The sequence below is a fragment of the Agelaius phoeniceus genome, chromosome 4 (assembly GCF_051311805.1).
Source record: "Agelaius phoeniceus isolate bAgePho1 chromosome 4, bAgePho1.hap1, whole genome shotgun sequence".
Lineage (NCBI taxonomy): Eukaryota > Metazoa > Chordata > Aves > Passeriformes > Icteridae > Agelaius > Agelaius phoeniceus.
The window spans coordinates 11,091,032-11,234,219 of record NC_135268.1 but is presented as its reverse complement, the minus strand read 5'-3'; the positions used below and the strand labels follow the sequence as shown (position 1 = coordinate 11,234,219).

General features: G+C 45.5%; 3 long non-coding RNA genes across 6 annotated transcripts; 2 read left to right on the top strand and 1 right to left on the bottom strand.

Moving 5' to 3' along the window:
* The first annotated feature begins 66,377 nt into the window (after positions 1-66,377).
* LOC143693819 (uncharacterized) lies at positions 66,378-118,398 on the top strand. 3 transcript variants are annotated; one of them, XR_013181797.1, is made up of 10 exons: positions 66,379-66,487; positions 67,177-67,312; positions 67,704-67,765; positions 75,860-76,006; positions 76,493-76,585; positions 77,459-77,566; positions 91,305-91,459; positions 110,917-111,061; positions 113,073-113,266; positions 118,266-118,398. It is a non-coding gene; the product is annotated as an uncharacterized LOC143693819 (long non-coding RNA). The 3 variants fall into 3 exon arrangements; XR_013181798.1 differs by lacking the exon at positions 67,704-67,765; XR_013181799.1 differs by lacking the exons at positions 67,177-67,312; positions 67,704-67,765 and having other exon boundaries at positions 66,378-66,487.
* A 4,116-nt stretch (positions 118,399-122,514) lies between these two features.
* Positions 122,515-135,011, top strand: LOC129120723 (uncharacterized). 2 transcript variants are annotated; one of them, XR_013181938.1, is made up of 6 exons: positions 122,515-124,136; positions 127,345-127,469; positions 128,632-128,709; positions 128,812-128,937; positions 129,571-130,418; positions 134,386-135,011. It is a non-coding gene; the product is annotated as an uncharacterized LOC129120723 (long non-coding RNA). The 2 variants fall into 2 exon arrangements; XR_013181939.1 differs by lacking the exon at positions 134,386-135,011 and having other exon boundaries at positions 122,523-124,136; positions 129,571-129,780; positions 130,183-131,182.
* On the bottom strand, positions 125,810-132,192 carry LOC129120722 (uncharacterized). The gene is made up of 2 exons (XR_013181940.1): positions 132,081-132,192; positions 125,810-129,793 (listed from the first exon to the last, which is right to left on the bottom strand). It is a non-coding gene; the product is annotated as an uncharacterized LOC129120722 (long non-coding RNA).
* Positions 135,012-143,188: the final 8,177 nt, after the last annotated feature.

The following is a 143,188-nucleotide window of genomic DNA, read 5'->3' as shown; positions in this document are numbered from 1 at the left end:
AGGATCTGACTCCCTGCTGGTATTAGGGTGATTCTTTTCAGGCATTAAAGTTTTCATAATTCACACCTGTGCCAAGCCACAGGAGCAGGGATCTCTGAAGACATCAGTTCTTAGTAGTAGGAATTTAAATATGAACTTCAGCAAATGCCTGTGCAGAGCAAGCTTTCTGGGGAAAGAAAAATGGAGTATAAATTTAAGGTGTCTGTCATCCCACCTTAGTCCTTTATAGCTGAGGATTTGCAATTGGTCAGGGCTTGGCTCAAGTATGGAAGCATAAATGGATGTTTTGGTGGTCAGGTGGTTCAGTGACTGATTCTGAGTTTGTCATTAGCAGTGGAAATCAAATGTTCCAATATTCTGATGTTGGAAACATCCAGTGCTGGGTCAGAGATGAGCCTTACAGGGCACGTGCAAGGAGTTGGTGGCACCTGTTCCTTGTCTCTCACTCTCTCAGATGGGCAGGGGAGGGTTGTGAAGAGGTGCAGACTCTGCCCTTGGGTTTCAGAGCACCCTGGGAGAAGGACAGGGTGGACTGATATATTGGAACAGTGTGTAGAGGCACTCTCTGGCATGGAAGCAAATGGTTTCTCTGATTTTCCTCAGGACCTCTCAGTAATGAGAAGGATGGTTAGAAGATAATTCCCTAACTCTTTGGCTCCTGCTTCCCAAAATTCAGCTTCTGGTGCTTTGCAGAGGAGCCTGGTTTCCTCACACGTAGCCAGAATTCTCAGTGGGCTTTTGTCTTGTGGAGCACTTGCAGTGGGGTTGGGATTGCTTGGGAGTGACCTTGTCTGGCTGGACAAGTAAATGTTCTGATGTCATGTCTCTGTTTTTCTTTGTCCTTTGTCACCCATTATGTGACAAATAGGGAAGATAAGATTTATCTTGTTTCTACATAATGATTCCTGAATTAATCTTTATATTTCATCTGTGTTTATATGACTCTTAATGGAACAGGGTCTCTTCTTGCATTGTCCGGATGATTAATGGTTGATGTTGAAAAAAACAGATGTGACTTAATGTTAGAAGTGCAAATGATTTCCAGACTGCAATTATAGTGAATTAGTTTAACCATGAATATCTTCCAAACTGAATTATGCTGTGTATGAGGTCACTGGTAGTGGCTGCAACTCATACCTGGCCATGTGTGTCTGTCTGTTGTTTTAACCTCCTCATTGTTGTATCCAGAGACATAACCGATGTCACAAAATGGGGTTTGTTACACTTCATTAACTCCTGTTAATTACTGGGATCATGGAACTCCTGACTGCTCCATCCCTGTGAGTGCAGTGCTCAGGGAACCCCCAAAGGCTGGGAGTAATGGAGCAGTTCAGACCCAGGGCTTGGCTCTTCCCTTCATGGTTATCAACCCTGGCCTTTCTGTCCTAAAATTGGTCATTCCTTTGAACACACCTTAAAATCTTATGATGTGATGCAAGCAAACACAAACAAAACATAGCAGGGAAGACAATTCCCTTGATTCACTTGATCTCCATTTTTATTACTGCTGCTCATTATGAAGCACTTGAGGCAGGAAATCCCATGTAGTTGAACTTAATGGCTTATTTGAACCAGGTGCGCATATTCTACTGAAAATATTCTGCTCACTAAATGAAATGTGTTAATTAAAAGAAATATGCAATTTGTTACAATTGGTAGCTTTTCATACTCTGAAATTTAAGCAATTTTGTAATGGTAGTGATAATGGTACTAGCTTATAAAATGTCTGGTTTGTAGAAGAGCTTAAGGTAATTTTAGAAAGTCAAGACTCCATCTTAACTATCACATTGAAAAATGCAGCAGGCATGCATTTAAACTTTGTGGATTTGAATATTTTAGTATTTAGTATGGGAATATATTGCTGTAAACAGAGCTGCATCAGAGAGCTCTACACCCCACAGGAGCAATTGATGAATTTGTGTCTCTAGGCCTGGTTTTTGTCCTTCCTTAAGATGGAAAGTACTAAGTAGCTTTGCCTCGCCATAACTGGTTTTGAATTTTTAAAGAGAAACTGTTACACTGTTTTCATTAACATTTGTGCTAATGAAAGCAATGGGGAAAAGCAACATCTGCTTCACTTAGAGCAGCTCCAAGTCCTGGGAAGTGTCCAAAGGGCTGTGAGTAAACACACAGCAATAAAGGCCTTGCCAGGGTGCTGCATTACTGTGGTGGGAAGAAAGACAGCAGCTAAAAATTTGCTGAAGTACTTCAATAAGCATAATCGGACAAGTGGTATTTGCACAAGCAATCCCACCTTCCACAACTCCCCACTGATTTCATCAATCTGCTTGGGGCAAACAAGGTTTGTCTGACCAGCTCCTAAGGGAAACTTTTAGCTGTGGATAGTAAAAAATAAAATAAGAAATATAGTGAAATTTAAACCAAGAATCCAATATTTTAGAGACATTCTCTTTTTAATTTCCATTGTGTGCTTGTTCTTTTTTGCTCTATTGCTTTGAAAGGCAAGGACTTACTACTTTAATCCTTCCTAAAATACTTCAGGTCAGCAAGCCAGCATAAAACAGATCTTCTGCTTATGTCTGCACTTAGTCTTCAGGTCCATATCAGTACAGCTGCTAAAGGAATAACAAATTACTGAATTATCTGATAGTAATTAGTGCTGCTCACAGACAACCCTGTGAACAGCAGTCTGTGGGCTGGGACGGTTTATTTACAGGTAGTGTGGAGTATTTTCCTTAGGATGTTTTCAAATTTTGTTTGGCTGTTGCAGCATAACTGAAACATCAATGAGATGAAGTGAAGGATTGCCTGCAGTGTCTGGAAGGCAGTTGTCTAAGATCCATGGGGTTTTGAGAATTAGATAGAACTGAGCTTTGAGATGCAGGTTCCTAGCCTGCAAATTTAATGAGCAATCAAGAGGAATTTTTATTTCATGCCTGATGTTCCTGCTAGGAAGGCATTTACAGTTCAGTTTTTATTTTGAGTGGCTGTGCATGTCAAGAGAAAAAAATTCCTTCATTGTTACCTGGAGGCATCGCTCACTCATGTTTTAAAGGAAAAGTCATCGAGAAGTAAATATAAGTAGAAACTCACACCTGGTTTTCTTGTTGCTAATCTGGGGCTCTGTAAATCTCATTTCTGGCCTCCCAAGTGTTTGTGTGCAGACTTCAAAGGCCTTTTGTCACTGTCACCATGGAAAGGGGCTGGAAAGGACCAGACCTAGGTCAGAGCATGGCAGTGCTAGGAGGTGTGAGGGAGCAAAGGACTGCCCAGAAGAGGATGGCAAAGAGCATCCAAGGCCTGGGGGAAATGAGGGTGTTGATGACTTGGCAGGAGCTGGGAACATCAGCAGATTTCAGGAGCCTGTGCCTTTGCTCTGTGGAAGTGATGAGAGCCTGAGAGTGTGGTTATCCTTTAAATAAATGACCTGTTTCTGGAGAGGGAAATAGAGCTGAGCCTGGCTGGAAGGCAAAAACTGATTCTAACAGAAGCTCAGGCTGCAGTGGGAGCCAGGAGATCTGTTTGCTTCTCAGCTGCAGGTCTCCCACAGCCCTGGGTACATCCCCATGGCACTGGGGATGCACTGATCCAGCCAGGACACAGAGGTTTCACTGCCCCACTTGGCAGAGCACTATGGAGATGGAACCATGATCAGTCAAGGCTGGTGTGGTGACAAGGGTGACATCAGTTCTGGAGATGAAGGTGTGTGGGGTGGGAATGCAGCTCTGCTGAATCCAAAGTGCTAGAACCAGAGCGAGTGATCAGGGCTTTCCTGTGCTGGCTGGGGCATGCAAACATCTGCAGGCTGTTTGAAGACGAAATAGTGAAGGAAAGGCTATGAGGAAATGAGTGGTTTGTGTTCTAAAATCTCATCAGTCTGGGGAGAGCCTCATGAAAAGCACAGAGGGCCTGGGGTGCTCGGGAGCCCTGCAGAGGCAGGGCCTGAGGGATGGAGCTGTTCTGGCTTTGCCGAGCCACCACTCACAAAGGCAGAGCCAGAAGTGCTGCCAGCTCTGCTGCTGTGATGCAAACCCCATCGTCTCCCAGTCCTCCAGGATGGATTCTCTGAGCACAGGATGAGTTTGCTGCTGCAGCACAACATATGGCTGGAGCTGGCACTGTCTCCTCCAAGACATCCCATATGCTTGCAGTCTGGAAGTTGTTTGCAAAGAGCTTCACTGACTCATCCCAAGTATGCAATCAACCGGGAATAGTAATGAAGAAGTGATCTAAATTTATTACAGATTAGGTTTTTATTCCTGTGGGCTGAATTTCATCAGATCAAAGTATCACTTTTCTAACAGAGGAGGAAGCAGGTGTGCTCAGTACCTGGGTGTCACAGCCAGGCAAGTCACAAAATTGATTATCTGTCACATTTTACTTCAGAAATGGTGATATTTGTTGGTGAAAAGTATTAAGCAGATGCAGACATAGTTTGCAGGCATGATTCAGTTTTTGAACCTCCCTGATGGACGTGTGTTGGTGTTTTCCATCCCTGAGGAAGGGGGATACAGGAGGAATGAGTTCTTGTTTCAGCAATCAGTGCTGAAATCTGTTGGTGGTAACCTTGGCTTTCTCCCATGATCTGGGAGAAAGAGGCAAACAGTTCTTTCTATACTCTGGAAATTAATTTAAGAAGTAAATTACTGGGCCCTTAGAACCTTTTAGGAGTCCAGGGGTGAGACCTTAACACAAGGGCTCTTGTCTTTTCACAGGCACACCAAATTATTTTGATCTCTTGAGATTCCAGTGGCATTCTAGTCAGGATCTGTGGTGGAATTTTGTAAGGGAATGCTCTCAGGAATTCTGTGGTGTGGAAGTGAATATATCCAATATTCACATCAGCTGCAGGCAATCTGTGGGGTTTTACTCTGTGTGAGCACACCATGCATTAGAGTGACAAATGTTGGAGATAATTATGAAAAAGAGGATTTGGAAATTCTGGCTCAGGCTGCAGTATTTCAATATAGCTTAAAACCCACATCTTTTATAAAGCAAGCTTGCTCCTAAAACTTGCCTTCCTTCCCAATAATTGGCACTCCTGGGGATGAGAAAGCCTTTTCCAGCACAGGAGCTGGCAGGCAGGATTTGGGGTACTGCTGGAGCAGCCTCTGGCCCCAGGAGCAGGGTGGGGGTGCCTGGGAGCTCCTCTGGAAGGTTCTGGCACTCGCTGGCATCCTACAGCACCTGAGTTTGGCTCCCATTCACTGGGGCTCAGGCCCTGCTGCACTGGGGACAGACATGGATTCAGTGACATGAGCAGCTGGGGAGCCCATTAGAGGCTGCTGCTTCTCTGCTGTCAGCATGAGGGAGGCTTTTGCTGGAAATTTTTCAGGCTGTACATGTGAGAACAGCTGAATCTCAGCAAAGACTCTGCAGTAAAGGTGATCTAGGTAATGCTGAAGGGTGCAAGGGTGAGCAGCAAAGGTTTCATCAAAACCAAACCCACCTGAGGAGTCCAGGGTTTCCTCTCTCTTAGATGAGTTCAGTGAAGCACAGACTGTGAACCCCTTCCAAAGGGCCCATATTCAATGTGTAAAGATTACTGCTGTGTAAAGATCCTAACAAAATGTTCATGGCAGAAAATGATGAGCACACAAGAAGGAAATGTTTGAATTCCTCAATTCAGGGGCAGGAATGTGCATTGCTGGTCTGCACTGGAGACAGTGCTCATGTTTTCCAGAGCTGAAGCTGATATCAGTGTATTAGGTGCTGGCACCTATCTCAGCATGCATGGCTTTAAATGCAGAAAAACACATGGTCATTGCCATAGTCTAGTTCTTTTTAGGGGCTTCCACCTGCAGTTTTTCTTGCAGTGCAACCTGGCCATCGGTCTGCTCCTGTTGTGTGTAAGGCGCAGTAATGTGGGGGTGGGTTCTGGCTCTAAAGTGAAGAGCGAGGAATAAACAACTCCTGCTAAGGAAGTGCAAAGTGCTCCTGAAGGCACTTGGAGTTGGAAAAGCAAATTATGTGATTCAGAGTAAGTTATTAGAAATGGGCAAATGTGTGACTGTGGTTAATGTGGATGTGTTTGAGGAAAAATCTTCTCTTTGGAACAACCACCTCCTGTGTGGAAGGCAGCAAGGAGTCCCAGCTGTGCTCATGGTGTTCCTGCACTGCAGCTCTCTTGGAGGCCAAGAGCAGTTTCTATCTGCATTGACAGCATTGGAATTGTGCTCACAGAATGTGGCATCTGACCTTGCAGAACAGAAAATCAATGCAGAACAAGTCCTGATTAGAGGTTTTTGCCAACATTGCACTTTTTAAACTCACATGGATGTGCAAGGTGAAGCACAGTGTGCAAGTTCCAGGCTTATGGTTGGCTCTGAGAGGATGAATAAATAAAGAATTTGCAATTCATTTTATCTTGCAAAGTCACATTTTACCTCCCCTCATGTAAATAGATTGTATTCATTTTGTTAGTGCTTGGAAGAGCATTTTGGCAAGTTAAATGCCTAGAAGAAGGGTTTAGATCCACATTGTGAGAAGTTCATGGATGAGGCAGTGTGGTTTTGGTCTGTTCCGAGGAAGAGCAGAGTTCACCCATTCCTCTTTACATACAGAGGTGCTGCTCTGCCTTTTGGAAGCAGAATGTGGATGACTTGTTACTGAACCACTTTTAGTTTGCTTGTTTTCCTGTCCAAAACAGCAAGTAAATAATTTATTTGCAAATGTTCATTCCGTTTGTTTTAAAGAACATGCTTTTTCTCCACAAAGGATATAAGTGATGCACATATTAAAAATTAAGAACTTCTCAGAAAAGTTGTTGCTGATATCTCAGACCTGCTTAATGCACTTAAACACTTAGGGGTTTTTGCTAATTAAGATAGCAGATAACTAGTAGATAAGTTAAGACTGTAGATAACTAGTTATGTTCCTGGGGGCTGCTCAGGCCCATTTTGATTTGAAGTAGTTTCTTTAACTTGACTGGGATCCAAAGCTCCCTGGTTCATCTTTAGCTGCTCCACAAGCTGCTCTTGTGGCACCTTCTAGCCCTGCAGGGGTCACCTGGAGCACCTGAGTTGTGCTCAGGGACCCACAGCAAAGGGGCAGTGCAGAAATGGCACTAAAGCTCTAAGGGCATTATTGCAGAGTGAGGAAATGCTCAGGCTGCCCAGCTGAGCCACTCAGTGCCTCCAGCCAGGATTGTTTCCTGCCCCAGGATGTTCAATTCCCTGTTTGACAGATGTGCAGCCTGCCTGAGTTACAATAGTTATAATAATAGTTATCATTAGGATGGAAGTTACAGCCTGGGGCATTTAACTCTTCTGACAGCCTCATGTGCCTGTGAAGATGTGCAAGACTGACAAAAGAGAAAAGGGAAATGCAGCTATTTGGTGGAAGCAATGAAGTTCCACAGAATGTTCCTTTCAGCTTTTCAGGGTGCTGCTGGTAAATGATGGCTTCACTCCTTGATCTACAAATGAGAGAGAAAATGTGTAAACCCAGCCATTCCCTGCCTGTAATTGATATTCTGTGACCATGTGGTGTAAATAAGAGTTATCTTTGCAGGAGTACTAATCAGTGTCAGTCAGTAATACCAATCAGAAATGGCTTTCCATAAATCTCCCCAGGAGCAATTGGACCTCTCCAGCTTGGGACCTGCTGTAAAAAATTGCCTGGCCTATCTAATCTCTGTGCTAGACAGGGCTGAAAGTGCTGGCTCAAATTAGTTTGTGATGGAGGCAGATAGCTCCATTTTGACATGCCTGAACTTGAAAAGATCTCCTTTAGCAGAAAATTGGGGAAGAGCTTAGAATGTCTTAATCCCAAATTTGAGGTTTCATTTACAAGTTTATAAAGATGATTTCTATATTGATGTTGAATTTTATCTAAAGCTGCAGGAGCTCTGTCATTGCAGAGCTGAGCTTTACTCTTCTCTCCCCCTGTTATTCTGCTAAGGAGCACCTCAAACTTGACCAAAAAAACAAAGTCCAGGCTGGGCAATTCCCCTTTCTCTGCTATGTTGGTTTTGTGTTGCCTGAGGACCTTGCACGGACAGGTCTCCATCAAGTCCTGTGCTCTGTGTCCATCTGTGCCTCTGGTGTTCTTCCAGCTGGGTGTGCAGTCTTCAGGCCATTGTCAAGTGACAAAACTTTCACATTTTCCTCTGTGAAACTCTTTAATGCAGTTTCTCCTGACATTGTGCTTACATTTCTCTTTATCCTGCTGCCAGGCCATTGCTGTGGCACACAGCCCTTTTTTCCCTTGGCACTTTGTCTTGTTCTTCTCTTTATGTGGTTCCAACCCACCTGAGCAGCATCATTATTCTCACTCTTTATGGCCTTTACCAATCCTCTGTGGGAGTCATCAGCTCCAAAGGGGTCTTTGGGTTTTGTCTTGTTTAAATCCTTCCAAACCAGATGAGGTTTTTCTAGAGCTGAGATTTTGACAAGAGTATGTGGGGGGAAAAAATCTACCTATCAGTGGCTCTGATATGAAATGATGACCCTGTGCACTAAAGATTACAGACTAGAAGTAGATAGTGTATTTTCAATAATTTATGCTGAGCAGACCACCTGGAAGGTGAAGGTGTTTAAGGTGTCTGGGCTCTCTGGATCTGAGTGAGCAAACGGCTCTGGGTGCAGCAGGAGGGAGATGGGGTCTGCAGACATTGGAATGGATACACAAGTGTGGGGTTATCAAGGGCCAGCAATTGTGAAAAAAGATTGTGTGCTTTGTGGAGGGTAAGATGTGAAAATGGCTGATGGTCACCCATTACATAATCTAACAATGCCTTTTATAGCTGTGCAGTGTTTTCATAGTTTCCTTCCCCATGGTAGGTGAAAGGGAATATCTAAATTTATTTCATGTTTCCCAGCAGCTTCCTTATCTGTCCTATGGACTTGCTTTTGAGTTCTGCTAAATCTCTGAAATCCTTTGCCTCTGATGAAATGGTTTTGCTGGCTGTTTAGGGAAATGGCTTGAGCTGTCCTCCTGCCATAGCTCCTGCACCAAACACCATCTGCCTCTCTGCTGCCTGAGTGCTGGGGTGCCCTGAGCTGGCTCCAGGAGCTGATCCTGAGAGCAGCAGGGGCAGCACTGAGGGAGCAAAGCCAGGAGCTCCCAGTGCCTTCCCCACCTAAACAGGGGGGGCTGATCCCCACCCAGAGCAGGGGGGAGAGCCCAGAGTAGTGTCTGAGGGGCAGGGGCTGAAGGCAGCTGCTGTGGGACGTGCCCTGCTGCCCTCCAGCCCCCAGCAGCTGGCTGTGCCCAGCCCTGTGCCCCCCCTGTGCCCCCCTGCCCAGCTGCATTGCTCATGCCAGGAACAGGCTGCTCCTGTTGGCCACAGGAGTCTGATCCACAGTTGTCAACTTTGATGCCCTCCTTTGTTGTAGTTTTTGGTGGTTGTTTTTTTCCCCTCCACCTCCTGCTATGTGCAGTTTAAATGTGGCAAATGCTGTTGGGCAGGAAAGGACTGACCTCTTGTGCCTGCTGAAAAAGCTGGAAAGTAGCCTGGCAGCTGTGCACAAGCACAAGTCCCCCAAATACAGGTGGAGGTGTCCTGCAGTGTTGAGATATGTGCAGAAAGAAACAAGGAGTTCCCAGCTGCTGAGGAGTGAATAAGGAAAAATCAGTCATCTACCCTGTCAGCTTTATTGCAGGGGAGAGAAATAACCTTTTGGGACTAAATACCATTTATGCAGCGTTTCTAGTTGAAATTCACTTAGTGTTTGTGTTGGTTCCCTGCTTGGTGTTAAAAGGACTTCAGTGTGTGTGTGGGGGATGTAGCTCAGTCAGAACAGACTCTCCCTGTCCCTGAGAATGCTGAGGGAACAGCGACAGCAGGAAAAAGTCAGGAAAAAGCTGGGACACATAAAAATTGGTGTGTGCCCTGGAGCATCCTGAACTCTGCAAATCATGTTGTGACTCTGAGAAGTACAGGAAAAGGCTGAGGTGTGAGCAGGGGAACAGGCAGGGGTATTGTGACAGCTTCTACACCACAGTGCTCACAACAAATGTTTTTCTGGATAACTGTGAAACGTTATCCCCGTGGAAAAACTGAATATTCAGCTCTGTGGGAAATAGGCCTCAATAAAACTAAAGTATCAATGTGTCTTTTTACACATTTTACCGGGGATGTAATTCTCACTGTGATTCTGAAGCCACAGGATTACCAGAGTGTTAAAGCACCTTGGCTGCTGTGCCAGTGTCAAGTGGCAGTAATACTGAGAGTTTTTAATAGCCAGTGAATATTGAAGTGTTCAAAGTGCACATGCTGGGGCTAAGAAATGTGAATTGACTTAGTGCTGTTCTTCTAAGGGTTCATACATAAATAATTGATTTTTACTTAAGAATAAGCATCTTTTAAAATAAAAATAAAAAATCCAGGCCAATAGAGAGTTGTTGGTTGAACCAGAATAGGCAGTTGTAAAAGAGTTTGCTAGCAAAAACACAAAATGGTCTTTCCACACATCTCTCAGAAGTCCTCACTTCTCCTAAGAACAGTGGATTGTAGCAGGGAAGGGAATTTTACACCATAAATTAAAAAGGAAATCAACAGGGTTTGTAAATCTGTAGCTTCAGAGAAAGATGCTGCAAGTAGTGGTTTGCAAAAGCAGGCAGAAATTGCAGTGGTGGAATTATATATTTTTAAGCTTCTGCCAACACTGTGTAAAATAAGTGAAAGGGAGAGAAGGGTGCTGCTGGTTCAGGTCCTTGCCAGGATGCCCTGCTGTGGTTCAGGAGAAAGAAGCAGCTGAGATCCCTCTCCCATATCTCCAAGGGTTACTGAAATTACCAGGCTGGCTGCTCTCTGATGCCATCTCTTGTTTCTGTGTCCTTTTCCACAGCAAGGGCTTCCTGACACGTGAAGGAAAAGTTTCCCTTTTTTGCGGGGGGGATTTCATTGGGGCTGAAGTGTTCCTTGTGAGGGTGAGCTGCTCTCTGGGAAGCAGGACCTGGCTCATCAGTTGTTAGCCCAGTCAAATCAGGCTCATGGTGCCAACTAACAGGGCACTCTCCAAATCTGAGGCTGTGCATTTTACAATTTCCTTTTTATTTAGAGTGCTCAGAGAGGCTCAGAGAAGTTCACGAGGGCAGGGAACTGCAGGCTTTGAGCCCTGCTGAACTTGTGAGCACTTGTACACAGCCAGCAGGGATTGTTCCCTTCCAGTCTCTCCCAGCACATCAAGGTGAGAAGCTGAAGATGTTCAGGCAGCTCTTTTCTCCCAGGAGCCAGTGAAGGATGCGAGCAGTAGCAGAGTTTTTGATGTTGTTGCTGCATTTACTGAGGTTTTATTTGACTTCTGGAGGCATCCTCAGCCATGGCAAGTAAGCCTTAACAAGCAGGCTTTTTGTCTTTGTTTTTTACATTCTTATTTTAAAGGGAAAGGGTGACACTGCCCAATTAAGAAATGATAGAGAGGAGAGTTTTAAGCTGCTTTTCCAAAGTAATAATGAAATAGGAGTAATCTTCCACCTTGGCTCGTGTCTGCCATTGCCTCAACAGCCTCTTACAAATGGGGTGTAATTGCAGGGTGGGCTCTGTTTTGTCTCTAACCAGTACTGCTCTACTCCCCACTCTGTTCTCTTCCCTGTCATGCAAGTGTGAATCCTTCCTGGCAGTTGGAATGTGTTTCTGTGGTGCATCAGAGACAGGCCCAGGTTTTTAAGGCATTTTTTGGGTGGAAAGCTGGCTGGGGAAGCCAGGAGAAGCTGTCCTGGTTTTGAGCTCTAACACATGGGTCTCTGGCTGGCCAAGAAGAATTGGAGTGCTTGTCCTGGAAGAATTCTGAGTTTCACATGCAGACATTTATTATCTTTAATAAAATACAGTGTCTGAATCTCAGGCTGTATCCCTTTAGTTCCCTTGCTTTTTCTCCCCACCATGATTTGTCAAAAACTAAATCCAGTCCTTTTGCTATTAATAAACCTCACTAAGATTTGCAGTTGGACTTCACATCCAGCACAGACTCATCTGTTCTTTGCAGGTTGGGAAAAGCTCTCACCCACCTTCCCACACCTCCCCAAAATCTGGCTACTTGATGCTCTATCCATCTATAAATTACCCACATTTTGTCACAGTGGATGTTTACAGCTTGTTGATGAGCTATTAATGTTCTGCATCTAAGAATAAAGCAGAAACAGAAAAAGGGTTGATGTAACAGCAAAGTCCTTAAATGTGAGCAAACTGAAAAGGAGTTCCTGGTACCCTCAGTTAGTCACAGCACAGCACATTTCAAACAGACAAACTCTGGGTCTGGCTCACTTGGATGACTGGAATTCACCCAGGAAATGAGTTTGTGCTCTGAGCATTTTGGAGTGGGGCTGTTTGCAGCCTTCTCCCCCCTTGCCTCCTGGCAGGAATCACATCATTCTGTGAGAATCCAGATGTGGGGCTGGGTCAGCATGGGGTGAATCACACAGGGAAACTGGATCAGGAGCTCAGCACTGAGCTCTGTGACTCAGCAGAAAAACTCTGAAGGTGAAGAACAGTCAGACACTGCATCACTGATGGAAATTAAAATGTGAGAAGCTTGGACTGAGTCACTTAACAAGTAAATAAATGGTAAATGAAGTGTGTAATTTACTGTGGCTCAGATGTGTTGCCTCAAAAGAGAGAACCCCTGCTCAGCTGCACGGGATGTGTGGTTCCAGCAGTGGTGGGAAAAGCCTTTTCCAGAGGCAGGAGACTGGGAAAGGAGCAGGGCATGGATGTAATGGTGTAAGACAGAAGCCAGATGTGACAATACCTGGGGTCCTGATTAATGATTTCCCTGGTCTTTAGCTGTCTTATTGCCCTGTCAATGCTTCCCTAATCAGAAAATCAAAGTACCAAGCGATGAACATTGATGGTGCCTGGAGCACTGCTGGTGGTAACCTTGAAGGTGTAATGTATGTAAAGGTCTACTTCAGGCTCTGGTCATGGTAAAAGCAGGGGCTGAAAAAGACAGTATGCCTGAAAAACCTTCGTTTCCCTGGAAAAGGAAATGATGTTTGCTGGAGTTTTCTGTTCCTCAGGTGCACAACTGGTAACACTCCTGACTGCCACCAACAGACTGCAATAATCAGCAGAGTCATGTCACCCATACAGGTGGCAAGAGATGGGGAGGACCAGGAAAGAAATCCAAAGTACAGTGCTGGAAGCTTCCTGCTAGGCTCAGTTCTAATATAATCTTCTTTTCCTGAGTCTGCTGCTGAAGTGCTGAGAGTGGAATTGGCTCTCCAGAAAGCATTCCCATTCTGAAAGCTGATATCCACTTAGGTCCTGCTGTCAAATTGAGATCCTTTCCAAGTGCCTGGGGACTGATTGCCCACTGCACCAGCCTGGAGTAAAAATGCAGCTTTAAATGGAAATATATCCATGGAAGTCATGTGGCAGAGGAGGGAGCTAATGGAATCCTGCTGGGGTTTGCCCTCACCTCAGGCCTGTGTCCAACATCATCTCTGCAATCTGCTCTCTTGGAAGGACAGCTGGGAATTACAGCAGGTTTCACAAGGAGAATTAGTATTTTACCCACTTAGAATTTATTTTTTTGTATACCCACATTAGTATGGTACCCACTTAGAATTTATTATTTTTAAAAATATACCCTTTACAGAGCAAATGGCACCGCAAAATAAAGTCATTTTGAGTTGGAAATTCTCCTCCTTGAAATTCCTCTGATATGCAGCTTTTAAATGAAGGCTTACAGACTAGTCCTGCTTCAGGATGGAATGTGTCTGTGAAAAGGGATATGGCTGCATGTCCTATGGATGGGGGATGTACAGCTAGGGCTAGGGTGAGTCATCTGGTCTTTCCTGGCTTTATTTTCTTTTGGTGTTTATCAAAACTGAAACCCTGTAAGTTCTTCCTTCCTGCAGGGCAGGTTTTTCTATGCCTCCCCTCAAGACTCTTTGTTCAGCACTGATTTTTCTCCAACCTGTGTATCTACAGCTGAGAACTCTGATCCAGGCAGTTGCTTTAGATGCAGGTTTGTTGTGGAAGAACCTTTCCCAAGCCCACTTTTCCTCCCAGTCTGTGTTTTTCACCGTGTCCCATGAGAAGGAGGTGGCTTTCTGAGGCGATGTGTGTTTACATTGCAACTGGCAAATCCACCCTCACAGGCAACAAATCTCATCTGTGTTTGGTTGTACCAAGTGAAGCAGCACCAATTTGTGCTAAGAAACAGCCTAATCTGACTGGAGCATATGTATTGAAACTGTGCTCACAAGAGCATTGATAATTGTGAATTCCTTTATTTTGGTTCTGCAGAGGGAACAGGCTGTTCCTTTTCTTCAGACACTTTGCTCTTCTGTAGCCTTTCAGGCTCTCTCCTTTTCCCCTGGGCAGAAAGATTCATAGGAACCTGTGTCTGGGGAGAGCTCAGGTTTTCCTGCTTGCACTCAGTTTCTTGGCAGCTGCCCCCTCTCCCTTTCCCTCTGTACATCTGATCAAAATAAATAATGCTTTATGCTGGGAGGAGTTCAGGAGGAAAGCTTGTCCAGCCAAGGGTGGTGAGACTTGTCCTGGGAGGGGCAGTGGGGGCAGCCTCAGGAATGGGATAGAAGAGAGAGGACATGTTTCAGGCATCTGGCCAGTTGGTTTCTTTGGCTTAGTTAAGGGATTTACTCTAAGCTTCCAACTCACCTAATTTTTTCATTATATTTCCAAAGACCTGCTTGGAACCAACAGAACACGTTACACTCTGTACTAATTGTGTATGTTGGTATTAAAAAATCTTCTTAATTCTCTGTGTTTCAAACATCTTCCCATGGGGTGTGGATACTTGGGCTTGGCTAACAGACTGTCACACAGGGTTAGCATTGCCTGTGTGGCATTAAATTAACTGGGTGGGCCAGCTCTGTGAGCTCTCAATAAACAGGTACTGCAGTAACAGGAGATTAAAAACTGCAGTAATGTGATATTTTTAAAGCATCTTGGTTTTTTAAGCTTAGAAACTGTTGTGCTGTGCTGTGAGCAGTTCAGTTTCTTCTCAGGGAAAGAAATCACACCATTATTTTTCTCCCAAGTGCCGTCAGTGTCCTGTGTGAGGGCATTGCTCCCTGCAGGACAGTGTCTGGCCCAGAGGGCAGGGAAGGAACAGAAGATAACAGAAGAGCTGGGTCTGGTGAGCCCAACCTCTGCTCTGAGGTGAAAGGTGCAGCTGGGGAAGTGGAACCTGTGGCTTTAACACCACAAGAGGTGATGCCAGCACAGAGAAATAAATAAACAAATATATCTGCACACACACATATAGATGCCCACTGAGAGTTTTGTGGAAATGCAGCTTCCTCAAACACATTTCCATTGCCTGCCAGTCCCTGCAGATCTGTCACCATGCCTGGGCTGGCATGCTGTGCCCTCCTGGGGCTGTGGCACAGAGAGTCAGGGCTACTGAGACACATTTATGCCAGGAAATACAAGAAATCAATTTCCTGCATTGATCAGTGGAAGGCGTCCAGGCTGATTTCAATAATGAAAAATAACCCCAAGCATTGCAGCACTGAAACTTGCAGTTCACTTTCTGACAAGGCTGCCTGCAGCAATCCAAACTTCTGGAACAATTTCATGTGGAATTATGTGAAAGGGTTTTAAAAGTTCAACTACAAATCATCATTTCACTAGATAAGAGCAGTGGTGCAGAGGAGAAACGTTTTACTGCACTAGTTCTCTGTGAGAGTAATGCTCCATTTCATCTCTGCAGTAGCAACCTGGATGATAGCAAATATATCCCAGGAATCCAAGACCAGTTTTTCCTCCCTCTTTGGAAAGGCACTTCTGCACCAGGTTCTGCACCAAACCAGGGTGTGAGACCTGACCTGGTCCTGGCAGCTGAAGCAGCCCTGTATTATTTTTCTGTTACTTTACCTGACAGCAAGTCAGAAGGAAATGGGGTCTCTTGGAAATGCTGAGGAGATTTGATGATGTTTTTAATTTTGGCTGTAAAGGGTTTAGGCGTTGGAGAAATGTTTAATGGCAGGGATTCTGTGTAGAAGCTTGTTGTGACACAAGTGCTCACATTCTCTTCTCCTTCTGCTGGAATTGATGCTGTGCTGGTGGCCACCATTCCTACCCAGGTGTGCAAACAAATCTCCATTTCCCACACACACCTGCAGTGCCATTTTCCTCCCCACTGGGTATGCTTTGGGGCACACCCTGTGCCTGAAGATTTGCTGATTAACTTCGGTTTGTCTGGGCCATGCCCATCTCTCCAGACCCTAAAAACACCTTGCACTTTGCTGGGGAGGGGAGGGAGCTCCCACCACATCAGTGTTGGCACTGGAGGTAAAAGCAGGCACAAGCTGCAGCATCCTAAAGCTTGTCCCTTTCTGATCAGATCCCTGGAGCTCTGGGACTGCTCTCTGAGTCTGGGCAGGTGAGGAGCAGCAGTGAATGCTGAGCACTGAGGGCAGGGGGAATGGAATAAAGTTCCCCCTGAGCCTCAGAGCCAGCGCTCAGCTCCTCCTGGAGGGGGCAGAAAATCCTGAGTGGCTTTTAAAGAGCCAACAGCAGAGCCTCAGGCTGGGCTTGTCCTGTTTCAAACCCAGTGACTGAACACAAAATGCCTCTTGATGAACCAGAAGGCATCCAGGAAGCAGAGGATCCAATGGCTATTTTATTCTGAGACCCTTTTTTATGATTATGTATCTCACAGTTACACTGCTGCCTGTTTGTGTCTGTCAGCAAGATGGGAAAGCAGCCCAGGTGCAGCAGCCTGTGCCATCTGCCATGTTAGAGTGTGCGCTGGGCTGCTTACAACAATGCTGGCATCTCAATATTCCAGGTACCTTAATGAGTTTCTCAGACTAATTAAATGTGCAACTTGCAGAGATCATTGGATGCCAGATTGCTGTGGCTGGAAAAAGCTCCTAAAGCAGCTTTATGATGGTAGAGGTGTATTTCAGATACGAAAATGGGGGACATTTGATTTTAGATTAAAGAAATTAATAAGCCTGTGGAAATGTATTTTCCTGAGCCTGCCTTCATAAATCTCCACAGTTTACTTAGAAGCAAAAGTGGCAGTCACTGAGTGAGGAGTATCTATGAAGGAAGTGGCAAGATTAAAGAACTCTTGATTTAATGTTTGTAAAGAGAAATGGACAAGTTTCTGTGATTGCCAAACAGACATTTGAACTGGATGTTTTCTTCCTTAAACTTTTGACTGCTCTTTTGGCTTGGATTTCTCATTTTGCTTCATCAGTCACATGAGAGGAAGGGGAAAGGGAAATAAGGGAAAAGTTGTCTTTTGACAATAAGACCTGCAATGAATGTATATGTGACAGTTCCAACTGTCACAGTACAAACTGTAGCAAATGAGAGGAAAACTGATCTGATTTTATCCTCTGGGTCATGGGTACAGAATTCAAACATTTCCCCAAGGAATGAGAATCCTGGCCATAGGATTCAATGGGTTTGAAGGCAGTTCATCAAGACAAATGCCAACACGTAATGGCTTTCAACTTAGTGGGACTTCTGTCCTCAGTATTTGATTCAGAAATTCATTTTGGTGTGTGGTTTGAACTTTGCTTAAGTATTTTTTCCCAGATGGTACACACCTACTGTTTAGTTAGGTAGGCTGAGTTCTCACAATAGGAATTGGAAGAATTCACTTCCAACAGGAATTTCAGTGTAACTCCTTGAGTAAGACATTCAGTCCAGGTTGGTAGAAGAGGCACAGCTGGCATATTCCAGCCTGGCTCCTGCCCTTCGCTTTTCTCTCTCTGAGCCTGAGTTTACCTGGAAAGTTTTGCCTTTCAGGTAAAGGAGCCATTTCTTTGTCTCCTTATGTCAGAAGTTGTTTTGTCACTCAGTCACTCAGCTGTTTTGCTGTTTCTTTCCCAGGCTCCCATGGCATTGCCAGTATCCTTAGGGAGCACAGCAATGGCACAGCACTGACTGTGCCTCCTTGCACTGCCCAGGCCTGGGCTAACAGCTGCTATTGATAGGAATGGACTCTGGGAAAGAGCAATGAATTAATTTGTGGCCTCTCTCTGCAGTGCCTTGAACTGTTTCCTTTGCAAGAGGGGAAGAGAGGACAATAAAAACAATCTGCTGGTGAGGTGAAGGCAGTGTGGAGCCTTAGTTTCAGGGGGGGCTCTGTGAGGGTCCTGGGCACCTTCCCCCAGCACTGAGCAGCTGGCAGGGCCTCATCCCACAGCCAGGGCTGGGAAGAGCCTGCCCAGGGGGAAGGGGAGCAGCACAATCCTTCAGTGCTCTGCTTGCCATGACAGGGCATGCTGTGTCATTTACCTGCTCTGCTGAAATAGAGGGGAGATAAAGGAATTGTTCCTGCAGCAGCTGGAGTCACTGTGACACTGTAATAGAGGAGCTCACTGCACAGAGAGGGATGCTGAGCTTCAGGAGATTCCTTGAGTTCATGGCAGTAAAGTCTGGCTTGCTTTGAGTGGCAGGAATAAACACTGCCTGTTGGGCTGTGCTGCTGTGCAGAGGGGCTGTCCTTGTGACCCCTGCAGTTCTTAAAACTTCAGTGTCAAAACTGTACTGGGTAGGCAACAAGGAACTTCACAGCTCTTAAAAGCAAATTTCTAATCCAAGTAGAATCTTTCAAATATCTCAGCTTTTCCTTATGGGAAAGCACAGCCAATAGAAATGCTACCCATGGGGAAATCAGGAGGGCAGGTTCTTCTGAAAGCAGATGGCAGGTACCAGAGCCAGTCCTGCTATCAGGAAAGCAAACTGGTGAGAATTGCATTGGGGATTTCAGGGGAGCTTTTGGCTGATCAGTTTTGTTTGATTTTAATCAAGTGTCATTACATTACCATTTTAAAAAAACAACCAAAAACTTGAAAGTACATAGTGAGGGAAAGTACAGTGAAATGCTCCAGCCTGGAAAAAAACTGTTGGTTCTTGTACAAGCAGAGAAAGAAAACATTCCCTTTATATGAGTTTGATACATGACACTTAATTGTGCAACTGCAGAATATATGGGAGAAAGGCAGAATGAATATTTACATACCCACCCTTCCCTGTGCATTAAAATGTTAAATCACACAGCTCCTGCAGATGTTTTAGAGCTGTGAAAAGCATTGTCTTGTGCACATGGAATGGAGGCTTTCATTTTATTCAGGGGGAGACAGGGCTGAATTTGCAAAGTGAAATGAATTACCTGTAGCTTAGCAGGCAAAATAAAATTCAGAGAACTATGGAGAGGTCAGTAGGTTTTCAGAGTAAAAAGGTGCATAAAAAAAAGGAGTCATTCAACTGAAAATTTCCCACAGGCATTTGGAGTGTGAAACAATAACTGCATCACTGCTGAGTTCATTGCTGTCATTCTAATTTTTCTGAATTGCTTTTAATTTTCTTTCAGGTTATTTTTCTTGCCTTTTTTTTCCCTAGTATGGATTATTTTTTTGAGTGTCTGTACTTTTTTTCAAACCTGGTTTTAAACAAAAAGTATTGCTTATATCTTGCCTTACCCACAGAGGTCCTCCATCATTTGCCAGATACTAAGTTCACTTAGCAAAAGGAAATCTCTCCTTAGGTCTAATTTGCCCTGATTAAAGCCCAAATGTTTAAAAATATGGGTGTCCTAGGGTGACGTTATGATGCTTGTATCCCCATTCATGTGTTCTGTTAATGTTGGATATTATGTTCTGTACCTTTAAGACTGGCTCTGAAGAGGGAAAGTTTTGTTTTGGTTTTCTTATCAGCCTGGCAGGACACAGAGACTGCAGCTTTTGCTTTTGCTGCTTTTGCTTTTTGCTTTGCTCTCTCGCTCTTGCTTGCTTTGCTTCTGCTTGCTTTTGCTCATTAGCTAGTTTAGCTAAACTGTCCAATTTCTTCCTGGACTGTTTCTCCTTTCCTTTTTCTGATCATTTCGAACCTGCTCCGGACTGGGACCTGGGAAACACCAAGATCCTGCACCTTGTGGCCTGCAGCAGCTGTCCCAGCGCCGGAGGGACTGAGAACAGAGTGACCACCCCCAAGAGAGACTTTCTGAATTTGTCATCTTTTTTCAGAGCGGTGTCATCCGGTATTGTTCATTTTGTGTGCTGGGGGGTGCTGTGCTTGTTAAATAAACAGGTTCTTTCCACTCCTCTCCGAGGAATCCTTCCCGAACTGCTTGCGGGGAGGGGCTGTGTGGGTTTGCTTACTGGAGGGGCTCTAATTTGGAAATTCTCCTCCAAATTTGCCCTAAACCACGACAATGGGTAAATAATATGTTTTTTTCCTTGCCTGCTCTGGCAGAGCTAAATACACACATTGAGGTTCCTGTGAAGTCATCAGAGTCAGCCTGTGGCTACTTGTAAATCACATTTGTTTTATACATAAGTTACAGTAAATCTCTCCTCTCCTGGACTTGTTGTCCTGGGAAAGAAGTCTGAAATCCCTTTCAGTTCTCACTGGTTTCCTAACATTTGTTTAAGGGTAAAGAGAAAAAAACATTGTGGGATGGTCAATGCCTTAAACAATGGGGCAACAACCGACTGCCCCATTGGTTTTGGTGTTGTTACAGGATCTGTCAGAGAGCTCAGGATGTTTGTGTCCTTGAAAGAAAGCTCCCCAAAAGGTTAGATAATAAATATCAACATCTTTTGTGCTGTACTTCATTCCTAATTCAGGCCCAGTGCCAACACCTTATTTTCCTTTGCCACAGGTAAATCCTGCCAGGGGTGTAAGAAGGAGCCCCTTCCCCAGCCTGCAGCTGCTTCTCAGCCCATTCATCCATTTCCAGGCTTGAAGGAGATGAAAAATAATTTGTCAGGAACAGAAGATTTATATGCAAGGTGGCTTTAATAATTAAGATAACATTTTCTGTGTTCATTTATACTGAAATTTCTTGATTGAATTCCCTGGAAAGGAGCTTAGACATCTTGGTCTTGATAAATCTAATTCTAACATGTAGTGCCTGAAGTCCCTACAAAACCAGTAACTTAGAGAAGCTTGTAAATGAGAAACAATTGGTTCTCTTACCCAGAGTGGCTTATTCTGACAGATCTTATTTCTTGACAGATCTTTATGTTCTTTCATGTTACCACAAGAAATGGGAAAGAATCACTCTTTTATTACCCGTGCTAACTCTTGCGTTATACTGTTGTGCAGCCACACGCTGTGTTCATATTTCAGATATTCTGTCTGGTTAATCAGTGGTGATAATATTTATTGCTGGTATTGCTGATATTTATTTCCCTACATCTTTACATATTGGAAAGATGCAGAGAAAACACCTCTATCAGTACAGCAAAACACCCCTCTGGATAAGGGCTGACCTGGATCTCTTACTGAAGGAATTTTTAGGGGCATTGCTTTGTAAATGTGCTCTTAATTACCTACAAAACAGAATAAATACAAAATTAACTGTTCTGGAGAACCAGATCCATCAAAGATCTGGTCTTTGGTGACAGAACCTCCAAGCTCCTGTCCTTTAATTCAAATTGACCATTCCTGATTTCAGCCAGAGCAAGCCCCAGTCTGTGCCATTGCTGCCTGAGGGCTTTGCACATCCAGGCCCAGGGCTGATTCCCAGCTGGGGAGGCAGGGACACAAAGCAGCAATTCTGGGCCAGCAGGGTGTGCCTGCTGCTGGCAGGGCTGGGGCTCAGGGTGCTGCCATGGCCTCTGTGCACACAGCACAGGCAGCTTCAGCCCTGCTGGCAATATTGGCTCTTGGCTGTGTTAATTGAATTACAGCACAGCAGACAGGGAGAGCAGAGCTTTGCCATAATTGCTATGGGTGCCTTTTGTTGGGGTGTCCCACAGGAACAGCTGTGGGTGACACTCTGCTCTGAAATAAACTGTTGAGATGAGTTACTCAATCTTCAGCTGGTCATGAGAACTATAAGTGAGGCATTATTATAAGGAAATGTTCATTCTAAGAATGGCAAACTGTTAACATATATATATATGTATGTGGAAGAAAATTTTTTATTAACTTCTCAATACAGTTGAAGTGGGTATGTTACAATTTTCAAAATGTTCAGAATTTTTCCAAGGGTGTTTTAAACCTGACTTGTTGTTAAAGTTGTAATTGCAAGAAACAAGTTTACCTTTTAATGAATGAAAAGGCTTTTATTTCTTAATGGGAGTGATTTTGAAATTTTAGTTTTCAATTAAATTTTAAATTTTGCTCTTTGTTTTATTCTTTTTGAAATTTTTGAAAGAGGGAGCACAATATCTATAAGACTTTTACTCCAATAGAAACAAAGTTTAACTCTTTTTGTGTAAAAAGTTAGTGGTCCTGAGTACAAAAAAGAATTTGCAGAAAACATGAATATTTGCTCTAGAAAAATAAATTAGTGCTGCATTTTAGGAGGTCCCTGTGAGCAGAGCTTTTAGCACCCAGCAGTGCCCCATCACCAAGGGCCTTTGCTGTGGGATATTCACTTATATGAACTGGTTAAAAGGAGACCACCACAGCTGCCTTGTTTGAAAAGCCAGGATCTTGCCCTTGGCAGTGAATCAATGACAGCAAATGCAAAGCAATAACTCTGTTATGTCAGTCCACCCTCCCTGTAGTGGCCTGGCACCCCATGTGCAGGGAGCACAGGGAAGGATGGATTCCCTGCATCTCCTCGGGGAGGGAGAAGGACAGAGGGAGAGAGAGAACCTGGAGCAGAGTCGGGAGTGCCCCAGGGAGGCAGCGTTCTCTTGCTGAGGGAATTGCAGCTGCTCTGGATGGCTCTGCTGGGCTCAGCCTGCTGCTGAATCTGCCCTGCAGAGGCAGAGTGATGAACAAAGGAGCCAACACCCCAAATCCTGCTCCCAGGGTTCTGCTCCGTGGGAAAAATGGATGGTCTGGGAATTGGGAAAAGGCAACTTTGGTTCAGCACCGTTCAGCTCTCCCAGGGAATAAGGAAACAGAAATGTGGTTTTGTGAGGGGCATTTTTCCTTTGTCAGAGCACAGGGAGAAGGAGCAGCAGAACTCTTAAATTGACATTTAGGAATGATGAAGTTAGCAGGCAAACAAGTTGTGCAAGCCCTGTACTGCAGATGCCTTTGAGCACCTTTCCCTGGGTAGAGGCACCTAAATTGCTTTTCATGGCCCTGCCCTTTATCAGCTTTTCCTGAGATTTCTGTGTGCAGTCTCACTCTTGCAACTGATCTCAGCAGCTAAAATTAATTAGCACATAAACACACCTAGAAAGCCTGTAAAACTTCATTTATGCCTGCAATATAAGCTAGAACATTTGGCAATGTTAATTGAAATGATAAAGAGCTTTCTAAGGCATCAAGAGCTCTTTGAGTCAGTCCTCCCCACCTTGGTTTAATGACACAGTAAATGCTTGCTTTTCTGGATATCATTATGGTTTTAAACACTAAAGAGTGGCAAATTCCATTATCTTGTGTCAGGGAAGCCTCCAGAGAAGATAAAAAGGCAGTTAATAAACAAGATTACTTTCCAATGGCAATTGCTCCACAATAGAAAATTCCCTGTGTGACCTTCTCCTTTAGGATGCTGATCAGTTCATCAGCTCAGTCCCATGGGAATTGCTGCCAGCAGTTTTCCCTCCCTTTGGGAAAACGTAAATGCAAAGTTTCTGCTGAGGGAAAAGAAGGAAGGAAGCAAATAGTGCAAGTGCCTGGTTTTGTCTGGAAGGGATGGCTTTAGGCAGATGGCTTTAGCACAGACCCCTTTAGCAAGCAGCATCAACAGACTACAGTGGCTCTGCTGAGCCTTTTTCTTTCCTTTCAATGAGGTTAAAATGCCGTATTTGTGTGTACATCCCAAAGCAGGGAGCACTGTCCATGGTCAGGGCTGTCAGGACTCCCACACCCCTCTGCCTTTGACCAGTCTGTGCCAGGCTCTGGTACTGGCTGGCAGCAATGCCCTGCAGCAATGCACATTTGGGGCAGCATTCAAAGGTCTCACTTCCCCTTCCTACACAGTCTTGTGTTTCAATGCTAATTTACTATTTCATCATAAATGAACTAGGGCTGTGTTGTTTTCCCCCAATTCCCTGCTATGCACAGCCAGTATTACTTAGTCCCCAAAACATTTGCTTTTTCTTGATGTACTCACCTCACAGTGAATATTCAGTGTGTATTGCTTTTTTTCCTAAGTGTTAGAATATTTCATTAAGGGTGGTTTTGCTGTTGATAATTATGTAGTTTACTTTTCATAATTATTGTGATATTTGCATAGTTTGCTGCTTTATAACAGTGTATATTGAAAATAACTTTTCTCCCTCATGATCTCCAGCAATAGGTACCTTTGCCCTGTATTTAGCTTCTTTTCTTCTTAGCTGTGTAATTTTCCTGGATGCCTTGAAAGCAGACTTGATCTGACATTGAAGCCTGGCTATTAGCATATCCCAGCCTTTTCTTTCACCCCTTTTGCCCAAGATTAAATACCTTTAGGAAAGGGGGTTATTTATGGTAGCCACTTGGGAAAAAACCACCATGCTTCCACTGTGCCTGTGAGAGAAGAAATCCAAGAGAGAAGTGATCAGTGAAATTTAATTCAGTATAAAGAATAAAACTTCCAGGTTGTCCAAGGAACTGGATGTTGTTGTGCCTCAGGAATGCAGCTGGTACCTGTGGCAATGTGTTCAGGTGTCTGTTGGGCCTTTGAACTGGTATCACCCTGCATCCTTTGTAAATAGCATGAAGCCAAGTTACACATGGAGTGGATTAAAAGCAAGTCTGGAAGATCCCCATCACTAATTACAGAGGCATTTCATTAACAGTGGGAATTTCCTGCAGTTTGGGAGAGATCTATCCAGGATGTCCTGGAAGAGTCTCTTGTGTTTGTGACTGGCTTGGAAGGGACCTGATTGGGTGACACCTTTGCTTCTCTTGCTTTTGAGAATTCCTTTCTTTTCCAAGACCGAGTTTTAAGGCTTAATTCACATATCTACTAAGACTGCACTGATGCACAAAAGATTGACCTCTACTAGTGTAATTGCAAAATATTCTAATTTATTATTTTGCCTGTGTGTTAATATTAAATCAAACCAGGGATCAGATGGGCAATTCTGGAACTTTGTTTTAAACCACACAGTCAGAAAACACATAATCCTGACTTTTTGGGTCTGTTAACTCTGCTCCTTTGCTTGTTCTTCTGACTTCACAGCTGCCCTCTACTGCACAGTGTGCAGGTAAAGGTGCTGGTAGGCCCTGATGTAGGGAATGTTGTGCTCTGGTTTATTTCCATCAGATTTAAAGCTCACACCTTGATTTGTTAATCCTCCTATGTTGAGAAAACCAACCCTGTTCTTTTGTGTTTCCATCACACACGTTCCTCCTCTTTGTTACAAAAGTACTCAGCTGGCATTGGCCAAGCTCCTTTCAGTACTTGAAATAAAAGCTGAGCTGCTGACAGGCATGTGAGGGACTTTGCAGAAAATCCCTGGGCAAGACTGAGTGCTGGCAATGACATGGAGCTGTTTGTCATCCAGCAGATGGTTCAGTCCATTCTGATGGTCTCTCAGAGAGCATTTGGGGTCCTGTTCTAAGGTTCTGAACTCAAAAATCACCCAAATCCAGAGGCAGAAACTGCAGCGGCAGTGAGGCACTGCTCACAGCCTGGCTGTGCTGCCTGAGGCTCTGCTGCAGAGGCAGGACCTGGGAACAGGCTGGAGAGATTTCCACAGCTGCCTTCCTAGGTGTTAAGGCAAGTGTGAGCCTGGAGGGCAAATCTTTCTGTAACAGGCATCAGCTGCTGCCTGGGAGTCCCTGTATCCATTTTCCTGTTTGGCCCTTTCCATTGGCACTGGAGGGCTTGTTTCAAACCAGAGGCTGCTTTTTATTCATTACAAGGTGTTGGGGACAGTAGTGTGTCTGTGCTTCCCACAGTGTCCTGTCCCACTGTTTTGTGGTGGTAGAAAGGACAAAAGCTAATGTGCAGCATTGTTTTTAGTCTCATCAGCCTTTCTTATAATGCAGATTCTTCCTCAGGTAGTTTGGTTTGCCATCCTACTGTTCCTAAAGTTTTAGCTCCCTGCAATGAAGTAATTTCTGCTGTGTGGAGCTGAAGCTGAAGATGCCCCCAAAACCAGGTAAGTCATTTCCAGCCAAGTGTTCAGTGCTGGCCTTGATAAAGCTTTTGGAGGACCTCTCCAGCTGTGTGTGTTCTGGAGGCCAAAATGGCATCTCAGCAAGTGCTTGCAGTGCTCTCTGTGCTCTCAGCAGCACCTGGGCACATCTGCAGTGCACTGGGGGGTGTGGATAAAGCAGAAGGTGCATTTGTACAGAATCATTCACTGTGGCGTTGCTCCTGCAGGACTGGGGGTGCAGAAATCAGTGAAAAGCTCTTGTGAGTGAGCAGACCCCTCTTTGCAGTCAGCAGCAGGGCCTGGCTGTGTTTAGGGTTTCTGTCAAGGTACAGCCCCTTGTATTGAGAGATTTTAAACCAATGCTTTCAGCTGAGCCAATGCTTTCTGCCTTCAGCTCCCACTGTCTCCAGTCAGGCTGATCTGTGTGACACGTTCCTGTCATTAGCAGATCATCAAACAAGCACCTTCTCCGAGGAAAAGCTTTGCCTCCCCTCCACAGGCACTTCAGTACCCTGTAAACAAAATGGGCTCTTGGTCACACTGAAATCACTCTGCCTGAGGGGTGTTAAAAACCCCAAACGCTCCAGGGAAGGTGGATGACGAACCACCCCAAAATGAGGAGTTCTTGTGAAGGTCCGAGCTCCTCTGAAGCTGTAGCCATGTAAGGATTATGCTGCAGTTTGCTTTCTATTCCAATTTATATCAGCTTTTGTGATCTAATTCCCAGATCAGGTGGGCATTCAGGCATAGAGAATAAAATGTAACTCCTGTTGTATGTAAGATCCAGCCACTTACACAAAAATGTGAACAAAAGCAGCACAAGAACACAAAAGTGTTCCAGCATCCATTAGAAAGAGTTCCAATTTCCTTTCTAAATGTCAAGTACAAAATCTATATTTCACATGCAAATAACAGTGGCGTGTTGTTGCTAATATACTCCTGAAATTACATTTTCATAGCATGACCTTTCTTGCTAACAATAACTTACATTTTAATTAAATCTGTGGCCATTTTCCTTTCATGCCAAATATCCCCATGCTGTGTATTACTGAATTTTCATGTCAGAGGAGAAAGTTTAAAGGTCACTGACCTGAATTCTTCCTGGAGTTAAATTTTTTCAGTAATACACAAAAGAAATGACACATGTGCACTGTCCCTACAGGTTTGCAGAAACACAAAACTCTCTTATTTCACTGAACTCTGCATGTCAGGGTGAGAGAGAAGGATTTGGCAGGGTTTAACTTCAGTGCAGTAATCCTTGTGGAGAACATGGAACAAAGATGGAGTTTGGAATGAAGTCCTGGCAGCTGAGCCTAACTGCTGGAGCTGCAGGGTCCTTCAAGGCTTTGTGATCCTTCAGGTTGGCTCCTCCTGTGGAACAGAAGCTGGGTCCTGCCTTGGGTGGGGATGTGGTCCCAGAGGTAGCAGCTCTGCTTTCAGCTTCCTGTCACTGACCTGTGGCACTGAGACCTTGGCAAGCTGTGAAATTCTGTGGGGGTGTTTGCAGGGACTGGGGAGGAAAATACATTTAGTTCTGGCTCTGAGGAGCCACAAAATGACACAGATCCAGACTTCTGCTAGGCTGATGGTTGGGAAACTCTTTGGAAAGGATTTCCTGACACTGACCTGTGAGATCAGAGATTGAAGGGGAGAGTGGAATTAATTCCTGGAGGCAGAGGAACTTTGCCATAATTACTTCATTGTTTATTGGCCTTGTAACAGTACATGGGCAGTGGTGGTTGTCTTGTACCAAGTCCAAGTGCTGCCTGCTGGTAGCAGAGTGACAAATCAAGGAAGAAGCAGAAATAATCTATCTCATCCTGAAGGAATAAAAGTCTTCCTCGAGGTTTTAAGGAGCTGTGAAGCTTGGATGGAGCAGTTTTTAGCAATGGAGTGAGTTTAGTGTACAGCTGAGTTTCACAGCTTCTTACAGGGTCTGGGCTATTCCAGGTGTAGTTTTATAAACACTTTATATCAATGTTTCAGTGAGGGTGCCTGAGGGCAGGTGACTTCCCATGGCATCTCCTGCTGTGGCTCCAGCAGGAAGAGAAGCTGCATTTACAGCTCCTGCTCTCAATTCTGGACCAAATCCTTCCTGTGGAGGAAATGTCTGCCTTAAACATGAGTAATAGAAGCTGGTGTAGTTTGCTGTTAGGTTGGCATGTCCAGAACTTTTTTTGAGAACTCACAAGGAATTCATTTGAGGAATTACTTGCTGGAAATATCTTAAAAAAAAGCCACCTTACCAAGTTTTTCTTACATGTCAGACACCAGGCACTAGAATGTGTCTGTGTTCCTGAGTTTTCAGGGTCTCAGGGGCTTTTGTTGTTGTTGGTGTCCTCTTTTATCATCAATTACATAATGATGACAAGAGATAGACAAATATAAATAACAACAACAACAAAGCAGTGACATAACCACAGCCACTTATCACAGGGCAGTCATCAGCCAGGGGAGGGAGCCAAGCAATGGAGTGTGTGCCACTGAGCTCTGGATAACTAGGAGCAATTTCTGATCAGACTGAGCCCTTGCTTCACATCAGTGCCTCTCTAAAACAGGGAACACCCCCATGGCACTGTGTTTATAAAGAGAAAAATATGAAGGGGGAAGAAATAAGCAACCCAAGAGCCATATCCTGCAGCTGCAGGCAGTGATGTGAACAGAGGCTTAAGAGTTTAATTAAGCTTGGGTTGGGCTCTCTTCATTCTCAGGAGCTTTAAAGAAAGGCTCCCATCATTTGCTCTTGGGGCCAGCTGGAAAATGTTCCAGAGAAGTTTGGCTTCTGGCACAGGACTCTGCTGAATCTCCTCAAACATCTGCAGCAGCACAGCAAGAGCAAGGCCTGCTGAGGAGGGAACTGAGGATGGAAATTCCTGCAGCCACTGAAAGCTGGCAGTGAGCAGAGCTGCCAGGGAAGTGACACTTCCCTCAGAGCTGGCAGGATCAGGGCACAGGGACGTGACACAGGGAGGTAACAGCACTGCCTTGGGCAGCTCTGGTGCTCCCAGGTGAGGCAGCCACATCCCATGACATTTTTGGAGGAGACATGAAGGAGCAGGAAGAGGATAAACTTCATTCTCCTCTGTTTTAGTGGCAGCTGGGGAATAAATCAAGTGGAGAATCCTGGCTAAGCACTCACTCTAAAGAACAGCACAAGCTTATTAAGGAATAATGTGTGTGAAATGCCTCCAGTGATGGAAAACCTGGGGGTGGCCTGCAGCCAGAGCCCTATAAAACATTCACTTGTGCCAGTGCAAATTTGCCTGGCAATAAATGCCTGTGCTAATTAGGTTTTGAAAGGGTTTAGGTTTTGTCAACCTTTTCACCTGATGAGAAAATAGTGAGGCTCTGCATCCCCAGCTTCACACTGTGGTGAGCTCCAGCACTTGTGTTTGATGGACTGATGTGGCAGAACAGAGAAACAAGGGATAAAATGTTGCCAAAGTATTTGGCAAAAAAATTGTCTCCTGAAAATAGCAGGAGAATTTCTTGGTGTAGACACTTCATTCTCAACATCACCATCTTCTGTGCTGCACTTCCTCTTGGTGTGAGGCTCAAGGAAGAAAACAAGGAGTGAAAGGAACAAGGCTGCAGTTAACATCTGCAATGTGACACAGAAAAGGTGACTTCTGTGTCTTGTTAAGTGAGGGGAGGGTTGTGGAGGTCAAACTCCATAAAGATGTTAGAAATGAGGCAGCTTTGACAGGAGCAGGGGAGAAAAGAATGTAATTGCCTGTTGATGTTATTCCTCTCCAGTGTCTTTGTGGTGGTGCTGGGCTCTGCTGGCTCCTTTCACCTTGGGCTGCCCAAAGCAGCTGCTCCTGGCAGCCCTCCCTGCGTTCCTGACACAGACAGCAGGGAAGTTGTGGCTCTAAGAGCTGCCAGCTGGTTGGGAAAGGTAACTCTCCATTTTTACACACTCTGAGGTGCTGCAGCCATTAAGCAAGATCCTTCCAAGTTACTGTAAGCCTTGCCATTTTATGTAAGTGAATAGTTGAGTGATTTTTGTGTGGTTGTGGTTTGGGCTTCTTTGTTCTTCATTATTCTCTGGGGTTAGAACTGACTCTGAATAACCTAAAAGATTAGGCACTCCATTTCCTTAAGATGAAAAAGCTTTTTGTAAGGATCAGGTTTCCATAAGCTCTTCTGTGTGTCAGAGGCAGACTGCAGCTCCTCCCAACTCATTGCAAGTGCAGCATGTTTTACTGATCCATGAATTCAGGTGTGTGCAAGAGAGAGGGAAAGAGGAAGTCAGAACATCAGGGACAGGATCTCACTGAGGAACTGGAAACAACTCAGAAATGAAGCCACTGGTTCAAAAAGCATTTAAATGTATGTGTTGCAGTTAATTATTTAACAAAGCCTGCAGATGTCCTGAAGATCCATCACTGCTATAAAGCAACATGAAAACAACTCAAAAATTTAAATATTTGACTGAATTGCCAGAATTAGAACTCCAAATTTTGCTCTTTTGCCTATGTTTAAGCATTTCCTAAATGTTCAGTTTTTGCTTGGACACAACCATGTAATCTAGCACTTTCTATTTACTTGATGTTATTATTTACTCCGGAAATTTTCCAAGATTTGAGGTTTTAAATTTTAGGCTTCTGTCCTTCTAAAAGCCAAGACATTTGGAAGGTCCAAATAGAATGAGTACTTTTTCAGGTTTTTTTTTGCAGAAGAAAGAATTTATTTAAACCAAAATCTGAATTTAAATTAATATTTCCTTTTGAGGAATTAGTTAAACTTAATTATTTTTTTCTGTGAAGTGGCATGTGCATGAAATCTTTTTAATTTTTACCATCTTTGCTCACCTGAATAATTCTTAATGCACTTGTGGTGTCAAGATGGAAAGGCTAATGGTACTGCTGAGGGTACAATTATGGGCTACTCTCTGTTTTTCCTTGATCTGGAAAGAAGTGTTCAGTGCATTCAGCACTCTGTCATTTGTCTGACCTGTCCCCTGTGAAATTTACTCAAATCTGTCACATTTATCACTGGTGAGCACGGGCATCAGCCTCTCTGCTGTACTGCCACTGCAGGGGATGGGATCAGAAACCAGCACCTAGGGAAGGGTTAAAGAGACCTAAGGGTGCTGGTCAAGGTGACAGGAAAATTAATTTCTTTTTTCAGTTCTGGTTTTGTCTGCTGAGATCCTGAGGAAATGCTCAAAATGTTATCTCAGCAACTTCCACTTGTTTTTAATGTGATTTATCATTCCTCATTTACAGCAGAGCTCCTGCTGCTCACTTTATACTTTTGTTCTCCATTGTTTTGGTGAGACGTGACATTAATTTGCCTTCACATCTTTTATTCATTTCAACTATGCAAAAACTGCCTAATATGTATTGTCACATGGACTCTGGCAAATACAACACATGATTTTAGTCAGGATTGGAGAAATACATGCACAGGTATTATGAAGAAACATAGAATTGTCTCTTGGAGGAGGCTGTGACAAAATTTGTGTGTTTGTAAGAGAACTCTACATCCCCTTACTTCAGGCAGCCAGTCCATTTCTGTGATGGTCCCTGTGCTGTTAAACAAGCCCAGAGCAGCAGCCAGGGATGGAGTTTATTTACTGTTTATTTACTGAGCTTGTACGTGAGGGATAATTCTGTTTTACACTTTCCCAAGCCAATAGAAAGCAGTTGAGCACAACCTCCTTTAAGTGCTTTTCTGCCATTCTGTTTTCATTAACTTCAGAAGAAAGATGGGACTGCCCTGGCTCACAAATATTTGCTTGTTAGGAAAAGCAGTTCAGGTGTCAAGGTTTGTGGTAGTGTAAATTGAGTGATTCCATCTGGTCTTAAAAATGACTCAACCTCAGCATCAAATCCAAGCATGGTAGAAGATTCAGAAAAATGCAGAACAACCTAATTTGGCATCCATCATTTGAGGAACCTCTCTCCCTTTTTACTAAGATGGATGAACAGAGATCCGTCATACCCATGTGACTTTCTCTGGGAAGCTGTTAAACTTCTGGAAATCATCCTAGAGCCTCTCACTTCTCAAAAAGGAGAATGTCTGTGAGGTAAGGGAGGCTTCAGGTGCTTCTTCCAGGGTTCAGGTCTCCTCTGGAATTTGCAGTTTTCTGAACTAAATTAGCTTAATAATTATTAAATCTGCTTCATTCAGTATTGGTACTGTTAAGGACAATGGTACCAGTTGTTCATTTCAGTAAATAAAAATTCTGGCTGACTCCCAGCTCAGTCCCATCCCTCCTGTTGGGGTATTCCTGCCCTGCCTACCACTGGCAGCAACACTGACCTTGGTGGGAAGTGCCATTTTTATTTCCTTATTTAGGAGTTGGGTATCCTGTGTCCTTCCATGAATGTATCCAGACTGGAGCCATAATGCACTCCATAAATCCAACTGTTCATGTTTTCAGGGTGTGATTGTGTGAAATCACTGCCTTCTATGGGTTATATTTAAAATCATGACAGAATTCTCTTTATGAAATTCAACATTTTCCGAACAATTGAGAAGCTTTAGTTCTGGGTTCTAATTTTCCTCTACAGAAGTGAAGCAGGACCTGCAGTGTGCAGAGAAACACCAAAGCCCCACAGGCCAGGGCAGGGGGTGCAGCTGCTTCCCTCAGCAGTGAGAGAGGAACATGGGACAGTCGGTCATCTTCACTTCATGCTTTGTTGTCACCTTGCTTTGATAATTAACCTTGAACCTTTGCTTGATAATTATTCCTCCAGAATACAAATAAATGCCACACTGACCAGAACATGGCCAAGCAGTAGAAGAAATGGATTTGGTTTTTAGCATAAAAGATATTTTAATGCAAGTTGATGTGGCAGGAAGAAGCAGTCAGGAGCCATCCAGATACCCAAAGTCTCCTGGCTGGGTGCTGAGGTGGGTAAAACAGAGATTGTTCCCATTCCATGGGCAGAGTGTGCCACCAAATCCCTGCAGGGGCCGGTGCCAGTGGCAGGAGTGGCAGTGGGGGGTGCTGTGCCAGTCAGAGCTGTGGCACTGAGCAGCAGCAGCAGCAGAGACTGAGAGCTCCCAGCTTCTCCTGAGCCTGCTGGAACCTGCTGGGCTCTCCTGGGGCTGGGAGCTGCTCCCAGGGCAGAGCTCAGGCACTGCCTCCCCCAGGGCTGCAGGGCCTGCGCCATGGCCACTGACCAGAATGGAGAGACCTCTGTGAGTGTTACAGCTTTTGGGGAGTAATGGTGGTTAAATTGGGGCAGGTTAGTGCTAAATGCCAGTGTGCATCCTGCCAAGGCTGCTTCTGCACAGAAAGCACCTAGACTTTGTTAATGCTGAGAAAGATTAGAAACTCTGAAATGGAAATCTTAAAGAAAGAGAAAAAGCAATGTTAAAAAAGCCAACACATCAAAACATTCCAGCTGTCAAATTTCATGGTTCCACAAGGAATCTTGGATCTTAGCTTCTTGTCTTGGGTTTGTAGTGTTTTAATTAGACTTCAAATTCTACTAAGATGAAGATATGTTTTCCTATTTTTTTTTTTTGACAGAAATCAGTTTTCAGGCCATTAGCATATTTATATAAGTAATATTGAGAGCGACCCTTAGTTAAAAATTCACAGTAAACTAACTTTTCCCTTAATATACATGATATTTTAGAGCCACTTTAATTACCCATAATGGAACACAACATTAGTCTGGCAGAAATTCTCACAGGAAAAATATGATCTATTTATATCAATTAATTAAGCTGTGTCAATTTGACTTTAAAGGGACACTTAAGCCTAGAATTTGGTTCACCCAGAGTTTGAGCATTTAAGTCACACCACGGGAATGGAAGAATATTCAACAGAAGTGGAATATCTTTTCCCTGTATAAGCAGATTTTGAGAATTTATAAATGTTTCCAATATCTTCATGGTTAGATACATAAAGCTTTATTTTAATTAGGCAGGCACATGTTAGGATACATTAGGAAACAAAATACAACCAATGTATGTTTTCAATACGCTGTTCTGCAAGCACAGAGATAATAATTTGAAAAAATAATTTATTTCAACTCCAAATGGTACATCACAATGTCAGAGAAATGAATACAAATGCTGCTGTTTCCAAGAATTAAGTAGGATTTCAGCTTTAGCTCTCCATCTCTTTCCCTACTAACCAAAATGAAAATGTAATGCCTCAAAGAAAGTAGTTTCATATTTGTAATCTTTGATACCAGCATGATTAAGAAGGGCATTAAGAAAGGTTGATTTGTACACAGTGGTGGAAAATCAGTTCTGCCTGGGAGAATGAGAAACAGTGGAAGCTGCTTTTTAAATAGAAGTAATTGCTGATACCTCTATATCTATGTTGTAGCACTATTTTTAATTTGGGGGTTTTTATCTCATTGCACACCATAAAAGTTCCAGATGGAATTGGCATTAGGAAAATTTTAGAAGAGTAACCATTGAGAACAGTCAAAAAAAGAGAGCCATTCCATATTCAGCCCTTTGCCTGCTGGCCTAGATTCTTGCTGAGATGGAGTTGTGGTGTGAGGAAAAACCATTCCAAGTTCCTTGGGTGTGCACTGGAACAGGACCATGAGCTGGAGGCAGTTCCTGGGCTCAGACTTGTGGGTCTGGGTTGCTTAAAGACTTGGCCAAGTGTTTAATATTGGGATGGAGCCTGTTATGGATTGTGTTTCCTTGTGTACCAGTATGGGATGAAATGCTGCATGAGTCTGTGCTGAGGCCCAGGCACAGCAACTTGTTTGGTCTTTGCAGGGAGGAGGAATAAAAGTGGAGCTGCAGGAATTGAAGGTGACAGAAAAACAACATTTGGGAGATATTTAAATGTGTCAGCCTCGCTGGGTGTAGGTAATTTCCTTACTTTACAGGAAGATTTCATCTCTGCACGTACAGCAAAAGAGGACAAGGAATTATTTTCCCAGGTAATACTTGTTCTTGGAGGCATTAAAAGTTTCTCTATTTGTCTAATGATGAAATGAAGCTTTTCTGAAGTCAATCCCCTGATAATTTGGGCACTGAGTTTACCTGGAGTTTGATTCCTGGACCCTGACAGTTGCCCTGTCCTGAGCAGGGATGAATGAGTTACTTAGAGGAGAGGAGCAAGGACTGGATCAGGATTTAGGATGAAAATGCAAGAAGTCACATTTCAACTAAAGAAAAACTTTATAGAAAAGATTAATTTGAGAAAATGTTTTAGACATGCTTTGGATGAAAAGGAAGTAAATGCACAAATGAAGTAAAAAAAAAAGATCCAAAACATTTGCTGCATGGTTAAAAACACTCATTCTTTAAATCAGATGAGCCAAGTTCTTGCTTAACAAACTCACATGGATGGCAGTGCCACTGCACTGTTATCTTTAAGGCCAGCTTGTTTAAGAAATAGGAAACTTGGGCTCAATTCCTCCATCAGCCTGAGGGCATTTGAGTCCTGCCCAGGAACTTGCTGAAATCATGATGAAGTAGCTCATTTAAAAAATTTGTATTTTTCTATGAAACATTACTTGTCAGCCTTTTTCTCATTGTGGAACACAGTGCAGGGAATCTATATTTTTTTTCTGGTTCACAGAGTTTGCCATCTCCTTTTTGCAGGAGAAATCAGCATATTTTAATATTAAACCAAACTCCTGAGTTAATAATTTCCCTCTGTGTTAGCTCATTAGGAAGTATCAGCTCTCCAATGCATTAATTGAATGTGAGCAGTGTCACCCGCAGTGACGCTGCTGAATTTACTGCCCAAAGATAACTTGGGGATAACGAGACCATTCCTTTCCAAACGACTTCTGAAACAAAATCACTGCCCTTAGAGAGCCTCATTTAATTCATCTTCTACATGAAGGCACTAGTCAGTAGGAAGAATTTATGTTTAGCCCCACTCTTATGAATATTAATATTTAATAAAATGATTCTTTGGTTCATGAATACTGTAAATGAGTGTTCAGAGCTCCAGCCCTGAAAGTTACCAGCAGTTATTTCTGTAGCTGGGTTCTTGTCAACAAAGTCTCTTGCTTTCCTGCATTTAATTTATACAAAATGTCAACCACAGAATTATGGTGGAACTCTTGTTTAAGAGAGAAAAGCATTAATGAGTGTGGGCCATGCCTGCCCTGAGCTGCACTTAGAGAACTCCACTGTGTGCCTGCATGTGTGATTTGAGAATTCACATTTACAGCACCTGACATTTGAAAAGGTGTAATTATGCTAAGATCCATAAATAGAAGCACAGCTTTTAGATTCCTGTGTGAACAGAATCCAATTTCACTATCAAAATCGTGTAAAAAGCCTTTTTCTTTAAGAGACCAGAATGAACCAATCTTTATCTTTTCATGCATGCTGCATTAACAGGAGCAAATCATTGAATCATTAAATCTGTCTCCCACATTTCAGCCCCTCAGGGGCTCCCTTCTGACACACAGAATTCCTAAATCTGAGACAGCTTCAGCTCCCATGGGGGTCTGGACACTGAAGCTGGACTCAGGCTCTGCCCACACAAACAATTTGCCATTTCTGTCTGAGATTTACACCTTGGCATCGAGCAAGAATCACAGGAAATACAAAAGCAAACAATGTGGTGCTTGTGCACTCTTAATTTTTAAAAATATTTTAAAAAGATTTAATTAATTCTGTTCAAATGACCTTCCTAAGTACCAGAAAGAGATGAGGCGTTCATGTGACCCTCATAAAGGGCAACATCCCTCAAGGAAGATTTTGCTTTTTTGAGACTTAATTCAGTCTTTCCTGGAAATGTGGAGAAATCAAGTATTCATTGATCAGCATTTTCCTCCCTTTACTTGTAAAGTACTTTGGAAAAAAAATAAATTCAGTTATTTTGCTTGAAAGTGCCCTCAAAGGGCATGAAGATATCTACAGCTGGATCTGAAATGGTTCTCATAAGGAAAGGGAAAAGATAGCTGGGAGAGTTTGCACTCAAATCGAAACATTCACTGCAGTTTTATGTTCTCTGTGCCATTATCAAAGAGGAGCTTTTACTCCAAAATTGCACATTTTCCTTCAAAAGGGATCACTTTGTTGTGCTTGGTTGTACCAGAGTTTTACAGATAAGTGTGATTCTGCTGGATCTCCACCTGTTTCCCTGTGCTGTTGTGTTTCAGGGTGTTTGGCTGAGTATTTTTATTTTCTGTAATCCTTCAGGTGAGTCATGCTTTAAATGAGTTTCTGTTCTTTATTCTTCATTGTTGCAGTGTGTATAAAGGAAGGGAATTCACCTGCTCTCTTTGCTAATTGTATCCCAGCAAATTGATACCAAAGGCTTTGCAATCACTCCCTCAGTACCACTGGAGTGGGAATAAAGGCAGGGAATTGTCACTGGGGTAGTGTGACTGTCACAGCACTGAACAACTGCTCCTAAGCCTCTGGAGATCATTACTTCAAGATCAATGAAGTGCATGTCCTCCTCACTGTGCAGCAGTGTCTTAGATGATTTTGTGCTTTGTTATGGATTTAATTCCACCCCCAGAAATGCTGTATAATATTGTGGCTACATATAGAATAATAGGATGTTTTTAGAGTGAAATGTATGTTGATGTGCTTCATTTAAACAACTGATTATTGGAGGAGGCAATGCCATTTTTGCAGTACCCTGTTTACCTGTGAGAATTCTCTGAGATGTGGCAAGTTGGTAATTGGTGCCAGCAGGCTGTGACTGAGCTCTAACATTTCTAGAAGGATGTAAGTTTAAATGTTGTGCCTGCTAGAAACACACTTCTGCTCTTGTTACCACGACTGAGCAAGATGCAGCATGTGAAGGAAGATGGAGAAAGGGAGAGTCTGAGTTTGGATTTCTGGCATAATGTGGGGGTGAAAATCAGTCCTACCCCTGTTAGAAACACACTCCTGCTCTTGTTACCACAACTGAGCAAGATGCAGCATGTGAAGGAAGATGGAGAAAGGGAGAGTCTGAGTTTGGATTTCTGGCATAATGTGGGGGTGAAAATCAGTCCTACCTCTGTTTTCAAAATGGTGTGTCCTGTCACGTTGTCCTGTCAAAGCATGTTTGTACCCAGTGTGGTTTCCATTGCTCAATTCCTGTCCTAGGCACTGTGCAGAATTCCCCCAGGCCTGATGAGGGTGGGTTGCAGTGGGTGATTTTTAAATGCTGTTACAGCTGCAGGGACTGGGACACTTCTGCTCTCCTGCCAGGCACTGCCCAGGGCAGGCTGGATCTCCCACCTGGACAGGCTGGATCACAGAGCCCTTGTGCTGTGGGTGTAGCAGGCACGTAGGTTTGTGTTGCTGCTAATGCAAAAAATGGGAGGCCTGACCTGGAACAGGACTGCAGCTAAATTCTGTGTTTGTGGAGATAATGGGGTTTGTGTCCTGACACTGAGGTGTTCAGGTGACGTAGGTATTTTCCAAAAGCTGTGAAAAAATGAAAAATTATTTTACTGATCTGTTACAGCAGTGCAGCAGCTGCTGATCTGCAATTCACTGAGAGATGAACAAAACTGGTCTAGTCACCTGCAGAAAACAGACAAAAATTAGTAAGAAAGTGGGAAGTTAAATAATGCATGAACATCCAAAGGTGAGGAGGTGAAAGATGAGCAGAAACACATTCTGGTGTTAGAAGTTAAGTTAGAAATTCTAATCAGTCATTAAAACAAAGGGTAAAGATGGAAGAGTCTGCTCAGAGCAAAGAGTTAGTAAAACTTGAGCAGTGACTTGAAATACTGATAGAGGAATGGAATCCCTGCACCTCCCAGGTATTTTGCTTGCAGACTCCCTTCAGAGTACAGCTGTTGGCAGATAAAAGCTGTTCTAAAGGAGCAGCATGGAAATGCAGACTGTGAATTCATCCTTAGAAAGGAGTTGGGCACATTTAGGCCAGCAGGGATGGAATAGAGCACAAACACTCAGAGCCAGATACAAAAGCAGGGATTCTGCTGTTCACCTGAAGCTTTCCAGAGAAGCAGCTTCCACAGAAACCCAGAGCAATCAGTCAAATGAGCTCCCACTTCAAACCAGAGGCCGAGGTGCTGATAAACCAGACACCAGGAAAATCAGCATTATTTCCACAGGCATTGGTATTACTCTCTCTGGATGTGACTCTGACTTGTGTTGCTTGTCTCATGGGAGTTTCATATCTCGGTGTCTGGGGAATTCTCCTGCTCTGAACCAGCCAGAGGGCCTTTGGATCCATGGCAGGGGAGCCCTCTGCTCCGCTCCCCTTGCGCTCCTCAGGCATGGCCACGCTTTGATGGGCCCTGAGGGGACACACGGCGCCATTGGGGGTGAGTGGAACAGGCCGACATCTTGGGGAAGGGCAGGGGAAGGTGGGGGTGTTGGTCTGCCATAGTGGGTGAGGGTGTGTGAGGGAAACGGTCTGCGGGTGTGTGCTGGGCTCTGGGGTCAGAGCGCCATTTTGTGTGGGGCTGTGGGGTCAGTCTGACATTTTGTGTGGGGCTGTGGTGTCATGCTGCCATTTTGTGTGAGGCTGTGGAACACTGCCATTTTGTGTCAGGCTGTGGGGTCAGACCGCCGTTTTCTGTGAGTCTGTGCACTCTCTGCCATTTTGTGTGAGGCTGTGGGGTCAGACCGCCATTTTCTGTGAGTCTGTGGAATACTCTGCCATTTTGTGTGAGGCTGTGGGGCACTCCGCCATTTTGTGTCAGGCTGTGGAATATCCCACCATTTTGTGTGAGGCTGTGGGGACACTCCGCCATGTTATGTTGGGCTGTGGGGTCAGACCACCATTTTGTGTCAAGCTGTGGGGAACTCCACCATTTTGTGTTGGGCTGTGGGGTCAGACCACCGTTTTGTGTGATGCTGTGGGGTTAGACCACCATTTTCTGTGAGTCTGTGGAATACGCTGCCCTTTTGTGTCGGGCTGTTGGACACTCTGCCATTTTGTGTTGGGCTGTGGGGACACTCCACCATTTTGTGTGAGTCTGTGCACTCTCTGCCATTTTGTGTGAGACCGTGGAATGCTCCGGCATTTTGTGTCGGGCTGTGGGTTCAGACCGCCATTTTGTGTTGGACTGTGGAGTACTCTGCCATTTTGTGTCAGGCTGTGGGGTCAGACCGCCATTTTGTGTCGGATGTGAGGTCACGCCGCCATTTTGTGTGAGGCTGTGGAATATCCCACCATTTTGTGTGAGGCTGTGGGACACTCTGCCACTTTTCATGAGGCTGTGGGACACTGCCATTTTGTACGAGTCTCTGCAGTCACTCTGCCATTTTGTGTCAGGCCATGCATTTGGCCGCCTCCATTTGTGTGTGTGGACAGAGGCTCATTGAGGCTCAGGCGGTGGGGGTGCAGCAGTGACATCGCACCTATGCAGATCTCACCCTGTTCTCCCACACTTCCCACCTGGTTGGAGCCACTCAATCATCCCTCTGGTCTCCTATGAGGACAAAGAGAAAGTATTAGCTATTCTGTGTTTAATATGCAAAACAATTAAAATAGCATGTGCCATATGGTCCTGCTTGCCTTATGAGAAATTATGTGGTGAACTGAGGAGGAAGCCAGAGTTTGCTGGTTTTTTAAGATGAGATGATCTGATATTAATTTTTCCCTATCCAAAACTTCAGCATAAGGCAAATGTACTGAAATAAATGCCTTTTAAGATGCTGAGGAGGTCACATTTGTTATTCACAAAGGTTTTTGAGCCTTAGCCCAGATCCCTGCAGTGATGCCAGGATGTCCATCCCAAGCTGTGCATCCTCAGTGGAAAAACCTGGGATGAAAATGCACTGTGCACTTGTTTTCCAAGGGTTCTCTGCTTGTGATTTCTCACAAGGTGGGTCACTTATGGCTTCCCATCTGGATTATATATCCTTAAAAGCAGCCATTTATTTATCAATTGATCAAAGTGCAAGGCTTCTATTTCATAGACAAATAGTGTTTTATCTGGTGGTAGGTGGTTATTAACACACAGAATAGCATTCTTTAAAGGACCAGTATTTTCTGACTGAAAAACTTTCCCATTAAATTCACTTTGAAGAAAGAAACACACAAGGACTGGATTTATTACTCAACAGATGCTTATCACATTGCTTAATGCTCTATTTCATGGTCCATATTCATCATTCTTTTTGATTCTTAAATCTACACCCAATTCTTTTTGAACATCTGGTGTTCTTTCTCTTCTGTATTTGCAAGGGAATAATTTGTTTGGGTGAAGTGTTTCTTCTTGTAATGCTCTTAATCCCCGTGGGTGCTTGGATCATAGGCAGGAGAGCAGGACTTGTGGGATTAAATGGAAAGACGTTTGCAAGATTGTTTCATTTTCTGATAAATACAAATTTGTTCCTTCAATGACTTCATCTGTTGGCAGCCTTTGACATAAATCTGCTGATGCTGAGAACTGTCCTTGCTCAGGAAATTGTTCTGTGAACCATTGATCTGTATACAGATGTCAAGGTAAATTAAAAAAAAACACCAAACAAAACAACCAAACAAACACAGATTTCTTTAGAGTGGGCATTGAACTGAGGAATATAGTTTATTGCAAATTTAAAAACTGTTCAGCATATTTTTGCATTAGGAGTTTGCCATGAGCCAAAGCATATTGATTTGATTTTTGGTGAGCACATGGGAGTGTGGGCACAATGTCATCTGAGGAGCTCCTGCAGCAGCACTGGAAATACAGCTTCCATTCTTGCCATCTCAGTAGAAGACTTGAAAATCTTTTCTTCCTTTTTAAGTTGTAGGTATTTTCTGATCCTTTTGAATTATGTTAATTTAAAACTTTTTTTGCTGTCATATTTGATGAAGAATCAGAAGTCTGGGAACAGTGAAGTCTTTCTGCAACTTTTGGTCTTGCTGGTGCCTTGGCAGCCCAAGATACACAGAGACTTCCATAGGTTTTCCCAAGAGATTGCCATTCCTCACACAAGTGGTAAAATAGTAGTTGACATCTTTAATAAGAAAATGGAGCCAGGGAACAGAATGAGTGAATTTAAACAGCCACTAACTTGATTCTAGATTTGATCCTTAAAAAAAAGTCTAGACATGAGTTAGTATTGAAAGAGTTGCCACGATGATAGAGTTAATCCTTGCCTGGAATCAGACAGTTGAGTTACTTATGATTAGCTAGCACATGGTCAGAGTTGCACAGCTAAACGTTGGCATAAATAATTGGGAATTGAGAAGTGACTAAAACAGCCAAATGGGAGATGCACTGGTTTATGAAACAATTTCAGGGTACAGCTGTTTTTTCCTCTGCAGAGAAGGGGTAATCTTTTTCACATGTAAAATAAGACTTGGCTGTAAAGTATTTTTAATTTTCTCTGAGTTCATGTTTCTATTTGCTTCTGAAATTGGTTAAATTTAATGATTGCTTATTGATTGTTCATAAGCAGTGGCTCATGTGCAATGTTCATATGGTTTGATAGTTTGTTTTTTCTGCCTTGTTAGATTACTATGGATTTATTCCAAATCTTCTCCACTCTTGAGCTACCTGAAAAAAATTGGGTCATGTGTAAATTTTGTCTGTGTATTCATAAAAAATATCTGAAAGAACTAATGCAAACAGCATTTATTCAGGTTGTTTGGCATTTGAGTTTTCACTTGTTAAACATCATCAGGGTTGAGTGGATTTAATGTGTCCATGTAGGCTTCATCTGTGTGACACAGGCCACTTTCCCAAGAAATTATGGTTTAAAATGGGAAAATGTATCAGCAGTTAGTAAATATTTCTGTGTTCTTTTTGTGCTCCTATTGCCTCTCAGTTGATCTGTGCCTAAAACAGGGAGGATGATGCAGCTTTTCTTCACAATTGTAATAAAAAATGTAGCGTTTGGAGAAGGAGTGTGTGGCAGACATTGTGCTTTTTCTCGTTATTGCTGTTGGAAAATCTAGTCCTTGTGAATTCAGAGAAAAGTCTGGAAGTGCTAGAGCTGGTTCAGAAGGACAGAAGTGAGTTTCTCCTCCCCAGTATGATTTCTGGAGGTCCAGCTGCTAACCCTGGGTAGGTGGAATTGCCAAAATGTGGAAGTGTCATTGACGGATTTTATTTCCTTCCAGGATAGGTCTCTAACCCTGTGGTGAGAAGTAAATGAAGCCTTTTTTGTGTGTGATTGGGTTCTAGAAGTTTGCAGGACAGAGGATAAGGTTGAGCCATGAGGAAGGTGTGGAATGAGGGATGTCTAAAGGATGGCTTCAGTGCCAGCTGGACGCAGCCATCCCTCATTTCTGTGCCTCAGATCTCTGTACACTGCCATGTAGTAAACCCCATAAGTTTGGGGAAAGCACCACGGAGAATATGAACAATAGGAATGCTAAAACAGCAAAAGAAAATTCCTGTTTCCCTGTCCTCCACCCTTAACCCATCTCTGTAACCCTATAAGGCAATGTCATGTTAACCCCTTACCATTGGTCAAGCTTGGATCCTTTCCAACCCTATAAAAGAAGCATACTGTACCCCATTAGGGGGGAAAGAAGAAGAGCAGAGACCCTTCACGGACCTCCCCAAATAAAGCCATCTCCGTGGAACAGCCTGCACCTTCTCCTTCTCCTCTCTCTCCGTCTGCTGCAGCCTCAAGCCCGGGGCACCACTGCCTAGCAAGCAAAGCTGAAATCCTAAGAGCTTGCTAATCACTATAGAGCTGATAATCACCATGCTTGCTGGATGGTAGCCCCGCGGCATTGGCGTGAGCGAGCTAGCCTCGGGCACCCGGTCCCTACTCAGGGACTGAGCTCCTGAGCCCTACTGCTTTGCTTTATGATAAGGCCGATCAGAGGCTTTATTACTGCCACACAATTTCCAGCAGAGTTCTGGAAGCAGCCAGGGTTTGAAGCCATAGGCACTGGATGCTGTAAGTCTCTGCATTCAGCTTTTACCTGGTGCCAGCTGAAGAAGTGTCTACAATGTTTCTGAATGGAAAATGGAGCCATAACTTGGCACATTGCCAAAAGGTCACTGAGGGGCAGCATTTACAGCACTGAGCAACTTCAGTTAATTACAGCTTTTAATTCTGTTGAAGATTGCTGTGCATTTTTAATCTGTGATGTCCTTGCTCTGATCTGATCCTTTTGTTCCTAAGCTGTCACTGAACAGGACATTTTAGTAATAACAGTACAAACAACAGCTAACGTCTCTTCTCATTATTGAGATTTGCTCAGCCATTGTCTGTCCAGCTCTTGTTGGTTGTTCAGGTCAGTTTGGAGCAATACAGGGAGCCTTGCTTTGGTCTCTTCTACATTTTTACAGTTTGTCAGCAAGTCTGTGAATAGAAAAAGTAGGGAATGTGGGGGGTTTGCAGCAGGAATTCATTTCAATGTACTTGTAAAATAAGGATTTGAGTAAGAAGTTGGTTTCAGGGCCAAGTGCTGTGGTGGCAGCATTATGGCATTTCCCACATGAGTTTTTCTCCTCCCTGTTGGTCACTAACTGAGCCCAGGTGCTGTTCCTGCTCCAGGGGCTGCTCCCTCGGCTCCTCCCGGCTGTGTGAGCAGCCCGGCTGCCAGGCAGGGACTGGCCCTGCCCCAGGGCCTGCCCGGTGCAGCTGCTGTGGCTGGAGCTGCCTCTGCAGGGGCTGCTCTTTGTGCACAAGCCAAGCAAAAGAGGAATCTGGAGCTCCCTGACTCTGCTAGCACAGGTACAATTTTAAATTGATGTTTTGACTCTTTTCACTGGAGTGACCTTTGGGCACAGAGGATCTTGGTGTGGCTGAGCTGTTCCGTGTTCCACTGGATGCAAATGATTAAACTCTATAGCTCTGAGAATATTAGCTTGGCTCAGAACATTGGCCTCTGCTTTTCCTTCCTTTTCTCCATTCTTTTTGGTGAAAATTTGTAGCCAAATAGGGGTATGTCAATCAATACAGAATATTGAGAAATGTCACTTAATTTAAACCAAAGCATTCCCTTGAGCCGAAGGTACCTAAATTTAACCACAATATGTGGGTGAGGGATCTGCTGGGATGCTCTGTATCAGATCCAGCTTGGCCCTGCTCTAAAACAGGAATCATAAAGGTGAAAAACAAGACTCATTAGGCATTGGGAAATGAAATCTAACAGACTGAGGCTAAAGATTGTTAATGTTTACAGAAACATTGAAATTTATAAAATGTTCTTTCAGATGGCACAGCACAAATATTGCTTAGAAGCCATAATAAATTTTCTCTCCAACGAGGTTCAAATATTCAAGTCCTATGTTAGCATATTTATCCTTCCATGTAAAACTGCATCCCAAAGTGTCAGCCTGGTGAGACAGTTGTGGAACTTGGCTTTTTATTTCTGTTTATTATGTGATACATTACAGCAGAGTCTCATGGGACAGTTATAAACTAATTCCTGATACTGTTTGCTGGAATTATTCATTTGCTGTGCTGCTACCCTGATTTGGGGGCAAAGGTGATAATGCTTAGCTGTATTTCTAGCAGTTCTTAAAAATAATTGGATTAGAAATCATGCACTGAGAACCTACTTATTATTCTTTACGGTTCAAGACTTGTGTAAGTGTTTTAATCAAGCAGCAAATGATGCACATCTCAGGCTGCTTTCTGTCCTGGGTTTTGAATTGCAGTTTTGTAAGCACTTGAGCTCAAGCCTTTTCATTTGGCACAACAAATTCTGGTCGCATTCCTCACAGGAGGAAATAAACCCCAGCCTTAAATCTTCTGTCAGTGTCAATTCGATAACAAAAATATCTCCTTGTGAAAATGGCAAGGGTTTTAAATTTTCCATCTCAAGCGTCCCACTGGAATAAGTGTTGGAGATTTTCGTTTCTGCCTTTTAGTGTTGAAGTGTCTTAGTGAATAAACAGTGCTGAAAGGCTTCATTAGGAGGCTGTGAATACTGGGAGAAGGAAGGAGCAGGGTGGGAAAAGGGCTCTTTTCCTCTTTTTCTGGTTCTTTTTATCTGGATATATTCTCTCTCTCTTGACACCAAAGTATTTTTGGGATCACTACTGAATAGTTGGAATTTCTGCTACAGGACTTCCATGAAAAGATGACAGTTTCAGAAAAATTTAGGATTTTGTAATTATATAAAATAATTGAAACTGTTACAAAAATATGTCAGGTATTAATATACTTTTATCCATCATTTATGGTAAGAATGGAAATTGCTATTTAGATTCCTGTATTTTAGAACAGCTTAGAAATTAAATATATACAGTGAAGTCCTTGTATTCTTTTTTCTGAATGTTTTTCATGTAATTTTTTTCCCTAGAAAATGCTTTTACTGAAAGAGCTTGGCTTACAGATAACTGTCTGAAAATGCCAAAACGAAGAGCTCCTCAGACCTGGCAGCTGTAAAGTGGGGGAAGAGCTCTGTCAGTGGAGGGAATGAGGAAAGGGCTGTTGTCTTTTTTGGTATGACAGGTGTTTATTGTTTGGTCAGTTTCTCCTAGAAGCAGTATGGAATAATGCACAGTGCTGATGGGTTAGAGCTGCTTTGAGAAATAGGGGGTACGTGAATGGAAAGATGTTTATGCTGGGAAAACACGTGATATTTGGGGTACCAGCAGCTTGGTGTTGCCTCCCTAAGAGCTCAGCTCAGTCTGTCCTGTTGGCAGTCATTCTGTCCTGCTTCCACTAGGTCCTTGCAGGGATCATGCTTAAAAGTTAAGGGAACAAGCAGAGTTAGGTGAAGGAAGAGCAGAAACCAGTACCACCAGTATAAGGTAGATGCTCAGTTCATCTTCCACTGACTGCTGGTAGAGAAGCAACCTTAATTCTTCAAAAACCAGGTGAGGTCTGTTCTTAAGGTTTTGGGGTTTTTTGATAAATAAATGATACTGGATATTTTCAGCAGGCTATTAGAGCTTTTGAAGCCTTGTGACAGGCATTTTAATTATCACTTACCATCCAGGGCCTTGAATGTTTTTGAGTTTGTTCAGTGCATTAAAGCAGCAACTGTGTTAATAAATTCTTGTCACTGATTGATGTTAAATGACATGTAGCAAAGAGTCCATCTGTCTCTCTTCTGTCATCCCATGCCTTCTTTCATGTTTCCATTGCAGTCTGGAATAAATAGTCTGATCATTTTGAGTGACATTTGGGATCTTTATTGGACAAGACATTTCAAGTGCATCTGTCTTCTGAGTGGTTTATAGCTGACAGCTCTAACAACAGCTATTACCTTCCAAAAGGCTGCATTCAGTGTTCTCCATGTTCCCCTTCCTGATTTTCCCTGTTTTCCAGAGTGCCTGTTGATGACATTTCTTGGTTGTGTATTTTTAAAATCCAGACACTTGTTCTATGATGATGATGATGATGATGATTTTATCACTGTTGTGCTGAGCCCAGCTGTATCTGCCTCTCACTCCAGAGTTAATCCTGGTCTCTCTTGTCTGATCCTGTTGCTGTTCTGTGTTAGCCTTGTCACTTGTGCCCCTTCCTGTCTCTGTGGGTGTGGCTCCCTCAGTGCTGGATTTTACAACCTGTGGCATGCACAAAGTCCCTGGAAGCTCAGAGCAGAGCAGCTAAAACTGCTGATTCAGCAGTGGAGTTGGCTGTGTCTGATCCTGAGCTGTCACTGAGAGCCACACCAGGCTCCAGTTGCTCTTATCCCAGCTTGCTGGGAAATTTCTGTGTAACTGTTGTCCAGTCTGATGGCTGAACTACAGAGGTGGCAGGGGCTGTTTCTTCTTATCCATTCAGTTCATGTTAGGCAAGAAGCTGAAGGCAGAACCTCTCCTTCCCTCAGTTACCCTGCCTGCCATCCCCCTCTTGGATTTAGCTCTTTGCTGATTTTAGTCACCCAGATTTTGGGTGGCCACAACAGCTGCCCTTGGCTTATCTCCTCGTTCCCTGGTGCTGGGAGCTGGGAAGTGACAACTTGTGAGGAGTCCCCCTGCTGAGATAGGGCTGACACAGAGAATGATTTAAATTGGCACCAATCCTTCCCTGTGTGCCAAGCAATCCCTGCTCTGCTGCTGAGGATGGGCTGGGTTTGTTCCCTCTCCCTGCAGGAGCACAGGCAGCACCTGAGCCCAGCGGAGCCAGGAAACGCTTCCAGCAGCCGTGCCTGGAACCGGAGCTCTGTGCCTGCACTGCTGGGGGCTCTGTCCTGTGAGCCAGGACATGCTGAGCTAAGGGGGGATGGCTGCAGGGACAGGGCATCTCTTGGAGTCCCTGGAGTGCCACCATAAATACAGCAGCACCTGAACATCTTCCTGAAGCATCCAGGCCTCCTTCCTTTCTTTCTTAACTTTATTTTGAAAGTTTCTTTGAGTATGACTGAGCTTGGTTTAAACAAGAAACAAATTTTGCACTCAAAGTGAGCAGTAGCCATTAAAAAGACAGCCATTGTCACAGACAAATCAAACTTAAATTAAAATTAATTTTATTTTAAATATGTGGAAGTAAAAGTGGAAGTAAAAGGTAGAGTGCTTACCTGTTTCCCTTTTTTACCCCAGCACATTTAGTCCACAAGTGCAGAGCAGTTATTGCTGGTGATTAAACTGTATTGTGCTATATTGTTGTTTGAGGTTGTACTTCTCTACTTTAAATATTAATATTTCATTATTGCAACACTTCATTTCCAACTCCTGTGGAGAATGCAGCATCAGACATATTTAATTTTCCAGGCAGAAGGTTCCATTCCCACAGGAGTTCTAATGGCATGTTTCCTTGTTCCAGAGCAGCCCTGGCCTGCAGAACTGGGGGGCTCCAGGGGCCAAGCAGAGCTTTCCACTGAATCCCAGCTCTGCTGAAGCCGTCGCTGCCTCAGCTGGGAGGAGCCGTGGCTCCAGGTCAGTGTGAGCAAACCTGACATTTCCTGTCTCTGTGGCTCCAGGTCAGTGTGAGCAAACCTGACATTTCCTGTCTCTCCCCTCACACACAGCTGTGTCACAGTCACACTTGGGTGGGTGCAAAGGGACTTGCATGGCACCACAGCATTTTGGAGCTGTTCTTGTTCTAAAACTGAACCATCTTCAGTCAGAACGATGCATTTCCTTAAAAATGCAGCCCTGGGCCACTGAGATGTCTTAGAGTGGCTCACCACTTTATGGAATAAACACATCAGCAGAATTGTCAGACTCTGACTGCATTGTGTAAGAGCCTTTGAATACCTTAAGTGTATGCAGGGACCTCTGTGGGGTTGTGGGAGCATTAAAAGAAAAATCAGGCCAGAATGTCTGTGGCCACCTCAAACAGCATAACACAAAGTGCAGTGAGTTTTCAGATTTAATCCCAACTTGTCCCTTTCACCCTCTCCCTCAAAACACAAGTTACATGGTAAGAAGTCAAAATACATGTCTAATGAAATAAAATATAAAGTAGGGCTGAGTCAAGTTACATTTTCAATCCAAGGAGCTCCAGTGCAAGGTCACACCATTTACTCAGGTTTAGCCATAAATCCCCAGATCAATAACAGAGGTTGAAGCCAATAAGAAATATCTAACCTTTGGCAAGCCCTCTATCTGTTTTGTACAGACCTTGAGAACACAAAGTCCCAGCTCTGTGTGTTTGCGGTCACATGTACCTACAGGTTTTACCCATGGAAGAAAACAGAAATGATGTTTATGTTAGGCAAAATGTAAAAGATGGAATGGACTTATGTGCCAAAATACTCTGTTCCTCAAAATTCTCTCGTTATTTGTGTGTCCTTACAACTCACAGCTGTGATTTAAATATATATGTATGTACAATGGGTTTTTTAAACAAAAATTTCTGTACTTGAATTTTAAAGCACATACAGAAAGAAAATAATAGGATGGTTGTCATTGGAGAATTATGGTAACATAATCCAACATGAGATTGGAGAATTGAGGGTAACATAACATTTCTTTTGCTGCTGTTCAGTGCTCCTCAGAAGTGTTTTATCTCTTTGGCTGCTAAATTCAAAACTTAAAGCATTTTTATTAAGGATGACTCAGAGAGAGTTCTTGTAGTTATTATTTTCTGTTACACTGAAAGAAAAGATAAGGCTTAGTACTTTTTTCCTAGTTTTCTTTGTGTTTTGTTTCACTAAATTACAACACAAACCTTCACTAAAATTATTTTGCAATCTAGCACGTTACTGGTTTTGGTCTCACTGAAATGTTCTACCAAAAAAAAAAAAAAAAGTTAAATAAATGAAGTGGCAAATTTCTCAAAGTTTTGCAGGAACCAGCTGCTATTGCTCTTGCTCTTGAGCTAAGAACTTCTGTCACTGATGTGTATTCAGTGGATATTAAAGTTGGGCAGAAGAAGTAAAAGTGCTCCAGTTGGATGCCTGAGAATAGCCCAGGTCTGAGAGGAGGCACTGGAGAGTCAGGTGAGAGGAGGATGGAAGGTGGAAGTGCAGGCTGAGAGCTGCAGCTCAGGTTTCTGCTGCGTTTGGCATCCCAGAGCAGAATGACAAGCAGCAGCCACAGCATTGCAGTTTTTACCTGTGTTTTGGAAAGCTTTTCAAAACAAGAAGGATTGAGGAATCTGTCCTGAATTATCAAATAGTCTTATAAGGATAGCTGTAAATAGGAACTGCAATGAAGTTGCAGAGCAGCTCCACTTAAGGTGGAGAAAATGCTTGTATGAGTAAATCAGAAAAATCAGCAAAAACCTAGAGGTGGAAATGGGAGGAGGGGACAGGACCCCCATGAGGACATGCTGTTAATTTCTGCCTTTGGCCCAAAATGTCTGGGATGGCCCTGTCCCTGCAAGTGTTCAGTACTGCAGGAGGAGACCTTCCAGGCATCATATCCTGAAATTTAAACCCAGTACAGGGAAATTCAGACAAGGGAAGAATAGGACTAGGAAATCCAAAATCAAGTTTACAGAGTAAGCATGTTCATCCCTTCCCAAAGCTCCCAAGTGAGGAGAAAGGAAAGCACATTATAGCAGTCATAAAGTCTTCTTTTTATTTGGATCAAAGTGTGGGAAATTGCAAGCCAGTCCTCTGCAGACTAACCCAAAAAGTGTGTTGTCTGTTCATGTGTGTCTCTCACCTTTTATGTCTTTGAGAATCCGGACATGAGGAATTCATTTTGGCATCTTTGGTGAGAGCATTTTCAGGCCAGTAAAGCCTCACTGAGTTGAACTTGAGAACATGAGTGAGAAAAGCAGCTCCTCAGGATCTCAGTGTCCCAGGGAGGGAAGCAATAAGGACTCTGGCTCTCAGCTGTCACAGCCAAGCAGGCAGGACTCACTCTGGGCACAGATCCTATTTAACGGCTTTGCAAGTGGCATTGACTCAGGTGCAAGGTGGGCAGGAATGTGGCACTGCTGTCACTGCACAGCCTAGGCAGCACGGTGCACAGTGTGCTGTTAGCTGTGTGCACCACGGGTGGCACCACAGCTGGGCAGGCAGCAGCAGGAGCCACCACTCCCTCACACACATCCCAGTAATTAACCTGGGAAGCAATGAACTGATTCACTGGGAAAGCTAAAAAATCATTTTCTGCAAGCAACTTATTGCTTGGGAGCTTGGAACAAGAGAGGTCAGGAGTGCATTCCCTCACTGACCTTCCCCCCTCAGCAGGGCAGGATCTTCAGAGTCTCTCAGGGTTCTACTGAGCATCATTGAGAGAGAGCGGATGAACTGAAAAAGAAACAGAATTAGTGAAAATGGCTATCAGGAGAAACTCAATTTAGGCAATTGTTTGGGAAAAAAGCCCCTCTTCTAACAATCAGTTAGAAATGAAGCTGAGCTGTCTTTCCCTATGATCACACAGGTATCTAAAGGGAAAAAGGCAGAGCACATCAAATGCAATTTGCAACATATCCTGGGTACAGCTTGTTCTGCCATCCACTTCAATCAATAAAAGCCTTTCACTGCTGTTGTGGTGTGTTTTATGTTTGTTCAGTTTTCCCCCATTGTTCTCTCAGAAGGTCCTGCCCTGTTACCAGTTTGTGTCAATCCCCAAACGCCTCCCCAGTTGTCTTGGTTATCAAATGTATCTTTCTTGTTCCCCACCCCTGGCGGCCTGCCTGTCACACCCCTGCCTCTTTCTAGAAAGTTCGGGCCAGGGTGTCGGGTGATTGGGTTAGGGGCCAGGGTCCCTCCCACAACTGTGTTTGATGGGTTCTCCGATTATGCCAATCCTTAATGTATCCTTCTCTGATTTGCTATCTTTCACCCCTCCCACCCTCTGTAAAACCCGAGGCTTTCCCTGCCTCGGGGCTCTTAGCTCCTTCTACCTGAACCTCCACGTTTCCCTACCAATAAAACCACCCTCCCTGAAGAAACTGAGAGTCGCCTCTTCATTTCATCCTGCGACTTCGGAGCTCTCTACTGCGGCCACATGTCCGTTAGCCTGTCATCGCTAGGCACCAGGCCCTGACTCCGGGTTGGGGAAGTGCCTTACTGGCTGGAGGTTGGCTGGACACTTATCTAGCCTGGGCGTTTTACTTTCCCCCGGCCACCGCTCCACACTGCTGCTAATGCCTTGGGACTGAGGCCTCAAAGGGAACAGCTGTATCCTGATGGTGCAGTTGTGCACTGTCTCTTCAAGCCTGGCAGATATTTTGAGGTGAAACAGAAAAAGGCACCAAACAGCTGATTTGCAAAAGGTTAGAACAGCAGAAATCAATTTGGAAAGCTGTAGCTTTCTTTAGATTGTTATTTGATCATGGAAGATCAATTTGAAAATATGTATTTTTCAAGTCCAAAAACCATGGTTTTGATAAGTGTGTTATGCCTTGAGTAATGCAGGGCTTTGTGGAGGTGGATTAAAGGAATTGAGGGACAGAAACCCATGTCTTTGCCTTATAAAGTTTTTGCAAAAATTTATATTGGATAAAAAGCGCCCATTTTTTCTAACTCACGTTTAAACTTTTGACCTAAGTACTTGATACAAACTCAGAATTCTCTCAAGCAAATAATAATAATTTTAAAGTGGATAATGCCCTGTTTACTTAAAATGTCTCAAGAGGGATATGGACATGTTTGTGAAATACTCTTTCCCATTATTACATTTATTACACACTCTATGTTGTATCATATCTACAAAGTATCATTATATGAAATTTCCTCCCGACTGGAAGAAATCTTGTGTACTGGGGTGCCATTACATGCATTGTGTTAATTTAGCAATACTTGTACTTGCTTTTACTCAGCAGTGAATTCAGCAGCTATTTGAGGATACATTCAGTGTCTGGGTACACCATTGGCTTGGCTGCCTCACGAGGAGAGGCAAGGACTGCCCGCCTAAAGGAGCACAGCACAATGGAGGTGATCTGCAAGTCACACATGTGCAGTTTGCCTTGCTTCACAGTGAGTGAAGCTTTAGCCTCTCCATAAAACTCATTCACAGGGCTGGTGGGCAGGAACACCCCAATAGGAGTGCAGCTGTCACAGCTCTAACTTAGTCCATTCCACAATTTGTGATCTGTGAATTCAGCAAAAGGGAACGAATGCTAGTCAGAACATTGAATAGCACTTCATTTTTATGCAAATTTCTTTTTTGTGGGCTACCCTAGACCAATTCATTTAAAATATCAGAGTCCCTAGCAGGTGACAGAGATGTGAAGAGCATAAGCAGATGGATTTCTGAAGGCCAAATAATAAGTTTTGTTGTTTTTTCACTGGCTTGTTTTGGTTCTTTAATCAAAAATCAGACTGCAGGAGATACTGCTGCTGCAGCTTTTCTTTTCCCTCCTGAAAAGTTGAGAATTAAGCTGTTTGGTTGAGGTTGTTTTGTTGATGCCATCAATTTACTGTGCTGACAGCCCCAGAGGCAGCTGGACCAGGTTTTTGTGACAGAGGATGCACATATAAATTTCTGTGACATTAAAATGGGGCTATTTATTATTTTTTAAAAATATAATGGTGTTTTGAAATAGGGGAATATAAGCTCTCAGGTGCCATTTGAGATACTAACATTGTCATTATGTAATCCTGGTAGACTTTGGACATGGAAAAAGCTGAAAGTGGATCTGAGAGAGGGAACAAGAGGAAAGGCACAATAGTGCTTCCAAAAGTAATTGGTCAGGGGAGAATTACTACAGGCCCAGCTCCTTAATGGGAGGGAACTGCACAGGAGGCAGAAGTGACTGGAAAAGTGACTGGAATGACCTGGAGGTGACAGAGCCTGTGAGAGCAGGGGGAGCACTAAGGATGCAGCACAGGGGGAATGCCAACCCCCCAGGAGGGATGGGATCAGCAAACAGACAGTGCCCCTTGGTGGTGCCACTGGGGCCAGCTGAGCCCTCTGGGCAGGTACCTGAAGGGAAAGGAATTGGCAAGAATGCCCAGAAGAGGGAAAAAAGCCCCATGGAATGGAATGAAATTGTTAGAACAGTCATTTTTCCTTTTGGTAATAGAATTTAAAAATTTTCCACTTGTAGAACACACTGAATGACGTGTTTTGAAAGAAAAGTACAATAAATTCTGTTTTAGACATTCAGACTATATTCAGAGAGAAAATTATTAGGGATTTTCTTTTTATTTAACTTGGACTATTTATTTTCAGATTTTTTTTCCACTCAAGATACTTTAATAAAAAAATTAGATTTTTAACTCAAGATGAATCTTTAAATACATAAATATATGTGTGAGTGTGTGTTATTTTAAATTGTTTTTTTCCTAACTGCGAAATTAGTGATGTGTTGTAATCACAGTGACTCAGGAAGAAAGGGAGACTGACTCATGGATCTGATTCAAGTAGCAGTGTTTGCCAACACTTTTGGGAAGGAATTTCTTTCATACAGTCTCAGTGCAAACTTTGCATTTGTTAGCCAGGTTTTGTGCTCAGTTTTCATAGGGGGTTTCAAAGATCCATCCCCCCTGCCTGGTCTGAAATGAGGCAGTGAGCTGCAGACACAGAAGTGGATTTAGTGTGGTTCAGTCTGGGTGCTGAGGCAGGTTCAGGGTCACCTGGAGAAGGCTGAAATGGTTCTGTCCAAGGAAAGGCTGTGTCCCACACCTTCACCAGGAGCTTTTCCAAAGGCAGCAGTGTCAGGCTCACTCTGGTGACAAATATTGGAATGCAGCTGAATGTCACTGGGGAGCAGATGCTCTGTATCAGACCTACAGAATGAATGCAAATGGTTTTTTAGGGTTCAAATGAGAAAGCATAAGAGGCTACAAAAGCCTTAATTTATGATTTGTTCATTTAAAGCTTCAGACCATTAAGTAGCCAATAAATCACTATTTTATATTCTGCTAAGTGCATCTCTATCATCAGAATAAAAAGATTGTTTTAATTCCCCCTGTATCAAATAAAACATTTTCATTGAGAGCATTTGTGATAGCAAATTGACTGGAATTGGAAAGTAAATTAATGCTGAGCTCTGATGACAGAACATCTTTGTGATTTTGCTTTTAGTGTCTTGTTGGTGCATGGACAGTTACATTAAACACATGTGTATCTGTATTTAGATTTCAGTCACAAAGATTCTACTCCAGGTAAAGCTTCCATTGCACTGATAGGGCTCTCCAGACTCCTGTCTGTCACACTAACTTTTCCTGTGGAGCTCAAATTATGCGTTTGCATCCATTTTACCCTTAGCCTCTCCCTTAGCTAAGGGCCTCCATTGCTTAGTCTGTGTCCTAAAATGGGGAGCAGACACAAGCAGATGATTTTCCTCCCCTTGGATATTTTAATGTTTGTTTTTATTTCCAGAAAGACAAAAATTTTAGCATCTGCCTTTGGCAAATGAGATTTCAAAGAACATTGATTTGGAAACATATTTTGACATATGTTATTGTTATGACATTTTTGATTGCACTTAAGCACTGCATTCCTGCAAGTGAACTGGTTCCTCTTCTTTCAGTCATGAGCCTTCCTATCCCCAATATTGCCTGCCTCCAGTTTTCTCTGTGGGGCTGGGAAACAGCTCTCCCAGGGTGAGGTAACTGGAATGTGAGTAACTAGGGAATGGCATGCACAGCTCTGCAGCAAGTTCTTGTGCTAAAAACATCTGAATTCCCAGATGGAAACATTCTAAGAACACGCAGTTGACAATCATTGTTTTTAAAGCAAAATGTGTTATCCTGTTTAATACAATAAATTGTTCCAATGTGGTTGTTAAAAATGCCAATCACTTGTTTTTAAAATTTTTAAAAGTTTAATAGTAATAAAATGGTTATAAAAATAGTAATACAATTAGAGTACAATTACAATTAGAGTAATAATAATTTGGACAAATTGAATTAGGACAATATGAGACAATAAATACAAAGAGTTACAGACGTCCAGGTACCTTTTTCTGGGCAGCACAAGCCCGAAAAAGGACACCCATTAACAAAGGATTAACCCTTACAAGCAATAGCCTGTTGCATATTCATACACTTCATACATGATGCATAAATTCCATTCAAATACAGGATTCTGTCTGGTCATCATTAACTTCTTCCTCCAAATCCTAGCAGCGCCTTCGAGGTGGGAAGAAGTTCGTTTCTTCTGATAAAAGGGCCATAAATTCTTCTTCTCTGAAAGATTTAAGTGTCCTGTGGCTGCTATCTTGCTGTGATTCTTTCTTTTAAAAAAGTATCCTACATAGCATCATTTCTATTTTAACAATTTTTATAACCTAAAACTATATTTAACACAGTACTTAAAAGAATTAATACATCATTACTTTCTAACACAACACATATAATACTCATTTTAATATTTGCGAAAAGCCAATAATAAAATACATGCATTTTTCACAGTGGTTAAAGCAGACCCCAATACTCAATTTTCTGGAGAAAGCTTTGGCACGAAGAAAATACTTTGAGATGTCATTTTTAAGTAAAACTGTGCACTAATAGTTCAGAAATTGAATTCCCTGTCACTAGATGCATCTGGCAAGGTCCCCCTGTGTCCCCCAGGAGCGCTGGCTTGCTCCTGTAATGGCTCTGTTCTCATTTTTGGGGATTCTCAGCATGGGCAGGAGAGGCTGAGGAGCAGAAGAGCTGAGGAGAGGACACACCTGGAGCCCTGTGCAGCTGGGAAAGGCAAGGGCAATCCTGGGATCCTGGCTCCCACACCTTGTTCCCAGGTAAGCAATTCTGTTCCTGGGCCTCTCTGCCAGCCCAGCTGGGCTCCCTTCCCTTGGGCACCTTCTGTGTGTGCGGCTGCTCCGCCTTCCCCTCATCAGGGCACTCCCGTGGCTCTGCTTCCTGCTCTGCCCCTGCACGGAGCCCCGCGATCCATTGGTCCGAGAGCAGCGCTCCGCAAGGGTCCTACACCAGCTCCTGCAGTTCAGGGCTGGTCCCTGGGGTTGTTCAGCACCCTGTAAAACTCTGCCTTCAAATAGATTTACTTTAAATCTGCTTCTAGTGGCCTTCTGCTTACCCACATGTGAATAATTCCCCCAACAGTTTTCAATTTCAGTGCCTTAAAATGTTTCTCAGCCTAATTCAGAGTGTGAGGCAAATGGATGCTCTTGCTGGGAGTTTAGAGAACAATTATGGTTCATGGTGTGAAAGGGTGTTTGCAATGAAACATTTGCTCATTCCATTAAGATACTGTATTATTCTCTTTCTGAGGATTCCATTAATGTGTATTTGTCATTTATACAGACAAGGAATGACTCTGAAAGTGAAGGCTTTTATCTGGTTATCTATTGATGGAAAATCACCCAGCACAGCACTTCATTTTGCCTCAAAATTTTTCTTGAACTTGGAGATTCAGTTCAGATTCAGTTTATGAAATGATGAATATTGGAAAGCAGAGAGAGGAATATTATTTTTAAAATGATACATTGTCATTTAAATATTCTATGTTTTCATAATATTAAATAAAGGGTTTTACTGATGGGTATTTAATTTTTTACACCAGATTCTAAAATTTTGGTGACTGAAAAACAGATTTATGCATATTTTTCAAGTACCATAGAAAAGACTTGACTCTGAGTTGAAGATTTTTTTCTTTGGTTTGGGGAGTTTGGATTTGTTAGGTTTTTTCCCCTTTAGCAGACCTCTTTTTTCTGCACATGAAAAATCAATCCCATGTAATGCATTGGGAAACTCTCTCTCTCTTAAGACTCCCTGCCTTTCACTTTGGGTTATCCTCTGAGCCAAATCCTGCAAGATTTAAATTGGTTTTAAAAGTCAGCAGCAGAAGTATTTGATCTTTAGGTGACAAACAGTCAAAGAGGAGCCTTCAGGATCAGTGTTGAATGTCACTGAAGTCACATTCATGCTAGGATAGGCAAGTTACAGAAATTTAAATCCTGCTGTAATAGTGACAGTAATAAATGGAAACTCAGCAAAATGAAGCTGTTGATCAACAATGTGTTGTGTCATAAACTTGAACAAATGATTACAGAGAGCTCAGGCCTGAATTAAATCCAAGCAGGCTGAAACAAGCAATAGCATTGAGATGGATAAATGAATTTATCCAAGTGGATCTAATGACACATTAGAATAAAAGCCAAGGTTTTAGGTGATGTGTTTAAAATAATCTGGACATCATCACTCAAAATGGGCAACAGCACCTGCCTGCACTGCTGCTTGCATCAGAATTTTGGAAGTTGGAGCCTGTGCTTGGGTGTTTCTCCTCTTGTGGCACCTTAAAGAATCCATAGAGAGAACTGTCGAGAGCTTCACAATGTTCTCATGAAAATATGGCACTGATTTGGTGTCAGGGGCACCTCAGACAGTGCTGCTGGCAGAATGGCTTTAAATCAGCAGCTCCAGCACAGAGCGAGGCTGAGTGGAGCTGGCCTGGCACGAAGAGCAGAAACAGCCTGAAGGCACCTGGTCATAGCAAGGAGGGGCTGTAGGACACTGCAGCCTCTTGGCACAACCCAGAGAAAGCAAGCAGAAAACTGCTTCCAGGAAGCAACCTTCCACTGCACCCAGTCTGCTTCCTGAGCCATGAGAAATACAAATAATGAGAGAAAAAATGTGGTTTCTGGGCAAACAATGACATAAATAGCAGAGCACACAGTGTTGTGCTGTGCTCTTACAAGCAGCTTGTTTGCAAACAATGCAAAACAGTGTTGGGGATTTTAATGATAACTCTATTGATGCCATAGGAAGCTGCGATTTTTCTGGTAAGGTCAAGTGTTCAAATTGCACCTTGAACAGCATCAGCAAATGAAGCAGAGAGTATAATGCTGATTTTTCTGCAGCAAGAGTGCTAAGTGACAATACTGGAATAGACCAACTATAATATATAAATAGATTAAGAGATCCTTAATGCTGAAACCAAAATTTCAAAGTATGCATAAAAATGAATGCTACCACTGAAGCCATGTGAAGTTTTAGTATTTTTGCATATATGTTAGAAAATCATGTGTTTTCTGCTTTCTTGAAGGTTTAGAACATCAGATGACTCTTAGCAGATGTGAAATGCTGCTGGAAGCCAAACAGTGTTCATTCCCTTTGGATCACCCTGTTGTAAATTGCAAATCCTTGTTAAAACAGAGTATATATTATTTCTTTGTAGTCTGAGAGCCTCTGAACATCTTGCTTTTTCAGTTTGCCTGGTTTTTAAAGCGGAAACATGGGCTACTGAGTTTTATTTCTCACCCAAGTTGTACTTGGTCAGGACAGACCAGATTTCAGTTGATTTCTTTATTTTTTCCCCTGGAATTAGGAAATGGCATGCAGATCTTTCATCTGTGTCCACTTCTTTCAATCAGCAACTGCAAAAATATGAATACAGGTATGAAACTCACCGTGGTGTGTTTGAAGTGTAGCTGTGTAATAGAGAGGTAGAAAGTCAAGTGTGGATTTAATTTCCATTCCAGGCCCAAATGTTTCATCATCTCAGAGGAAAAGTAGCCCACTCACTGTAGCCCATTTGTGTGCTTCACTCAGTGGTGTCTGTGAGGTGCTTGATCCCCACTCCGTGTGATGAAGGGCTCTGCCTTCCTCCACCAAGCAGCCTCAGTCCAATTCCAAGTCCTTCCTTATCACTGCTTTTGGCAGTCTCAGAGAGCTGGGAATTACCTCTGAGATCAGTGGTAATTGACTCCAGCTTGCATTATTCACATTCATGGAGAGCCCTCTACCAGTGCTCACAGGATGATTTTTAAATCTTTCATTAATGCTCTGAAGTCTAGGCCTGCTCAGCCCTCACCAAAGCCAGAGGAAGATGTTTTATTGACTTGAGGAAAGATGGCTGAAATAAAGGGCTTGAAGTTCTGTCTGCCCTCACTCTTCCTTTCCTTTCCTTTCCTTTCCTCCTTCCAACTTCCTTTCTGTGGTGGCTTTCCCATCTGTATCTCCAGGTGACACAGGGAGAAAGGCACTCAGCTCAGACACAAATGGCAAGCCAAAAGAAACTGAACAATTCCCATCCCCTTATCTGACGTTTTCAAGCTCCTGAGATGTTTTAGAGGGCACTTGGGTGACTTGGAGCCAGCTGGTGCCCTTGTAGCACTCTGGCTTGGCTGTGTTTTCACTCCTGTTTCCAAGGGCTTTCTGCTTTGGTTTTTTCCCCTTGGTTGTGCTAAAAGCTGCTTGTTGCCTTGACAAATATTTGTTTCCAATTCTGTGTGTGTAAACATCTAACATCAAATCGTCTCAGGATTCAGTATGCAGATGAGTGCACTGCTGTTTACCAGAGTTCAAAACCTGGGCAAACAGCAGTTTGTTTGGGCTGAATAAGTAACACCTTATTTTGGAGGGCCCAAATAGCCATGTAATTATTTTGAATTAAGAAATTACCATATCATTTCAGGCTCATTACATGGGTATTTATTCTCAGTAGATTGTGTGCAGGCTGTTACAATAGTAACTGGTGTAACTTTGGTTTGGAAAAGGAAATGGTGGTTAATGAGAGGAGGAAGGGGCCTGTGGTAAGCCTGCAGTCCTTGGAATGGGAATGCCACCCCAGAAGTGTGGAGCTCTGTTTTCAAGTGGAAAAGACCTGTTGTTCTTGCATAGCATTTTAGTGAAGATGCAACCAGCAATAAAGAACTATTTCTTTGTATTTATGTATTTCACACAAGGAAACCCAGGAGCTCTGGGAGCTGTGACTCAGCTGTGACTCCTTGTCAAAGTGTAGCAATAGTACAAATAAAAACCAGCCAAGCTGGGTAGCAATGCCTGTGACTTGTGTGCTCCTAGTAGGCAGTAGGTGGCTGTAATTCCCCGAGGAACAGTCTTGACATCAGATGGGATGTCCATGCCCTCAGCACTCTCTAACAGAGCAGCTCACTGCTCTGCAGTGCCACACTGCACTCAGTGCTCTTCTCATCCAGCAGAGCCTGACCATGGCCAAGGGGATCAAGGAGCTCTGGAGAACCTGGTCCAGGGGACACAGGGAGCCCTCAGGCTTCTGTCACCTTCCTGCCCTGACATCCCCAGCCCAGCTGCCTCAGACAGGAGTAAGATCTCTCTGGTTTCCGTTCATGCTTATAAATGCCTATTTAATCTCTCTAATCTTCTTAGCACCAGTGCACAAAAACCTGAGAAATATTTGGTGTGAGATGGAAATTCACCTCGTTGTGAAAGAATTGCTTCTCAAGTGTTAGCCATTCATGGCATGGCTCTAATTGCATTATACTTAGGGGATCCTAACACAACAGGCTTCCACATTTACCCCTGAGCACTTTTTTTTGCAGTACTGGGTTAGAAAGTGTTGGTAATTTGAATAAATGAAATGAGTAACTGAAGACAGACTCTGCCTCTCGCCAGTATATCTCATTTAAAAAAAAAAAAAAAAGAAGAAAACTGTATTATTTAAGTAATTAGCAAGATGCTGACATAGTGCAGGAAGTGTGCAGGGGATATTTTGTATTTCAGCTGAAAACAATAAAGCAGATTTCTGTTTAGACAAGGAGTGTTCATTTTCAGAAGGGAGAAATTCTGATTTTTTGCAAGGTGAAAGAGGCAGTGAGAGAAGAAATGTTCATGGAAGTTGTTTATTTGAGAAGGGGAAAGCCATAACATGGCAGAAGCCCTTAGGTGTGTTATACAGCTATCAGACCTGGGTCTTAGACCAGAGGAGATAAAGGCTGTTTGCTGCTCAGCACAAGGAAAACCAAAAGAAGGATTGAGGGATGGCAGTATTTTGCTGGGACACACAACATCAGGAAATTACTAAATTCCACCTTGGCCACTTCCCTGTTTTCTCCTCCACTCCCATGAACTCACTCTGCTCAAGCTGCTTTCCTCAACTTCACAGTTTGCTCCCTGGCACGTAGGCAGGGCTTTGCTGGAAGTCACAGCTCAGTTCTTGTTCTGATTCAGTACATCTCCTGTTTTGGCCTCATCCCTTTAAAAACCTGGCTTAATTTCAGTTAATTAGTTCAGGTCAGTGCCTTCCTTTCACAGATGGCTGGAAATAGGTTCTTGTCCAAAGGCTGGGATGATTTGCATGTCCAGTGAGGTTGGGCTGATGTTAAAGAGCTGAACGTTGGCCAACTCATGTAGATATGAGCTGATGAGGAAAGCACAGCTGCACATCTCAGACTGGATTTCAGAGAAGTCAGTCAGTGACAGATCAGCCCATACATGTGGATATTTCCTTTCTTGTTGGAGAATTTACCTGCAAAATAAAATCTGCATTGTGCCTTTACCCCACCCTCAAACTACTCCTGATACTTTCTTCCTGTTCCAAATCCCTGCTTTTCACTGCTGGGAAGGAGAAGCATTCTTTCAGGGTCCTTTTCTCACCCCTGATATTTTACAGTCCTCCTAGAAAAGGTACAGGGAAGATGTGCACTTTGACAGTGACCCTTCACAGTATAGATCAATAGATGGCAGTAGCTGAATCTCCTTGGAAAGAACATCCCTGGAAAAATGTCATCATTGGCTTTTTCTGCAAGACAAAAATGAATGCCCTCTTCATGGGTTAAAAAGAGTGCAAGTAAATCATAAATCAGGGGCAAAGGACAATTTCCCTTTTTCATCCTCAAAAGTATTGATGTCCGGAGTTGCTTAGAACAGCACCAGGTTTGCTTGAAGCCATGGATTGAAAGGCTCCACACATTCAAAACCAGGATCAGCAGCAAGGATCAGTTCAAGTCTGTGAATCCCTCATTGGAACCTGGTTGGAGACTTGCTCCTGATCACCTGGCTGTGATACTCACCTACAAACAGACTATCACAACCTGCACTGTAATTTAGAGTCAGGGAGTCCTGCATCCCTGCTTGGCCTGGGGGTTTCCCCATAAGTTTTCCTAATGCCACTGCAAATATTTTAGTGCAGTCTTGTAAATGCAACCTAATTTAATTTGTTCATAGTATCCTGTATTTGATCATGTCTATTTTAATATCTCCAGCTCATATGGAAACAAAATTTCAGAATACTCTAATCACCATTGTTTGAATGGAGTAGGTCCAAAAGCTGGTCTGTGAAATCAGTAACTGAAGAATTTGGTTATTTCTTATAGAAAGCTTTAAACTAAAGGAATTTGTAGTTGGAAGTTATCTCAAGAGATCATTTAATCCTTCAGTTCCCTTTCAGTGAGGCAGAATGAAGAACGTGCACAGCTGATGCCCAGATGCTGACCAAAAGCAATGATGGTGCCTGGCCAGTGGCAAAGTTAATTGTCTAACAGCAGTGAAGGTTTTCCATGACCCCAAGCCCCAATCTCCTTCAGTGGCAATTTAGTCTCTTTGCGTGGCTCATTCTTATTTTCCTCTTGTTATTGTATCACTGGAGAAGTTTTGACAAAACCAAAATCTGTTATTGTCTATGTATTATACATTTTAAGTGAAAACTCATTTTGAAACATCACATAGATTTTTAGATCACTTAGATTTTTCTCATCAGAAACAAAATGTCACTGAAATTAGCATAAACCAGTAAATTAAGGCATATGGCTGCTGATGTATCAAAACTTCTAGAAGGGGAAGACAGAGCCCTCTGGCAGAACATTTCTGAGCCCTTTATCATCTGAATTCCTGGGTATATGGAAATATTTTGTGCTTGTTTGCAAGCACAGTTTTTAAAATCTTGATTGTGATTATTCAAATTCTTTTCTTTATAATCCAAAGTTTTCCTGCTTCTCCCTTTCAGGGAGTGTTTACATGATGCTCCAGTGAGAAACACTCAGAACTGATGCATTTTTGTGACACCTGATCTGTGAGCAGCCAGGGGAAATGTCCTGCCTGCTCATGGCCAAGCCAGTATTGTCACTTCTCTGGCTGAGTTCAGAGGATGGCAAAATGCTGGAAGCTCTCACTCAGTATTGTCTGAGTCCTGTGAGCCTTGAATTAGCAGAAGGGTGTTGCAGCCTGAGAGAACCCATTTTTCCATAAGATTTAAAGAGCACTTTCCCTGGCTAGAAACATGTTAGGGTGATGATTTCTGTGTGCTATTATGGAATGGCTGACTTGTTGCTGGATCCTTCTCCAATGGTCAGTTCAAAACCTGTGATATTATTAATTCAGGCTTTAGAAGTAGGAATCATTGCCAGACCCCACTGGGTTACAGCCTGCCCCCACTCAGGGCTACAAGGTAACTCCAGCTACACAAAATCCCAGTTTAATGCAAGTCTAGGAAAGGCACCATCAAGGGAAAGGCACCATCAAGGGACAGAGACCAGGTGAGGAACTGATCTCTGCTGATGGGTCTGGTTGGTGTTACCCAACAGAATCCTTGGAATGCAAGAGACTTTGCCTGGGTTTGCTGATAAGATCTGTAGGAGGCAGCACAGGTAGCACTCCCTGCAGGAAGGAGGTTCAAGAGCCTGTGTTCTTTTCTCCCAGTCTCCAGGAGAGCCAGAGTGTACCTGTCTGTGCAGGGATTCTGCACTCCTCATCCTGCTCCCTGTGTCTTTCCCAAGATAAAGCTGGCAATGTAGATGGCTCTCTGCCTCTGCATGCAAATGAGAGATATGGTTTTAGTCCAAAAGGGAATTTTACTTGCATAGCTGCAAGATTATACAGTGTGCTCAGTTTGCCTGAGATAGATTTTTAATGAGGAAGGAGCACCTTAAGTAGATGGGTGAAGAATGTTATCCATCATTTTCCCCAAATCGTGATCCATGATTTCCCTCAAACATCTGTCAGCCACCCAGCAGTTCATTTTCCTGAATCAAATGCTGGAGACAGCTAAAGAACAGCAGTGTTGCTCACAGAAAATTAGGCACCCACGGGGCAAATAATATTACTCTTTTCAGCAGCACAGAAGTCTGAAATTTCTCCAGCTGTTTCCAGAGGTGTGTCCCTGTGCCCCTTCCTCTGCTCACAAGGTGGCACAGGCCAGGGTTTGTATTCCCAGATCAGAGAGAGGTTTGAAGTGGGCACGTGTGTTTTTCTCAGCTCTTTGAAAGTCCAAAGCTCAGATATGATCTTTCCTGAAATCACATTCAACCTGTTCCAAAGTCCAAGGGCCGAAATGAAAGGATTTAGCTTAATAAAATTCATCTTTATCTGCTTAAGGTATCTCTCCAGACAGAGCCCAGGTCTGTAAGCTGCACCCAGAACTCCAGTCCCATTTTTCAGAGCAATGTAGAGTTGCTCTGTGCAAGTTTGTGCTCAAAGATCTGCTGTGCAGAATTAAGCAGGATTTTTCTTTCCACAGGCTTTTGATATAAGTAGGAAAATCTGTCCTTACTTAATATAAAGAGAAAAAAGCTCCAAGCTGCTAGAGGAGAAGGTGGATTTCCAAGATTAAAAAAACCCCAAACACACTTCATAATGGCTGAGCTTTAAAGGAAATTGTCCTTTTTTCCAAGATAACTGTTCTTTTCACTAACGAGGTTTTAGGAACCTTTTCCCATAGTAAGAAATTCTCATCCATGGTTGGGACCTTTCTCAAAGATGCATATTGCACTATCCTGGTCCAAATTTCTTTGTTATTGCCAGTAAAAACAGAGTTTCCTTTCATCAGATAGACAGTATTGTACAGACTAAGAGTTGGGGATGTAATGTTACATGCAGGTGCTCAGAAATAAAAACCTGCCATTTCATTCCAGAGTGCTTGTTATTTCAGAGCACCAGGGTAAGAAAGATGGCTTCTTTAAATGTGAATACACTTGGGCGCAGTTCAGTGAGGTGACTGTGGTGCTGGTGCAGACACAGCAACAATAATGTATTTTTTAGAACCTTTTATAAACATTTAGTTTAGCTGTGAAAAATCCCAGCCAGAATAAATGACAATCTGTTTCTATCTTTTCTTTGGTCACTTCACCCCTAGAAAATTAAAGAGAGAAAGGAGAGGGGGTAAACTCTTAATACCAAGAGTTCTCTTTGCTCCCTCTCATTGATTTCCCATCCAGCTGTTCCTTTGGCTCCAGAGCTGCAGATGGTGGTTGCACTGTGGAGCTCCTGAAGGCACCGTGTAGGTTTGTGCACCAGACCATCAGAATCCCAGCTGCTACCTAACCATCAAGACTTGATTTTACTTAAGCTGATTTTCTCCTCTTCCTAATTATTTTTCCTTCCACTAGAGTGGAGTCAAGTTTAAAAAAAATAAATTTCAAATAGTATAAAAATGTAGAAGAAACAGATATTACTACCAACATTTTATTCTTCTCCTTAACCTCCCAGTGTGCAGAAGATTCACAGCCTCTGTTTGGTGAGGATTACTGGGATGATGAATAAATGCTCTGAAGTTTATTTCACAGTCTTGCAGTCTTCTATCAAACTCATTTGGGTTTGCAAACTTGCACTGTACTTTGGCAGCAGTGCTTGGTATTTTTCTCAGATACCTTTCCACAGCAGCATTATTTATGTATTTCCTTACACTCACTCATGAGTGGTCATTAGGACAAAAATCTTAACAGGGTCTATTGAGTTTGGCCTGATCCACTTGGTGCATTCTTTGCTTCCAACCAAAGGATGAAAAACAACCATTCTGTACTCTCATTTCTGTTAAACCCCTGAATACTGACTTGATCTCCATCTTCCTTCTCAGGATGAAATGGTCCCCAGGACCTGTCCCAGCTCTCCATGGGCACTGCTGCACCAGCAAACTCCAGAGGGCCCCTGGGTGCAGAGATCTGGAGTGAATCAGCTCTTGGTAAGGTGAGATCTCCTTTGCTCTCACTTCCCACAAGTCCTTGGAAAGGAGGCAGCAAATGCAAGTCTGCTTCAAGCCTGGTGTGGGGAGAGGATCCTGGAACATGCACTGGGGGCTCTGCCAGTCAGGTGCTCATGTCTCCCTTGTCTTCTCTAGAGTAAACCAGACCACTGGCTCAGAGATGACTTCCAGCAGTGCTTTAACCAATTTTAGCAGGACAGGTGATGGGAATATGGATTATTTACTGAGGTTTTCTCCAGCTCAGTGTTTGCCCTGTCCCCAGGCTGACCTGCTGTCATGTTTAGTAACATCAACATGCTTATTTTGCCTTCTGAAAATACACTTTTTTTTATAACTACAGATTGCCAGAGGTCCTGTTTTAGTAGTGAGAGAGTTCGGCTGTAGTGCAAATTGTGTGCTGGAGCTCCCAGAGGCTGTGGAAGCAGTTCTAATATTATTGTTTCAATCCAAATAAATATGGTAAAGACATACAGAAACCATTAGCCAAGAACTTTGAGAACACATTCCTGTGCATGCTTTCTGCTAGAGCCATGGCAGTGCAGCAAATCTAAAAAATCCTACCAAATGATAATTTTACATTGTGATTAGTTCAAATATCAGAAGAAACCTGTGGCTTTTCAACCCTTCATTAAACTTCTTTGTTTCCCCTTCCTCCCTGTGTTTGGATGGCAAGGCTGGAATGCTTCAGGGCTGTGCTGTGTCTCAGGAATGGCTGTGACCTGGCACTCTGGGGCTGATGCCAGCCCGGGGTTTGCTGGGAATGAGCTCAGTGCTCCTGCTGGGACTGGGAATCACAGCCTGGAACTGAGGTGAGTGACCCTTCCTGGGTTTAGTCCTGTCAGCTTAGGGAGCCTCCTGCAAAGTGCTTGCTTCTAGTGCATTTTGGAGCACTCAAAGGGTGTGAGGAGAACTCTGTTTTAAACAACACCCCTTGTACGTTTTTTCAGGCAGGGAAAGGATCGGTCTTCTGTTTTAGCTTTGAAAATCTGATCTGTAAGAGGAACTACATTTCTTTTCTCAGGCTGCAGGAGTAAATAATGTATAGTATATATAGTACATCTAAATCCTGTCTATGCAGTTTCATGATATGATTTTCTTGATTTGCCAGTGTACTTAAAATAATTATTTCTGACATTATTTTTTAAAAAAAAGCATCTTGGAAGAATTTTTGGGGCACATGTTCTCTCCCTTGCATTTCAGGCATGGACACTTCTGGAGCTTCATCTCACATGGAACCTTCCCAGACTTATATTTGGTTTGTGGTCAGTTTGGTTCATTTTCTTTCCTTATCTGTTACAAACTCGTGTAAAGCCCAGGCTAATTTAGAGTGTAACATAACCAGGGATTTTGCTAATTCATAACAATTTATTAAGTTGTCCAAAGATAGTGCTGTTTTAAAAGTTTTTGGATAGTATCTGTTATCTTCTAAAAGAGCAGAAAATGCAAATGGCTCCTACAATCAGCTGTGTCTGCTTAGACTTGCCAAATCATAAGGAGAATGGTACAAAACAATGCAGCAACACTGAATTTATGGAACAGTGATGCTGGATGGCAATGGAATTGCAAAGGATGTGCTCAGTACATCAAAAATTAATACCTAGAGGGTCCATTTTGTATGGTGATGATTATAAGCATCACTCTGTGTGTTAACATAATCTCCTCCAAACAGCAGTTTACTGAACGTGCTGGAGATGATTGAACAAAGGACCAGTGGAGGTCATGTTTGGGTTCTCATTGGGCAAATCACTGTCATTTCCTTCTCAATCCCAGCTAAAATTGCAGAGTTGCAGGAGGTGCTTGGGTTCAGTGCACACAAATGGGAGGTTGGTACCTGTGCTGGGAGCAATGCAGAGCCATGCACAGGAACATCAGCAGGTCACAATGTGCTTCTCTTGGCTGTGGGAACAAGGGTGTTATTGGATAAGCTCAGGAGCTGTTTGTTAAATAGTGAATCACTGAGCAAAGGCCCAAGAGGTGGCAGTGCCACTGAGTGCCACTCAGGCATGGACAGTGCAGCAGCATGGACACACACTGACACATGAGGGTGAGAAAGAGAGAGGGCTATTCACAATATTCACTTCAAGCAGACGTTTCACGACCTCTGCTTTAGAATCCATTTGTTACATCACGTATCCATTTCATTTTAAGTAACAAATCAGTTATGAACATTTATTTTTAGCAGTGAATCACACTTCTGGGCACACTTAACCAGAGCTCATCTGTGCTGTGTCCAGTAATCTGTGTGCAGCTCTTTGCATCAGATGAGAAATGTACAACTTAATTGTAACTCACTTGGAACTATAGCTATATACTAGAAGGGCTGTTTGATCCTAAAGCTGAAGAAATCACACTGACTTTATTTGTTTATTATTTCCAACTTAACAGTCTCATGCAAAATGCAAGAGTTTATTTTAGCAGCAATCATAAAAACGAATTATTTGTTTCTAGACAGTCTTTGCTAATTTGTGCTGCAGTAAATTTTTTTTAGTCAATTTTGTGTCTTTAGCCACAGCTCCTCATAGGCATTTCCACAGAGCCAGACAAACAGCTGTTAGAACTGGGAAAGCAGCAGCAGAGCTGCTGGTGTTGTACAGTGGAGCTGGAATAATTAGGCCAGCACTTATTGTGGTTCAAGTGCAGCTTACTCCAAGTGCAAGAGAAGTCTGGAGAGGGTCACTGACTCCTGTGTGTTCAGCTGGGAATTTCATCCCTCACTTCGGCCCTCTCTGATGGGGAATTTCTCCTGCCTGTGTAACTCGGGAGAAAAATGTAAATGCAGTCAGTGTAAGGACATTAATGAGACCAGCCCCTTCAAGTTCTAAGGTTTGAATTTTCCCCCCAGCCTCCTGTTAATGATGTGCCAGTTTGGTGCTGCAGGAGAATCTGCATCTGTGGTAACCAAAGGTCAGAGGCCCTGGGCTGCCTGGGCTGCTGTGCTCATCACACCCGGGGAGCAGTGAGGGCTCCTGGTGTCTCAGTGTTAGCAGTGGCCTCACAAAAGACAAGTGTTTGAAATAACAATGGTTTGAAGGAGTGTGTTACTGACCCCCAGTTCTGCATTTAAAAAAACCACAAAACTCTCAAGCCCTTGAGTACCTAATGATGGCTGAACAAACTTGGAATGACCTGAGGAAGATGGAAAGGGACAGAAGTTAATGCTCCCCAGATGCAGCAGAGCTCAGTAGCCCTTAAAAGCAGTTAAAGAGCTTTTACCATCTGTTAAGTAATTACCTATCATCATTAGTTAAAAAAACCACGGTTAAGAAGCGAAAACGAGCAGACGATAGCCCTTCACAATGCAGCTGCTTATACTGCTTTTAAAAATGCCGCGGCAGCAGCACGGAATCGGGACCCCGCCCTGCCGAGAGAGAGCAGCCCCCCCGCGCCGAGAAAACTCCCCCCCGCCGAGAGAGCCGAAACCGGGGCAACCCCGCGCCGAGAAAACCACGCTGCCGAGCCTTGGGGACGGGCAGGCAGAGCTCTCCCGCTCCTCTGAGCTGGCGCCGCCAGTTCCAAAAGCGGCAAAACAACGCCGCAGTGAGCTAAGGCCTAGAACACGATCGCTCCCGCTCCGCAGGGCTGCACAGCCTATTATGCAAGAGCGAAAAAGAACAGAACTCACGGCAGAGACTGTTAGTTGAGCTTCTACCCCCATTAAGGAGCAGAAATACTCACCGAAATCGAAGCTGGTGCTAGATGGTCTGTCAGGATAAGTCTCTTCACTTGAATAGGACCCCATGGGCAGGAGGGGCTCCCCTATTCTCCTCTGCAAAATTTGCTCCCCAGAAAGGAGCTGCACTTTCCAGAGGCGCAGAGCAGTCCGCGAGGCTTCTTGTGGGTTCAGTCCCAAAGTCTCTCTGGAGAGCGATGCAGCCAAAGCTCTTCCAGTGGATGCTCAGCTGCCTTAAAGCTTTTCCGAGGTTTTGAGGTTCCGAGAGGACTTCTCGGGGCTGCAAAGTCCAGCAGCCCCACGCTTGGGCCCCAAAATATTGGTATATGATCCCAGTATTACCGGGTGGAACGTGCCTGGGCTTGTCTGGCCCTTGCTGCTTGACCAAAGGCGGCAGCTGTGGTGTTTCACCTCAGAGACACCTTAGGCTGGCTGGATGTTGCAGCTGGCACTTGGAACAAGTCCAAGCAAACAGGAACTCAGGTTTACCTCTAGTGGAAAGGCTTTAGGCGAGGTGAAGGAAAAGGAGACAGATTCTGACGTAGGGTTTAATCCAGAGTTTTATTCCAGGGTCACAGATCTCTGAATCTTGTAACAGCTACAACAGAATCCCGACTGCATGGTCCCGTGTCTTTTTAAGCCCGGGGAAAGGGAGAGGGGAAGGGGGTAGGTGTGCCGCCAGCCAGGTGGGAGGGGCAGAGTCTCAGAGGACAATGACACCTAGATGGGCCAATGACCCCAGGGCTGAGAAGCATCTTTTGAACTTCACCAACCAGACCTCGCCCTTGCTGGAATGTTAAGATTGACGGACAGCACTTAGCAAGGGGGCAAGGGGGAGGGGAAGGGAGAGGTTGGCACACCTGAGGGACTGGGAAAGGTGAAACAGGATATTGCTTCACACCACAACAATTAGTTATTAGAAGTAGGAAATGATGTAAAGGGCACAAACATGATAGAAATAGAACAGCCAGCTTCTTGTGGGTTTCTTGAACGAGGTCATGAAAACATGGTTATTAATGCTGAAATAGAAAGGACAAACATTTACAGACCATGTTGTAGCTGCTCTGCCTCAAAAAGAAAAGCATTATGTTTTTCCTAACAATAAATATTTAGCTCAAGTCTTGCACTTGTTACCAGTATGAAATGAAATTTATTATAATACTCATCTCCAAAAAACAACATAAGATGAAGAAGATTTAAGGGTTCTAAATTCAGTGCATTATAGCTCAGCTAAAACCAATTATGGAAAACCCAATTTGAGGATCATGACTTGGAACAGATTAAAACCAAGTAACCAAAAGCCCCCAAAGCTGTGTGTGCTTTTAGGCTGCATGGTTTTACATGCAAACATGCACACATTTTTACTTCTATATCAGTATGGGCTTTCATGGCCCTAATTCTGATTTCTTTTTTCCCTGCTTCTTAGTCAAAATAGGTTCCCTAAAATGCATTTCTTTCAAGGTATTAGCTGCACCTCTTTAAACATTCTGCTGGAATTTCAGTCTGTAGGTCTGAGGTTGCACAGGGATCCTTGCGTGGTACTTGGCTATTTTTCAGTCCTATTTCCTTCAGCAAGTGGATCCATCTCACTGCAAGTTCATAATGCCCCCTAGCTTTACACACCCAACCTGCCCTGACTGTGAGCTTGGAGACGGCAGCAGGAGAGGCTGCTGAGACCCAACAGTGCCCAGGCATGTGGCCACAGAGTGGCACAAACAGAATAGAGACACAGGAAACTGCAGGAACCATCCAGAAATCAAAGAGAAAGTCATGTCCAGGCTGTCATGTCCACCCTCACTTGTGACTGCAATAACAAATTAACAGTGTGAGAAGTGGAGAAATCTTGTAAATAAAAAATGAGGACTCAGGCAGCTGCTGTGGCAGATGATGGAGAAAACATTCAATAAATATCAAGAAGGGGGAATTAGGATGGCAGAATCAGGGCCCCTGGGGTAAGAGATGACAGTGTAATGGCAGACAAGGTGATAAAAGGAACAGAAACTGGTGCTGCTCCAGGCTCCTTGCCAGCAGCTCCATGCCTGATCCATGCAGTTGTTCCCACTGTGATCCCACCTGATTTGCTTTTCCATGCAGGAGGGACATGGTGTGCATTCCCTGGCCTCAGGGGATCCCCACGAGCTCTGCCCATGCTGGGAGCCCCTGGGCACTGCCCTCTACCAGGAGCCCTTCAGGCCCGTCTGCCTGAGGCTGGGGCTCTGTGGCTGCAGGCCTTGGGGCACTGCAATGTCTGCACAGGTACCTAAGGCCTTCTTTCTTTCTGGGGGCTCTTGGCAAAACCTAGTGAATAATATTGAAGTATTTTGTTCTATCAGAGTTACTTTTCCCTGTGTAATTTTTTTTTAATGTGAAAAGTGTGCTCTATATAAAGTGTGCCACATATTTAAAACAAAGCCAATTTTATTTTGATTTTGCCTGCTGCAAGTCTAAACATTGAGGTAAAGAACAGAAGCATTTGGTTTGTGTTGCCAAAATCTTATTCATAGGGTACTTTATCCCATTATTTTTCCATCTGTTTTGTCTCTTAGAGATTATTGCAGCAGCTTAAGAGTTTGATTCATTTCCACCAAGACGTAGGAAGAGAAGGTGCAGAGAGACAGAACTGCTTAAAACCTCAGTCTTAACTGCTGAAATATTCAGTTTATGAAAATACCTTCTGAATTTATGTTCAAAATCCTCTGCCTGATTTGCTGAATGAGGAGGAAGGGAGAGCAGGGGAATTTTCTCTGTCAGGTCTCCACAAGTACAGCTGTGTTGAATATTTAAATCTGGCATTTGCAGTCAGTGCATATTGTGATCTGCTTTTTTTGGGGAGCGACAATCTGTGAGAGATTATGATTGCCTTTTTATTGGAGTAGAAACAAAATATCAAACAAGCACTGAAATATATTTTCATGTAAGGTGATGTTATTTTCTATTTTAATCACAAGCTGTTTTGTGAGAGCCTCTGCACTGTGTTGCTTTAGAGCCCAATTTGGGGGGTGTGTGAAGGGGAGTGTGATGTCTGGATGATGGTGGTGGCCAGGAGCCCGCAACAGAGACAACATTGCCAAAGTGAGCACCTTTTAATCAGTGCTCTGACACCTCACTAAAGCTGGGCTGCACAGTCCTTGAGTGCCCAAGGCCCTCTTGTTGAAGCAGCCTCACTCTGCAGAATTGCTGTGTCTGTGGGGACAGCTTCATCTGCTCTCAGCCTCACCCTGCACCTGGGACGTGTCTGCAGCCCATAAATCACAGGGTCCTGCTGGCACAGAGCCTCAGGCCTGGGGCTGATTTATGCACTGCAGGGAGAGCAGGCCAGCCTTCAACGCCAGAGCCTCACCCCTCCACATTTCAGTATCCAGGAGGGTGTGAGGGGGGTGAGGCTGGAATGCTGACCTTCTGTCAGACTGCAGTGTACCACAGATCAGTGCAATTGGTGGGTTACTGCCAGGAAATCAGCTACTAGTGCACAGTTTTCTGTGAAATAAGCAGAAATGCAGCATGCCTAAAATGGAAAGGGAGCTCAGGACCCACATGTCACCAATTCTGCACACCGAAAGTCCCTTTGGTGTGAAAAAGAGTGGCCAAAATAATTAGCTTTTAGGATTAGTTTGGTTTGGTTTGTTTGGGGGTTTTATTCTAGAAAAACAGAGTCAGGCAACCTGAGCGATTGTGGAGGAGAGCACAGTAACCAGGGCATCTCAATGGCATTTGAAGGTGAGAAAATTACTGTGGTGTGAGTGAATCTGTGTATCAGAACCAGCACCAAACTCCTTGATGCATTCTCAGTAAGTTAGAAATGTGAGTTCTCAGAGTGTTGAAAGCAGTGACAAAGGAGGTGTGACAGTTAAAAAGCGAATATCAAAAATCAAATAAAATAAAGCTTTGAACAAGCTGAACTCTAAATATTTAAAACTCGCAAAAAGTGTAAGAAGTGAAGCAGAAATAATTGTTGGTGCTAATATCTAAAAGTCTTAGGCATGTGTCCAGGCACCATTTATTCCCTAAGATGTTAGATGTCACACTGACAGAAAATTGTCACCCCCAGACTGGTATTTTTGGAACTGCTCAGTGTCCAATCAGGCAGTGACAGTGGTTAACAACTGCAAGCCTGATGCCTGGAAATTAAATAAATGGGAGTGCTCCTGCTGTGGGCTGGGGCAGGATGGTGGTGGGAGGGGATGGCACTTGGTGTGCCCGGCAGCTGCCCACTTCATCCACTCCAGTGAGCTTTTACCCACCCTGGGCTGCTTCCTTCTATCCCTGCCGGCAGGGATGGGTTTGGATGGGTCAGTGGGAATGCAGGAGCCCAAACAGTAAGTGCTCCCCTGGATTTTAACCCAGTGGCACAACAGCCATTTAACTCTGTGTATCTGTAAATATTGTTACAGGCCTGTTTTTGTAACATTGGCGTGCTCTCTGGAAAAGCTTTTTTTTAAGTATTGCAAAAGCTGGAAGAGAGCATTGGGCTAAGATGGTGATGTAGCCAGCAGTGGGGATTGGTGAAGGAACGAGGGAGAGCAGCAGAGCTCTGTGACAGCAGAAGTGAAAGCACCAGCAGGGAAGCACATTGCAGTCCTGATCCACCAGGAACAACCTGGGATCAGCAGCTGCCCCCTGCAGACTCCAGTCTCCCTGAGAGCAGCACAAAGGTGTCCCCTCCTGCCTTCGTGGGATCAACAGCCTTTCCTGGAGTGTGGAGCTGAGCCCTTTCCTTGTACCTTTTGTGTCGTAATCTGCAGAGAATGAGGGAGGCTTTTCCCTGCCTTGCTGAGTGAATTGTTTTAGTGCTTGGTGTGTAGCTTAGCTCAGGCAAAGAGAGCTCCTTCCATTCACAGCAGCACTCGAATTGTTGGGCTACTCAAGGAAAAGTATTTCTCAGTCACTCCTTTGGAAGCTGATGTGTTTGACATAGAAGTACTAAACATGAGTGGAATGAGTGGGAGAGAATAAAGAGCTTTGATTTCTTAAGGCTGGTGATGAATGGTGGTGGTGATGGGAACTCTAGGCTAATTGTATCTCTTTTTTTTCCTTCCATTTTTTTTCTCTTTCTTTCTTTTTTTCATCCCATAATTGAACAAGCTGCTAAAGGAGCCCTAGGATTAAATATTGAACAGAGGGGTTCCTGAGTGAGTGTCAGAGCTGATGCACCAGAGAGTTGTGCTGGTTCTTTTTACACTTGTGGTGCTGAGGGAATGCTCTTGGCACAGCTTTGCCTCTCGTGTCTGCAAACACAGAGCTCTCAGCAGCAGGAGGAAGGATGGAGAGGCTTTGTGCCTGTGCACTGAGCGGGGAACCCTGTCTGGCTTGGACAGATCCTCTCTGAGGAGAGAGGGAAGCTGTTGAGTTCCCTCTGCAGAGGGGGTTCCCAGGAACAGGCAGCCTTGCCTACAGAATTCACCACTTATAGCCGACATTCCACCAACAAAGACTAAGAAAGGAAAAGAAACATAATGAGTAATCTGAAGAGACAGCCATGCTGTGCTGAAAAAGGCCTTTAGAAGTAATTACATAAAAAGCGTGAGCTTCTGCGCTGAGTTAGGGTCCCTGAATGGATTAATTAAAAACAAAGATGCACTTTCTGTCAGAGATCTATCCCAAGTGAAACCAAAATGCAATCAGATTCAGCTTTTAGATGGAAACTGACTGTGCACCAATAAACATTTTTCCTTTTTTAACTTCACAGAATAACTGAAAGAAGACAGAGAACAAACACCACCAGCTCCCCTCACTGTCATCAACACTGAAGTACTTTGCTGAAGCAAAATGTTAAGAAGCTGGGACTGGACATTTAAAGACTTGAAAGTTACTGAATTTTCTGCCCAACTTGATGGTGAGTAACAATTCCCACATTGCCTGCAGGATGTGAAGTGCCTGAGCAGGGGAAGGAGCGGGACAGCTGAGGAGCTTCAGTCACAGCCTGTGTTGCTTCAGCTATTGCCAGGGGAAGGCGTGTGGCTCATCAGAGTAGTTTGTATGTAAATCAAGCGAGGTTATTTGTGTTTCAGTGTTACTTAGAAGTCAAACAGCCCTTCTAGAAGGAAATTTTGGTCTCATCAACACATGCATTCTACCTTCCTCCCAACAGGGAAGCAATTAGAATAGCAAGGAGAGTATTCCCAAACAGCATTGCTTAACAAACAGGTTGGAAGGGCTTGCTTGCTTTTTTTTTTAATCCAGTAATAATACTGACTTGATGTCTCTCTTGTCTTTGTATTTCACTGCCTCATGTTTTGAGCATAGGCAATCATGTAGGAATCTTCTGGTTTGTACCAGTTCATTACAGTGTTGCTAATACAATTTTTTTCTTGTTGCATAGTGGGAAAAGATGCAGAAGATAATGCTGGTGTCTTACATGTTCTCAAGAGCTCAATAAGAGATGGAAAAACTCCAGAAATACAAATCTAAAATGGTAAGCATTGCTTAGCAGGATCTTTCCTAGCTAATATTCTGGGTGTTGGTAGGCAATCCAATCTGATTACACTTTCAAGGTGGGGGCTGGCACTTGTCCAGCCAGAAATGTTGGATTTTGTTAGTGAGACCATGTTCTGTGTGGATGTTCAGCGATGCCTGGGTGAAATTCCATGGCTCATGTTGTGCAGGAAGGCAGGAGAGCAGGTCTTAGGGGTTCACTAAGCTCTTGAGATGCATTTTTGGGGAACTGTCAGTCAGTCAGGCTCCCAGAAGATGAGAAGCACACAAATATTTTTCTTTTTTTATTTTTCCTTCTCATAATGTGCAATTGAGCATCATGTGAAAGATCTGTTGCAGACCATGAATCTTATTCTCCAGGGCAGCTGTGGTCGTCTCTCTTCAGTTTTCTCTTCTGTACACTTGGGAGCTCTTTTGTGTAAGAGGTGAGCACATTGAGCTCACAGAGGTTCTTAGGAAGGGGATTAACTTCTATCCATGATGGATATTCCAGTGAAGTACCACCTATGAGCAGAAGAGAAAGGAAGAGAGTAAAGGGAGCTTGCACTGTACACAGAAAGATACTCCATAGATCTAATGAAAGCATAAAAATACTGTCTGCCTTGCTCTTAGAGGTGGTTTGAAAAATTACTGGCTAAGTCAAAAGAGTCACACCTGGAATTTCAGTTGAGATTTTCAGAGGAATTCTTATTAAATGTCTTCATATGATGTGGAACGATGGTGTGAGAATAAATGGATTTATCATCACATTAGCTACCCCAGATTTTACACTGCCCATGGCTTCATCCTCCCCTTTTCTCTGCAGCTCCCCCCTGCCATGCTGTAGCCTAATGCCCTCTTTTCTCATCACCAGGGTGGAGAGATTCAGTGCCCAGCTCTGCCGTATTGCCTTGGAGATGCCTTCTTTTGGCTTTTGTGCCTTGTTCCATGGGGAGCCTCTCAGCAGAGTGGGTTTAACTGGGTAAGTCTGTTTGGCTGTCACTGTTATTAATGTGCCCAAACTTGGATAATTTCATTTCTGAACAAACAGGTTTGTTTTCCAGACCTTTTCCCTCTTGAGACCACAATGATGCAAATGCTAACAGAGCTCTGTGCATTTATGCATATACGTGTCCCAGAGCCTAGAAGCACAATTTCCCATCAACATTCCCAAGCCGAGAACAAAAGCAGGTTTTCACATTAAAAGCACCTTTTTGTGTTTGCGAGAAAGCTCTGTGTGAGATGGCTGTGCTCAGGCAAGTGTACTTCATTAGGTAATTCTGCTCTCAACTGTGTGCTCACAAATCATTCCCATTTAACCTCAGAGAAGGATGTGCATGTGTGAAGTCAATGAGCTCTTGCAACCCTGGGAGTCATCCTTTTGGAAACTGTTACCAACTACAATAATAATAATATTTTTAAAGCTGCTTCCTGAGGGGTTAACAGCTAAAGGCCACTGGAGATCCCTGCTCCAGTTCCCAGCATATCATGGTTAAAGCAGTGCAGTGGTGTCCAGCCCATGCAGAGATGTGTGCCAGCCACAGCACCCAGGGCTTTTAAGGGTGTCAGGGGCTGAGAGGCACCACAGGTACCAGGGCAGGTGAGTTTGTACTCAGAACAGCGCAACAATGAACAGCAGCAGGGTCCTTGCTCCTCCTCTCTTCGCCAGGGGTGATTCTCTGAACTTCCCTCCCAGCCTGGTGTTCCATGGAGCTAGGCTGGGCTAAGGAATCATAGCAAACAGCAGTGAGCTTCCAGACCAGGGAGAAAGGCAGCAGGTGGGAGGTGTGTACAGAACATGGCTCTGGCTGCTGGCACTGGAACCAGGGTCACTGCTGCCTGGTGGCTGCCAGTGCCAGAGCCACTGCTGCTGTCTTTGTGTTCTGGTGGCACTGGAGACCCATTTTCAGTGCCAGTCATTTGCTTTGGTCTGTTTAAAAGATGCCTGAAGACTCAAGAACACCCAATTCCAGTGACTTTTAAAAACTGTAGGTATCTTTAGCCTGCTGAAAATAACTTCATACTTTCAAAATTCAGAGTTAATATCTCCACACAGAACAAAAAGCATAAGAGCTTAAAAAGTCCAACCGCATATTCCTCATCTTGTCCTGTGGGAGTTATTCTTGATCATGCAAGACCCCACACATAATTCCTATGGATGCTTGTATCTGACAGTCTCTTGTAATGTGGCTGCTGTTAAAAATCTCCTCTTTTTAATAATGACCTGCTTTTATTCAGAAATAGTTGGGCTGCAGCAACCCAGTCTATTTTAGATAACAAAGACTGTGCTTTTTAAAGCTGAACTGTTTGAATGCTTTTTAAGCTCTTCTTTTTAAATGAGAAATCTGATACTCTCCAACACTTCAGGTTGTACATTTGCTGTAACCATCCACATGCTGCTGATGTGCTGGGGTTTTTGACTTTTTTAATAAACTGTTTTCCAAATAAATTCCCCATGGGCACAAGGGTATCAACAGTAGTGCTAAACATCTGCTGTTTCTCTGTAGACTGCACCATGTGGAACCTGGAATATCTGGTTCAGTGCTGTGCCTGTCTCCCAGTTATCCTCAAAACATCAGCTTTTCTTGGAGAACATTTGGTAAAAGCTCCCTTCATTGCTTTAAGCCAATTCCCATGAGGATATTACTGCTTCAGATCAATGTGAAATTATTCAGATTAGAGAAAAACAAAGTTGTCAACATTTGTGTACAGACCAAAACACTGCATTGCAATTATAAGTGTGGGACAAGGCAAATTCCAACAGCATGGAGTACATTGTCATTCTAATTTTTCCCCCAGCATTTCCAGCTTTAATAGAGTATTCTCTGGTCCAGAAGAGTAATTTCTTCTGTAAGAAAAATCATTAATGTTACTGAATTCAGTACCCAGTTCTGTCTTACCTCAGCAGATGAGTGCTTGTCATGGAAGTACAAATCACAGCCGACACAATGGGATTTTTGTTCCCATTTCAACAGCTATATGTCAATATGGTGTGGTAAAAAAAAGGTGACAGCACAGGCTTTCTAATGATAAGGATATAAGGACTTATATTTAGGGAAAAAAATGGAGCCCAACAACTACATTTTGACTCATGTTTGCAAGTTTATAGAAAACATATCTGCTGTAAATTATAAACCAAACAGCCAGAGTTATGTGCAGCAGCAGGACGTTTCAAAATCTTCTGAGGCTCCCTGAATTGCAAATTCTCTGCAGTTGCATTGTCTTCTGATTCAATTGCACAGATTAATGTGATCCATTCCTCTTATGTGCATCAGTTTTACTGCACTATATGTATGTCATGAGCATGGTTTGTGGTTGAAAAGGGGATTGTACTGCCACAGGATGAGAGTGAAAAAGCATAATTGAGAGACAAGTCATGAACATCCTTTATGATGGCCTAACAGCCATGCTAAGAGTCTCCCTTCACATTTATGTGTAAAGGGCACTTTAGAAGCAGTGTCTCAAAAAATAAATTTAATTTTGACATTAGGATGCTGTTATAACATGCACAGCCTGTAGATGACATGAAGTGGTTGTTTGCCATATGTCTCAACTGAGAGAACAAACACAGCCTTGACTGGGAGGAAACATCAAAAACCAGGGCTTTTAGTGCTGGGCTGACTTTTGTACCCCAAGGAACAACATTTTACCATCTAAGAGCTTTTCACCTTTGTTTGCAGTATATTATTAATACATAAATGGTGACAAGAGGTTTTCACCCAGATTATACATGTGCAGAAATCCATACATGAAGCTGGAACATCTGTCTCCTGCAAATGTGGCCAGGAAAGGGAGAGAACCTGTGCACACATGAACCTCACACCTGCATTGAAGAAAGGCACCTTCTACCTGTCCTTCCACCCATCTGTTCCTCACCCAAGGAGTCCTTTTTGTGCTGCTTTCAGTGCCTGTGGAAACAGAAAAACTAAAGAAAGATTAATGACTTCCATGTGAAATTTCCTTCCAGGGAACTAACTGCAAGTTGCAGCGGTTATTAATACCAGTATCTCAAGTCTAATCAGGGAAAATTAGGAACATTTACTTTGCATTCTCCAATTTGTGTTTGGGCTAGAAAACAAGAACTCTTTTTCTCTTTTTGGTACTGACTTTCATTTTCTTGATGTTGTTGTTTGTTTAAAGAAAATAATGGGAAAAGGAAATCCATCTGGGGAAAGAGAAAAGGTCTCTTGTCACCTGGGATATGGACAATGAAAGGTGAAGTGCAGGGTGAGAAATGGGCAGAGGGAGCTCCCCTGCCTGAGATGGAGCCTCTGCAGGGTGTGAGTGGGGTGTGGGCTGTTGCTTTCTCAGCTCTGGGGCTGGGAGCTCCCCTTGTGGGCAGAGCTTCACCCCGACTGTTCCCGCTTCTGGTGTTCAGTGCCAGATGGGCCAGTCTGTTCCATTTCCTGCACTGGTGGGGGAATTCTCTTTGCTTGAATCAGGCCTTTTGACAGTTATTGTAAAACTGGGAGAAACTCAGTACAAAGTTTTGAAGTTATCCATTTCTCCATCTAAAGTGGTTTTGGGCAGCAGGGTTCAGTGCTTTCATTCAAGCAGCAGTTTTGTGTTACAGGTGGAAAACAAAATGGTGGAAGTACAATTTCCTGCAGGATTCTGCTGAACTTTGAACATGACTGAGAGGACAAATTGTGATAATGTTATTCTTGCCAAATGTTACTTGCTCCACACCATAAGATGCTGTTTAATGCCAGCAAAAGCTTCCTGTTCTGGTCCAGCACTGATTGACATGCTCTGTCTGAAAGTCAGATGGAGAAAACCTATGCACATATCCTTCCATGAAATAGTTAACTGCCTTGTAATCAATAATCTGTTCCCTGTTGCTGTCTGTAGAATAGAGATATATTTTAAGTAGAATTCACCTTTAGCTTTTATTTTGCTAATTTTTTATACTTCTATGTTTCATACACCATCCTTATTGACTGAGTAAGATCAGCAGTGCAGATATTTAGCAAGCTTCCCTTCCAACAGTGTTTTATTTTTGTTGAGGAGTTTTTAGTTTGCAATCATCAGTCTGTAATTCTGATAAGCTGCGTCAAAGGCTCCCTGTGCCAGATCCCGTCTTTGTGACATTTTTGGAACTCCAGAAATAATAGTGAGGAGTTAAAAATGCAATCCAACAAGACATTGCACCAGGCAGCTACCTAGAGAGACTGCAGGAAGTAATAGCCTTTATCAAACTTGAGAGAAACTAGCAGCTGACTGTGCTTTGCTTAATGCCAGCAGTTATGTGTATTGTTGTGGTGGAACAGCTCTGACAAGGCACTCAGAGGCCCAAACAGCCTCGTTATGTGCAAATCGGACTCTGTTACTGCTGAGGGCTCCGTTGATTTATTAGTGCAGCATTGCCTCACACTTGCTTTATTCTTTGGACATGTTTCCAGAGGGTTTAGTTTCACAGTCTCTTGGGCATCGCATTTTGTTGACTGGCCATCATCTAAACTTGGCCAAGAGCAGTCAGATGAGCTTTTCTCCCAAGCTCTGTAAGCCACATCTGTTCTCAATAATTGACAGTGCAGAAATCCTCCCCCAAACTCCTCCTTGGGGCACACTGTATCCTCACTTGCCCTGCACATCCATCCCTTCCTAGGCTCTGCACAGCAGTCACCTGCCTTGTATGCACTGTTCCAGCAAACTTCCAGGGCTGGCGAAGAGGAGATGTGGTTTGGGAGAAAGAGGTGGCATCACCAGCAGCGGGAAAGGAAGGCTGAGTATCAGGGAGCATTTGGCAGGACTTAGAGGATGCACCTCTGACAGCACAGCCCCACGGCAGCTGCCCTGTTCTTCCCGTGCAAGCCAAGGCATTTGGATCCCAGCAGGTCCCATTTTCTATTCAGTGTTTGTGCCACTGCAGAGTTCCTGTCCCTGAACATGACATCAGATGGAACTGAGTGATCCAATCCCATTTTCTGTTTTGTACCAGCTTGAGAATCAACCTAAGGAGAAGGGGGTGGGTTACAGGAGAGCAGACAAGGCCCTGGCTCTGTGTGAGCACTGCCCAGCAACACTGAAAACATCCCCAAATTTTCAGCGCTGTTTCCAGCACAAATCCAAACCACAGCCCCATACCATCTGCTGGGGAAGACAGGGGAGCTGCCCCAGCCAAAGCAGCACACTGAGGTGTTTGCATTGTCTTCTGCTGCTTTTATTAATGGATTTTTATGTGAGAGTGGGATGGCTGAAAAGCAGCTGCTGCAGTGGCTACGTACATTTGGAAAACTCTTCTTGCAATGTGTGGTGTGACCCGTGTGCTACTGTGTGTCTAAATGGATTTAGTGTATCCTAGAGGAACAAAAGGACAAAGAAGATGGGATTGCTAAGGGAGACATTAGATTTCATTTCACACTGGTAATAGTTTAGAGATGTGTGCTGAGCAAAATGGGATTCAATTCTGGGGCACTTTTCTTTTTTATTGCTGCTAAGTGATGTCAGCATCCAGTCTAAAGTGATATTGAGAGTGTTCCATGGAACAGGGATGGAATCAGGGAGCGCTGGAGGCTCAGAGGAGGCCACACATCTCTGGCTGACTCGAGGGAGCCTTTGGGAGCCATCCCAGCTGCCCTCAGCAGGTGTTATTTACCCTGGAGGTGCTGGTGAGCACCTTGCAGTGTGAGGTCCTGCTGGGGTTAGAGAGTGACCTGCCAGATGGCATTTGGACATCAATTGATGCCACGTGGTTGTGGCTTTGGCCATGAACTTCCCGCTCTCAGGAGCATTTATGGCTAAAAGTGATTGCCCAGCTGGTGCTGCCTGACAGACAAATCATAACTGGGAAATGCTTTAAGCCCTGTAACCTTTCAATTTGTGGCTTTTGGAAGCCCGTGAGGATTGCTACACAAACAGGGAGCCATCCCTGCAGTCCACAAGGTGATGGTCACAAATATTGTGCTTCTCATGAACGTGTGTCCTGCTGCTGATGGACCCACAACCACAGAAGGTGAGTGTTGTCATTTGTTCTGCATAATCCTGCATTGTCATGGTCAGAGTCATTTCTCAGTTTCTTGAGTTTTAACTTAAATGGTCATAATTTGCTTTGTGTAACAATATCCAGTGTAGGATCCTAAATCACATGATGGCAGGAGGAGGAGCCTGAGGGGCACAGGTAGAACTGTTGAGAATCTGTGGTTTGGCTTCTGCAGGTTTTGGGCAAAGAACTGAGGAAGTGTGAAATGAGGGCAATACAGAAAAATACATCAGACAAAGGCAGTGGCTCAGTAGGCACACACATTAGCGAGGGTTTCACAAATCTGTTTTTGTTTTCTGTGTAACAGGGTTACAATAGAAAAACAAGTTTCTATTCTGCAAGAAGAGGCTCAGGAGCTACACTGTATTGTCCTTGCTATGCTTTTGGAATCCTCTGTATTTCTAGGCATCATCTCATTTTCTCTAACAAAACACTGAGTTGCTGTTAAAGTGCTGTGAAATTTTAAAACCGTCCAAACTTGGAGACGATTGTAAATTCTTAAATTCCTTATTTTTCAAGATGCAGAATGCATTTGAGGAATGTGTGTTCCTGGTATTATTATTTTTAATTTTTTCTTGGCAACTGAATTTTCTGCTGCAGAGAATAATGAAGCGAGATGCGTTTGCTGGATCCAAGTTTAGTTTAAGAAATCACAATGGCAATTTACTATGTTTTACCCTTACATGAAGATTTCCACTGTTTACCATAACTGGATTAGATTCTAGTTATGTGCAGAACTGACTGGAAAATAAACTGGCACCCTGATTTGCATTCATTCTGCACCAGTGGTTCCCCTGTCAGATTGGCTCAGTGTGGAAGATTTGGCCAAGAGCTGGGTTTGTGTATTACCTGTTTCTGCAGGCTAAAGCTTCAAGTGTGTGTTGGCCCAAATCCCTGACATGTATGAGCAGTGACATTCTGTTCCCAGGGAATGGGAATAGTGGAATTACAATGCACTCAGCTCTCAGTGTAGGAGAGGGCTGGGGGAAGGTTTGTGCCACACAGGCAGGAGCCCTCGTTTTTAGAGTGTGAAAAGAGTTGCTGTGGGCAAGGTGATCACAGCCTGGGACTTGCAGGCAGCTTCCTGCTCCCATTCCTGCCCTCCAAGGCAGAGGGGTCGGCTTTGGGGATGTGTTATCAGGCAGCAAAAGGGTTTGCTGTTAGCAGCACGTGGGTGTGCTGAAATCTTCCCTTCCAGCTGAGGGTGTGTGATTTCAGGGGCCAACGTTAATTTATCTGTCTTCTTACACTGTTTGCTCCTCACGGGTTTTGTATATAGGTGGACAACTGTAACAATGAAATGCTGCTGTGTGCTTATAAAATATGCACTAATACTGAAATGTTCTATGCTAAGAAAATATTGTCTTTCTGTACTTACTTTCCATCCTTATTTTCCCTTATTTTTCCATTGTCATGCAAAACGTCTCTTGTCAGGCTGAATGCCTGGCTCCCATTCTGGGGTGCCTTTTATTCTTTGCTGACTCCTAGGCAGAGCCCAGTCCTGTTCATTACAGGACATGGATTTTCCTCATGTGCTGAGTTAAGTATTTGTTTCACCAGCCCTTGTTCACTCTGGTGTCAGACACATTGTTAGTAGAGAATGTAAGTCACCTTTTACTCTGCTGTTCACTATGGCCATCCCTGAGCTGTTGCAGTCAAACCCCATCTCCTGATGTACAGGCCAACACTAAAACCTCACCCTCAGATTGGTGTTGATATTATTGCAAATTTGTATTTGTAATTGTGATTGTTCCTCTTTCTGTGGGATAGAGGAAGGGACTCCGAGGTAGATTTAGTTCAAAATGTCTCAGCTTGAGCTAGGCAGATTTGTTAAAACCAGAATGAGTAAAATTGGATATAAGGCTGTGCTGTCACAGATGGAAATGTTTGAAGCCTTTACTACAGCAGCTGCCTCACTTTGCATGTTGAGCTTCTTGGATGCACGTTCACAGCCCTAAAGCTTGGCCTCTCTGGACAGAAACAGAGGACTTTGAGCCACATGCTGATGTCCAGTCCTGATCATCTCCTGGTGCAGTCTGCAGTTGGTAGTGAGCTGTGCAATCTCTGGGAATCTGTGCTGGTGAGACTTGGCAGTAAAATCCATGAGAAATCAGGTGGTGTAAGGGAATTAACAGCCAGCTCTGTCTGTGTCACACCGAGGGTCCAGCCCCTCACTCCTTTCACCAGGGGAAAGTTTCCAAGGCCTCACACCAGGTCTCAGCTCTGTCCTGTGTCCCTGGGTGCTGATGTGCAGCAGTGCCTTGATTTGTGCTCGTGTCACATTGCTCAAGCAAGGTGGCTTTGGTGTGCTCAGTTATGGATTTGGGCTAAAGCTGCTTCTGTCAGTGCTCTGAGTGACATGACACAGCTCAGGGCTGATTCCAAATAACAATTTGTCTCCATCCCTACTGAGCTTTCATGGGCACTGGGGACACAGAGGGGCTCATTAAACTCCAGAGGTTGCCCAGGTTTTCACCTGTTCAGGTACATCTGTCTTGTATTCAGTAGAAGGGGTTGAAAAATGCTTAAACTGGTCATTCAGAAAGATCTTCCATCAAGAGAAAAAATACATCTCAGTTTACTTTAAAATTCAGCTTGTTAGAGTGGTTTGCACACAGCCCTGAGCAGCTGCACATCTCCTTACCATGGTGTTTAATTACCATGTGTGCAGCAGTTCTTGGGCCTCTCCATGCAGACACAAAATGGTGTTCATTGTGTAGGGAGTGCACAGGCACTGTGTGATACCATTAGCAGTAAAATGAACATGGCTCAGGACCTGAACAGATTGGTAAAAACTAAACAAAAACCCAACCAAAACTCAAACTGGTAAATACTATGGTAACGATGTTTTGGTACTATCTGATGGCCAAGTGACAGCTTTCAGAGATCCCAAAGGTCTCGGTTGCTGACTGACAGCGACATCTTGGTGCTAATAAGGTAATGATGATGCCAATGGAAGATGAAGTGATGGGGACACACAAAGCCAGGGACATGCAAAAGGACACCTGGAAGGGCTTCCTTAAGTGGTAGGACACTTCAGTGAGTGGAAAAAATGCCTCTCCTTGTTCTCATTTCTGTTCTTTGGGTTTTTTGTGTGTTCTTTAAATATATGGTAATTCTTTTATCCCTTTTGTGTTTTATTTAATCTCACAGTATCAGTGTTGCAGCTGCTTTAAGCAGAGAACATTTCAGTGACCTGTTTCAGAGAGAAAGTGTTTTAAATTTTCTAAGCCTTTCCTATTATAACTTTTCCCATTAAATACCTGACACCCAGAGATAACCTGCACCCACTTTAGTCTGGTATCAGGGCTCTTTGCTTGCTACTGCTCTTATGCAGTAAGCTGTGCTTGAGCAAAATTTTATTTAGTCATGCTGATTCTCCTAAAATTTCCAGTAAAGCAGAATATTGCAATGAAATAAAACTAAAAAATTGCTAATTTCACTATGCTGTGCCTTTACCTGGGGATAACTACCACATTATAACCTCCCTGGCTCGAACCATTGCCAGGAGGTAACAAATGGACCAAATAAAAGCTGTTGCAGAGGTGTGCTCATGGTCTAGAAGTCTGGACTAGGTTTCTCTGGATACAGCACAGTTTGATGTTTCTGTAATTATATTTCAGTCACATGTATAAAATCAATCCTGCAGACTTGAAATTACTTGCTGCTTTTGGTTCATCACGTAGGGGCACATTTTAATTCTCCAGGATGGTTAATAGCTTCATGCATTCATTGTTTGAGTAATTCCTTAAATCCTCAATGCTTACATGAGACACTTTAGTGGCTTATGTTTTCTTTTATTGAAATATGTTGCAGGAAATACCTTGGAGCTACTTCATTAAGTTCCATTGTAAAATGCTGTGTGCCTCAGGAAGAAATGCTCATCCATCTGTAATTGTTGCTCTTAAAGGCAGACCTCAACTCTGTGCTTGAAAACCTGGAGGAAGTCTCTCTCCACTTCATGAGAGATGACAAGAGGTGCTCCTGTGCTGCTGCTGCTGAAGCCAGTGAAAAAGGTTCCCTTCCTCAGGGGTCAGTGCAGTACCAGGATTACAATGAAGTCAGTTAAGGAAATGTTGATTCATTGGCGTTTTCACCTCAGGTTGGGATAATGCTACTCACAGGCTGGGTGAAACAAAAATCCCCTTTTCCCCCCAGGAATTAGAATTTTCTTCTTATTATTTTGAGTATACAGAGATGGAAGTGCAGAGTGAAGAGCTGAGATCCAAATGGGACTCCAAGGAGTGTGGAAGCTGTTTGGGAAAAGCTGTTTGAAATGGCTCTGTGGGTTTATGATGAATAGAATTGCTTTCCCTGGTGGTGGTTGGGTTTGACTCCTTTTGCTACATCTGGTTTAGTGTAATACATTTGATGGTGATGCTGGGTGATGCACCCCAGTGAAAATGGATTGATTTTCTGCAAAGCCCATTTTTTTAAATGTCCTTACACTGTTTTTACATACATTTGCTTGTGACTTAATTGCTGTAAGCTGCTGCACATCCTGCTGATGTAGCTTAAGGAGCCATGTAAAGCTGGTGCAAAGGTTCAAGACGTCCTTCTGGAGTAAAGAAGGAATTAAAGGTTTTTATAAGTTAAATTCCTCAGGATTTATGTCAGCTTGTTGCCTATGCACTGCTGACACCTCACCTAAAGTATCTGTTGAGTTCACATTTAAGGGCCTGTGCCACTAAAGGACTGAGCTCAGTGGGTCACATGGTGCACATTGGGGCATTTAAAGACTTTTCACAGCTGAAGAAAAAACACAAAGAGCAGCTTAATGCCTGTTTAAAAACTGTTAAACCTGCAGAAATTCCTAAAGTACAAAATGGAAAACATCCCTGCTTGGTGTGCACCTAAGGGAGCTGTGTGATGGAACATTTCCAGCCGGGAAGGGAAGGGAAGGGAGGCAGTGTGAGCAGGGGAGAGCACAGAGGACAGCAGTGATGGTCATTGGGGGAGAGGGGATTACAGCAACTGCTGATGCCCTCTGTGCTTTCTGGTATGTGAATGGAAATGTCTCCATGGATTCTCCCAGACTGTGGCACTCAGAAGCACTGCCCAGTACCTCCCCTTGCACAGAGTTTATCTCAATCCCATTATTTATTTCACTCTTGAAAATAGGCTTTATATGATGCTGCTTAAAGAAATGGAAGAGTGTCATAAAAAGCAGGAGTGGAACAGCAGTGGCTTCCTCTGCTGAAGAAGGAGCTGTGGAACCTGGGCATTGCACAAACCTCCTCAGCAACAGGGGCAGGTAGATCAGGATTTAAAAGGCTGGCAGTGAACACTCCATATCACTACATCTTGTCCTAATTATTTGCTGTAAGACTTTATTTCAGTTCTCAGCTCACAGGATAATAAACAAGGCCTGTGCACCTTGGTGCTCAACTCATCCCCGAGGATTAGGATTTAAACCACATAAAGTTATTTTGTTTGTTTGTATTTTTAATCTGCACTGGGTACTGCTATTGGTACTCAGGTTTGTTTCTTTTCTTTGTGGGTTTGTTTGTTTGCTCTCTAGTGCCTTTAATATCTCCCACTTGATTCATTGTTGAAGCCCTCCCCAGTTCATGAGCACAGCAGCTCCCAGCTCCCAGATGAACTGGGATGAGGTTGCAGAGTCAGCTGGCAGGGGGAGGAGAGGACTCGTGTCTGGCAGCAGCACTTTGGAGTCACTCGGGCTCAAGGTGGGCAGGACCCAGCCTTTGTCACCTGCTTTGTTCTCCTGTCCTCTGCTGCTCCAGGAGAGCCAGTGGGGGCTGGTTGAATGGAGCTATTACTGTCACTGTGTGTTTGTGGGGCTGTTTGCACTTTGTGGGGCAGCTGCAGAGGTTTATGCAGTGATCCTTGGAGCTGTCTTCAGCCAGGAGAAGGTTTCCCACAGGAGGCCGTGCCCAGGTGCTCTGAGCACACTCTGCTTGCCCAGGGTCATGAGGGGACAAATGTCCCTTTGCTGTCCCACTGGCCACATGCCAAGGCAGGCCAGGCCAGTGCACACACACAGGCACCTCAGGGTGATGTCAAGGATGGAACTGGTTGTGCAGATGTTTGGTGGGAAGCAGTCAGTGCTCAGTGCCAAACCCACAGGGATTCAGAGCATGGGCAGGAGGGAAAGGCCTGGTGAAGCAGCAGGAGTGGCTTTGGCTGCCAGCACAAACCCAGATAAATGCCACGTTACCTTTGGGGCCAGCTGCCTGTGCAGTCCCTGGCAGGGCTGTAACATTCATGCATACTCACAGTTTAGGGTCATATGGCTTTTCTTTTTTGGGCTTTTTTTCCTTAACCTTGCTGTTCAAGACAAACTGTAGCAAAATGAGACAGCATTTTGATTGCTAATCAGACCTACCACACTTCAATGCTCTGGAGTGGTTTTTTCATCGCCTAATTTTCAGCTCTCAGTAGCATTTATGACCCACTTTGCCACCTCTTGAAATCCCAGCTTCTGAAACAGAGCACCCACTGTAAGAGGCTGTCAGCAGCCTCAGCAGCTCTGAACTCCTGTTTCTCAGCACCTCAACAATATTTTTTGTCCCTGGATCCCAGGAAACTCTGTTGGATCGTGACTGCTCTTTGTCCTTTCCTGATTATACTAAAATTTCAAGGGTAACATTGAAAAAGCCCTAGAAATTATTGATTTGATTCCCTCCTTAGTTTAATGGGCTCCAACTACTAATTGCCTTTGAAAAACCTAGCCTAAGCTACTAATTTTTTTAATATCCTCCTTTATTTTATCAACAAATTTAATTAAACTGACCACAAAAGAACCCAAAAATATGAGTACAAAAGTTATTGAATTTTTGAGAGATATGAATGTGCTAATTAGCTTTCAATTCAGCATACATCTCTACTGTTTTTTTATTAAAAGTAAAGAATTATAAAAGTGCCACTTGTCAAAGAATAAATAATAAAGCTTTCAGTATATTGAGACAATATTGGTAAATCTTACTGATATGCTGTTTATAAAAAAAATCCAGTGCTGAAATTCTAATGAGATTCTGCACTCTTGAGTTTCCTTCTAGTTTTGAGAACAAGGCAATTTATAGTCCTTCCCAAAGCAATTGAAATTGTTTCTTTTCCATTGTATGGTTTTGCACTAATGTTTCAAGTTCTGCTTTCGTGGGCCTCCTTTCTCCTTGTTCCTTATTGAAGTGCTGAGGATCATTTGAGTCGAACCCATTAACTCTGCCATGGTTTTCAATCAAGACCTTTGCAAAATGCCCAGTTCCACAATGGCTTTAATGGAAAATATAGATTGCTTCATATTTGATTTAGATCTCACCCCTGAGCTTGTTTGCTTTTTTCTCCCCTCAGGTTATCAAGCTTTGCCATGATTTTTCTCAGTCTTTTCTTAGCATAAGCATGCAAGCTGGACACTTGCTCTGCCTCTAATTATTTCTGCCCTGCACTGAAAGTCATTAATGTTATTTCTGGTGATTGCAGCTGAAAATGAAAACATTCAGTGGAAAATCCAGGGTCTGCTGGAGTTAAGGAAAAACTCCTCTTGAGTGAACATTTTTTCCTACCCATCTGGGCATGCAGGTCAAAATATAATTAATAATTAGATCCTGGGTTTGTCTCCAGCCCATCTCTATTGGAAACATTGATAATCTCTAATGGAAATAGTAACAGTAGCTAAACCACTAGCGTGTACCATACATGAGCAAGGGACAGGTTGGTTTGGAGGGGCAGGATGGGCTTTTCCTGCAGAAGAGGTAATTGCTGCTTGTGTCCCTTGCAGGTGTTTCACTGCTGGAAGGAAGGATACACAGAATCCAGAGGCAGGAGGTGCCTGTGGAGATTGGGATTGCTCTCCCAAAGAGATTTGGCTGCTCCTGCAGGTGGAAGGAAGCTTTGCCCTTCTCCAACCACCTGACAGCATCTGGAAGAGTGAAGGTAATGGGCTCGAGGTTTTTCCCCAGGCTTGTGCAGAATGTGACAAACACTGAGCCTGCGTCCCTGGGGCCTTTGTGACCATGGGAACAGTGTCCCTTGTGTCCCAGCTGTGTCCCAGAGCTGTACCGCCAACAGGCCAGCACAGCAATGGGCAGGGCTGGAGATGAGGCTGATCCAGGGATCTGTTTCACGTGTGGTGAGATTTGGGAATGCAGTTTTTGTGTGTCATTTATGGAAGTGTGGTTTTTACTCACTGAGAATGGACTCCCAGCTTCAGCAGCTCTAATGCACAGCTGCACTTCTCAGCCTGCCTGCATCCCAACACAAAGCTTGCACATTTTAGAGACTGAGAAGAGGGGGGATAGGAAATATTGTCTACTATAAGAGATTTGAAGAGGAAAAGAAGAGGAAAATAATCTAATGTGGCTCAGGGCTCCCTCATGTTTTACAGAAGGCTTCTTCCATAGGCTCTCCTTGTGATTCTTTGCTTCATTTTGGCCTCCTGTGTTTGTCAGTCACCTTTTAAATTTTGGCCTGAGAGCCTCCTCAGTGCAGAATGGATAATGGACAATGCTCAGAAGGATGGTAACTGGAGACAGACTCAGTAGGAAAGCCCTTGTTCCATCACTTCCTAGTTTGTGCTGGATGGGGATTTTTATTGTATTTCTCTTTTTGCTCATACCATATTTCAGAGACATGGCCAGCTTAGCTTCTTGGGTTTTCAGCAACGTGGGCTGTTGGTTTTGTTGGTTTCTTTCATTTCCCTGGTGAAAAATCTGATGTCACCAGTGCACTCAGAGTGTACACAAACCTTGAGAGAAAAGAGCAAATTTGTTTATGGAAGAACATCTCCATGTTACTTCTGGTGGCAGGGAAGGTGTAAAGGCAGAAAATTATTCAAACCCCCTGTGTCCTTCCTGACTGCAAAGTGATTTTTTAGGAATATGGAGCCCAATGAGCTGATAGACTCACTAGATGGCTTTTTCTTTTTCTGGTTTATTTAACCATTTCCATTTAACCCTGTTTGCAAGGCTCAAGTCTCCCCAGCTTCTCCAAAGTGAGCCTATGGGCAGTAATGGATATCACAACTGTGTCTTAATATCCAGCTGCTCTTTGTGTGCCAGTGGGGAATGGCTGCAGGGCTGGCTGGGGTACCCTGGGTGAACCTGCTGCTCGCACAGAAATATTTCTGAGTAATGGCAGTCAGTGGCCATTTAATGTGGGCAGTTGCTGATCCTTGGCACAGATTGTTGGGAAGGTGGGATAGCCGAGAGAAAGCAGATGGAATTAATGTTCAGAGGGGAGGAAAGCGAGCTCACTCTTTCTCCTCTGCCTCTATAGATGGAGGACTGGTGTCACAAAAGCTCCATGTGGCTTTAAGATCCTTGAGAATGGCAGGAACAGGGAGACTGAGTGACTGGAACAGAGTGTGGATGCAGCTCTTCCATCCCTGCCCTCAGTGAATGAAATTCTCTGCTCTCTGCATTCCAACCTGACAGAGCCTTTTCCTTTCAGCCTGGATGGTTTCACCTCTGTGCCAGGCAGCAGCCCCAGTGCTGAGGCACAGATAACTGGAGCAAATCACGGCAAACCCTCCTGGAAGCTCTGCATTATGCATGCACCAGCTCTAAAAATGGACAATTAGAAAGACACCTCTTTTAGAAAGTGCTCTTGTAGTCAGTACAACAAAGTGATTTCTTCAGGTTCCAGTGCAGAATGGGTGGCTACACAGCATATGCACAGATTAGATTTCTGGAGACACAATACAAGGGGGATGGCAATAATAACCTTTTTCTGTCACCAGAGAGTCTGCAGAAAGATTCCAGCAGTATTTTGCACAGTATGATAAAAAATGTGTGAAACCCTCAGCATCAGTGGAGGTTCAAAGTGAAACAGAATCAAGCAGAGTAAGGTATCCATAAAGAACAGAAATAGCTGAATGATATTAAGGAAGCCAAGATAACTGGAAATATTAACAGCACCATAGCTTATTGAATCTGCTTCTGCTAAAGGCAATCTTTAGCACCCAGGGTCTCCATCCAGTCTGAAAAGACTGGAATGACCAAAATAGGAAAAGTTTGGGTTTACAATGATAATTTGAAGTCAAGACACTTGAACTCTGACCTCTCCATACAAAGAGAGGCTTCCAGTCTCTGCCAGCACCCCAGTGCTGAAGGATGCCTGGCTGCCTGTGGTACAGTGAGCCACAGGATGGGGACTGTCTGTGGGAAGGCAGGAAGGGATCTCCTGGGAAGACTCCCCCTTTAGGGAGCCTGGGACCTGCAGCAGCTGGCCCTGGCGAGGTTTGTGAGACACTTCCCATCCCTAGGGGACAAAAGGCACAGGCCCAGAGCCCTCCCAAAGCCACTCAGTCCAAAATGGAGTGGTGGATGAAGTCTGCCTGAGGTATCCATGGATATCTAAAATCAAACCCCAAAGGTTTTGTGTTCAACTGTTGCATCTCCATAGGATCTGTGTTCTGGAGACTTTTCCTGTGGAAATCTCCTGCTTGTATCTGAGGCTGAAACCAGCTGAGACAAAAGTATTTATTTTGGAGGGGTGCTTTTTGTGGTTTTACCATTTACAGCTACACGTTAGTCCTCAAAAGCAGAGGTCAGAGGGTTGTGTTCATTAGAAATATTTTTTAAATGTGTGTCTCTGAGCTTTTCAAAGTCAGAACAGAATTGCAGAAAAGAAGGGTTAGGGAAGATGAGAAAAAATTAATATATTTGTTTTTAGACTTGTTTTTGTGGTCCACATCTCTTACATAGATGGAAGTTTTAAATCAAGCAAATGAAACCTTACTGGAGTTCACCTTTGAGCACAGGGCAGAGGCAGAGATGGCTCCAGAGGTCCCTGTGACACTGCAGCAGCCAGCAAGGGCCAGTGTCATTCTGGTTAAATTCAGAGCATGTTCTGACAGCACAGGCCCATCTGCTTAGCCTCTGCCTGAGAGCCAGGTCTGCACAAGTGACACAGAGATGCAGCTCCTGGTCTGCTCTGATGCTTTTGCCCCTTCAGATGCCTCCAAGAATTTTTCAACTGCCCAAAAGTTTTCTAACAATATGAGAAAATGGGCAATGAATGCAGGGGGGCAGAAAGGCAGATTAAAAAAAGGAGGGAAAAAGCCCAATAGTGGGTGGATGGATGGATGGATGGATGGATGGATGGATGGATGGATGGATGGATGGATGGATGGATGGATGGAGGCAGGCTCTGGTGGAAAGGTCAGGATGTTACTAAGCTGGGGGTGGAAAGGCAGTGATAGTGATAGTGTATCAATATTCACTTGGAGCCATGCAGATATTCTGATGGACCTTCAAATGTTTTTGGCATTTGTGTGCTGTTTGCATCTGCCATGAAAAAGCCCCACTCATTCCTCATGCCTGCTCCATGTGCCCAAAGAAGAGGCAGTGCCCTTCATTCATCCCTGTTCTGTGCTGCTTGGAACTCACATTCCAATGTGGTGAATTCATTGTGTCTTACAGTGCTACAGCCTGGCCGCACCAAACTGGCTGAGGGTGAAATATTTCAGTGCAGTGATTAGCACAGCTTTGTTCCAGAGGGTTTTCCTGCACAGGATATGATGTATAGATGACCTCAAGTAAAGAAGAAAAAAGAATATAATTACATTATTTTTAAGGAGGGAAAACACACATGGGAAGCAGAGTAACAGTTCCGATCCATAGTGGAGAGAGAAAATGTGGGACAAGAGAATTCAGTAGAAAGTTTTGGCAAGTGAGAGAGGCAGAGACACCCGAGCAAAGGCCTTACAGACACTGACATGTGGGTATTGCAAACTGAACCAGTGAAGAAATAAACCAGGGTAGGTGTAAATATGCAGGGTTTGGATGTGGAGCAGTCAGAGTTTTGAGTTAAAGCTCAATATCACCCTGCAAGCTGGGCAGGAATTGGTGTGCATATGAGTTCAGCCTTCCATGGACAGAAACAGCGGGAATAAAGAGGACTCTGTCTCTTCAAAGCATCTGGGATGCACCTTGTAGTGCTGGAGAATAAAAATAAGGAATTTCCAAGTATCATTATGATTAAATGAATGGAAGTAGTATGGTAGGGTTTTAGTTTGCAGCTTAATTTTAAAAATGAAACAACAAATACAAAACTGCAGAGGTGGGGGAGGTTGTTTGTTGGGGTTTTGTTTGCTTTAGGAAGGATATTTTCTTTTCCCCAGTTTGGGCTACAGATGGGTCTCATGGGATTTGCCTTCTGGCATACGGGAGATATTCAGGCTTTCAGCTTTCATTACCTCTTTGTTCATTATTGTGCCTTGAGGAGCTATAAATAACACATGGCTAATTTGTGAATATGGCACATTCCAGGGGATGTGTGTATTTTAACCAGGGCACCTTCTGACATTTGGTAATTGGTTTGCAGATCTGTTATATAATTTCATGAGCATTAAGTTGCTAAGAGGAAAAAATCTAAATTTATGTGATCCAAAATCTGCCCTCATTGCACCCCTACAGCAGCTGTGCTTCTTCCAGGTCTGAGGACAGATTTTAAGTCAACAGGCACATCAACTGATACCTATTTTTTCATTTCTTGCCGTTTTAGTAAAGCAGTAGTTACATTCCTCACAGCATCTTTCTTTCAATTAAAGTTTTTCTCTGTGTGTGTATATCACTGAACAGCTCCTAAGATGCAGACAGATTTTGTCTGGTGAGAAATGAAGTTTTGTTGGAAAGTGCCTGTTTGATATTGGGTGTGTTTTGGATGTTAGAGCACGTCACGTGGCTCTGGCATTTCTGCAGCTGGGCACTGAGAACATCTGCAGGCAGATGCTCACGTGCTCCCTCCCATTAGCTCTCACTCCAAATTAGCTTTATTTCCAAATCCAGTTGGCTCTCAGGCTGTCTGGTAATCCTGCTGTCCTGGAGCCTGGGCATCAGGCCTTGGAAATGGGCTGCGGACTGATTTGAGGCTTTGTGTGGGAAGAACCTGTCTGAAATAATGGCATAGGACATGGATTAATAGGGAACATTATCGTCCATTTTTTGTATTACTGGAATCAAAAGTACAGAGCAACTGAACATTTCCCTGATTTCCAAGCTGAGTTCTCAGTGTTTGTTGTCTCCCTTGCACAAGAGAAGACACCTCTGTGTGCATTCCCACAGTGCTCTGGCTCCCCTGGCTGTGCCATTCCCAGCCAAGGAATGCTGCAGCCGCAGCTGGGGCTGCCATTGCTGTCCCTGCTCCCGGGACAAAGGCACCATGGGGCAGGAGCGGCTGCCAGGGAGCAGCCAGGGCACGAGAGCAGCTCCTGGCACAGTCCCTGCCTTTGTTTCCCAGTGCCAGAAACGGGCCCTGCTTCAGAGCGGCCATGGCTCTCTGCCTTACTCTGAGTCAGGCCTGGGTAATGCCGCCATTTTGTGTCAGGCTGTGGGGCACTCCACCATTTTATGTTGATCTGTGGGGCACTTCACCATTTTGTGTTGGGCTGTGGGGCACTCTGCCATTTTGTGTCAGGCTGTGGGACACTCTGCCATTTTGTGTCAGGGCATGGGTTACTCTGCCATTTTGTCCAGCCATGGGATTAGTTTACCATTTTGTGTCAGGCTGTGAGTTACTCTGTCATTTCTTGTGTGGACAGAGGCTGGATAAGGCTCAAGGGCTGAGGTGTCTCATAAGAGTTAGAACATCCTAGAGCTGCTTCTCTGGCTTCCTTTGGCCCTCCATGTCTTTGCTTCCCAAGTGGTAATGTTATTTACAAGTGCGTTGTTCTACAGTTCCTGTAACTTTTGGACTTGAATCCTGGCCTGTGAACAGGGAGTAACATGGCCTAGAAACTGAAGTGAGGTCCATAACCTGGGAGCCTGCACAGGGATGTGTGGGCACTGGGGACTTGTACCCTCCACGTTATGAGCTGTGGATAATGGATAAAATCAGACAACTGGGGGGATTAGGTGGGGGGAGGAAAAAAGATCAGCCTGGATCTGGAATTCTGAGGACTTCTATGTTTCTGTTACATTTTTCAAGTTCTTCTACTTAAGCAGTACAGTATTAGTGTATGTAGAACTGATGCTTTGTAAAACAGAAATATGGCAGAAGTTCACTGAAACCTCACAATTTCCTCTTCCTGATCTGAGTCTGGTTTTGTTGCAGCACAGATCCCATCATCCCAAGGTGCTGCACTGAGTGCAAAGGTGAGATTTGCCTGCCTGGTCAAATGTCCCCCCTGCGTGGCTCTGGCTGCCCTGTATGCTGAAGAGCAGAGGCACCTGTGGCTGTTTTGACATTGGAAATGCCAAGCTCCTGCCATGGATGTTGCCATCTGTTACTGCAGCAGGGATTTGAGGCAGCTTGGGCCGTAGGAGGCTGGCTCAGACCAGGCAAGGCACCAACATTTTGCCTTTCCTTTCCAGAGCTTCACCTCTGCTGGCACGTTGGAAACCCTCACAGGCTCCAGCTGGTATCTGCCTTGTGCAGAATGCTGCTGGAGCTGCAGGACATTTTACATCAGTGCATCAGAGCCAGGAGGAGGGAGGGGGTGCCTGGAACACTCGTGTGCTATGGGGCAGGGACACAGGAGGGGGTCTCTCATTCCCTCGGGGAAGGTGAGTGACTGCAGTGCTGTGCAGTATTGCCCAGGAGAAGTCACAGTTACTTCCCTGTTGCTAGGTGGAGATCCTTGAACGTGTCTGGAGCCTGTGGCTTGGGAACAAATGGTGTTTTGCAGGCTCTCCTGCTGAGTCAAGCTCCTGGCCTCTCCTGTTGAATTCTGGAGCCAGGCCCTGCTCCCTTGGGCTGAAGTGTGCTGCAGCCTTGCCAGCAGTGTGTGAGGCCATCAGCTCTCCCAGATCCTGGTCCATGAGGGCATGTGGGTCTCTTCCCAGAGGCTGTTTGTGCCAGGCAGGCAGGCAGGGGTTCCCTCAGGCTCCTGTGATGTGATTCTTGCCTCAGGAGGACATCTCCTGCAGAAGGGGCTGCACTGCAGTGCAGAAGAGCCTTGTTTGGGCACCTTGGTGTTGTTACAGGGGCTCTTGGCTCCTGCTCACAGTGCTGGGGTTGGCCTTTTACTGAGTCCAGAGAAATGCCAGTAAAAAAATCAGTCCGGGTTTTTTCTTGAGGAAAAGGCAGTGTTGATAACAATGCTTTGCAAGCGGTTTTTGTCAGTTTTTGTCATCTTTGAACATGTCCAAGCAGTCACTGAGGGGTTATACTGGGCTGGCTTCAGCTGTGCAATGCTGGAACTTGAAATACTCTGGGGTTTGGTACTTTTTACTGCATATGGCCATAAAATAGAGACTTTCCCATAAAGCAGATTAGGGAGGATCTTTGATCCTTCCATTCAAAGAACAGCTCTTCCAGAGGGTGAGCATTAACAAGATGGTAGCGTCACATTTTTCTGACAGGGTTCTTCCTGAGCAGATCATTAGGGGAAAGGATCAAAGGCACTTCCTCCTGTTACATTTCAGGTGGACGGGAGTGTGGCACTGGCAAACAAGCTCAAGTAGCAAACTCCACAGGAGGGGAAGCTCACTCCTCCCACCCATCTATCCTTTATATTTCCTTTCAGTGAGTCACAAACTTGTGGAGTTTCAAAGGAGTTATGTTTTAATCCAGCTGCAAGGGCTGATATAGCTCTGATGAGAGACTTGGACATCAGAAGAGATGCTGGCTCTCCTTCATTGCTAGGGAGCAAGACCCAAATACCATGTTAAACAATTAAGTGTTTAATTCTGACTGGCTTTCCAGTAATCTCCTTGGTCTGGAATTGCTTTTGTTTTTTCGTAAGGGTTACTTATCTAAAAAAAAAAAGAATAAATTGCCTATACATTTTAGCCAGTGCAGTAAACCAGGAAATTTTACTTTGTAAATTTGAGTAAAGTAGATTGGTAATTTATTTACTTCTAATTTATTCACGTAATTAAAAATTCTAAATGTTACCAAATTAGAAGGCTGATTTAACATGTAAACCTCCTCTGCTCTGTGTCTGCTGGTAGGACACTCTGAGCTTTCTTCCCTGGATACAGAATATATAGTCTAGAGCCCAAGGGCACAGGGAGCTCTTAGATCCTGGTCTCAGGGTGCTCTGCAGGCAGGAAAGACCCTTCCACTGCTGGATGAAATCTGCTGAACCTGTTGGATTGCCATCATTCACACTGATCTCAGAGTGGGAGCATCTCCTTGTGCAGCTCAGAGACAGCAAGGGCTGCACCCAAGTTAAATGGTGTTACACAATAGGATGGTAAGGCATGTATCCACAGTGCTTCTCAAACTTTTTACAGATCCTCCAGCACATCTGAAGCGTTTGACAGAAAAGACTAGGCAAGGGCAACAATGATTGATCCATGTTTTTAAGAAAAAAAATGAAGCCATATTTCCACCAGGGCTTCAGACAGACATTGATGTATTTATGGAGAAAGAGCCTGCGAGCACCAGCCTTGGCATCCCTAAAAATGTATCTGCTGCAGGAATTTACAGCTGGGATGGAAGATTCATAGCTGCTCTCTTTATTTATTGGAAACAGCTCTTGCAGCTGAGTAAAGGCATAAATATGAAATTAAATCACAAAAAACTACTTTGAAGTAGTGCTAAGGGTGCTTTCTAAACCTGCGGGGCCAGGACAACTTAAAACTGATGTTGAAACACAATTGAGATAAAGAGCATTTACTGATCCATTATTCCATCCCTTTACAGCTAACATGTGAAATCACAGATTATTGGGGGTTGTGTGCTGTGTTCTTATAGGAAATGCTTACCAGGAGGGCTCAGGGGCAGCAGGTTAGATAGAGGTGCATCCATGAATTTCTGTCTTTGTGATTTATGGCTTTCATGTCACTGTAAAGTTATTTTTATTGTTTGTTTTACCAGTGCAGGGTGTGAGAGAACTTTATATGCTCTTGAAAAATAGCTTCATAAACAGCAATAGGCTGTGATGGGGTTCTCTGAGGCACAGACAGGGGTGTGAATGGCAGTGTTAGGTTAAAGTTCTTTGTCCTTTTAGGTCACTGCAGGTATTTGAAGTGGCTGCAGCTCTATGGGCCAGGGACCACGGGAGAGCAGAGCAGGCAGGAGAAAGGGGCCAAACACAGCCCATCCCCAGGAGCAACTGGTGTTCATGTGTTAGTTTGGGTAATGATGATCCTTAGTTTCTACACAGCACATTTTCATCTCCACATCTTGTAGCTCCTTATCTCAATTCTGCAGGTCACAAAACTGATTATTACACTAGCAGCAGTAGTATAATTAGTGCTGATTATTCTCTGAGCTTTTTCTTCTTTAATCATCTGTTTAATTGGAACTAAATCCCTGTTTATCAAATAGCATAGGTTTTAGCATCTGAAGGCAGTGGATTTTGTTTAAGTCTTTCCACCTTGAACTCAGGCATTGTTATAAAAGCTTTGGGAATATTTCTGTGGGATTATACTGATTATAACTTGATCAGGGCTTGGCAATTTTTAGTATCTGCTCACTTGTGAAATGTTTTCATGTTATAGTGAGCGCTTTCTTTAAAAGTCTAGGAGAAAGAGATGAAGAATAAACAGGCTGGACACCCTTATAAATGAGGTGCCATATTTACACTGTTACTCCATAGCAGAACCCATGTGAGATGATGAGGGAGAATATCCTGAGGAGCAACCTGGAGAAGTTTGAATTGTCTTTAATGAGGAGCTGTCAGAATAAAAGCAAATACATGGAAGCAATGTGTGACTGTTTCTCAAAACATGTGAAGAAATAAGGACTGTACCATACTTGTGCATGAGGTGCTCTTTGTGTTATCACAGTGTGGTTATGGACAGGACAGAAGAGAAGACAAGGAACACCTGGAGCAGTGGTGGAATGGCCCAAGAAAGGGAAGCCAGTCCTTCATCTCAAATCTCTCAGCAGGTCAGGAGCTGATAGTTCTTACCCTTCATTCAGCTTCTGCTGGGGCCTTCTGCTTCCTTCCCTTCCCCTGACCCCCACACTCTGCTGTGAAAATAGTTAATAATGATGATGAGCAGGGTTTTTTTTTCTAGTTTAAACTCCCTCAGTATGAAGATCTTTCTCCTTCTGTCATTCTCTAACTACTTCAAAAGCCCATGTAATTCTTGTCATTCACGAGCTCTGGGCATTTTGCCCACTGGGATCTTTTTTCTTTCCCCATTTTGGTAGCTGCAGCACATCTTGTCTAAGTGAAAGGAGCACAGGGGAGAAAAGTCCCCTCTTGATTCCACCCCAGCCCAGTGCTTAGGAAAGGGACCTGCTGCAGATCCTCACTGATTGTTTGTCCCACAGATTGGAACAGGAAGGGTTTGGGCTGTGCCAGGAACATTTCTGTGGCTGTAACCCCAGTGTCCCCACAAGCTGCTGCAGCCAGTGAAGCTGTGCAGCCCCTCACACTCTCACCTGTGTGCAGGGGTACCCCAGGCCCTCTGCAGGCACTGCTGTACCCCCTGGCCTTGGCCTGCCCAGCTGTGCATCTCCAGTGGATTTGGGCTGCATTTAACCTGGGTGCTCAAGGTGTTCTCATGATTCTACAGCTAAAGATGTGCTTAATCTTTCCTCTGTGTGGAAAAAAAATCCTCTTTTTTATGGTGACTCATCTTGATTTAACATTACCATATGCTGTTGATTGCTTGTTTAAGTTGCATTAATGTAAAATGTTGTAGTTTGGTTTCAGTGACATTATGGAGTAGGGGTGGTGCATGATTTGTAATAGATGATGTGTAACTGCACTCCCTGCAGATTTAGCATGAATTAATTTTTACTAGAGGAGAAATACTTGCCTGATGAACAAGTTTCTAGAGAGAAAGAAGTGCTCATTGTCTAGTCATGATCTTGTGCTCCTTTCCTTCTTATTTTCCATGACTGTGAAGCTCCATTCTTGGATATAATGCAAACTGAAATCCCAAGCTGTGATTCTGTCCCAGTGCAATTTTGACTCTGAAGCTGGAGTTCATATTTCAGGCTGATGTCTCTCACCAGGTCACTGCAGAGAAAACAGGGAGCAGTGAGATGGGAAACAAGCAGGAGATGGTTCACAGGTGGCCTTTTTTCTTCCTCCTGACCTTCCAAATCCATGATGCTGCTGAGTTTTAAAGGACAAGCTGTGAGAGGCACCTAAAGTGACATCATTAGATTCTATTAGCCTTTTAGATAATTTTTATAATATTTCTAACCTTTCCAATTGCAGTAAATTTACCTGGGCTTTTTTGTGCTTTATTAGGTTTCACATAAAACCATGTTAACTTCTTTGGTTCTGTTTGTCCCTGCTGCAAACAGCATTTCATGGTCACCTGTTGTGCTCCTTCCCACAGCTGGCAGCCTGTGAAACACAGGCAGTACCCCAAAACACCTCCATCCCTATCAGTGCCTAAAATGCTGGAGGAAATGGGTATCAGTTGTAGCAGAGTCCTTTGGTTTTTCCACAGTTGCTGCCACTTTGTGATTTAGGTTTGGAAAGGCCTTTTGGCTGTGGCAGTGAGCAATGCTGGCAGGATGTGGGTTATGGATGACTGGGCAGGGGTTTGTTCCTGTCAGTGTGAAATGAGACCCAGCACAGAGCAGATGCCAAGGGGAGAGCCCTGAGCTGTCTCCATGGCTCTGGGTGGGCACTGAACTCAGACTGGGGGCACAGATGGGGGAGGCTGGGTTATCCCTGCATCCATCACCTGCCTGCTGCCACCAAAGTGGGAGCCACTTGCAAGGGAAACAGGGAAACTCCCTCAGCATCAGCTGGCGACTGGAGGCACAGGTGGGAGAAAAAAGTGTTACCGATCTGTCAGCCTAGGAAAGGCAAAAATAAGAGAACTATTGATTTTTTAGCATCATTGGAATCAGTAATGGATCACTTCCTTGTGAGAAATGAGCTGTCCTGGTCCTTTCCAATCCTGTTACTTTTGTAATGAATTTTTATTAGGTAACCTATTTTCTGTAAATTATAGCCCAGATTTCTCAACAGATAGCAAACCATCTTCTCAGTAAGAATACCCATTTAATTTCTTATTTCCACTTGGAAAAAATACACTTTGCAGTAAAGTAAGATTTGTAAGAGAAGTGATATTTAAATCATAATTATGGATAGAAAAATGTTCTTTGCAAACCTTGGTTAGGTTTTCTTCCTTGTGGTACAAATTGTTCAACTTGAACCTATTCTCAAATCTTCCCTATTTAGGACTTGATGGCAAAGTCCACTGGTGAGGTGGTGAAGACACATTACTGGGTTTGATTCTGTCTCTGAGGCTGATGGGTTTTAGCTGCCTGTGATTGTCTCTGCATTCCTTTGTGTCTTCCTATGATTTTACAGTTTAGGTCACTGGATTTCTCATTGGGGGTGGAGGTGTTACATTGAATACTTTTGGCTATTTTTGTTCTGCCTGGTCAAATACTTCACTAAACCTCTGTTTTCTGGTCCTTTCTGGGTAGCCATCAGAGCACTGTGAACTATTCTGCTCAAAATTCCAGCATTTAACCATACCTGCCAGAAGGACAACTTCTAAAAGAGTGACATCAGAGGGATTTGTTCTCAGCCTCTCTCTACCCTAAAAAAAATCTTTTTACTGTTCTCCAAATAATTCTGGCATTACACACAAAAGTGGTCACATAAAAAGCACGTTGTGTTTTACCAAAGGTGCAGCATCTTTTTATGATATTAATGTGCAGTTTAATGAGAGAGCCCTGCAATAGGATCAGCCCCATTAATTTGTAGAGCTGTGTTCTGTACATTGTCAGCTCTGGCAGAGAAGTAGAACAGGTTTAGAGCTGATCTTTCACCGGCACACCAGATCCCTTAGGCTTAGTTCTGGTATGAATAACAAAAGGTTTGGTTATGAAAAACAAAAGGTTTTAGCTGTTGCCTTCAATCAATTATTTACTATATCCTGATTACCAGGAATATTTGGAATTATACAGAAACCTTCATTCACCACCTTCTCTCAATGCCTCAGAGCTTGGTATTTCATTCTTTCAATTGTTCTTATTGTATGTGTAAGGGGAATCATGCAAATGGTGAGTTCAGCTTTGATCCATATTGGCTGTGGCATCAACATCTCCTTCCCTCAGTTGCCTGTTTCAGCTCATACAACTGAAAATGTTTATTCCTCAGCAGAGCAGAGTAACCAAAGCCCTCTGAGTCTCTGCAGGCACAGCTGCCTTTGTACCTCTGCCCTGGGCTCAGATATTTTGGGCTGTGTTAATGTTTTATGGTGTTAAAACAATTTCTTTATCTGATGGGATTCCTGTAGGATATCCTGCAGGATAATAATTAGGCTGGGTACTTCCATCCAATCACTGCAGGGCTAAAGAAGAAAAAAAGAGGATGCAGTTACTGAGCAAGGCTCCATCCTGGGCAGTGCTTGTGGATGGCTCCAGGAGCATGGCAGGATTCAAGGGCCCAGGGTAGCAAAAAGTGAAGCATGCCACTGAAATCTTATTCCAGGTTTCTGTAGGGTTTTAGCACAGCTTTAGTGTTTTTATTGAAAGGAGACCCTAAGTGTGACACAGGGAATTGCTGCTGCTGAATTTTCATGTTATCCAGAGGGTGCCAACAAGGGATATGGAACAGATGCAGTGTTCTCAGAGTAGATGAACCAAGAGAGTAAAACTTTATTAAATGAAAGACCTAAAATATGTTGTATAACAAAGCTAGTTTTGTGCAGTTAGGAAGCCCCAGCCTCTAATCCCCACTACTGAGAGGCTGAGGAAGAATTACCAGGTGAACAGCAAATTCTCAGTATGAGAGAATTCTGGGGTTTGTGTATTTGCACCCCACTCCTGTGACCTCTCTGATCAGATGCAGAAATTCCCATGCACCGAAGGGGTTTGGTCCTGCTCTGTCCTCCCCTGCCCTTTCCTCTCCCCTGTCCTGTCCTGCCCTCCTTCCACTTAAACACTGCCCAGGGGTGTGACTGGTGTCACAAGGGTTTTCAGGGTGAAGAAGAGACGAGAACGTTGACTCTATGATCAGAAGGTTTGATTTATTATTTTATGATATATGTTACATTAGACTATACTAAAAAGCAATAGAAAGGAAAGGTTTCTTCAGCAGCTAGCTAAGCTAAGAATAGAAAAGGAATGAATAACAAAGATCTGTGTCTCAGACAGAGCAAGAGCCAGCTCTGCCATGAGTGGTCAAGAAATCTAAACACCCACAGGAGACTAATCACCTGTTGCATTCCACAGCAGCAGATAACCATTGTTTACTTTGGTTGCTGAAAACTGCAGCTTCTCACAAGGAAAAATCCTAAGAAAGGATTTTTCATGAAAGATGTCTGCGACACAGGGGGATTTGATCCTAAGGATCCTTCAGGCTTAAGAGCAGGGAGAGGAGAGTTCCAGCCTTGAATGAAGTCATGGGTGAACAACTGTGCAAGGGGGACTCTATCATGGTTTTAGAAGAGAACAGATTGTTGAATGTGACCTTTACAAAATGGACACTGGGGATCAAATTAAGGGGGAGCTGCCAAGGGCAGTGCAGCTCAAAGGGTGACCCTGGCCCATGGCTGAGGGAGGGAGGGTCAGGCAAGAGCTTCCTGGGCAAGTGAAGAGGGAGATGTGATGTCAGAGGATGAGAAAGGTCAGAATAATGCATAACTTGAGTTCATGGCTGCCTGTGCTGAAAGAACAATGCTTGGTCCCATGCCCATGGATATTCAGAGCATGGATTTGGTGCAGCTCCTGGGAGAAGCTGGCACTGCCCTGGGATTGCTCTGCCTCACTGCAGGAATGGTCCTCACACAGCCTCCCAGGCTGGCTCCAAGCTGAGCATTGTCCCCTGCAGCCTAAGAGGTGAGGAACAGCAAACAGTCCCCTCTTGTACCTCCCTGTGGGCAGTAGCACTGATCCTCAGCACAGGAGGACAGGCTCTGCTGCCAGCTCTGCCACTGGGAATTTTCCTGAAAGGCTGCAGCTACCTCAGAATTGCTCACTGGAAAGTGACTGCACATGCAGCAGCTCTGCTGCTCTGTAGTTTTGGTTAGCACCACGTGGTTTTATATCCCATCCTAACTAGATAAAAGAGGTTATGGATGAGCAAAGAGAACAACATAGAGGGTTTTATGTAGCAGTTGTTAAAATTAGTGCTCCTACTTCACAGAAATTTGTAACAACCATTTTCTGTGTGTTCCACGTTACGCTTCTTTTTTCCCCTCTCCTTTGTACACCACAAAGCAACAAACGCTCCTCTCCCTCTCGCCATTTATCTTTTCCTTCCTTTTTCTTAAGGGAGAGAAGAGAAAATGCAAAAAAGATTTATGAAAAGCAGAACATCCTTTGAACATTGTGCATTCCATTAAACCCAGCAGAACCAGGGAAAAATCCAAAATACTGTCAGTTCTGAGGTATCACCCCATCTTCCTTTTTGAATCAAAAGACATATCCAGATCTACTATCTCTCCTTTTAGCAGAGCTGAAACTTTGGAGAAAATGTTTGGAACCACCAAGTCTCAGGGAAATCTACAGATTTCAAAGCCCTCATCTCTCAGGAGTTTGTGCCTGAACCCATAACAAAATTTGGTCTTCGTTTGGTTTTTGCCAAAGGACTTCAGAAATTTTAGATTACAAGCCTGATTATTTATATCCTGATATTTTTTTTCTCCAACAGTATCAATTGCTTCAAGTTTCTGAACCTGACAGAGCAACTGAGTCATTTACTTTTAAACATAAATAGGGAGAAGCTGTTTTTTAGCATTTCTGTTTTCTTCTCCAAAAGGCATGTAACATCAGCACATCTGGACAAATGCAAATCATTTCCATGTGAGCACAAGCTGAAATCTGGCATTCTCAGGCAGATGACATTTATCCATCAGCATTCACATACTGCTTTATCAACACATGTAGGCACTTCTGGTTTGGAAAAGCTTCATTTATCACTTGTTGAATGCTTGAAGCTGAACTGCTCTTGCTGAATAAATTGTTTATTGGATTCATGGATTCTGACAGTAACTTAAAAGAAAGTGATCAAAAACCCCTGACCCACCTGTGTGTGCCTGCTGTGCCACACAGACCCTGGAAGTGGCCTAGAACCAGCAGGGTGGTGCATTTCAAGTATTCATCACATACTGAGGTTGCATATGAAGCACATTAGAAATTAATACTGAAAGTTTCCTGTTTAGCAAAAATCGTAGTTGCTCAACAGACACATTTTGTTTCCTGTTTGTTTTGCAATTAGCTGGTTTGTTTCTGAGAAGAATTTCCTCTTCTTTATTTGCAGAAGTCTGTATATCTTTTTTAATCAGCCAACACACGTATTTGTCTTACAGACAAATGCATTATGTGCTACATATTTCATCACTGAATGGCTGCCAGAGATGCATTTCCATATCTACTCCTCATGAATCAGCAGAACACCTCTATAAATCTTCACTCCCTATAAAACTTTTTTAATAGAGGCGTATGCTCATTCTGATGTTCTGTAATCAGCTTTGTCAGAGACACTGTGGGCCCTCTTTCCTTAAAATATTGGCTTACTAAAGATTTCAAACACTATTTATAAGCGAGAGAGGGAATCCACATCTTCTATCTAAACTCATTAAAGGATGGACAGACGTTCATAGCTGGGAAATTCTGGCAGAAGAATGACTCCTTTGCAGCAGCCCATGTAATTAAAGAGAGGATGAACATTGGTAAAAACATCATATCCTTCCTCTCCTCTCCCACTCAGTGCAGGAGAGTGAGGAGTGATCACAGCTGGCAAAGCTGTATTCCCTGGCTGGGCTGGCACAGCCAGCTGGGTCAGCTACAAGGAACCAGAACCAGGGGCTCAAACAGCCACAGCAGGACCTGGGACACAGAGCCTGGGAGAGGCACAGTCAGCCCAGGAATGGGTGCTGGCATGGAGTAATCCCAGCACTGCAATCCAGTGTGGGACAGCAGGAGGGAGGTGGGCAGGGTGGGAAAGGCAGCACCCAGAGCTCTGTGGTGGCAGGAATGCCATGGATTTTCTGTGGGTGTTAATGTGTCTGTAACTCACCGGGTCAGGCACACGAAGAGCGTTGGTGTGGGCACTGCTCCCTCCAGCAGAGAGCTAAACTAGTCTGAGAGTCACTGCTGAAACAAGTCTGGTTGTTGTTTTCAGCAAGAGGCTGTGCTGCCTGCTTCAAAGGAGACAAAGGAGCCTTCAGGTTCCTGCTTGAAGTTATTCCACTTACTGGCATATGGAATAATAAAAGAAACACTCAATGGCTTAAGGCAAGAGCAGCATCCCAAATAGACTTTAAGTGACAAACAAATTGGAGCAGACACTTGTATCCACATGAGCCTAATGGTACTTACCTCTGACAGTAAATGCAAGGAATTGCATCTGGCTGAGAAAGTCCCTGGGGGCTGGAAGTAACTGGCAGGTGGAACAGGACTCAAAGGAGCACCACTGCTCTGTCCCACTTGGCTTTGGATGTCTGCTTGTGCCCACAGCAGGAGGAAATGCTGGGGTCTCAGAGCAGCTGCTGGCAGGTGTGGGGTTTTAGGTTATTTTCAAGGCACGATATCATCTGTTTCCTTCTGCCATTCTTCTCCTTGAGCCACTTCAGTGGCCATTCTGAAAGAACTGCAATGCCAGTTCTGGGTTAAATCCAGTAGAAGTGCTTTAAGTGTCTGCATTTGCCATGCTCATTTCACCTCAACCTTCTATGGCTCTTTTCCAAGCATGTCCCACACTTCCCTAGCTCTGTTTAGTCTGAGAAAGGTGTAAGAAAATTAGCTGGAGGTCATATGGCTGCTATCCATGCATAACTAATTCTTTAGGGGAACAGATGTGAGTTGCAATGAAAGTGAATGTCTGACTTTCCAAAAGGTTTGATGGGAATCTGTCTGGGAACAGCCAGAGCTGAGTACAGACCTACAGTGAATCTTTGCTTACTTCACTGAGGACTGGTAGAAGTGCCATGTGCCAATAACATTATTCAAACCAACGTGGATTTAAAATCAGATGTCTGGGTGTGATCTGTCCTTTTGTCTGGAACCTAAGGAGGTGAATGCAAGTTTCCTTTGTCTAAAGCTGGCACAGCCCAGAACAGCTGTACTGGGATTATATTTCTGTGTCACAGAAACATAATTTCCATAGGCGTGATGAACAGTGCTGACAATGTGCTTTAGTAAGCCTGAGGAGTTTGAAGCATGTAACTGATCCAAATGGTTGGATTTCTCTGGTGTACACTAAATACAGATGTCAGGTTTGGTGGTGTCTGGGTGCTGTGGTGATGGGTCCTTCAGAAGTGCTGAGAGGTTGACAAAGTTGGGCTGAGCTGATGCGTTTTGTGTTATGAGCAGCTGGATGAGCCCTGAGCACCGCAGCCAAGTGATTCATTTCTGAATGGTGCTGAAAAGAGAGGGGGGTGCTTGAATAAATCAGTGGTGATCTTAATAAACTGGGAGCTTCTGGGTACTAAATCTGTCTGCATCTGATCTGAATTGCAATTACCTGTCAAAAATTCATCCATCATTGCAAGTTCCAGACAAACTTTCTGGCAGCAGATGTTTCAGGGAAGCTGTTTGATGTGGGAAGTTCATTGTTTGGTGTGCAGCATGCCCAGGAACAAAAGCCAAAGCAGAAAACATTTCCCAGGTAACAGCAATAACTTCTGTGCCACACCGAAGCCGAGTTTATTGGTGAATGTAATTTGTAAATGTGGATTTCCAGCATAAATCAGTCAGTGAAGCACTACTCATAATTCAGCCCATCTCAAAGAGATGCAGTAATTCAGTATTTGTGTCCTTGTGACAGTAATGCTGTTTCTAATCACTTTAAATTCAGCATTATTGAACCCCCTCTCTGGGGCTACAGCACCAACTGAGGCACAGTTTGGTGCCTGCCAAACAAGCGTGGTGTGTTCCAGCAGCCAGGCTGTGGGGAGAGCTCCAAGAGATTTGGAGCCCAAAGGAATGTGTCACACTCCCTCAGGGCTGTGGGCAGCAGCTCTGGGGCCACCTGTGCAATCCACATCTCTCACACCAAAACCCAAAAGAAACTGGGTGGGGGGGAATATTTGCCTGCCCCTTGATATGGGTTCATTGACTTGCTGTCATAAGAGAAAGGGCTGGGTGTGGGCTTTGTGAAGGATTTCAGTTCAGACTACCCAAACTCCAGTGTTTCACTGACACCCTCCCCACCATCTGACACGTGGCTGTCCCTTCTGTGGCAGGAAGGCAGCACAATGAACATTTCTCTGCAGCCATCAGAGATTGTCCCACACCACTGCTATTTCTCATCTCAGCATGCACCTTGAAAATGACCTCTGGGGACAGGCTGGACACATGATGAGAAGATTGCTGTCCCAGCCAAATAATACCCCAAAAGCTGTTCCACTGTCACCTCTATCAAACCCTCCCTTCTCTTTGCAATTATAACAGCAGAATCCAGTGCTCTTTTCAATTTCCATTATATCAGGAATTTCCTTGGCACATTTTCCTCCTCTCTGTGGTACTTTAGATCCGTGTTTCATTAAAAGCTGTTCCTAGCATAACTGGGAGCAGTTCACTTGTGAAGTAACTGCTGACAGATGGATCCATTTATCTCTTAGGCATGATGTGCTGGGCTCCTTACCTCGTCACCTGTGCCTGCTGTTTGAGGATCCATCTTCTGTGTGGGTGGCTCAGAGAGCCCCAGCCTCAGGAGCTGCACCAAGGGTGTCATTCCCAGCTCTGGACAATGGATGGCTGCCAAAGGTTTGGAAAAATCCTCCTGCTTTGCCCTACTCCTCTCATCCATCAGTGCCCAGTGGCACTGGGGTAACATTTTCTGCAGAAATCAGGGGATATTTGCTTATTGCTTGTCCTCTCTTCTCCTTCATTTCCCAGTTCTTTATTTCCTTCTGTTATTTAGCTCAGAAGGGCCGTGGGTACTTTGTGCACATCACTTCTCAGGCCTGGGACAGGAGATTGTGTCCCCTCCAAGGGGTTTAGTGCCTCAGCCCTGGCTCCAGGGCCATCTGTGCATGCCCCTGTGCCAAAGGCATGGAGGAGAGCCCAAGCACAGGGGATAAATGGCTGGCTGCTGTCCCAGGGTGCTGCAGGGGTGCCCAGGTCCTTCCCTGGATCCCATGTGAGAGGTAATGAATGGGGAGTGAAGGATGAATGTGAGGATGAATGAATTTTACCTAATGCAGTAGAGAAGCTGGAGTTGGCAAAGGGAAAGGAGAAGTGAATGGCATGGAAAATGGTGCTGGCAGGATACTGCACCATGAGCAGAGGGAAAGATCATTGATATCAAGGCCTGGGTGCAGCAGGCACTGCAAGTGGAGGGTGTGAACCTAAGCCCGACCCTTGCCTCTCTTTACCTCTGGGAAAAGGCTGCATTTTAGGACCATGAAAAGGAGAATTCACGTTTAGCCTCAGAAGCAGCTGCAGGAGCAGGTGCCTGGGGCTGAAGGTGCCGTGGGCTGCGGGTGTCCCTGCGCTCCCAGGGTCAGCTGCCATCCCAGGGCCCCGTTTGCCTGGGACCAGCCCCGTGTCTCTCTGGGATGTGGATGGAGCCCTGGCAGAGGCCGGGGGACTCGTGCCTTTGGAGGCTGCTCGCCCTGGGCAGCACAAGGTGCCAGCACCAGTCACACACTGTCAAACTTCGTGATCAGAAGCAAATTGATTGGAGCTGGAATTGTTCCCACTGGGTGTTTTTAATTCTGTTTTCTTGTGGAAAGGTTATTGAGAAAGCTGCTCCAGGTACTCGGATCATGCATTCCAACAAGTTTAAAATTTAAACTTGTTCTAAGGGAGGATCACGTGTGTTTCAGGCCTGCATGCATCACATATTTTAATATTGCAAAGGCAGCTGTGACCTCAGCACAGAAATGCCGTGGGATGGAATGGCAGAAGCCAGACAGAAGAAGGACAGGGAGTAAAGCTTAAAGCAGCCTCATTAAAATGTATTCTTCTCAGTTTGAAAAAATAATGAGAACCAGCCCTTGATCCATTTTCCTGGAAGCAGTGATGAAATGCTTTAGAGGCCAATTTCATTCTTATTAATAGTTTTTTCATTAAGAAGGATGAAAACTATCTAATGTGATAACTATGAAGGAATGCAGAGTCATTTTCATTATGACCATGAACATTTGTTTGTGGCATAAAATCACCCTTAGGTAGGAAAGCCCTCTACTCTTGCACAAATACACTTGGTTCTTTCAGCTGTTGCTTCACACCCTGCTTTGAAGAAATGCCTCCTTTAGGTGCCTCACTAAACAAGTCCAAATGCCACAGACCCAACACGATGGGATTGTATTTCTGTCATTGTCCATTGTAAACTCCTTTTACTGGAGACAGCAAATGTGCACTTGAGTCATTCCAAGGAATCCCAGCCCCTCCACCTCCTTAAACTCCATATTGATATCTGCAGAAAGCAATTTAATCCATCTTTCCTTCCCACCCCACACAATGAAAAGACAAAAATCCCAGTTAGAATTGCATTAGCCTTCAGGTTTTCCTGAAGATAAATAATGTTGCCTGCAGGTTTACATTAGGGATTAAGTGTCTGCACTCTGAATAACTCTGGCCATAAATTAGAGGAAGGGAGGCACAGCCTTTAGCTCTTCTTCTGGGACTTTGTTTCACACTGTGATTTTTACACAGCACTTTTGTTCCACCTATGTTTGAGGACAAAATACAAAATGGTTTCAGAAAATATCTTCCCTTGCCCTTCCCTTTTCCATTTTCTTAATCTAAACGTGACCTTTTTTTTTTCCAGCTCCCTCAGAAGGGTGAGGCTGACAAGTGGTATTCCACGTGGAGATGCTGCTTTATGGCTCTCCTTGGGGCTCCCAGCTCTCCACAGATCCATCCCCTCTGCTGTGGTGAGATCCTGATTTGGGCTGCAGCCAGGATGGTCCCCTCCTACCTCAGGAGAATATCTACAGGTTAATTGTCAGCTCTGTGCTCAAGGTATCAATGTTCCTTTCTGAGGGCAGGGGTCTGAAGATCCAACCAACATATTCCCATTTTTCTTACACAAAAGGTTGAATGGATACTGGCAAGAAGAAGCTGTATTTAATTTTAGGACAGTAGTGTGGGTTCTACTTTTAAAGCACTTTGGACCAGCAGATCACCATGTGGTCTTCCAGAGCTCCAGACTTTATCAGTGGAAAGGAAGGCACACTGTGAAGCAAGAAAATGTTTCCTTCCACACTGTTTAACTAGAGTAGGCAGCTGTTTGCTTACATGTGGTGTATTTTTACCCTTTGGTTTTGTGTCCTCTCCTAAAATCAGGAAGGCTGAGGACTGATCACAAATATTTCACTCCCTGTTGGCTTTGACATGTCTTTTTTTTTCCCCCCCCCCCCGACTTTCCTTGAGTTTAGATGTTTGATTGGAATTATCCCTGTTTTGCTCCACATTATGACTAAGTAGGCTTTTAATATAAACACCTGAGCACAAAAAATCAAGATTAAGAAACTGTTCCGCTTGAATGAAAGCATTATGGCTCCTGAAATGGGATACCTGAGGTCTGAGATACCTCAGCTGTAGGAATCAGGTTCTGATAATTACAAATCCTATAGGAAATTTCAAAATTAATTCTTTCTTCTCAGTGAGGGCTGTGTAGTGTTTGCCTGCCTGTGTCATTGAGCTCAGGCTGCTCCTAGAGCCCATGAGCCATAGAAAACAAGGGACAGCAGCTAAAAAACAGTAAAAAAATACTTTGTGTGATTTACCAGCCTACTTGGAAACAGAGAGCAGAATTCTGTTTAGCTTTATGGCAGAGGAAGAGAGTTGATTTTTGGTCTTTGAAAATATATATGGCTCTGATTTAGCATTCAAGGTAATAAGCAGCCCTGGCTGTAGAAAAGAGTATTCGTAGGATATCTTTTCCTGGGTGTTTAAAATGGAAACCGAGTCACTACCACTGGAAGAGGTGCCAGTGGATTCCTCCCAGCCAAGCCTTCTCCCAGAGGCATTGGGGCAGATTTCCCTGCGAGAAGGGGATGCTGAGGGACAGCAGGGGCTGGCACAGGGCTCAGCAGTGGCTGCTGCTGGCACTGCTGTGGGTGCATTGCTGCCCAGCAGGGTATGGGAACAGCTGCTGCTGCTGCTCCCTGGGTGTCTCAGTGCACTCCTGACAGTGCCATGGGCATGGAAAAGGGACTGTTCTGTGGGCTCAGAAGGAGCATCCCCTTAGACTCATCCCTTCAGGTTTGACAGTGACAGCTGCTAAGGGAGAACAGCAGGACTGAATAATGCAGAAATCACTTCGGCACATCTGGGAAAAGGCCTCTGAGTTTCTTTCCCTAAATGCTGCAAACAGCTGGGAACTGCAGCTGTCTGAAAAACTTCATCTGATTTCTAGAAAGAATTTTGATTGGTTTTTTTAGATAATCCCCAAAGTGAGATTTTTCAGTTCTGTGTTGGTTCTGATTTGCAACAAATGCTGTTTAAAAGACAGAGAGAGACAGACACTGTAAAGGGTAAAAAACTCCATGCAAGCAGAGTTGGCTAAAAATGCCCAGAATTAAGGTGGGACCACACCCTGACAGAGAGAGCCTTGCAGCAGTACTTTCCAACATCTCCCTTGGCTGATGTGCCACAGGAACTGGAAGCCATCACATCCGCTGGGACTCGCACCCTTCACTTGGAAGGGCACAGTAACTTCAGTGCTTGTGGTTTTATGGGATCAGGAGGGGACTGTCCCCTGTCACCCCATGGGTGGTGCCTGTCTTGGGGCTGAAGCTGTGTGAGGATCTCTGCTCTGTCCTTGTAACCACAAACTGTGGATTCATATTGAGTTGAGTCTTAAAGTTCTTAGAGCAGTGCACCCATATGGAGATAAATGACTTTAAATGCACCCTGAAGCAATTGTGGAAATTTCTATGCAAAGAACTTATTTGTATGAAATTGTTATTCATGTGAAATTGTGATAAAGCTCTGAACATAAACTGGAATTCAAAAATGTTGGCTTTTGGCTGCCTTTCAGGAAAGGCATTTTATTTTCACCCTGCCCTTGGTGATCCAGAATGAAAATCTAAGTGAGATGGAAGGGTAGCTGCCATGTGCCACTTTGCATTGGTTGTGGAAGTTATTTTACATAGTTCTGGGAATTCTAGCACAAGTTGTCATCATCTTTTCATGCTCTCATTTATAAAACCTTGCCCAGTAAGGTAGCATTGGATAGATCCTGGAGCAATGCCTGAGGCAGCTGCTCAGCTTGTTCTGGCAGGAGCACAGGCTGAATGGGCAGGGCTGTTTGCAGAGTTGGTGTCCTCCGTGGGTTTGCCTCTTCTCCCTCAGTTCTTCCTTCATCCCCTCTCCTTGAACTATCTGACCTTGGGAAGTCTGTGCTGTGCTGCTTGTCCAAAGAGCAGGTTGCAAACTGACAGGGAGAAACAAACACCACTGGGTATCAATTGCTCAGTCAGTCCTTGGCCTTAGGGTTGGCTCTGTTGCCTTGTGCCCCAGCCAGCCCTGTAGCTGGCACTAGAAATGATTCCCTGTGAGCCTGCAGGGAGGTGCCACATGTGGGCCATCCCCCTAAGCATGGCTGTCTCTGTGTGCTGTGCCCACTGGCAATTAAAACTGACATTCAAATCAGAGATGAACAAAGTGCACAGAGGTGCTGGGGGAAAACCTCCCCCATTTCATGTTCAAATTCCATGAATTTTTTTCCTGTGGTAGGCAAGTGAGTTTTTGTCTTTGAGCTTTTGGGCTAAGGATAAATGGATGATTTTTTCCCTTCCTTGCTTTTCCTCCCAACAAGGACAAAAAATTGCTCCCTTAAATTCCAGTCCAATTAATGGAAGTCTGGGGGAGAGGAAAGAGACAAACCAACAAGGAAGTATTTATATTTGGGATTTTCTTTGCATCTCATGGCAGGTGGGTTTGGTGTGTTTTACAGCTGCCTTCTGAAATGAGTCTGTTACTTTGCCATTCCTTTGTAAGTGAGCAGCAGTGCTGAATCTTTATCATATTGATCGTTCCCCAGGCTTTCATCTGGGGCCTGGGATAATACACAGTGTTGTTATTGCCTTGTTATTTTTCATTTGTATCCTATTGATTTGCTGCCAGGAACTCACAGGTCAATTTGCAAAAAGATAGGCTATGATTTATTTTATCTAGAAGATGATGCCACGATGGGAATGCTTTTCCAAGGCTGGCAGGGCTTTGGGTTTGTTTTGTCTCCTCTCAGGAGTGCAGCACATTCCCAACGGGTGGGATCCCACCTGGATTCCCACCCGGAGTCTCCGTGACTCTCACGGAGCTCACACGGGGTGAGTGGCTGGACAGGCGCCCACACTTCAACTGGAACTGTACTCCCAAGGAATGGCTCTTCCCTCACTGCTCTCTGTCCAGCTCAGAGATCACAGAGTCGGTGCAGCTGCACTGATATCAAAGACAGGGAGGAAGGGAGGGGAGACTTTCTGTGTCTGAGCACAAGACACAGAGCACAAGGTTGAGCACCCCCAGGTGGCAGGTGCTAAAAACAGACATGGAAAGTTATTTCTGGTGGATATTTTTGTTTGCTCTGCTAACATCAGCTCACTACCAAGCAGTAGCAGCCCAGTTCCCAACAACTCTGTGCACAGGAGGCCCACCTTGGAAACAAAACAAGGATTTGAGATCTCCTCATCTTTCTTTGACTTAGTGCTGTCAGATTCTCGGTACTGGGAAAGCAAGGATTATAAAAGTGTGTGAAACTGCACTTTAATTCCTGCAGTACAAAACTCCTGCTGCATAATTTACAAGGGGCTGGTTTTTAATTACTCCATGCAAGATGTGCTAAGTGCAGCAGGCTGATGTATCCATACACCGTGTTGTGTTCTATTATTTTTCCCTGGAACCCATCCAGGTAAACCAAACCCACAGTGAGGGACTCCCAGTCCATGTTCTGTTTACACTGCATTGAATTTTCCTGGCATCCTTTCAGCAGGAGCCATTTGACAAGGGAATTTTTTTATAGCACAGAACACCTTCTCCTGCCAGTGGAGATTTTCACTTTTGGGATTGGGGTGATGTGTCCTCCTGGTTTGTGGCAGGGAATTGGATGCTGATGTTAAACCATCCTCTCACCAGCACAGGTCACTGGAATCACCTTCCCAGTCTGGGAGGTTTTGTTCTAAATTTCAGATCATCCACGGAGCTCCAGGTGAGACACAGCCCAAACAAATCCCTCACTGACAACATCTCCCATGGCAAGGCAATTATCAGGCAGCTGAACTGCTGCCCTTATCCTACAGGGCTATTTCAAAGAATGTCTTTGTTTGTCTTCCTCTCCTACTTGTCCAAGTTTTCCCTCACATTTTGATCATTAGGATATAACTGTGTTAGACAGGAGTGAGGTCAAATGAGATTTCCTGCTTTGAGTGGAGGTGTGAGGTCACAAAATGTGCTGTGGCTGGCTGCTGAATGCCTGTTAAATCTGGCACAGCAGCACACACACACACAAACACATATATACACTTATAAATACTTCAGTATGTGTTTATCTTAATATGTGAGGAAAAAAGATTACCATGTTCCAAGACTGCTGGAAACTCTTAAGCACTGTTGTGCACTGAAGTGCTATTTACAGACACCAGAAAACATTCCTTTTGCAGAGAATTCATGACTGGTTGAGTTGACTTTTTTTTTTTAAATTGGAGAATTAATGAAAAATGCCAAATCCTTTCAGTAGTTACTAAGGGATCTTTGATTTTTACATGTTTTTATATAAAAATGTTCCTGAATATTAGATGTAAAACATCTAAGTTGTCATTTCAAGATCTGTTCTCCTTTAGAAGCATCAAAGGTGTTACAAAATGGTCAAAACCTTCTGTTTCAGTAGAGCTCAGTCAGAATTTTTCCATCTGACAGCTCAAGAAACACGAGGAGTTTCATGTTCTGCTTTAATATTAGATATTGCTTTGTAAATCACAGAAACTGCTTCCCACCAAACCTGACTTGTGCTTTATTTCAGAGACCTGCCAAAGGAAAGCCTTGCACCTGTCAATGACTTGTGAAGAGCCCTTCCTCATTTCTGAGATCCCTGCCAGGAATGGGAGAATTACCAAGAGTTTCTAAGTTCCTCAGACAATCAGAAAATGCCCCAAACCCCTTCTGCAATTGTGAGTATGGATATTTATTTCTCAGCTTGGATTTACTGACTGACTGAGACATTCTGGCTGCTGCAGTGGCACTTTGAGAAGCTGGGGTGTTTGTAGGGAACCAGTGAGCAGAGCCCTGAAGTGAGCTCAGAGCCAGTGCACAGCCTGCAGTCTGTGAGCAAACCCGTGCACAAACCCAGAATTTCAGAGCTTCTCTTCACATCTGGCAGCCAAACCAGATTTAGATTTGCCTCACTCAGTGTGGAAAAGGAAAAAAGCAGTGAAACACGAGTTAGGTTAGTGTCTGTCTGTACAAATTCTTCCTGGGTGATAAATGATGGATTGCATTAATGGCTGTTTGCTCCCAGCACTGTTCCCCAGTGCCTAGGTCTGTAAAGCCCTCCTTTCTTTTTGCACTTATGGAAGTACATCCCAGAGCTCTGGCAAGCCCCACCTTTGGCACAGTTCCAGAAGAGCTGCCCCAGCAAATCCAGCTCCTGGGTGTCACTGCAGCCCTCGGGGACGCGGGGCTGGGCTCTCAGGCAGCAGCAAACTCGAGCTCATGTTACAGCAACCTCATCTCACCTGAGGTGCTGCTGCACAACAGGGTAAAACCTGCCTTGCCAAGGGCTTTGCTGCTGCACAGAGGCCAAAATTCCACACTAGATCAAATCAGGTGGATTAATGTCAACAGCCATAACCTTCAAGTGGGACTTGGAAATGCAGTTACTGGATTCTGCTGGACCAATCTAATTCTTCATCAATCTCTTCTCTGTCTTTTGATATCAGTAATGAATGTGTAGGATAATAAATTATTGTGTGATAATATAAATATTTTAAAGGTACCCCAAGTTAATCTTTTTAATATAACTCCTATTAGGAAGCAAGTGCTTCCTTAATATGAAAATCCGTTGTCACAACCTAGAAGTGATGAATGGGTGCACTCCCAAGAGGAGGAATTAAGAAGGCAAGTCCTGACTGTTGGCTTGGGTTTGAGTTCACAGTGGCATTCAGCAGCATGGGGGCACTTGCAGCTGGGCCATGCCCAGGCTGTGCAGTCTCTTCAGTGCAGCAGGCTGCTGTGCAAATTGCTCTCTTTTGGTGCTTCGGGTTCCAAAGCTGTTGCTCCTCCGTGTTGGTCTGAAATAGGTTTACAAAATCCGTGTATAATGTATGTGCAGTGCATATTGCACGGTCTGGGGGTTTGTCCTTCGCAAAACACAAGCTCTGTCAGAAGTCTGTGGGAAGAGATTTTTCCTGCACAGTAGATTTTATCCAGCAAATTCAACTGCTGCAGTTGCAGCTGAACTTGGTGGCCAAGTCTGTTCTGACGGTGTCTGGCCTGGAATGCTCAATCTCTTCTCTTTTCCCCCCAGAACGTTCCCTACTCTCTTGGTATTTCTCCTTTTATGTGATCATGCTTTTGTTAAAACTTAGAGTAGCCATTCAGAAAAATCAGAAAAATCCCTTTTCCTTTTCCCTCTCTTTGGGCAGGATGTCCTCCCAAGGATGATGGGTCACCACTTGAAGACTGATCTCAGGAAGGACAAATCAATTCTGCAGTGAGTCCTGGTGCTCCTTTTAACAATCAGCATTCCTGGTTCCCAGGGCTCTTCCTTTTCAGTAAGGCCTAAACACATCAAGTCGTTCCTGCATATTCCCTGGAGTATTTCACTGTCTCAAGACAGACAAAGGGATCTTCAAAACTTTCTGAATTGGTTCAGCATGAGGTAACAATGCACATTTTATCCCCAAAGCACCACTCTAAAGGCAGTGTCTGATTGCCCATTTCTGAGGGACTCCAGGGCCACAGGGTGGGGTCACTGCCCATGTGTTGTACAGGGGCTGAGTCTGAACTATCTGATGATCCTGGGCCCAGAAAATCTCTTACTCTGCATAATCCCCGTGACCTTTTCCTGTGCCACTCATCTGCCTGCACTCACAAGGGGCTGGTACCTGGCTGATTTTATGGAGGGCGTGCTGCATGTCCTGGGATCAGCCCTAATGTGCTGTGATTCCTTCTGCAGTGGTTACAGCCCTGTCAGGGAGCTCAGTGTTGGGCTTTACTCGGCCACTGCAGGGCTTTTCCAGAGGCCATTGCCCCGTTGCTCTGTCTGGAGCTGCTCAGCAAGCACAAGGCAGCAATTACAGACAGGGCTGCTGGGCACCCAGCCTGGGCACTGGGAGGTGGGGAGAGATCCCAGAGACACCATTCACCCACCCACAGAGCACACTAAAACACCTTCTTTATTTCTCTTTTTATTGGCTCTGTCTGCTCTCATCTGCTGCCTGAGCATTTTATCTGTTCATGCTGCTTTTTTCTATGCAATAAAAAGAGCAGACAGGCTTTTGCCCTGTATTTAAAATATTTTGCCACATTTAGAGGTAAATCACAGCCACTTTTCTGGGCTGAATAATTTCAGACTCATCAGAGATGGAAATGTTTTGATAGCAAGCGCTCTCACAGGGTCCAGCCACGGTCAGACAGGAAAAGTCTCCTCCTCCCACCTTACTTTTCTTTGCTCTGATATAAACCTGTCCCTCTCTCCCCATCTCTGGGAGTCAGCGCCCACATTCCTTCGTGCACAGTGAAGGAAAAAGGAGAGGAAGGTCTGGCTCCCAGTCCCTCCACAGGCAGAGTTTGAGTTGTTTACATGAGGAAGTCAGGGAGCAGAGATCTTCACTTCCATCAGATCTGTCCTGTCAGGAACAAGCTGACACCCTGGGCACCAAAACAGATCACAGGACCTACAACAAAAAGCAGAGCTCTGCCAAAGCTGCAGGCAGGAGTCTGTCAGGGAGAGTGATGGAGCAGTAGAGTGGTGTTCTAGCAGACACAGGGGCAAGGAAGGAAGGAAGGAAGCAAGAGTGAAAAGCGTAAGAAACTGGAAGAGACTTCAAGGGACACAACGCTGTTTAATGAGGCAGAAGCTGAGAGACAAGTGAGCTGCAGTGCAGGGTGATTTGCATTCTTCCAAGATGATTTGTAAAAGGGAAGAAGTTGTAGATGAAATGTTTTGATTCGCCTTTATCTCACTCTGCCTGTGCACTTGTGTCATTCATTTCATGTAGTAACCTCTACTAAACAGTCAGAGGCTGCAGCATAATTTTGTTGACCCTAAATTAAGGCAAAAGCTGCAGTTCTGGAATTTGGAGCTCATAGTACCTAATTGGCTGAAGGGCAAAATAAAGAAGTAAAGATCAATCACAGCTTTTCGTGTCACGCGAAAAGTCAAGGCTCATGCATCAGGGAACTTGAAAACAATCAGATTCATGTAAGTTCAACCTATGTCTCAATCCTAAAATTGCATTAAAATTAAACTCCCTGTTTCTAATTCTCATTCAGTGGAGCTTAGATGAACCTCAGATTTTTGGTGTTGCCACAATGGGAGTTATGGGAATTGATTGATTTCTTTGCAATGTGAAGTGCCAAAAATGGGAAACAGTGGCACATTTGGGGGCTCTTTCTGCTTTCTTTCCTTTCTATTCCTGTCTATCCAACATGGCAAAAATGCAATCTAATTGAGTAGCAGGAAGGCGACCTCCATGAAGTTAGCAAGTGAGGGAAAAAAAAGTTAATCTTTCAGGCTTTGAAGGAACTGATACCAGGAGAAAAACTGTGCCTGCAATACAAAGCCAGAAGTTATTGACTATCCCGAGAGATGTTTTCACAAATCAACAAAGAACACAAGCCAGGAAAAAGAAAAGAGCATTGTTCTGCTCTGTGTCCCTAAGATGGGAAACTGAAAAGCTGTGAGCATGGAGCAGGTAGGAGCTGCCTGTCAGAGGAATGTCAGCTTCCAGCTGAACAGGAATAACTCAGAAGTCTTGAAGTCTCGGGATGAGTCTCTGCTGCCTTGCACACTGTGCAGTGTTTCAGTCAAAGCCCAGAAGGAGCAGAGTTTCCAGGCAGCCACAGAACACCACGTCAGGCCGTGCAGAAAGAGGATTGCAGCAGAAATGGGGCTCCTCCAGATCTACCTAAGACCCAGAACTGACACTAGATGAGGCTCAGCTGGAATAATTGTCTTAGTTCCTTCTTTTGTCCTCTCACTCCAAATATGTTTAGCTTGTATTTTACTTCAGCATGCTTCTGTAAATCTTCAGAGGATCCATCTGGGAAGCACTTCCAGGATGGAAATGCTCTGACCTTTAGATGTTGACAGGGGAGGTGCATATTCTCATGTTCTGTATTATTGACAGTAATGGCAGTGCTCCCTTTTTTTTCTGTGAACAGTGTAAGTTTTACGTGTTTGTGTGACTTCAGTATATAGTTACCCTCCTACAAAACAGAATTTATATGCCAATGCTTTTATTCCAGGGATGTAGATGCAGTCCCCCATATGGATAAGCACATGACACCATTTAAGCCAGTGTCTGCAATGGCACCCATCCAAGTCCTCTGCAGCACGAGGCCATGGATGTGCCCACAGAGGCAGGAGCCCAGGCACGGCAGGTCTGCTCAGGCAGCTCCTGTCTCCTGTGCTCAGGGTGATTCCTTTTCCAGACCAGCTCTGTGCCAGACCTTGCTCCTGCAGATGTGCCCGGTGCCACCTGATGTGTGGCAGCTTTTAAGGGTGAGTCTCCACTGATGAGGGCTGCACAGCACTGCCACTCATCCCACTCAGCACTTGGACAAAATGTAGGACTGAACTCCAGAGGTAGGAACCAGTTCTTTGTTATTTCATTGTCTGAAACTTTTTCCTTGGAGCGTGTTTGGGGAAGGATGGGAGATAGACCTTTTTACCTTTCTGGTTTTGTCTCTTTCTGTGGTGCATCATATCCATCCCTTCCATAGCTGAACCAGTGGGTCTGGACTCTCTGACAGGAATTCAACAGAAATCTTTTTCAATCTTTTGTCCCCCTAGAAGCAGCCCAAGTTTTTGGGGCAATCCGTCTCAAAACATTTCTGTAAAATTTCCTTTTAGTTCTTGATGCTGCTCAGGCCCATCAGACTGACACAAAACCCCCTCAGTAATGTCCCCAGCCCCGGTGGAATGGCTGAGCTCCAGCCTTGCACTGTCCCACCGTAATTACATTGCAATTGTAGATATAATTGTGGCAGGTTCTAGGCCACTGGCTCTGAATCCTCCTGAATTCTCAGGGCTGACCGTGGCATTTGTCTGTACTTTCCTGTCCCTGGGGCTGATCACTCCGAGCTTCCCAAGGGACCAAGCGCTCGCTCTGCACAGCTCCTTGGAGCTGAGGGTGCCTGCCCACACTGAGAGATGGGTGAGTGAGCGACCCCGTAATGTTCAGGTTGATTCGGCTGATCTCGCGTTGGTTCGGCTTATCTAGTTCGGTTGGGCTTATCTAGTTCGGTTGGGCTTATCTAGTTCGGTTCGGCTGAACGCGGTTCCGTCCCGTTCCGTTCAGTTCACCTCAGCTAAACTCGGATCGATTCGGCAAATCCCGGCCAGAGTCGGCCCTTCGGGTACGCTCGGCTGTTATCGGCCACACTCGGCTGTTGTCGGCTCCACTCGGCCACGCTCGGCTCTTCGGCCGTACCTGACTCTGCTCCGCGGTGCAGTGGCGGCCGCTGGCAGGGCCCCGCTCCCCGGCCTGAGCCCCGTGAGGGGACAGAGCGCTGGGACAGCCGCCTCAGCCCGGGTCACCCTGTCCCTGCCCGGCCCCGCGTCCCCCGGAGTGCACCCTGCAGCGCAGAACGCGGCCTTTGGGCCAGGAGCGGGGACAATGCCCTTGGCTCGGCAGCAGCGCCGGGAGGCAGCGGGCGGTGCCCTCAGGTGAGCGGCCAGAGGGGAGGGAGCTGGGCCGGGGGCACCGGGGCCGGGGCACCCACAGGGGGCCGGGGCTGCTTTGGGCGCTGCTGCGTGGGACCCGCTGTGGGTGGGACGGGTCTGTCCCGGGCCTTGCGGCTCTCTGGGATCGTGTTCCGTGGAATAAAGCTGGGGCTCGTCCCAGCTGCGGGGACAGTGCTTTATTGTGTGAGAAACAAAGTTCACTCTTTAGAATTTTTACACGTTTGTTAAGGGATAAAAGGCAGCGCTGGGGTGCTTGGCTGTTTGCCGGGAGCACCCGGTTACCTTAAACCGTGTTCTCTATATTGTGTTCCATTGCAGTGGTGTATGCATATTCATTACAGTTTATACATATTCAAAGAGTCCTTTGAGTTTAGATGTTCTTTTGCTTGGTTTTAACCTTCGTGCCATCTTGTGGATTAAACCAATATACTTTATTTCTTCCTGTGGTGCCATCCTGTTTTATTTTCACTCCCTCGTTATTTGATAACGAGGGTCAATACGTTTTTTCTTTTTTTCAGTGCTCTGGTTTCTGTTTCTGTTATCTTGTGTTTCAGATAAGATTGTCCCCAAATGTGGGAAATCACCTAATTACCTGACACCATTTTCTGAGTTACTTGCATGTAAAAGCATTTTAACATTTCGCAGTCTCTATTATGCTGCAGTCTAAAATAGTATCTATTACACTGCTATTTATAAAAGCTATGCAGTGCATACACGAACTGACAGATTATACTTTATCAAGAGCAGTAGTTACAGATTTTACCCTCTCAGGATTTTTGTGGTCAATAATACCGTGCCAGAGCTAATAGATAAATGCCAAAGGCAATAACTGCATTTGTTATTTATATTTCTGGGCTCTGTTTTCCGGGAAGCAGCGGGATGGGTGTCCCTGTGCCCACCCCCCTGGGTCCCAGAGAGAAGCTGCTCCTGTGGCTGCAGCTGAGGGGCAGTGGGAAACCTGAACAGTCCTGATGGAAACCGATGCAAAACCAGGTTTTGTTGGGTTTGGGACTTGCCATTTTCCCCTGATCCGTGTGTTTTGCCTTAGGAAACAGGAACTGGGCACCAAGACATTTTGTTACCCTAGAAGGGACGAGTTTGTTTGTGTTTATTTCCTGAGCCACCTGGAACGATTTGGGTCTCAGCTGGCACCTGAGAGCCTCCTTCTGTGTCCTGGGTGGGGTGGTGGCTATCAAAGGGGTAAAAGTTGGAGCAGGAGGGTGGGTGGAGAGGAGAGCAGTGGCTCTTTGGGGATTTGCATCTGGAAAGGGCCCTCAGTTTCCCTATGGGAGTCCTGGAAACAGAGCTGAGAGTCCCTGAGCAATGAGGATGGTGCAGCTGGAGTGCTGAGAGTGCAGAGGCTGCAGAGGCTGCAGTGGGTGTTGTCTGCTCGCTCTCCTGATGTCCCATCTCTAATGCTGGGCTGGCACCCAGGCACCTCCCAGGGCTGGACACCCTCAGGGCAGGGGTGGTTTTTAAATGTTTTAAATGCTGCAGCAGCTCCCTCAGATTGGATGAGTGTGAGGATATCCAGCTCTTCCTTAGGGCTTGGAGCATAGCAAGGGTGCAGGGCTCATGGTCAGTCTTGTTTAAACACTTGTAATAGCAAAATATTTTAAAACAGAGACTTTGAGGAAATAACATCCGTGAGTCTGTTGCAAGGATAGGTACAAGCTGTCTTTATTAAAGATCCACACTGCTGGATGTTTTGTCAAAGCACTCTGGGGACAGAAGGTGTCCCCAAAGCTTCATTAACCCCTTGTTTTCTGCTGGTAGGGCAGGGTGTGAGCCCAGCCTCGGGGGCTGTGTGGCTCATCCTGCCTGGAGCAGGGACACCCCGTGAGGCTGAGCCACAGAGGTTCAGTTGTTGGAGCAGGTGGGGATCTCTTTGTGCCTGGGAATTGTTGTTGCTGCGTTCCTGTCCCAGCTGCAGGGTTCCCTCAGAGCCTGTGCCCTGCAGCAGCACTTGGAGCTCCTGTGCTGGGCAGGGAGCAGCTCTGGGCTGGGGCTTTCAGTCCCATCAGCGTCTATTGAAATCCAGCGTTTGTTTTACTTCCATCAGCCTCTCTGCTGTGCCACCCTCGGTGCCAGGGGACAGAGCTGTGGGAAGGCTCCATCCCATCTGTGCCAAGTGCTGCCAGCGCTTCCAGCAGCACTGCTGGGGCATCAAGGGCTGCCTTTGGAGCCTGGCTTTCACAGAGGGTTACACACTCTGCCCTTCAGCATCCAGCTGCATCCTACAGCTGGACAGTTCAGCTAGCAGGGAGCAGAGTCAGCTCTTGGGCCCAAACCAGGTTTTGTCCCACAGAGAGCAACTGAGCTTCCTGAGGTAGCACACAGATGTGCACTGGCCTTTGGGGCTAATAGTGAGTGCTGCCAGGTGATTGTGATAAGGTTGAACTGAAGCTTTCTTAGAAAAGCCATCAGCTGTAAGGAGAATCTATGGAAAACAGGTGGCTGGTGCACTAGCTGGTAGTAGGTCCTGGGCTTTTCTTCTTCTTCTCTTTAACCTGTTCTTAAGAGGACCCCAAAACTGCAAAATCGAAAGGAAGGGGGATGTGGGGGTGAAAGTTGCTTTTCATTTTTTGAAGTGTTGCTGTGGATTTTGGTGTGTCAAGTGGCACTACCAAAACAGCATTGGAATAACCAAACTTCAGGACTCTGCACTTAATTCCTTGAATGTGTTTGTGTGGGTGCAGGAAATGCCAAATCCCAAGGCAATTCCATGTCTGTAACTTCAAGTGCAACATCTTTAAAACCAAGTGCTCAGTGTGGGCTTTCCACGTGGATGCAAATGGTCAAAGGCCTTTCTTGTGTCCCAAAAGCAAAAACCCTTTCTCTGTGAGGTTTTGGAGGGGATTCTCTTTGGGATTTCTTGTGATGCAGCATCCTGGGTGTCCCTTCCTTTGTGCAAAGTCCAATGATAAAGGATGGAATGGCTGACACATGGGGTCTGGGATAAAAATGGTTCTGTTAAAATTGGGCAGAGAATGCAATAAGAAAAATGAGCATCCTTTCAATGTCTGAAATAGTCAGGAATAAAAGTGCTGGAAAAGCTCACGTTTATGTTTGAATTGGTGTCACCTCTCATGGATAAAACCCCATAGTGAGCAATCAGAGCAGAAGTATGAGAGCTAGGATCCTTTGACTTCCACAGTGGATTTAATTTTCTTTTTCTCCTCTCTTTCAGGGCAGGAAAAATCATCAAACTCCTCCCATCTTTGCCAAAAGCTTTGGTGTTTAAGCAGCCAAAGGCAAGAGGCCTCAGCACCAGGGGTCTGCACTGGAGGGCTCTGGTCCTGCCCATGCTGTGGGGTGAGTCAGAGGGACACAGGGCTCCTCTTTTCCTCTCTGCTGGGATTAACTGCCATGGGAATGCCATTGCTGACAGCCCAGCCCCAGCTGTGTCTGCTGGAGAAGGGCAGAGGTGAAGAGACAAATGCCAGAGTTCCCTGGGGATGCTGGAGTTGTGGTGTTGGCTGTGCCCTGAGGGGCAGGTTGGGCATTATCTGTGCACCCAAGGACTGCTCTGGGGGTTTGGGAGCTCTCAGTGCATTCCCAGCTCTGCCAGGGCTGGCAGCCGGTGCAGGGCTGGGTGACAGCCTCTGCTCGGGCTGGGGGCAGGCATGGCCCTAGCACAGATGCAGGGGCAGGGCTGGGAGGATTTGGGAGCAATGGGAGGAGAATGAGGGATGGTGCTGGGCACAGTGGTCAGCCTGTGCTCGTGTCAGCACAGCCCTGCAGGGCCCTGGCATCTGGGAACAGCTCCAGCTCTCCTGGTGCCCAGGGATGGGCTCTGAGGGACTGGGTTTACCTGTGGCTTTCCAGGTCAGCAGGAACAAGGGCAATGTGGTGCCAGAGCTGTGGCCCATCAGGCTGTATTTCCCTCTGGGAAAGCAGAACAGTCTCTGGGCTGAGGTGAGTTTCCTGCAAGTGCTTAGAATCCAGGGAAATGGGAGTTCAGGAATTGCATCTGCTGCTGGGAACAATGCCTTAGGCTTGCTTAGTTTGTGTCTGTGAGAAGTGGGCTTTGGGCTGGAGAGGTGCTGTTGGCAACAAAAGATGGAGTCAATCCTCTCCAGGGATGTGCAGTGAAGGACTGAGTGGGAGGGAAGGGGAGTATTTAGAGATGATATCAGCATTTCTCCCAACATTGGGGTGGAGCAGTGGTGGGGGTGGTTGGGTTTGCTCTGGGCCTTGTTATTCCTTGTGCAATTTTCAAATTCTGTTGCATGATTTACTGTCCAGTATCTTTCTAACAAAAACTGACAGAAATTTAGGTTAAGATTAGAACTTAGGTCCATTCACTGCAAAATCTTGCCAAGGCTGGAGGACTGTGATGATGGCTGCTCTCAACAAAGGTCACCTATTAATGCTGTGTCAGATTTCCCTCAGTGCTGGGCAGGAAAGGTGAGGGTTTGGATCAGGAATTCTGCAAACAAGGCCTGGGTGATGGTTGATTTGTTTTGTTTTTCAGTGAGCCAGGGCTGGCACAGGGAATCGTGCAGGTGCTGGTCTGGCACCGGAGCTGCTGCCCTTTGGAGCCATTTTAAGGGTATGATCATAGAACATTTTGGGGGCTGTTTTCAGAACTCTGGGTTTCAGAACTCCTGTCCCCAGCCCATTGCTAACCCTGGGACATCTGCTCTGGTTTCAGGCTGTCCTTGCTGGAGCAGCCTGGTCCCTGCCGTCCCCAAGCCCTGAGACACAGAGGGAGCCCTGTCCCAAGTGGCCTTTGGCACCTTGTCAGGAATGTGGCAGCAGCCCCGGGAGCAGGCTGGAGGTGAGAACTGGGTGTTTGAAACTGAGGAGAGCTTATCTGGGGCTGGGGGGAAGGGGGAGGAGTTTCCATCCCCCCTGGAGCTTTCCTGCTGGGATGGGGCAGCACAGGCAGCAGAATTAATTGTGCACCTCCCATGGGCATTGCTGGCCTTGGTGTCTGTGTTGTGCCATCAGACCGTGGCACTTTGCTGCTGTCACTGCCACTGCCAGCCCAGCTGGGGGCTGTGCCCTCCTGCCAGCCCCACACAGGAGCTCCAGGGGTGCCTCTGTGCCCTGTTGGGAGCGTTTGCTGGGAATGTGCCTCAACCCTGGGAGTGTCCCTTTGTCCCTGGGCTGCCAGACAGAGCTTTGGGCTGCTCAGGCTCAGGGTTGGACTGCCAAAGGCACTGAGAGGGAGCAGCACAGGGAGGGTGCTCAGAGAGGGGCTGGCAGAGCCCAGCTGGCAGGCTGGGCTGGGTGCTGCAGGTGGGTGGGTGTGCACTGCAGGGAGCAAATGTCCCCTTCCCTAACCAGCCCTGCAGATCCCAAGGGCTCCTAGAGCAGGATTTTATTCCTCACTTCCCTTTGTGGAAATTCATTCTCCAAATTGCCATGAGCAATTCTTTGATTTCTCTAAGAGAAAATCTCCCAACAGAGACAGATTGCAGTGGAGGCCAGAGTTGTGTTTGGAGCAGAGAGTGCTGAGAGCTGCGTCTGCCTGTGCTGCCACAGCCTGACCACAGCCACATGGAACAGCCTGGGAAAAGGGAATTGGGGGAATTGCTGATGCCCCAGTGAGAAGAACACAAACTCACAGCCATTCAGCCTGACAGTCCCCTCCACCCAGAGCTCAGCACACTCAGAGGTAAGTCCAGCATCTGAAGGAAAAAAAAACACAGAAGAAAAAGGTGATTTATTTTGCTTTAAATTTATTTCGAGTTGTTATTAAACCCAGCCAACATTTGCTCTTGATTTTGGTTGGGTGAATAACGAGCAGTGGGCATAGATGATGCCATTCATGTAGCTGAAAACCTGGTGTAATCTAGAGGGGATACAAGAACTGTTTGTGTAGGAAAACGTGAGGGGATGTCAGGGGGAGTGAGGTGGCATTTTTGAGGGAATAGCTCCCTACCACCACAGCCGTAGCATGCCTGGAGCCCTGGCGGGACCCAGCCCTGCACTGGCTGCAGCCAGAACGGCTCTTCCTGACCACGGCGATGCCGGTCTCAGTCCCGATCCTAGCTCCAGTCCCACCTCGATCCTCCAGCCCCAGCACCCACCTGTACCTTGCCTGCCAAGGAAGAAGCAGCCTGGCTCCCCCAGCAAATAGGGGCAGGATCAGGACCCGAATCCCCAGGCCTAAATCCTAATCCCGGCCCCACCCGAGCACCTTGGACCCTGCTCAGTACCAGCAGCAGCCTCTAATCTGGATCTCTGCACAGCACTCAGACGGACGCTCCCACCGCATCCCGAGATGAGCACCCCCCACAGAAAGCAGGACAGGTGCGGATCCGCCGGGATTTATGGGCGGGCGGGGGGAGGCGGGGGCCTCGGGGGCGGGGCCGGCACAGGTGCGAGGGAACCCAGTGCGGCTGCGCGGGGAGGGGCCTTAGGGGATTTAAGGCGCGGGGAGGGGCTGGTGGAACCATGTGCTCCTCGGCGTTTGTTAAGGGAGGTTGCTACTGGCCGGGGCCTATATCTCTTTTTCTCTACGTTTCTTTACTTTTCTTTTTTTTTTTTCTGTTGTATTTCTTGTTCTGTATACTTCTCCTTTCAACCCTCCTTTCCATCCCCCCCCTCCCCACGGCCACCCCCAACCCCCGCCCTGACTTCATTCCTCTACCCCACCTTATTTCTCGGTCTTCTTCCTTCCCTCCCCAACCGAGCTCCCCCCTGCCCCTTCTCCCTCCTCCCCACCCCCCCACCCCCCCCCCCCCCCCCAGTCGCGCCCCATCTACCCTCAATCCTGCTCCTTCCTCCACCCCGCCTTACCCCCAGCCTCATCCCCTGCTACCCTGCACACCCCGACCTGCCCCCACCTTCTCCTCACCTACTCCTCCGCTCCCCTATTCTCGTTCTCTATTCCCCGCTCCCCTCCTTTCCTCACAGCCGCGGGGCTTGTGGTGCCGGGCAATAATAAAGCCCTAAGGGCTGGAGCTCGGCGCCCCTGCCCTCGCTGGGGTCCCCACACAGGGCCGGACGCGCTCTGCAGGTGCCCCTATTGCAGTCCAACACACCACCCGACACCGCCGGGGCTCCGGTTTTCCCAACATCACACTGGGGGGGTCCTGGGGAGAGGGGTCCGAGTTACAGGGGCCGCCTCATTAGGAGGGGGTCTCCCCGGAGGAGGAAATCGGGGAGAGGGCCGGGCCTGACGGGTAACTCCCCCTCCAGGCCCCGCCCACTCCCCGGGACTCCTCCGGCCGGTGGGAGGGGCGGGGACAGGGCCCCAGGGGACAGTCGTGTGGTTGGCTTTTTTTTTTTGTTTGTTTGTTTTAAATTTGTGTTTACCGTACAGAATAACGTGCCCCTCTTTGCTTCCCCACCCGCCCCTCCCCCCCCCGGGCCCCGGTCTGGAGGCGGAGGGGGCTGGAGGGCCCCCTCCGGAGGAGGGATCCAGCCTAATCTACCCACACCCCCCCACCCCAGGACCCCCCCCCCCCCCCCAGTGTGATGTTGGGAAAGCCGGAGCCCCGGCGGTGTCGGGCGGTGTGTTGGACTGCAATGGGGGCACCCGCAGAGCGGGTCCGGCCCCGTGTGGGGACCCCAGCGAGGGCAGGGGCGCCGGGCTCCGGCCCTCAGGGCTTTATTATTGCCCGGCACCCCGAGCCCCGCGGCTGCGAGGAAAGGAGGAGAGGGGAGGACGGGGAGACAGGAGAGATGGGGGAGGTGAGGACGGGGAGGGAGAGGGGTCGGAATGAGGAGGGAAGCGGGAGAGGAAGGGAAAGGCCGAGGGGGCAGAAGAGGGACGGTGGAGAGACGAGGAATAGAAAGGAGTAGCGGGCAAGGGACCGGACGGGAAGGGGGGGGGGGGGGGGGGGTCGGGTTTAGGAGGAAAGGAGCGCTTCAGGGCGAGAGGGAAGGGGGGGAAAGAAAGGGAATACGCGGAGAAGGAGGGGTAGAGAGAGAGAGACAGAAGGAAAGGCCGAAGCTTCCGCGCCTTACCTGCGGAGTCCCCACAGGGAGCTCCCGTCTGCACCGTGCACTGAGTGAGCAAATCGTGGCTGAAGCGATTTCCGGGGTCTAAATTACCTCGGCCCCGCCCCGCGCAGCCGCCCTGGGGCCCCGCGCACCTGAGCTGGCCCCGCCCCTGACACCGCCCCCGTTCTGTCAGGCCCCGCCCACCCGTGTCAGGCTGGCAAATGTGTGAGGGGCGGGGGCATCGCTCGAGGCCCCGCCCCCCGCACCGTTGTCCCCCGCCACGCAGGGGCGCCGCGCTCGCACTGCTCTCCGTATCCGCCAGAGGGCGCCCTGCGGGGTCCCGGCTCCACACGGCGGCTCCGCACCGGGGAACGGCCTCGATCCCGCACCCGGCAGCGCCCCGTGCCCGCGGCCATCCCGGGCCCAAAACCGATTCCGGGCCCGGTGCCGCTTCGATCCGCCCGACGGGGGAGAGGGGGCACCGCCCGGCACACCCCAGCGGCGCTCTGCCCCCCACCCCCGGCCACGGTGGCGGTGGCACCGTCGCAGCGCCCCGTGCCCACTCTCCGTGGCCCCGCCCCCCTATTCCCCCCGGTCCCGGGAGCCTCGCTCGTCGCTGTGCGAGCCCCGTCCGACGGCTGCTCCCGCCGGGGACCGCTCGGAGCCCGGGGCGCTGCGGCGGGGCCGTGACCGTGGCCCGGGGTGCGGGGGCCGAGCGCTGCCTGGGTCTGCCGGGGGTCCCGGGCGGTGCCGCCTCTCCCCCGTCGGCATCGGGACCGGGATCGGTATGGGGTGGGAGGAGCCGCTCCGGGCGGGACTTGGGGCCGAGTCTGACACCGCCGCTCTCGCCCCGGAGGAGCGGCGGGGAACCGGGCGGGACAGCGGCGGCCGTTCCCCGGTGCAGACGCGGAACCGCGGCCAGGACCGGGCCCGGCGCGGGGGCTCCGACCGGCACCGTGTGCTCGGGGGGCGGCCCGGCCTGTGGGCTCTGTCGCCGGACCCCAAAATGCAGGACTTGGCCTCTGTGCTCAAGGCCTGGATGAGCCTCGTTCTGCACTCCCGAAACAGAGGGCTCAAGTCCCTGCTTCACAGCCCTGGGCCTGGCCAGGTGGGACTGGGTCCAAGTGCCAGCAGCGGAGGACTTTGTCCCTGAGCCCTTCTCACCTTCACCACCACAGAAAAAACCCAAAACAAAACAAAAAAAACCACCCACAGGACTTAAGACTCTGATTCTGAGACCAGAAAAATGCCCAATTTATTAGTCTCAGTTCACAGGGTCGTGGAATTGACTGGACATCCCTACAGATGGTGACAGGGAATGGACCTCTCACACATTTGATTCTGTTGTGAGAACTGCTTCAGGCTAGCAAAAAAACCACATGTGGCATAAGAAGGTAGGAAGCCTGCCCTGAAAGGATGCCATAAAATGCAGCCTATCTGCAATACCGTGTTATCCCAGCAATGTGATATCCTATTATCCCCACCCGGGTTTGTTGTGCCGCCTCCGGCTCTCTGAGCGATGCCGCTTGTGGCTCCAGGCGCTCCCGTGGTGCAGGGAACACCCACGGATCCGCTCGGCTCGGGGAAACCGAAGGGGTGCCCAGGCCGGAGCGGGCAGCAGCAGGTGACGATCTGGGTGCTCCTCCCCGGGTCCTGAGCTCAGGCTGAGGGAGCTCCCACCTGCCGCTGCCGGGAAGGAGCAGCTCGCCAAGGATGGCCGCGCTCCCGTGCGATGGCAGCTGCCCTGCCTCTCTCAGGGACAGCGTGAGCGTTGGAAGAGGAACCGGAGCCCCAGCGGCAGGGGCTCGGCAGCAGCCGGCACTGAGCCCCCTGCACTGAGCAGGAGCAGAGGGACGTGCCCGAGCCCGGGACTCGCATCCCGCACGGGGACTCGGGGACGCGGGGTCTCTGCTCGGGCTCCGCCAGGAGGAGGAGGCGGATGGGATGGGAGTGCCTGGGAGGAGCCCGGCACTGCCAGCCGACAGGGCTGGTGCTGAGGGGAGAACTCGCTCTGTGTTCCTTGAGCGGGATTTAGGGATGGCCAGAAGCTTTAATATTCATTTTACAGACTATCGCACACCGACCGATACCAACGTGCATTATGCAAAACCGCCACAATGTCTGCAGGCTTCAAACAAAGATAAACAATGCTGTTCTCCTTTCCTTCTTTATGCAAGTACACGTAGCTAAGATTAGTAACACCTGATACCATTTTCTCTTTAAAACTCTGGCCAATACCATGCCACTGACTAGGTTTCAAAAGCAGAAAGATGACAGCCATAAATTAAACCTGATGCCAGATCTTTGCATATTTAGCTTTCCATTACAGAAATCCCTGGATGGATCCACGTGCTCCTCTGCTCCTATGATCTGAGGTTTTGTCTCACTCTCATCTCATTAGGATGCCCTAAATCCAACCTGTTCTGCTTCTCAGACCAAAGCCTGCTGCCATCTCTGCTCGTGACATTTGCATGGCACACATTGTTACCATACTGATAATGGCAAAACAAATTGCCTCTCCTTCTTTCTGCAATAAACAATAAATAAAAGTTCAGCTTCTGGGGAGCTGCAGCTGTGAAACTCATGAGCAGCTCTCAACATGATCTAAACGTGGAGCTGCTCTTTTTCAAGTCTTCCCCTGTAGAAAATCCACATTGTTGTAAAATGCCACCAAAGCAGGAATTGCTGCTGAAGCTCTCTTAGCGCACAAGGGAAGAGCCATTCATGGGGCTAAAAGTGCCTCATTCCCACTTTTCATTGCTCTTGGATCAACCTATGTGTTAATTTCCATCTTCCTGATAAGTCTTGATCTTTTGTAGTGGAATCAAAGCAAAGCAGAGGTGAGCAAAACTCCACCTGTTGGTATGATCCTTCCAACTGCTTTTATTTATGTTGTTCCAGCTGTATTTATTTCATTAATAAAAGGCAAATTAAAGAGTCTTTTTATCTCCACGGTTTATGTTGTCTTTTGCTTGCTTGGACTTTTGCTTTCTGCCCTTTGCCAGTCTTGGCACGTTCACCTTTCAGGATTCCCATCCTCCGCCCTGCCCGGGCTGCCTCTGGCTCAGCTCCCTTGGCAGCTGCTGCTTTCACCTGAGCTTTTTGCCTTTAGCTCATATCCCTTTCCATCGGCCATGCCTCCCAACTGCTCCAGCCCGGGAATTCCCGCCTGTGAACAAGCAGGGATTCCCTCCCCTGGCCCAGGGAAGCCTCCACCCATGCACACATTGCCAAGGGTCAGGGGCTGCTCCAAACCTTTGGTATCCCAGAGCTCCCGGATCACTCCCAGGGCAGAGCTGGGAGCCTGTCCTAAGGACCAGGACTGACGCACGCAGTGACTGCAAAGTCCCCCATGGATATTGGATCCAGCTGTCAGGAGCAGGTGCAGCCAAGGCAGCCCATTTCCTTCCCACTGAGAGATCTCCAGCACTTCAGCCTGGTAAGGCTGGCACACAAATCCCTGCTCTGGGGCACAGCAGTGACTGCAGCGCATCCAGGAGAAGGCAAATGCAATGATTGTGGCTCAGTTCTGAGGCTGTGATCGAGATTCATTCTCAGTAATTTCAAACAATGATTTCACCCCACTGCTTAGTTCTTTCTACTGCTGGGACTCCAATAAGAGGAGAAAGGAGGCAGTTTACTGGAGCCCCTTTCCTGCCAAACATTGAAGTTCATTCAGGTCCTGAGAGAAAGCACAGGGGAGAGCTGCCCCTGCTCTGCTGGGATTGCACCCTGCACTCACGAGGGACAGGTGTCTCTGTGAAAATCGGTCTCAGTATTTTTATGCCTCATAGTTCCCACTGAAATGATTTTGACCAGAACTGAGACTGCTGAGCATCACTGAGCAGCAAAGGAGACATTCAGCAATCCCCATGACCTGGCAGAGATTATTGCTGGTGATGGCCTGAGCCCTGGGCTGAGAGTTAGAGTGGTAGCAGCAGTAACAGCCACCCCGGGATTCCCCAGAAATAGGAGAAACTGTCCCTTCCCTTTGTGGGGAGAATGTCTATTGTGCATCTCCCAGTTACAGCCTCAGCACTCACTTGACTTCTACAGACATTAATTCCTTCTACCTTCCTCACAAGGCATCTCCACTAGTTCCATCATCTGCCAGCTGGGCAATGCTCCCCTCCTTATTTCAAAGGTGAGAGCAAGGAACTTTGCAATTGCCCCTCACTGAGCTCCTCTCACATCATCTCCCATTCCTTTCATTTCCTTACCAGCAAGGAGAAACATTAAAGGAAAAAAGTGTGTTGTGGTCTATGCAAGGCCAGAAAGTGGCCTGAAGAGACAGATTTTGGATTAACTCTGGCTGTATAAGACCAAAGTCAATCAGGATTTCCTCAAAAAGAAAAAAAGAAAGGAGGGGATTATTAAAGCTATTTATAGAGTCAGATTAAGGTCCGTTCCTCAAGGTTTTGGCTTTTGGCACTTCTGTAAGCAACACAACAGACTGTGGGCAACTGTGACAGACTGCACAGAGGACTCGGAGGAGGAATTCATTCCCCCATCCAAATCAACTGAATTGACTTGGATAAGGACAGGAATTCCCTCTGGAGTGTCAGTGCTGCCCAGGTACTGGCAGGGTGACTTGCACTGCCACCCCTGGCACTTCTGGTGCTCAGTGGGCACAGCTGAGGGGCTGCTGGGCCTCTCTGAGCTCGCTCCTTTGAAGGGAAACTTTGTGGCATTGCTGAGAAGATGCCCTTCCCTATTTCCCATGTCTCTCTGTCCCAGAGAATGCCCTGCTGCTCCCAGGGCCCCTCCCTGCCTGTTGCTGTGAGCCAGTAGAGGCCTCACTCCCCCTGCAGTTCCCGTGCCCTGCTGGGATCTCACATCCCAGGGCTGGGCAGGGGGGAATGACCTGCTCGGGTGTCCCTGCAGCTCCAGCACAGCTCTGCTGCCAGGGGAGAGGAGCCCGGTCCCAGGTGGCTCTGACGCTGCTGGCATTCATTGTCACAGGACTGTGTGGGTGTCACCTCACCAGCAGAGGGACTCCATGGACCCCATCCAGCACTTTCAGAGCCTCTGCCTGAGGGCTTTTGGCACCGGGGGCACGGCTCTGACCGAGCTCCTCCTGAACGCTCTGGTACAGGAAGGAATTCCAATGGATGCCTGGTTTGCTGGAGCATTACCTATCAAGTGGCCCAGTTAGGTTTTTCTGTGTACCAGTTTTAGACTGAACCTTTGTAGAGTTAGATTCATTCATGTTTTGTACAGGGTGATGTGTCACATCACTCCTGAGCTGGGCTCGGCTTTGAACAGCCTCAAGTGCACGGCGCTGCCGAGACCCAAGGCAATCATTTCTTTGGGGGCAGCCCAAAGCCCATTTAGAATTTCACCATCGGACCCAGTGACCATAAGGGGTTTTTTCCAACCTAAATGATTCTATGATTCCACATTCCCAAACTCAGAGGAATCCAGACAAACAGATATCATGTAGAGAAAGTACCTTTCAGGGGTGTTTATGTAAATTACAATTATTTTTCCCCCAACAGATGGACTATTTTCTGCTCAGTATAAAAGGCAAAAGCTGTAATTTACCTGACATCTTCTACCATCCTAAACCAGAGCAGTAAGATGCAGCCACAAGAAGCATGGAAAACCAGCCAGCCTCACCACTGCCTCTGCCCAATCCAGGGACAAGTCCAGAACTGGCTCCTGAGAGAGATCTGGAGAGTTTAAGGCTAAAATCACCTGACTGTGAGGACTGGCCTGCTCTCTCCCAGGCTACAGCTCCCTTTTTATTGGGAATTTACTGGGCCATGGCAGAAAATTCTGTTTAGCAAGTATTGACTTCTTTTTCTCCCCTGCCCATGAATGCCTGATTGATTTGTTTTTTTGCATTCCTGAGAGCTTCCTGCAATCAGCAGCACTCTGTGGTGCCACCTTCAGTGGGTTAAGGGCCTCTCATTTTTCAAACTGTCACATGATAACTTCAGCTGCTGACCCAAGCCCTTGAACTGAGGGGAACAGGGAACCATTGCTCCTGGAAATGCTCCTCATCACGAGTTGTGGGCCATTTATTCTTCCTGTTCCTTATCCCAATCAACCTTGTTCCCAATCTTTGTATCCATGCTAATTTTACTATGCCAAACACTCCAGCCAAACCTGCGGTGGTGCCACTGTGGACATACATGGAATAAACCGAGTTGGTTCAGGGCTTTTTCAAAATATTTTAAAATTCCTTTGTCTATTTTTCAGCTCCAGAAACACAGATTAGAACAACACAAAGTACCTTTTTTGGAGCTCTTTTGTCAGTGAGGTCCTGCAAAACCTGTTCTGTCTGGAGGGCACCTGTGCAGATTTAGTTATGCAGTCAGGTTCACTGACAGAGCAATCCTAAGTGTCTGGGAAAACTTGGCACCTGCCTTGATCCCCCAGTGTTTCTCAGCTATGACATCGATCAGTTCCGGTCTGCTTCAGCAAAGCTCAGGCTGAGCTTTTGACAGCCTCAGAAGTGCCTGTGCTGAATGTCCCCAATCCCTTTCCAAGAGCATCCTCTCAGGCTCAGCTGATAAAGAGCAGATTAACCCATCATGGATATTCTCATTTGTCAGATGGGGCTGGTAAGGAGCAGCTTTGACCTTTAAGGCAGGAATGTGTCAGGTGCTGTCAAAATGAATCAGAAACTCAAACCGGCTGTGAGATGGCGTTTCCAAGACTGCAGAGAGATCACTCCTCATGCCCCCTGAGAAGACCCTGTTCTCCAGGAACAGCAGTGGCAAACACCAAGAAATCCCTGCTTTACTCAAATATATCTTGGTGAACTTTACTGTGCTTGCAAGGAGGGGTGACAATAAAACAATGAGTGCTGCAGACAAAGCTCTGTCCCCTGGCACCAGAGCTCACAACAGCTGGAAGAGCAGCCTGCCCATTTCCTGCCTACCTGGGTTCCCCACAGGAACCACTGCAACAGCAGGGTCCTAGGCCCATGCTGTTTGAATCTTTGCTCAGCAGCTTTTTCAAAAATAAATTAGAACACAGATTATTCTCCTTCCAAACCTGCAGCTACAAATTTTTTCTTCTGTCCACAGAAACCTGAGGGTGTGTGGAACTCGGTGATACCTGAGCAAGGAGAGCTTTTCCCTGTCAGTTCCTGTAACTCACCTTACAAACCCCCCAGGGCACACAGCAATCCTCAGTGCCAAGGCTGGAATCTTCCAGGGCTGAGGTGACAGAGCTGCAGAAGGTCAGGTCCCTTTGCCAGGGGACAGAGCTTTGTCTGCAGCACTCATTGTTTTATTGTCACCCCTCCTTGCAAGCACAGTAGGAAGGAGAGGCACCAAACCAAAACACTGACCCAGCAGCCACTGGAGTTAAGGGTAAAGCTGTAACAGAAGGAAAACGAGCACCAAGATTTTTTAAAGACAAACATCTCAAAGCTCCATCCTTTACACATCTGCCCTCGCTGATGCCATGTTGTGGAACACATCCCTGCTCCCAGAGGTGCAGAAAGGATCCGCGGCAGCGCTGCCGAACCCCAGCTCCCAGCTGGAGCTCCCGGCTGCCGCAGGGCCGGGACTTGCGGCGCTCGGCAGAGGGCAGAGAGCGCCCCCGGCCCGGCCCTGCCCACGGGCACAGCTGGCACCGCTGCTCGGCTCCCTCCTGCCCTGCCCGGGGCTCCCTCCGCCCCTGCCCCCCGGCTCGGTGCCACCGGGGCCTGCCCAGAGCAAAGCCCATCGGTGTGACTGTGCCCAGGCACAAATCAAAGCCCGAGTACTCTGGTTCCTCTCCTTTGTGCCAGAGCCCGTTCTGCTCCTGGGTACAACGCGGGGCCCAAAGCCATCGCAGCCCTCTTTGTTCACCTCTTCATTACTCAGTCAAAAAAAGAACATCCATGATAGCAGTTTTCAAATAAGTTTCCTTCTTCAAATTATTTCTTCAGATTTGGCACAAACTCCCTCAATGTAATAAATAATTTTAATTGGTTCACTAACTGAGGATTTAGCTGTACTTTTCCTATTAAATCCAAACAGTTTCAATAGAACATGTTCACAGTCATTTTTCTTTTCTATCCCTTGCATCATGACTTGCTTCTTCACTTTATTATACTCAATTTTATATTTCAGATTTCAAGCTGAAGAAGATTTTCCCATCAAGTGAGCCATATATATTTTTAATAGGGATATCAAACCCAGCCTGACAGAACAAACACCTTGAGACACCTTCTGGACATGAATGTCTCTTTAAAAATATTAAAGCTCTAAAGGTTGAATGGTTTGCCGGTTTATCTGAACTGAAAGAATAAGAGACGTTGCAATAGGACAAAATGATGACTCAGGTCTCTAGGACATAATCAATTTTATAGGATTTCTCCAACAACCCTCGTCCATAGGGGTTTGTACTCCTGTTCACCCATTTAACAAAGAAAATATGTACACTTAAAAAAGGGTTACCAAAATATAACACCCTTTCTTTAATCTATTAACAAAAGCTAAATGAGATACTTGGGAAAATCCTAATGCAAAGAAAACATTTTGAGTGTAGCATTTTACTATCGAATAAGCCCTTATTCTCTTAGCCAGATTACTGGGGTGGAATCTGGCCTTTAGTTTACATTTTTAACACTAATATTGTGAAATGGGAGGAGAGGACCTTTAGTTCCAGCTGCCTGTGCTGGTTTCTGCTGACCCTATATTGACACCAAATAAACACGGTGCTGCGGGTACATATAAATTGCTGCAGTATAAAGAGAACTTCAGTTATTTCTTCAGAAAGAGTCCCCTACAACACCATAACATTTCTTCCCAAGCCAAGGGAAGTTTAGCTCCCCTCTATTAATTTTACTGTGTGTGTGCTAGGTGGAAATACAGAACTGTGAAAAGGCTCATTTTAGCAGGGATAACAGCTCACAGAAGTTATTCTGAGGACTGGGCTGAATCCCATTCCCACGTGGCTGGCAGCAATCAATGCTTCCTCCTAGCAAGGCCACTCCGGGGGATGGAGAAATCAGAGCTGTGACAAACCCAGCAAATTCTGCCTGACAGCTCCTGCAGGCAAACCACTCTGCTGGGCACTGGGAGAACGCTGGGATGTCGGGCCCTGCTGCTGGGAGCAGCCATTCCACAGGGGCTCCTTGGGGATCCCTGGGGATCCCATAACCCACTGCCCTCCCTGGGCCCGGGGCACCGAGGGGCTGGGGAGCTGGGGAGCAGTGCAGATGTTGGGGTGGCAGAGCTGGGGAGCAGTGCAGATGTTGGGGTGGCAGAGACCTGGGGAGCAGTGCAGATGTTGGGGTGGCAGAGCTGGGGAGCAGTGCAGATGTTGGGGTGCCAGAGAGCAGGAGCCCAGAGGAGGACGAGGTACGGGATGAGGTGCTGCACAAACAGGCTGGCACTGTCCAACACAAACCCGAAAATGGGGAGATCAATAAGAAAAGAGAATTTGAGGGGAAGAAAAGCAAAGCCTGGTGCTCCAAGAGGAACAAACCCCACTCGCTGATGTCCCATTCAGATTTCTCTCTGGGGCCCAGTTGAGCACTGCTGATGCCAGTGCTGCTGCAGGTATTCCCTGCAGTGTCCCCTCAGTGTGCCGGTGGAATGTGTGCAGCTGAGGCAGCCCAGTCGGTGCTGGTGTTTGAGGGGCCCCTTTTAAAACACCCCCAACCTCACTGGGCCCAGCCTGCCCTGCTGAACAATAATCCTGCCCAGAGTGTGAATATTCCTGCAGGCCCAAGCCACAGCACGTGGCCATTGCATCTGCAGCCTCCAACAGCCCCTGGGGAGCAGGGGAGAATTCCTGCTCCTGCCTGGGAAATGTTCTCTCCTGGAAGGAAAAAGCAGCATTGCCCTGCCCATCACGGACCATGGCAGCCCCGCCCCTCTGCCTGCCAGCCCTGACACCGGCGCTGCTGCGACTCCTGTGGGAGGGAGCAGAGGCGAGGATGGAAGGTGCTGCTCCAGGGTGGTGCCCACAGCTCCTGAACTGCCTCTGGCCCCTCTCAAGAGCAGTGATGGGATCTGAACTCAGAGCCTGATGCAGCCCTGTCCGCCTTCCCGGGACTGGAGCCCATGGAGCAAACGGAGGGGAAATCACTGCAGTGATTGCCAGGCTGGTAGCAGTAGGAAGGAAAGAAGTGAATGAAATTGAAAAATTACACATTTAACCAGCAGCTGGATGGCAATAACTGCTTTAGGCCAACACCAAATTCTGTCTGGGGCCATTAATTGCATGAGTCAAGCTGCTGATCTGAGTGGGAGGAAGGGGTTTACAAACCACAGACAGCACAGAAAGGATCCCTCCCACCAGCAGCCTGTGACCAGCTCCTCAGTATTTACCAAAAAAAAAAGTCCTTTTGCCTGTTGCTAAATGCAGCTTGACAGCACTCAGTGGCCCTCTTAGCCCAGCTCAGCCTCTGAAAACATCCCTCAGTAACGCTGCAGACAAATCACAGCCAACAGAGGCAGCTTTGAACTCTGCAGCCTCTGTAACCCACAGCCACAATGATGGGAAATGAATAAATGGAGCTGGATCAGTGATGATCTCTGGCCAGGTGCCAGAGAGTGGCACCAGCAGTTACCAACAGGAATCAGAAATGAGGCTGAGGAAAACACTGGGCATCTTATGCTCCTTGTGGCTTTGTGCTACAGAGATTGGCATTATTATTTTTCATTTACCACCATGCGGATGAGTGCCTCCAAACTGCACATGGAATTTCCACCAGGATTTCCATGGCACAGCTTTGCTCTCTATCCCATGCTCAAGACTCCACTGGATCCACTGAGAGGCTGGGAAGGAAGGAGGAGGCACTGGAGCTTCCTTCTGCTGAAGGAGCCTGGAGGCTCAGGAGGGCCTTTGGCCAGAGAGGGAAAAGGGGCTCGGTAAGAAGAGCCCTGTGTGGGATGCACAGGCATTAAGGCACTGCTGCAGCTGGGGTCAGGCAAGGAAAGGCCAGAGTGCTTCAGAAATCACAACATTTGTAACAAACACACAAATTATCTCTTGGAACTACAGAAAAAGTCAGACCTTAAACACATCCTGGTTTAACCCCAGCCAGCAAGGAAGGCTCACACAGCCCCTCCTTCACCCCCCTCAGTGGGGTGGGGGAAAGAATCAGAAAAGTGACAGTGAGTGTGCTGCTCAGCAATAACAAAGTCACTGAATCAGCAACACTGATTTCAGCACAGATC